At 39.8% G+C, this 102,975-nt stretch overlaps 1 protein-coding gene across 4 annotated transcripts; it reads right to left on the bottom strand.

Moving 5' to 3' along the window:
- Nucleotides 1-36,139: 36,139 nt before the first annotated feature.
- Nucleotides 36,140-97,582, bottom strand: TENT4A (terminal nucleotidyltransferase 4A). 4 transcript variants are annotated; one of them, XM_083822793.1, is made up of 12 exons: nucleotides 95,455-97,582; nucleotides 81,903-82,026; nucleotides 80,442-80,488; nucleotides 79,431-79,551; nucleotides 77,582-77,689; nucleotides 76,646-76,774; nucleotides 75,372-75,585; nucleotides 68,958-69,084; nucleotides 60,166-60,266; nucleotides 59,735-59,907; nucleotides 48,087-48,245; nucleotides 36,140-38,370 (listed from the first exon to the last, which is right to left on the bottom strand). In XM_083822793.1, exons 1-12 carry the CDS (start codon nucleotides 96,327-96,329, stop codon nucleotides 38,194-38,196), a joined length of 2,355 nt encoding a protein of 784 aa, XP_083678919.1. In that variant the 5' UTR covers nucleotides 96,330-97,582; the 3' UTR covers nucleotides 36,140-38,193. The 4 variants fall into 4 exon arrangements, with proteins under 4 accessions (XP_083678919.1, XP_083678918.1, XP_083678921.1 ...); XM_083822792.1 differs by having other exon boundaries at nucleotides 36,140-38,373; nucleotides 95,455-97,580; XM_083822795.1 differs by lacking the exon at nucleotides 48,087-48,245 and having other exon boundaries at nucleotides 95,455-97,581.
- Between the last annotated feature and the right edge of the window lie 5,393 nt (nucleotides 97,583-102,975).

Here is a 102,975-nt window from a genome sequence, read left to right as displayed (position 1 = left end):
TTGCTTATTCAGTGAATATTTGTATTTATGCTTAGCTTTTACAGACTCCACAGTATTTGCAAAGGTATCAGTTAAAACACCAGCTTCTGTCTCTTTGTGAACAACAGTAGGGCATGCTATTTTTACTTACAAAAATATTTCCAGCTCTGGGAGGAAACTGTCTTGTGATTTGGGTCAGGGGTATGACTGAGAAGCAAGATATCAAAGGTGGAGGTGCAGTTCAGGAACACCAGCCATTACATACTAATTTCCCCCAAATGCTTACTAGGGTATGGAGTCAAGGACCTGAATTTGTTTACCTCAGCCCCGGATAACCATGTGTATTACCTACATGCAGCCTAGCAGAGATACACAGACCATTGCACTTTACCTGGCACAGAGACAAATAGGTTGCTGCTGCTGTATGTACTGACAGAGAAGGAACAACCATCTCCCTTTTACGTAATAATTAAATCCTGACACCAGGATTTAGGCCTGTCTCACCCAGCCTCACAGTGACTTTCTAATTGCTTGGCTACAGAGTTTTCTGAGATCATCACAGGAAGATATATTTTTCTAAGTGCCTTCTTACTGCCTCTGTTAATAAATCATTCTCTGTTCCCAAAATCTACATGACCCAGCTCTTGTTCTTTTTGCAAAATGAATGTACTTAATCGTTTCCACAACTTCCTGTACAATCTTCTATTCATTTTTTATTAGTTTCCTTTTTTCATTTTCTATCTGCTTTAGCAGTGCTTTGTAATGCTATTACTTACAACTTTCTCCTTTGCAGTCATTTTAATTCATATTTTGAACTTAAAATAATTCAATTTATGAGAGTATGAGTGAAAGTTTTCCAGTCTCCTCCTCTGTCTAACAGCAAAACTGTAGCTATAACACAATTTACAATTTGGATGCAATTTAGAGGACATATTGCTTGTGATATTTCATTTCAGCAAGCAATATTTTACACAGAACTGAAATAAATTATTAGTATTTGTAACAAAGTTAATTCATAATAAAATGAATTTGAATAAAAATACCCAAATTGTCACTAAATCTCTTCTGCTACTATGACTGCATTACAAAAATACATGTTAACTGAATGCTCATGAAAGACCATGAAATGATAAACTCTCAGTCTGTCCCCTTGTATTCCTTCCCCAGGTGGATAAAGTGCATTGCCAGGAGTCAATGCACCTTTTCACTGTTCCACTGCAGAGTTAGACAAGCCATTGAAGTGAAGAAAGAAATGTAACATTCTGTTTACATACATATTGAGGCTCCTGCCCTTATACTAAACTGTGAAGAATGATCACTAAAAAGCAGATACAGAACTGTAGCAATGTCCTCTCATTCTTAATCTTAACTGAGTTTAATATTGCAGCTGGGAGGTGAAAAAAACAGAATCTCATTTTTCATTTGAAGAATCAGATTTTTCAGTCAAAGGTTGTTTTCATCATTCTGTGGTGACTGAGATTGTGTCAGTCAGAAAATGGAAGAAAAGGGAAGGGAACACTTTGTTTAGCTGAAAAGCTCTTTCTGAATGTAACACTCCAAAATGCACCTAGTTTTAGAGATGTTTTTGCCTTGCTGATTGCAAAATTTTTAATTCTAATCACAAATGGTCTGACAAAATAAACGTGGCCTGAATGTATGTTAATGATGTAAATTAAAAGCACAGATATTTGGGAAATGAATAGACTTTTAAAAGATCACAATCCAAAGGAATAACAATCTATATTAAAAATTAGCATCAAATTGATATTAAAACTAAGTAATCAAAACACAGAATTCAGACTTTTGATTGGGTCCATTCCTTTATGTTGTCATGCTTTAAAACACTTGCTGAGCCAAAAACAGGATTTAAATGTTTCAGTATCCAAGTTGTTAGGATACTAACTTGGGAGAAAGAATGGAAAAACAGAAGCACGATTTTAAATTATCAGATAACACATCATCAGAAGAACAAAACAGAACGTTTCAGTTCGGTAGAGTATACATTCAATTGCAATGTCAATTACGAAGCCTTCAGATTGACAGTGGTGGAATCTGAAAACAAACAAAGCATTGGATTTCGAGTCATAAGTTTAATTTCTCCCGTGTGCACATCCACCGCGTTCTCTGTTGTGGTCTGTAATTTGGGAATGCCTCATTTTTTCTTCCCCTAAAATCAACACCTAACATTTCTGTGAATCAACAGAGCTATCACAATGCTGCATGCAAACTCTACTGACCCTGTGAGTACATTGACAATTCATTCCCCCAAAAAACTCATCCCAAACAAGGGGAGAGAAAAAAAGCCCATCTTACTATACCTGCTACTTTGTAAATCAGCTTCGAGAAATGGGAGAAGCTGATGTCTTCCTGGCATATATGATATGAACTCTAATGTAAGATATCTGACAGGAAAAGGTTATGGAGGACATACAGGAGAGAATTCATCTGTCCTAGAGCTGGAGAATCCTGATCATCAATAAGTACACCTCATACACAGTTAATAAATTTCTCTGTACATGAGCTAAACTGATTGTCTGATTAATGCACGTAGTGGCGGTGTGTTGGTAGACTTGCCTATGCTACAGCTTCTGTTAGAAGACTTTTACTGTTCTCAAGGGAAGACCTGAAACTATCACCTGTTTGAAGCAGCTAAAAGGCAAATTTCCTCTCTGAACAGAAGCCAAGTGGCAAAGTGGCTTGCAAACCAAGAAGCTTAAAACTTACATAAGCCATCAAGAAAGCACTGCGAAAGGAACAAGGTGATTGTGGTGGAGGTGAATGCACAAAGACAGCCACACATGGTGGATGTGCAACAGTTTTCCAAACACAATGGTGGTGTTAAGTAATCTTCATGGTGGTAGGTGAAGCATGCCTGCTGCTGGCCTAAAGCAGAAAATGGGTTCTCAAATAGGCAGAACTTCATAAGCCCTTTTTAATGCAGGCACACAACCTCAGAAATTACTGACCAGGGAAAAGATTTTTTTAAACCATCCTTTAAGAAAGCTTTTATAGCTTTATAACAATCACCACTTTGCTACTAATAATGAAGTAAAAGCCTCCATTGTAGAACACTTTAACAGGACACTCAAAAACAAGATGTGAAGATGTTTTAGAGCACACAATCCTTTTTGCTACACTGATATATTATCACAGTTTATAAAGAGTTATAACCACAGCTTCCGCAGAACTATCACAGTCACAGAGCCTGTTGAAGTGAAACCTTTAAAATCGAGGGGGGGGGGGGAGTTAATTTAAAATTTACAATTAAAATTTAAAATTAAATTTAAATTATAGAATCTGCACCTTTCCTAAAAAGAATGGAGACAATGTAAGTGTGTCTGCAAGAAAAGAGAGATTTGATAACAGTTATAAAGCATTCGTGGATGAAATTTTCAAAGTAGCTAAAATTGTGAAAAGGGAGAGATACCCATGTGCTGCTTAATAGATCACAGTCACAAAGGAATCAAAGGGCCATTGTACCTATAGAACCTCTAAAAGTGAATTTGGATGAGGGCAGAGTCTACGAAAGTGAGAAAATCATTACTACAAAAGGGACAGGATGGAAAAAGCAGGTGCTGGTGATATGCTGTGACACACCCCCAGGCATTCAACAGCTACATAGGGGCTTTCCGATACCAGAACATCTAATGATCAGGCTGGAATGATGGAAAAAAGAAAGATGGTGGACAGTGGTTTCTACCTATCAATATTCAGCAACATCAATGCCAGAATTTTCACGCAGAATGCAATCCTAGATCTCACTGTACAGCTGCAGAGGCCCAAAGAGTTCATTCAAGTGGTAGGTGGAGCTAAAGGAGATACAGTACTTACACAGCTGGAATAACACCAGTGAAATAATGAAATAGCTCTCCTGGGGAGTAAACATGGCAGTGTACTTCATGGAAAGACAGTTGATTTTGGTGGCATGTGCACACCATCTCATGAACCCTGATGAGAAAGCTTCAGCCTTTGACCTTCCAGACACAGGCCTGATCTACAATCCTGTGATAAGGCAAACAGGCTTAAAACAGATGAAAATTCTTACACGGTTTATGAAGCTGAGACTCTAGTGCATATTTGGGGAGGGCTTTATTAGGGGCTGCAGCCCAAAAAATCGCATTTTGGTAGACATCATCAGATGGTTTATCTTGTTCTACATCTACATGTATCTTGTAGAGTATCAGCGTAGTGGGGACTTTTTGGTTGCATTATTGCACCGTGTTCCAGCAGTACTAACAATGAGATCATTTCTGCCATGGATGGTAAGCTGTGACAGCAAAGTGCCCACACATTAGCAAAATCAATGTTGAAATAAAGACTAACCAGAACAAGTACATCTTATTTTGCTTTGGAAAGGCAATGTAAAGTATCATCTGCAGCCCTGCAAGTTCCTGATATTTCAATAAACACCATAAACACGGTAGAAATACCTTGTTACTAGGACTCAGCCCTGCAAATGAATTACACAGTCCAGGCTAGCAGTGGTCTCCCAGGTTTTCAAGGCATTGCTTGTACGCCACAGGCATAGGAGGTATATTTGGTAGCCTGCCATTTATTCTGTGCATGCAGGAGGTACATTACATATACTCTAGCTGTAGACAGGCTGTACCATTTTCACAAAGGGGATTGGAAATTTTTTAAGTCACATGTTGAAAGCATCACTCCTCAAAACATTGCAAAAAGAAATGTGTTTGGACACATTTCCAGACCATGCTGTTAACACCATCAAATCAAGAAGGGCTTGTGGCCTGTTTATATTTGAAGAAAAAGATTTAATGAGAGAGACAGACAGAGAGAAACTCATCAAACCTACACAGGGATGGCCTGTGCCAGCCTTTCAAAAGGGAAAGGACGGGAAGAACCAGGTAACCATCTGTCTGGGAGACAGAGAAAGAAAAGCATAGGCCAAATTGTGTGAAAGGCACTGAAAGCCCAGAAAAATGAGGGCTGCTCTGCCACTAGAGAAGGAGCTATATTTTAACAGGGTTGGCTTCTGTTTACAGCTGCTCAAAAGAATATACCAAATCCAAGCTGGATTTGTTTGAAGTGTCCCCAGTACAGACAGGCATTGAGAAAAGCCTGCTTATTGGGGTGCCTCCTCTTTCCACTGCTGGGCCCTGCACCTGTGGACTTTGCCATGGCTGGGAATGGGGAAGGCTCCAGGGATCTGAACAACTCTGCAGTGCCTTTGCTGCAAAACTGTGGCTGCTGATAGGTCCACCTCAGCACCAGCAGGGCCCTAGGCCTTGCTGACCTCTGTTTCACAGAATCACAGAATCACAGAATCGTCTAGGTTGGAAGAGACCTCCAAGATCATCTAGTCCAACCTCTGCCCTAACACTAACAAGTCCTCCACTAAACCATATCACTAAGGGCTACATCTAAACGCCTTTTAAAGACCTCCAGGGATGGTGACTCAACCACCTCCCTGGGCAGCCCATTCCAATGCCTAACAACCCTTTCAGTAAAGAAGTTCTTCCTAACATCCAACCTAAACCTCCCCTGGCGCAACTTTAGCCCATTCCCCCTCGTCCTGTCACCAGGCACGTAGGAGAACAGACCAACCCCCACCTCTCTACAGCCCCCTTTAAGGTACCTATAGAGAGCAATGAGGTCTCCCCTGAGCCTCCTCTTCTCCAGGCTGAACAACCCCAGCTCCCTCAGCCGCTCCTCGTAAGACTTGTTCTCCAGACCCCTCACCAGCTTCGTTGCCCTTCTCTGGACTCTCTCGAGCACCTCCATGTCCTTATTGTAGCGAGGGGCCCAAAACTGAACACAGTACTCGAGGTGCGGCCTCACCAGAGCCGAGTACAGGGGGACAATCACCTCCTTAGACCTGCTGGCCACACTGCTTCTTTGCCTTCAGTTACGTTGGGAAACCGACTTATTAAACAGAGCAGCTGCTGCTGCCCCTCCTGCACATTAGTTGTGCCACTGGCCTGTTACAGCAGCGACATTGCCCACATTTCTCCATGGGGCTGCTCTGCAAAGACACTGCTGCGCAGCAGAGAGCAGAAAGCAGAAAGCAGCTTAGGCAGCTCTGGTGGCCCAGAGCAGGAGGACTGAATGCCTGGGACCGCTCCACAGCAACCTGTCCTTTCAAGACACGATCGTATTGAACAGTGCAGATGTAAAAATTAAGCTGATGCACAGCAAAGACAGCATTTGTTTGATGGGCTCCCTGGTAACAGGGGCCTGCAGGCCACTTATTGCCCATGTCTTTCTGTTTGTGAGGAGAGTGTGGATGGCACACAGTGCTTTTGGGACAGGCTGAGCCTGTATACGTGGACCAGTGCTTAATACCTGGTTGACTGGGAGGTCATGAAAGCATTCAACATAACAGGCAGGCAGCCGTGTCAGCAACCAGGAAAATTTGTTTCTGGGACAGCTGCCCAAGCTTGTTCAATCTTGTTGTTATTGTGTTCATGGATAATGATTCTTTTAGCAGCAATTATGCTTAGAAGCCTTTCAACTTTAAACACTAAGATATAAATTTTATGGCTCTATATGTGGATGATGAACAAAACCTAACGAAACCACTGCAGCTTGATTTTTAAGATCAGCTGCTGTGTAAGAAAACACCTGCAGCTCGTACAGAGGATCAGCAGCCATATCAAAGATCACATATGCTATCAACCAACAGGGAAGAGTTCATCCATGGCTATACCCAGTTTGCCTTTGACTTGTCTCCAGATCAGGAATGTGATGATCACTATTAATTGATTAAAATAGCACACATTGGAGCAAAAATACACTTTGCAGGGCCTTTGACCACCACAGCTAATATGATCGTGAACAGCATATTTTATATGTGGTGGAAATAAGCCAGAGAAGATATATACCTTTTTGACTAAAAGTGAGGACACTCACAGCTCTCCTGTGTTTTGTTTGTTTGTTTTTTGTTTGTTTTTCAGCAGACACCTATGCCAGAGGAACATTTCTAGGCACATACCCAAGTGACTGATGGCACAGCCCTGAGTGCACTCACAGACCAACAGCTCTCAGAGGGACAGGTCACTCTTCAGAAGAGGATGATACATCATGAACCTAAGCTTGCCCTGATAGAAAGGCAGGATGTTGATTTGGGTCCTTCCTATTTAGCAATGAATGCGGGTAGCTTTTTTCAATATGCAGATGGCCAGCTGCACTGGTAGAAAAACCTCTAGTCCTTAGACTAAAAGACTCTGGAAGCATTTAAACTGTCAACCAAGTACACATATAGTGCCTAAGTAGCAATTTCAGGTCCTTCTAAAATGAAGTAGACCAGGGACTCATCTACCTGACTAAGGACACAACATGGAGCTTATCTCAGGTGTTCTTAAATAATACCACATATTTTGTGCTGAGGGCCAAGAACAGCTCTTTTTTATCCTTGCAAAGTGAATATTCTGGACAATGTAGAAGATTATAAATTCCTGTAATATGCATATATAGTAAGAGCTTTTTTAATTTCATTGCTTTCACCAGTTTTGTTGAATCATCAGCCACAAGCATGTTTACTTTCCTAGAAGGAACTAATCAGTTACCCCAGAACCATAGCGTAGCAGAAATTGGAAGAGACCTCTGGATATCATTTAGTCCAGCCTGCCCTGATCAGCCCCCAGGGTCAACTACAGCAGGATGCTAAGGACTTTGTCCAGATAGATTGTGAATATTCCCAAAGATGGAAACTCCACAACCTTTCAGGGGAACCTTTTTCAGTTTTTGTCCACCATCCCTGGGAAAAAATAAAATAAAATAAAATAAAATAAAATAAAATAAAATAAAATAAAATAAAATAAAATAAAATAAAATAAAATAAAATAAAATAAAATAAAATAAAATTAAAATCCATATGTTTAAATGAAATTTAAATGGAATTTCTTGTATTTCACTATGTGTCCACCATTACCTCTTGTGATTTTTCCCACAGCTGCTGTGCCTTGTCAGAATAGCAGAAAAGGGATGTTCCTAACAGTGGTTGACTGACCAGTGGTCCAAAACTGCCTGTTTAAATGTTTAGTGAGTACCCTTTTGTCAGAGAGCATCTCTGCCTCTTCCAGACGGGCCTTGTTGCTGTCACACCCTTCTCTTTGTTCTGGCAACAGAGCACTGCTCTGTTGTGATCTTTTTGGGTACATCGCTGTCTGGATTTATGCTGTAGACCAAGATGAGCTCCCTTAGCAACTCAGAATTGGTGTTTGCTGTTGCAGTTAGCGTTGCCTTTAACTTTTGACAATGCAAACTCAGTAATGTACTTACTTGTCAGGTTGCCTAAATAGTCACTGAGCAGGGATGTTCCCGTCCCCTGAACAACTCATGAAATCTGAGTCTGTGTTGTGATTAAGTCAATGGTATTACAGGGCACATAAGAGATCATAAAGCTTCAGGTATACGTATGCAATAGTGAAGCAAGCTATAAAATGTTAGTGCTGTGTTCCAGCATCACACCTCCTTTGGTGTGCTTCCATGAGACAGTGGCCACAAGCCCATTGACAGAAACACAGGGGGACACATCACAAGATAGATAGAAAAAAGAGGTAGCCATACAACTCCTCTGGTTCTCTCACATGGGTAGCATTGGGAGCATTTGCTGAGACGAGCCCACGGTAGGCCATCAAGGTGTCAGAGCTCTCAGCTTTGGGATGTCCAAGACAATATTGTTTTGTTGTTGAAGTAATAACAATTAGTAAAGTCATAGTAAAGTATCTTTTCATCAGCTCTGTAATACAGGCAAAAGGCATTTGTCCTGCTGCCCAAGAGCACACCTGTGGCAATCAGCAGCATTTACTCCTACAGCAGCCCACTTTTGCCCCCATCCATATCCAATGCAAAAGTCTGCTCTCTTCGGGTGGTCTATCTTCTGTTGTGTTGTGTAACACAAGTACTCGAAGGTGGCCCCCATCAGGGGGTGTCACTCATTTCCATGGCATCATTTCAGACAACTGTGGGAAAAGCACCCATTAAATTCAAGAGCTGTCAGCACCCAGCTGTTGACTGCATAGCCATCCAAGAAGTTAGGCTCCCACTTTATATTTTCTTCTTTGTAATGTATGATGGATTTTAGTATTTTGGCCATGTACATAAGTCACTGAATAGAAAGAGTGTAATATTTCTTTCTCCTCTGATGACCTCTGGATGGAAGAGCATTACCCTCTTAAGTTTAAGGAGCATAAACAAGCATGTGGACGTGCATTATGTGGTACACTGAGAGCATGTATACCCTCCCCTTTTCATCACTCTTTCTGATAAAGCATGTGACAGATCAGCACCACAATCTCCTTCTTCTGTGAGCCACAGGCTCCCCTCAAGACTTTGACATCTTGATAGCAATAACAACTCAGCTCTTTTTACAGGTCAAACATATCCTCCTGATTAGCTGCATGCCATGCCAAGAATTGATCAGGGACCTGAGGGCACTACTAGGCCATAATTACCACAGCCTCACCTGGGGCCTCCACTCACACCTGTGGCCCAGGGCTGGGAGATCAGTCCCTGCCTGAGCTATATGGTGGATTTGCCTGTCCCAAGCTCTGTTTCTGGAATGCTGTTTGAATTTCCTGGCTTGATCTTGGACCTGTCTTGTTGCCTTCCCTCTGCCTGATGGTCACAGCACAGCCAGTGCCTGCTCAGGTCAACTGGTCACTAATTTCTTGATGGACAATAGTTTTTTGGTTAGGTCCACTACACTTACCTTAAACTGTATACAAAGCATGAAAGAGAAATATAAAAAAAAAGAAAAATGCTAAGGCTAGTTGCCAACCACAACAAAGCTCCACTTCTTATGGTACCTACACATAATAATTGTTTTTTGGAAGTGGTGAGGCACAAGTCACATGAGCATTTTTAGCCACTCTACAAGGAAATAATCTGTGTTACAAGTGTAGTTTGTGGCTGTTGGAGAATCGTGTTTTCAGGGGGTTTACATTAAAATCAAACCAAGAAAGGAACTTCATATGCCAGCCTGAAGTAGTGTGAAGGTCAATACCCTATAAAAAAACAAGCTCAGAGGCAAGTGTGAAAGCTGTCATAATTTGCATTAAATGAGTTTGGGATAGTAATTTAGGAAAAGATTGTGGGAATATGGGAGCCTGTTAACTGATAAGATTTTAAGTCATTATTGGGTGCAATGACAGCTAACATGATGTCCAAGGTTTAGATGAGACTAAAATCACTTTCTGTACAGGCTATTTGATAGCAATATACATACTTACCAGACACTTGAAATGAGAGAGGCCACAGTAACCTTGCTGAATACATTTCTTCTCAAATTTTATTTTGAAATCTCACATTGCACTTTAACCCTTTAGTGTCAGTCTTAGACTTCAGGAACACAAACTGAACGTGAGCATGCAGAGGCCAGCATCATGTGCTCAAAAGGGATCCATACAGCAGTCCACTTGCACATGTTTATCTTTCATAGCATGGGAGATGATCATCACTATATCCTCACTCCTGTAGCCTATCAAAATGTTCACTTCTTATTGGCAATAACTCAGTTCTTCTTTCAAGTCAAAAGTTTTCTCTCTAGTTGCTTTGTGCCATTCCAGGAACTGTTTTTTTTTTCTCTTTGGGCATTGATCAGTGGGCTTTAGCTTCTTGACCCAAATGCCTTCCTGAAACCCTAAACCTATAATAATAAAAAACAAAGAAATGGGTTCTGGGATATTAGGGTTTGTCATCTGACAATGTTGAGAGCCCAAAGCCATTTTTCCCTGCACACATCATCTTGATATATACTAACACATAGCAGATTCTCAAACAATAGAATATCTCTTAGCATGACTTTCCAATTCATGGAGCACCCCCTTTGTGTGAAACTTTGTTAAAAGTTTAAAATTTTAAAAGTTTTTGTAAAACTTCTACATCTTTCAGTTCTGTCACTGCTTAGGGCTCTGTGAGACTACCATCAAAACTGAGATTACTGTCTCTGTTACTTAGATTACATAGTACTGTTTCTTGACAGTAATCTTATAACTGAGGATAGACTGTGTGCAGCATCCCCAGCTGCTTTTAGAACAGCAGTAGTCAAAAAAAAAAAAAAGTGGATTAAAAAAAATGTTTACTGACCCATTTTAAAAATGTCCCTGCATTCAGATTGCTTAAATTGATTGTGGGGGAATATAACAAATCATGCATGCTGACAGCTTCAGGCCAGAGTAGCTCAGAAATTCCAGGTTCAAAAAATCTGTATAAGCAGTTGGAGATTTAACGTATTTCCCACCCACCCCACCCCTCCACAATCACTTCATAATTATTGTGAAACAATACCTGAACAAAATTACCAAATCTGTATTTGTCTATATGTTCTCTAACCATAGTAACCCTACCTGTAATAACAATAATAAACAGCAATTGTGGTGTTTTGATGAGATTTTTAATTATGGCAAGAATAAAGGTGACTTCCTTTTTGTCCATAACAATACCTCTAGTGGAACAACAAGAGGTGGGAAGGATCCATCAACCCATGCTGTGAGAATGTCCCCATCAGAAGGGTACTTCTCTTCTTCATGTAAGGGGCGGGGGCTGGATCAAGCATCTGGTGAGGCTGCTGCAGCTCCCTGTTTGATTCTGCAAATCCTGAGCCCTACCCTGCAAGAGGAACTGAGAAGTGTCTGTCTTGTACTAGTGATGCAAACCTCCCCACACAGCATGTGAGAATCATAAGCAGACCTCTGAGCCCAGTAGGAGATGACTGAAAAGTACAGCAAAGGTGGTGAAGGGCAGCAGGTGTCTGAGGGGCGTGCAGGAGGAAGGAGCAGGAGAAAACAGCTGAGGCTGCTGCCCAAGGCTGCCTTGAAACTATGCTGAAACCGTAGGTTGGGTCTGCAAGGTGTGTGAGAAGAGAGAGAGGGACAGAGGTCTGCCACAGTAGTTCTTCCACTGAGTTGGGGTACCTCAGAATCAGGTACAGATTTTCTGTATCAGGCACAGAAGTTGCTTCAAGGAGCATGGTAGTGAAACTTTGTTGTATGGCCAAGATACAAAACACCAGTTTTGGTGTTTTAGTGGAGTTTTATGTGCTCTAGTGAGGAAGGATGGCTGGAGTGCACCAGCACGGGCAGCCTTGTCAGTCTGGATAGGAAGACAGGTGCCTGAACATGTTTCTAGCTGCTGCATTATTGTTTCTCAGGAGACAGCACTCCAGTCTGTGAAGTAGCTGGTTCCTATTCAGCCCTAATCCCTGGCAGCTGCTGCATCATCTGCTGTAGTTGCCAAGGGAGACTGTCATTTAAGGAGACGGTAGCTCTCCACCATCTCCAAAGACATGTGTTGTGTTTCAGCAGTGGTTGCCCATTCTCACCAAGCATCTGATATTAGAAAGGGTCCGTGTTCCACCCCCCCAGAAAAAGTGTAGAAACTTCTCTTACACTCAGTGTAGTTCTATTCTGGCCCACAATTCACTGATGGTTGGGGCAGCAACAGCAGTGGATATCTCCAGCATCATCTTTCCTAAGAGTTTTGTCAGCTGGGATACCATATCTAGAAGATGTTTCTAAGGGGGGGGGACTGTTTATGTTGCAGATCTGGGCTGCCTAAGCAGCATGTACCAACTTCCACTTCATTCTCTTACCCAAACATCAGCAGCTCCACATAGTGCAATACGAGGAGACCAGGCCTAGTAGCAATGCAAGCTTTTAGTTCATCCTAGCATCAGGTGGAAAATCATTCATAGTCGTACTTCCCCATCACGTATGCTCAGAAGATTCATTTGATGCTACATACACCTTCACCCCCCACATACACACACTCCTTGTCCATTTTCCCACACAGGGCCACCAAAACTGGGGCCTTCGTTTCTCCATGGTCCCAGGTGGCTCTGAGCTGTTTCTCTTATCAAAGGCTCAACAACACAGCAACCTCTGGCAACAGAGCTTTAACAACAAGAAGCTAGGGGTGCTTTTTTCATGATGTGTTTGTCTATTTGGGCACACAAGACCAAATGGAAAAGATCTGGAGGACTGAAAAAAAAGGATTGTGCCATGATAGCATGATCTTTTTTTATCTTGGAAACTAGGATCTTTCCATCAAAGCATGCCTGGGGACATTTGTAGGTGCAGTTTAAGTCACTAATACAGTCATGGACTAAGTGCCTGTACGCCAGACTTACATTTAAATCCACAGCAGGGATCAGTACAGGGACCTATTTTGTTCAATATGTTCATCGACAGTTTAGAGAAGGAAATGCACAGTGAAGTCTTCAAGGTTCTGAATGACACTTCTTCAGAAGACTGGAGACTGGTTTAAGTGTGGGGATTGTTTGTGAAAATGGCCATCATTTGCTTCCTGTTTTTTAACCAGCTTTAAAACTTTAAGAGAGCCTTTCCTCCAAACCTGTGCCAACTTCCTTTGTATCCATATGGCTGTCTCATACTCCATTTATCCCATACAGACACATAAAAAAGGATCCTGAAGGCAAAAGAGCAGAATAGTGTTATCTGTTAGGTGCTAACATGCACCCCACTGCACAATCCCGCCATCTTGCCCCTGAGTTGTACCAGTCAGTTCTCAGCTCCTTTCCAGTTTATGTAGCTTTTTCAGACAAAATTATTCTCCTTAAATTTTTGGTTATGTTTACTTCTCTCAAACAGGCATGTTTTAGCAAGTAAGATATTTAGAACTATCTTCAAAATTGCTCAGTTCTGCCCTAAATACAGACTCAACCTTTTGATGATGCTAGAGTTACCACAAAACTACCTTGTTCTAATTCAATGAATTTTGGCCACAGCTCTTTAGAAGCAGAAAGCTGTCAGTGAGTGCTTCTCCTTCCCTTGTATTTCAAGCTTGCCTCTTTTTAGAAGAGGTTATATGTACTTATTTGTGAAATCTTTTCCATGATGCTCCAGGTTGGAGGTCATTGTCTGCAGCTCAGTCCTAACTGCTTGAAAATTGAAGTATTAATTTTCCATTCTCTAGAGCCTCACAGACAGCAACTGGATTGTGAAAAAAACAACTATTGCTTCTGACTTAATTTTCCAGGCATACATATCACCCACAAGGAAGCTTGGGGCTAAGTGCAGTGAGACTAAGTTATTTGTCTTACTTCAGGGACATATAAACAGATCCACTGTGATTTATTACTACTGACAAACTAAATGAAATAGATAGGGAATTTCCATCTATGAGGCACTAAAAAGTGCAGGAACAATGCACCTATGTGTGAATAATAAAATTATCTATCAAGATAGACTGTATGATGTAAAGGCAATTTTTTATTCAGTACAGTTAAAAAATCCAAATATTTTTTTTTCCAGATACTTTTGCAGAGTAAAAGATTCAAAAATCAACAAAGAAATCGGTCTTTATCTTGATTATCACCTACATTTTTTACTGGATTCTGTTGTGCTGAACAATCCCATTCTTAGCTCAAAAATAACATTTACTTTCTTAAAAGAGTTTGCTAGCAAGATGGCATTGAACAATTTCTCGCCTAGTTCATCACTGTCAATATACAGTATTTCCTCTGGTATTCTATGTCTGTTCATATTTTTCATCTCTATTATTGCCTTCTCTTTCCTCTGTGTACAGATGCTTTGAAAAATCTTCAAGCCTTGGACTATGCTTTCAATTTAGGCATCTATGTGTTTGTACCATTAGTTTAAAATGAAAAATATTTGCTATGGTTTATTTGTTTCTTCATCCTTCCTGTTTATATGCAAATCCATCAGAAAGTGTGATTGTTTTTGGAATACATTTTAACTCTTTTCCAGGTGTATTTAGTAACTTTTACCCATTTAAACATCTGTTTTTCCTTTTCTAGCAGGATCTAGCTGACATGTTCACCAAATAAAGTTGTCTTCTCTTAACCTTTTCGATGAGAAGGTGGTGACAGAGTAAAGGCGCACAGCTAAAGAATTTGGAACTATGAACTTAATTCTTGCCTCAAAGGGTGCTTCCAGTCAACCCACCCATCCACAGATCCTTTAGATGACGCCAGAAGACACTAGAGGTAATGCTACATGTAATGGTATGTAGACTTTGGCTACAGAAACTGGATGTGTTTCCCATGCTGGTCCAAAGAGCCATTTGGGCATGGGCCTATCACTGATTTGTCATCTTTAATCCCTTTTATTTCTTCCTCCACCTATGTTACATCCACTTTCCAATACCAGACGTCACCCTTACAAATTCTCTGAGCCTGTCTGTGATGCTTAAGTCTTAGTCTGACTGCATTCTTGTTATAAATGACAAGAGAAGAGATTTCCAGGGGGCATAACTCAGACATCCAGACTAGGAACAATGAATTGCAGAGAAAAGCTTGAAAATCAAGACACTTGTGCAAAATCTAGGCACCAAACTACAAAATGCATAATGAATTTTTCATCTCTTTTTAGACCCTCCTGCACTCAAAGTGATGTTTTTTTTGTGTGTGTGTGTGAAGCTCTGAATACTGTTAAGGAGATCAGAAGCCTGAAACACAAAATCCTAATGCTTCACATTCACAATTGGCAGGCTGGATTTTGTGGACCACAGCAATTCCCTTATTCCCCCCAGTTAAAGGACAAGAGAGTTCTCTCCCCAGGAGAGCGTGTGGGGTAAATATCACTTCTGCTCATCTCCTCCTCAGTCACTGGTTGCAGTGCTAGTGAATTCACTTGTACTGACTACCTGTTGTAAACCAGTGTGTGTAGAGCCCTTACCCAAATGTAGGTGCTGCACAGCACCTATGTGACTGCACCACCCAAGGAGCAGCAGGAGTTCAAGCCCTATCAAAACAAGGGATAAACACGAATCTCACCCTATGTCCCATGTTCATATAAACAGGAGCAGGGCTCAGGACAGTTTCACAGTTCTTTTTACCTTGAAGGTAAGGGTCATTGAGAGAATGAGTGTGCATTTGTGTATCATGTGCTCAGACAATTGAATCTTTACACTGCCGTAAATTATCATTCTTTGTGTTACAGAGCATTTTAGTTGTACCAATGTACAACTGCTGTCACTTTAAACTCCTTGTTTTGTTTTAATGAGATGTTCAGAAGAGGTATTAACTACACTGCCATGACAGATACCCAGGCAGACTATGGCGTGTAGGTGTTTCCATCAAACAGAAATTTCAGTCTGTTAGATTGGTTACATTCCAACTAGTTAAAAAAAAAAAAAAAAAGGAAGGAAGGAAGGAAAAGTAAAAAGATGGTGTTCTGTCTGCTCTAACAGAAAGAGGTTGTTTTCATACAGACAGCACAGCTGGAAGGGAACATATCCCACTCTGCCAAGGGGCACCATCACCAGCGTCACCTTATACAACAGGAAGCACCGTGCTGGCTGGGGTTATTACCAGAATGAAATGTCCTATTACCTGGTAACTCCCTCCTTGTAAGGCATTGTCTTAACCAACACCCACCTGTAGCTGGAGTCCCAAGCAGTGAGGAGCTCACTACAGACGCTGCTGTTGAGGAAGAGGTGCAGTTCAGGGCTAGACGAGGACTCCAGGTAAGTAGGCAACCTATGAGTGGGAAAGAACTTTTGGTTGGCAAGGGGACTGCACGTGTCGGGCCTCACTTAATTCACAGTTATAAAACACTTCAGAGCTTTTTTGATAGGATATCGAGGGAGTTTGCTGGAAGAAATGTCCATCAGGATGCATAATCAGTAAATCCCTGGATAAACTACTAATTCCCAAGGTTTTACATGTGGCTAGTTCTGTAGATTCAGTTTTTATTATGCTTTTTTTTTGTCTGAATGTATATATTAAAAAAAAAATGCAGCATTACATTAAAATCTCTCTTTATCTTGGTAATAAATACACAAATGTAAGCTTAACTCTAATTAATACCACTCCTCAGCTTGTCATGACAAATGAAACTTTTAGGTCACCTGCAGTCATGGAAGTTGAAAATTAGTTGTGGATATGTGGATGTCTGGCATTTATGCTAGTAAGTAACTGAAGTAACTGAATGCTTCTTTATGTTGCTCCCAGTCATCTTTCCTCACTGAAGAGTAAAAAGGAGAGGTTGTTGTGGTCCTTAAGAAGTAGAACATTTTGTTTTAATATTGAATAATACAGTTTTTCATTATTCTGCTATTTTAAATGTTTATTACTTCACAGTTTTTCATTTCCCTCTGAATTAAAAAGGAATCCCTCAACTGGCCATTAAAATCTTATTTTCTTGCCAGTTTATTATATATAATCTCTTCCATCTATGCCATCTTCATAACTAACAGCATACATTTGGAATCCCTAAGGACATTTAGGGAGAGAGTGTCGGAGTAGACACTGTTAAGCATTGTCCTAGAAATGAACCATAGCTTTTGCATCAGACGTACGGAATAATTCGTCCCTTGCGGATAAATAATAAAGACAGATAGGCAAAGTCAATTTCTGAGCATTTCTGTTTGTGTGCTGAACAGTTGGACTACTTCAACCTAATAAAGTCATAGCTTAATAAAGTCATACCAGCTGTAGTAACTGATTTGAGAGACAGACAGAACAACAAATGGAACAGTAGTGGAAACATACTCTACATTTGAACTCCTCCACTTTGAACTGCTATAAACACACAAGTTCATTTCTGTTTTGCATTCACATAAAACTTCAAGTTTATCCTGGGGTCTAGTTCCAATTCACTACAGATATTTTTACCAGCATCGCAGTCTTTTGACAGTGTACAGAGAAATATTAACAGCATTGTAATTTCCCATCCTTTTTTCCCTAAATCAGACTGCAAATTATCCATATGTATTCAATTTTAGGAGGGGAAAAAAGGTGATTTCTCTTTTGCTTCCTGATGGACTGCCTTCATGATGGCAAATGCAATTGGGGCCTATTTTAATGCAGCTGTAGTAACTATCAAGACAGAAGACATTTCCTTTTTGTCCTTCCTAAGGTCAGCAGTTTAAGAATCTCCATTTTATAACCAGCATTTATCAAGCTGATCATTCATAGACAGACGAACACTTGGTAGAGGAAACAGAGGAAGGAGAGAGTTTTGTACTGCCAAATTGCAGTCAGCTATGTACAAGGTGCTGGCAATATGCACAGAGGAGAGCAGTGTGCGCAGTACTGTTTCAGACGTACATTGGCATATGTAGAGGTGACAGGCGAATCAGAAACCTGGTGCTCTTTTCCCCACCCAACTCTATAAAATTTCCAGTTGCTTTCCAGTAACATCCTAGACTGTGGGCAGGTTAATCAGAAGGTGACAGTAGCTGCCGGCAGGGGACAGAGGAAGTCATTGGGCTTATTTTGGGATGACGTGGACACTGCTCAATTCCTCATATATAGAGAGAAAGAAATAGGCTGGAAAATCACATCAGAGAGTTGCCACACCACACACACTCTGCAGTCTGCTTTCTGCAGGTGATCAGTGTGACACCACTCTCTGCCCCTAGGTCAGATATCACTGACACCAGCATTTTGTAGGCCATTCTATGCGGAGTTCTCCTCCAGGAAGTCATCCTGGGACATGGTCTATTAAAGAGTCATGTGAAAGAGAAAAATAGAAGACCGAACCCTAGTAGTTACACCTAAGTGTGCCAGGAGCAGCGGTCATCCTAGGGCAATACTTCCCAGCTCGAGGTTACAGAAATTATAACCTGACAAAAGGGCAGCAGATTGGCTTTGAAGTCTGCTGTAATCTGTAAAATAATTACAGATTGTTGTGCAGGCTACAGTTACAGTAGTTAAGACTGAGACCTCTGCTATGATTAGGAGACACAATAATTTGTGTTCAAGCATTTCCTTTTTGAAGCACCATAGACACTCTAATTAGGTGCTGAAATAACAAAAATGTCAGCAAAGCTTCAGCGTTAGCTAGAATAGCAAGCAGAGCAAGAAGCAGGTGCGACCAGCAGAGCAAGCAATGAAGCAAAACAGGAGCAAAACAAAGAGAACAGAAGCTGCTCACAGCACAGTCTCCACAGCAGATCTTCAAGCCGTGACTGTCAATCTGTAAATATAATTGTCGCACAAAGAACAGCCTTTCCTTTATTTTGAACTGGATTCCTACTAGCTTTAGTAGTTTAGGCCTCTAGTTTTTGTATTGCAAGGCACTGAACAGTCAATCCCTATCCATTTTTCCGTATGTTACTCGTGGATTTGTAGACCTTTGCTATATCCCTCCAGCTTGCATGGTAGGTGAATACATTTATATTAAGAAATAACGGCATTTTTTCCTAAAAAAATCACATTTGATGTGCTTTTTAGACAGTTACTGAGCACTGAACCAATACCTTCATGCACAATCCTACCATTTTACCCTTCAGTTGTACTGATCAGCTCTGAGCCCATCATTTTACAACTAAGCTATGTATATCTTCCCCTATGCACATCAGTTTACGCCTACCTCTATTGAATTTCATCTGTATAAGTTTATTACAAAACAGAGTGGCTTGGAATTGTCTTTCAATCCTTCACAGCATGCTCTAAAACTTACTATTATGAATAACTATTTACTATCTGCAATTTTCTTACCTCATTGCTCATCTCCTTTTCTGGTGAGCAGCACAAGTCTTCATAGATCCATCAGTGATCTCTCTCCCTTTTGCCAGCCCTAATGATTTACATTCTATTTCTTACCTTTTTTAACCAACTGTATATTGTTGCCTAGGCCTTCTGTCTTACTTTGCGACTAGCTAGTTTTCTTTTAAGGTTTGGTGAGGGACTTTCTGCAAAGATACTGATCTGTTCCACACATTTGATGCTCTGGAAGCTCTTATGGACCACATCCTCCAGGACATAGAGCTTCCTGCTGATGACAGGCCTTACGTGCTGAAAAGATTACTCAAACACAAGCAACAAACCACTTAAGAAGCACCAACAGCAGAAACAGATGCAAAAGAAAACAGAGACCTGCAGCCTGTTGCAAAGTGAGGTAAACAAATGTTCAGCATGCAATACATGTTATCCTCATGTGGTATGTGAATAGGTATGTGCAAAATCTGTAGGGCATATTGAGACAAGGAGTTCTCTAAGTTCATATTATGCTATATGAACAAAGCTGGTCATTCATAGTGGGGGGCACTGGGGATAGACTCAAATCATTGTGACACAAGCCAGTCTTTGGCAAATGGTCAGGGATCACTCTGTAGTGCGATGCAATAACTCTACATATGTGTGCATGCACATAGAATAATAACAACATGTAAGTATGCCCAATATGTACTTTAAATATTGCTTTTTAAAAGAAATATCTAATCACTTGATAGTTATTACTTATTAATTGATTAATAAGTAATAGCGTAATATTAGTAAATATTTGTATATTAAATTATTCATTTTTTAAAAAATCATTAAAAAATTACTCTGTCAGGAACCTCCATACCTTCTCGTATCTAGCTTGCTCACCTTACAGAAACTGTCAAGACTCATAATATCATATAAAGATTGTAAATGCCAATGCAGGAAGGATACTTGGAACCAAAGAGCAGCTTCTCATCATGTATGAATGAATTTAGAAAACCCAGGAAGTTAGTTTCTGTTTTTATCCTCCTAAATCCAACTGCTTCAAAGTTCCCAAATTTTGGAGTTCATGGCAGCCACTGTTGCCACTGTGAGGAGTATGTTAAAGAAAACAGAAAAGAGAAACTTTTCATTTGTCATGGATTACCCAGATCCTCATGTATTTTATAATAAAAAACAAACAAAATGACAGAAAAAAAAACAACTTTTTTTTCTTTCTTCTTGAAAGAAAAACAATGCATTGAAAGAAACTTAGAAACTTTTTTTTTTAAACAGTGTAATTCAAGTTATGTGGTTGTTCCAAACAAGAGTTTGGAAGCAAATTCTCCTCCAACTTATATTTTGCAAACTACATTTTAGGTCTACTTTCCCAAAGTATAGCAATATGCTGTGTGCAATTGCGTAAGACTGACAGATGCTGTATAGAAACAGACCGGGCATGATTTAAAATAGATCCTTGAGAATATGTGAGGAGGGAAATACCATATTGTCACAAATACTGAATCAATACTGCTCAGATTCAGAAATGTAAAATAAATTTTAAAAAAAAAAAAAAGAAAGAAAGAAACTTGGCCTTTGTTCTCAACATATTATTTCAAGAGAAGATCCGTAGCCTTGCTAGCAAAGGGCTTTATGTAAGATTTTTCATTTCTCTTTCTCTCTTTGAAAGGCTGAAGAAAATTTTGGAAAAACTTTGTTGTCACTACCAATGCTATGAAAAAGCAGCAAGTAAGCTTTGTCTTCAGCTTCAACATGATCAGTGCGTATCACAGTACACTAAGGCAAAACTGTTCTGGTTTTATAACCACAAAGCCAGTATCGTGTTAAATTTTCTTTCTACAGACAGTGCTAGGAATTGGGATGCTTTGCTTGGGTATGCCTATATAAATTGCTGGCGTGATACAGTATTAAGAAAAAAAAAAAATAAAATCATAAAATCTGTCAGCAGAGGTATTCCCAGTAGGTAGACAATTGCTCTGATCATCCATCATCCCAGTGGTGGGTCCAGGTTTGATGACCTGTACTCAGGAAAGAAGAATCTTACAAGGTATATGGAGAAGGCCTACCTGAGAGATGAAAGAGTGAGGAGCCTGTTTTAAGAGAAATTGTGGGAAAACATTTGCTGTTTGTTTCCAAGCAATCTTCCTCTAAAAGGCAAAAATTATTCGATGCATGTTTACCTATACACATAATAGCAGATATGCGAGTTAACATCAGAGAAGAAAATGAACGGTTATGTATGAGGACAAATGACTATTAATGAGCCATGAATAAATATCCATTTGAAATGAGAAGAGGATATCTAGACCATTAAGGCAATCATGTTCTGAAATTGGCTTTTGAGAAGAAGAGTAGGATCAAAAACCTCAAACAGCTTAAAAATGGATCTTAGTAATGCTTGCTATACATTTTGGCAAATTTGGCCATCCAGGGTTTGTTCCTAAATTCCATTTAGCAGTGGCAATCATAGTTTGGACAGAACTTTAAGCATATTACATCTCTGTTTCCGTATCTGTAAATTACTAAAAAGTTGAAAATGAAATCATTCGAATCCACAAGAATGGCCTTTGTGAAGCAGGACATGAAAGAGTCCTACATTAAAAAAAAAAAAAAAAAGCAGTCTATTAGAAAAAAGCTATACCTTTAACTATATCCAAAATTTTCGTTTAATTTATAGGCATCTATGCCTAAATTTGTGTTTAAAGTACTTCTTAGACAACTAGTAGTGATTATTTTATATCCCTTGCCAGCCTCATCCTTGCTTTTAACTGACAGGTTCTTATTCCACAACTAGGTGCAGCAGGCAGTCTCAGACCTTCCCAGCAGAGCCTCATGAAGGTTAGGTATTTAATGAAAATTAATTGACTGACACAATATTGAAATATTTAAAGCCTATTGAAGAGTACCAAAGGGAATAGTTCTCCCTGGAGGCATAAAGAAAGGTAAATATGCAGTGGTTAAACAGCACAGGTAATGTAAAAGGCAAGAAAAATGCAAACACTAAATAGCTCACCTGTAATCAACTTAACCTCTTGTACAACAAAGGCAAAAAGACAATAGAACACAGACAATTTGAACATTATGACATTACGAGCACTATGAAGCCATGGTATCAAAAGCAGTAAGGCAAGAAGCTTCCCTCAGTAGATAGATAGATAGATGAGGTATTATTCAACCTATGCTGAAGGACGGGCTGAACTAAAAGAAATTCAGGGTGTTTATGTAGCATAAGTACAGGAAGTACCTCTACAACCCAAGAACTATGCTATTTGCTTCTTAAAGAGTTTGTGCTGTATGTGGCATTTCTTGTAGGCTGACATCATGGCCATTAAATTGACAGGGTCAGTTCACTGCGACAGAAGTAGTGCAGCACCCAATGTGTGATGATGCTAGCAGCCAACAAGCCACCATCCTTAGGGACTACTGGTTTTTTATGCATAACTCATGGGAGGAACAACAGATCTGAAGAAAGTTAACCAAATCCCAGCTTACTGACTGAAACAAATCTAGAGGATCTGGAATGAAGGTATTAATGGCTTGACGACATAGCTCTGTAATACAGTATTGCCATTGGCCATAAGCTTCACATTGAGTTTAAAAGGCAGCAGGCACCCCCTCATAAAGAACATACATGTCAGCTATGATTTAAATTCTAGGCCAGAGGTATGAGTGATAACAGTTCATCACACACTAACCTAATATGTAACAGGCAATTTAGGAAAAAAAAAAGTCCTTCTTACTGATATTAGCAGAAATAATTACCACAGTGTGTTTGCTCTCCTATTTCCTTTAAAGCTGACTCTGAATGGCACTGATAATATTTAATTAGCTTCTTGTTTTATCAATTATTGTTCCTTTCAGAAAGAAAGTGCATTTTTCAACCATTCAAAACCTTCTGTATGCGTTCTGGCTAGCTAAATACATTACGAGCAGTTAAAGTTGACCTTTCAGTATGTTCTCTCAGCTAAGTCAAATTTAAAACATGCATTTTCCACTTGTTAGAAGGAAACTTTTTGTTTAGTCTAAACCTCAAAAATATTATAGGCTGGTTCCCTCCCCCACCTCTTTTCCCTGAATTTCTTTTGATGATTACATACTGTCCAAACTAATAATCTTGCTTGTGTTTTTGGCTGCTCTTTTGGCTTATCTGACACTGCAGTAGAGGTTCTTATCAATGATACAGAGAGCTGCTTCTTTTCTGACCCCGTTTAAGCTCTTCACCTCATACCATGGCTCAAGGGGGAGAGAATTCTACCCATTAATGATGCAATCGAAATATTTCAGTCATATCACAGGTGTAACAAGCTGCCTTCAGAAACAGCCTGGATTTCAAAAAAATAAAGACCCAGCAACTTCTTTGTGTCCAAAATAACCATATGAGAATATGAAGAAAAATCACAGTAGTGCACAGAAATGGGAGCAGTCACCACATCTCAGAACATTTGAGATGTGTAGCAGATTCCTATACAAAAAGAAATCCAAAGACAATCTCCCAGGCTTTTCATAATTAAGTGAAGTATTTTAGCAAGAAATACGGGGATTATTCCTGATTACCTAGGCTGTTTCCTTATTTTCACAATTTGGGAAAAACTTTCAAGAATGACTGTAAGAAGGGAAAAGGCTATTTAAAATGTCAGTCTACAAGGTAGCAAACACTCCTACTAAGAGAATTAATTATGATATGAGACTCAAACTTTAAACCAATAGCTCATTTGTAAATCGTAGTATTAAGAAACTAATGGCAAATTATATTAATAAATATTTAAAATGTTGAAGAGGTAGCAACAGAGATGCTTAAGCCCCTTGAAAACCCTTGCAAGAGAAACTGAAATACCAAAGCATAAACAGTTTTCTTTAGTTCATCTTGCACAGTGGCCCTGTTTTAACAGGAGAGTTTTCCTCACTTCCCTCGATCTGCTGTGGGTGTCTGATGGGGTGTAGGAATAGCTTCCCCCACAAATATTTCCAGTCTGCCATGATGGAGAGAAACAAAATCTGTACCTATTTTTATTATAAACACAAAATGCAGCGTTGTTTTTAGGGGAGCAGGAGGGACAAAAATCTAAAAGTAATTTCTGTTTTATGCAATTCCTTGTATAATAATTCACGAAGCTATAAGGCCAGCCAAACTGGACAGAAAAACAGGATTATAGGGTAGCTCAGACCAGCAGGGACATTGGAAGGTCACCTAATACAACCTGCTTTGAGCAGGGTCAGCTAGGCAGCAGGCCATGTTACTTAAGGCTTTATCCATCCTGGGCTTGAGAACTCCAAACGATGGCAGCTATGCAGCCTCTCTGGGCACCCTGATCAATTGCCAGCTGTCCTCATGGTTAACAAGCTTCTCCTTACACCCAGCCAGAACCTCCCACATTTCAATTTATACCTGTTGTCTGTTATCCCACCAGCCACTGCTGTAAAGAGCCTGGTTCCCCCTCCTTGATGGGTCCCAGCAGCTGCTGTGATGTGGTCATATCGCAAGAGATGCATGAGGAGCTGGGATCGAGGGCAGGAGACAGAAACGGCATAGCCAGAAGAGACACAAACTCATTAGTTCTGTCGATCATGAAACAGCCTGCTTCTATTGGGTTTTGTTTTCTTCAGATACAAAATTCAATCAAATTATGTAAGATTTGTATTTGCAGTAGCCTTTTGAGCATATTGCTTCTGCATGGATATTATGATTATAGATCTATTCATTGTTCTCCTCTTTATAGTTAAAAATGGAGCACGAAGCAAGCAGGTCGGCTTGAACGATTTTATTCTGCATTGTTCAACTCAATCCAAATCTCTGATATGTGACTTTTTCAGAATGATAACTATTTTTCAGTTTGAGAACAAAAGTAACTTTTGCAAACTGAAAAGGATTTTTTTAAAAAGTTAAAATGGCTTCAATTGTTTCCGTTGAATGGGTATACAGTAGTTATTCCTGGTAAATTACAATCCTGTACATGGACATTTTTACTTTGTGGGACTCCCTGAGGTGAGCTATATTTTTTTAAGGCTATCATCTCAAATAGTGAACAACTTAATTAGCAGCAGGATTTACGTTCTAAGAATACACAGAATGTACCTGCAGCAACAAAGCAGACAAATTTAATCAAAATGTTCTCTGCTTCCAAATCTTGATATGTCACACATAAAAAACTGTAGTTCAGTGGGATGCAAGATTGATGAATGTGTCTAGAAGACCATATTTTTAGCTGGGTTTCCTAACAAAATGAAGCTTATGCAATTCCATTTTCCAGCCGTCCATCTACACGTCTTCTATTACAAGATTTGACTCTGTTGGCCAGCTTTAATCAGGCTTGAAAGGGGTGAATATCACAAAGATGACTGAGTTACAGAAATGTTAGCAGTTTGGTAGAGGACAATGAATCACAGCAGTGTACTTGAGAGGAAAATGCAGAATTCATCTCCTGCACACTCCATTTGTCAACCACTGAAGATGCAGGCATTTGAATCCTCAACAGCATTACCCTCTCAGATTTTTATAAGCATTTGTTAGTTAAATATTTTGTTATTTTACACTTCTCAAGACATTTTACGAACATTAAATCCTGCATTATATTAAAACACTTGGGAGCGCTTTCTTAGCTGCTGTAACTCAGCTAATGCCACCGGAGTATTCTGGTATATGCTAACAGAGGAAGTATCCTCACAAGAAGTAAAGTGCTACTGAATTGCAGATAAGGACACAAGAATTGGGGTGATACATTCATTATACAGACTACGCAACCTGTTTTCTTTCCATACAGGAGCATACTGAAGGCTTTTATGAAGAAGTAACAAAAGTCAACTGGACTCCACCTCCCAAAGTTAATGTGGAAGTGAAATAAATACTGCTCCTCGCATGTGAAATCATTGGATTTTCATGAAGGAAGGTGATTAGGATTAGACGTCAAGTACAGGGATATGTGTACTTCCAATAAACACTGTGTAGTACAACCTGCGTACTCAAAGAGGTCAAATTTAAATAAAAAGTTTTCTTTAAAAGCATAACTGGGAGATTCCAAGACAAGTTACCGCAGCTGTCAGGCTGCCCTAACCTGTGCCCAACCAGAACCTCCAAACTGGAGGGCAGAAATTCGGTGTGATTAAAATAATCGGTACAGCTTTGAAATAACAAGGTACAAATTACATGCAAATGACAAAATAGGCTTGTACACGCTAGAGGAGGCTTGAATTCAGATATATAAATACATAAGCCTTATTAATATTTACCACAGAAGCCATTGGCCTGAATCCCATGTGCGGATAGGAGCAAAGCAATACTAGAAATCTCCTCAGCCACACCACAGAAAGGTGACAGTGACTGGCAAATGCACATCACAGCAGTGGTGGATTACAGAAAACAAACAGTAACTGAAGGCTTTAATACCATGGGACTACGTGGTACATGGATAAGTGATGCAATAGGGCACAATGGACAAAAAAATATTAAGGCCCCATAAACATCTGCAAACCAAATCTTGTTTTATTCTTCCTCTTTTTCCTCACCTGCCACAGGTCCCTCTGATCTCTCCCTCCACTCCCCCATCTCCAGTGCCCATGTGTAATAAACCTACTCTTCATTTTTTTCCTCACTCTAAAGCCCATTACCTCTCTCCACAATTCTGTTCAGCTGGAGAAGCCATATCACCATCCCCTTTTAATGCAATTTTCTTTAATTTCATCTTCTTATGCTTTTTACCAGATCCTTTTTCTTGCAGAAACCCCTTTTCTCTTCTGTCCCTTTCCTCCTCGACTCAAACCACTCGCAGCTTATCTGGAGACTGCTTACCTCACCCTGAAGCCAGCCAAAGCTCTGGAAACAGCTGCCTGCCTCTGAGGGGAACAAAAACCAACGTAGCAGGAGAGAGATCCCTCCATCTGGAGCGCACAGCTCCCCCTTCCAAACCAGCCCTTTGCAGCTCAGGCGGATGCATCCAGAGGCGTTATCTCGCATTTAATAGCCCTGAACATTTTTTCTCCTCTTGGTATTTGTCCAACTGCTTTTCAAGCTCAAATAAGATTTCACATACAAAATCTTCTGGGAAGAAATTCTGCAGCTTAACCAGGAGTTACAAAAATTGTTCCATTTCTTTGCTTTCAAACTGCACCTACATGCCTTGCTTGGTGTTGTTTAACTGTTATTAGAAGAGACTGGCAACTATTCCCTAGCTATTTTAGACCCTTGTCATATCCATCTTCGCTTACCGCTTACCAAGGGTGAAAAATCCTAACACGTGTATTTCATATAGTCTTAAATATATATTAACTTCATGGTTTTCAATCTAAACAGGAGATTACTCTCAGCCTCTCCAAATCCTGCCATGGTTTGAATAGATGGCTCTGAATACAAGCATGGATGTAATGACTGACAGCTGTATGGAAGCAACTTATGTGGAAAGACAGACACATGGGCTGGGCTGCGTCGCTGAAAGCTTTTTAAAAATGTATGTTGAATTCCTGGTAAGAAATACAGTACCAAACCAGAAATCTATAATATTGGGTGAAGCTCCGGCACAGAAGTTTTGGCATACAACAAAAGTTTAATGCACACTAGTGGCAAACCATTAATTTTTCTGACAGCACATTAATTATACAGCAGAGGAAATAGTTGGAGAGAGAAACAGGCTCTAGGAAAGATCTTCTTCCATAAGAAAACTCAAGATCCATCTGCTATTGTCAAGCAAATGCTTACTTTTGAGACTGAAAGACAAGAGGCTCTGTAAAACCACAAATTTCTGATGGGGTCAATATAAACAAGACAGAGGTTTCAGATGCTCTTACTGTTAGTCTAAGCTGGAGGCAGTACCCCAGCAAAAGGATACAAGAAAAAGATGTGTGAGAAACATGCTAGCACACATCTCTAGTAGCTTCTTGGGACGGGTGAGAAGGCAGATGAGAAAAAAATGGCCAAGAAATCCTTGGGGTGGTGGTGGTGGGGAGCCAATCGGAATAACTAATCTTGGGGCAAGAAAAGAGAACCTTGTGAACAGTATAACTGTGTTTAGAAGTTTCCTAATGGTACATAAGATCCTACTGAATACAAGGTCTCCTGATTCACCCTGTTTTACTTGCAATTTCAATTTCTCTTTAAAAGCACAGATTTAACTCTGTTACCATCACCTTATGATTTCCTGAGTACAGCATGGACTACACAGAACTGAATGAAATCCTAGCTTGCACAGGCCTTTATATTAGAAACCATGTTCCTATTTATTACTCCCATGCACATTTAGTGAACACAAATTCATTTGTCATGATGATTGCTGATATATTACTGACTACATATTTCAGTCTAACTACTCTTTAACCTTTAGCAAATAATGTCAGCAGTAACCTGAACATTGAACCAAAGCTGGGTAACACAGGAAACATCTATACCTGTTCATGAAGCGCACGGGCTCCCCAGTCTGGACAATGCTTGGAGCTATTTCCAAGAGTCTCTTTTACATCAGTGCTGAGTATATTCTATTTTCAGCAGACAACTTAAACTTGAAGAAGGAAAAAAAAAAAAAAAAAAAAAAAAACAGCCATTTCGGGCTAGCTAGAGAAAACTTGTCAGTGTCACAGCTCCATTCCCATGAGCACACAGTAATAAAAAATAATCTCCTCTGCATGCTAAAACAATTAGGAACTCATGCACCTGAGCTGGATTTGCGTAGTTAGGGGACTGAGAGATCCCTAAGAAGGAAACAACATTTTATCATCAGGAAGAATTAAACGTTGTGTTAACGGTGTGACAGAGCACTGCAAATCAAGTATATGGTTTCCCAGGCACAATTTTGGTAGGAAAAAAAAAAAAAATCCCTTGTCCAGTGATCCATTACTTATTAGGAATAAAATGTTCTGAGTATAATCCATATGATAAAATCAAATTATATTTGAAGCTACCCTGTGCCTCAGGAAAGATTTTTCAGTCAGGACAGCACCACCTCTAAACTAGAGACGGGTGAGCTGAGCAGTTTATTATACGGTGGGACGTAAGAATGGTGCAAGAGCGCACCCTCTCTGCAGCCAGTGCAAATTGAATTTAGCAAACTGCATTTACCTTATTAACAGCAGAAAATCTTGTAATACCCTGTAAGGAGATAACTAAAAATAATCCTACACTTGAGTCAATTTAAAGTCTTACTGCTGTATGAGCAACATTCAATTCCAGGACTCCATGGGGACTTTCACTTAAAATAAAATTGCTAAAAAGCTCTGCAAAAAATGCACAGGAAAAAAAGCTCTCCCTCCCCCAGATTCAATATTTACCTAGAAGAAAATGAGGACAAGCAAATTGTGAAGTAGCTACTGACAGCAATCTGCTTAAACAATGCTGAAAAAAATCAATTCATGTTCAGTGCAAACCTTTTCATAAAGCATCCTTGGAAAAATCCTGCTGAGCTCTTTCTACCTCCTGTGCATCAGAAGGGTCTCAAATTTGAATGTATAATGAAATGAAATGCATATTTTGCCTTGGTAATTCAGATGACATTCATGCCTAGAGGATTACCGTCCTCACAGTCTCAGAAGTTCATATGAGCCAGAATGAACACGTTTTCGGTTCCTACAAAAGATAGATTAAGGACAGCAGCAGAAAGGAGAAGAGGGCTGTGAGATGGATGAACAGGTGAATCACTGTGAGAAGTTTATTCGATTTTTCTTTCTTTGAGGTTTGGCTGACACGACCACTTATGCCCCCAGATACTCAAGGCAGCATCCTACATCTTAGGGTCTGTATGGGCATTTACAAGCCCTCCGAGCAAACAACAACCTTAGCACTACTCCAAGAAATGCAGTGACACACTTGGATGTCTAAGCAGTTCCAGAATGTGTGATGAAGGCGCACATGGAGTTCCCATCCAGCTGTTCTGAACACATCAGAGATGGAGGTATTTCTGAGGAAAGTCCTATGCACAGCTTGTGCCATAGTGGACCATGCTCTGAGGATCAAGGGACACCTTGTGGTCACAGCATGATCATGTAGCAGACTTTTAACATGAGTAAAACAATATGCATTTCTCCACCAAAATTGCGTAAGAGCTGGCTATCTCAGTCATTTCCATCTTCCCCAACACATCCAGTCAGATCTTTTACTTGTAATCTATAAATCTGAAATGACAGCCAGCTAGTATGTTCAGCATCCCCAGGAGGCAAGGCACTCCTGCAAAGCCAGAGATCAAAAGTTTGTCAATACAAGAACCATACAAACAGATGCAAAATGCTGGGTGATGGTATCTGTCATCCCTTGTGCTTCACATTATTTTGACATATTATAAAAGTTAAATTGAGCTTTGATGAATCTCCAGATGAAGTAGATCCCCAGGTGACAGAAGATTCAAATAAACCTGTTTGTGTCTGCAGTTCCTGCCATAACTGAATACAGAAACAAGAAGATTACCCTTTTCTTTATGTCCATTTTCTTCCCCAAAATGAGAAAAGCCACAGGAAATTTCAACAGTGAAACTCTGGACTTGTGATAAAAGAAACACTAATTGTACTAGAGACAGTTCATCTGATACGTCTTCAGTTCATACTTATTTTCTCTGTGAGACAGATTGGTGAATTATATTTTCAACTAATATTCCCAGGTGTTTCTCCTTTATCATTTCTAACCCAGAAGTCTCCACTATTCCAAGCAGCTATAAATTCTTAATTTATAACCTGTTTCATCCCATCTCTCATACTTACTACAAAATAATAATAATCTAACTCTGTGCATTGACCATGCTTCACATATTTGTTACACCCATAAATCCAGTCAGTGCATGGCAATTCTTATGTCATGATTATTATCAAATAAGGTCAAAAATAATCTGGTTCCAAAATTAATCTTCAACTAACTGCACCAACCAGGCCCAAAAATTTGCACTCAGCGCCATCTATTGATTCCTTCCCGGTAAAGAAGAAGGTTACACCCTGGCTAATTCTGTGATACCGAACCATGTTTTACTGAACGGGTTGTTTCTGTTGTTGGTTGTGGTTTTTGTTTTTTGTTGTTGCTTTTGTAATAGCAGCAACACTTAGTTAGGCGTTACAAAGCATTTGATAAATCAGTGTTAAATTTCGACTTAGGCTCTAACTAACCATATTCTGCTTTTCCACAGAAAGAGTTATAAAGATGAAGTATTGAGACAAGTTGCCTGGATAATGACTTTGAGGTACTAATATCTTAGAGATACTGGTTCTTCTCCATAGATCACACTAGCACTGCAGGTTTTTCTTGGTGGTAGTTTTAAATTCTTATTAGTAGATTTCCAGCTTGGCAAGTAATAATTCCCATTATGCCAGAAAAATTATTTTATATATCAAGCTAAGATCACTAAACTCTTAGATTTTACTTCCTTTTCCTTCGTGGAAATTTTCTTTTCTCTATATCCACTCCTGATGAACATTCTTCCCTCTCATTCCTATGTTGCAAAATAAGGGACAGCTCTGACCTAGACAGATATGATCTGGAGTCACTCAGGTAAAACTTGGAGTAACTGCAGCTTCCAAGTCTTACCTACAGAAAGCCTTTTCACGATGCTGTCAGTTCTATGAGTGCTGTTTTACTACTCTTAAGGCATGTAGCACTGTTAGTGTAAGTAATCCATGTAACACCCAAACTGCAGAATTAAGGCAAATAAGCAGATTTTCATTATCAAAAGCTTCCATGATGAATCTACGCAACTCTCACCACAAACAAGTGAAGAACTTAATATTTCAGTGTGTTTTGATGATGTACTACACAAACCATATCTTCCACACTTGTGGATTGTGTGAACATTTCAAATAAAAATTGATTAAAATCAAAGAGACAAAATATGTTTATCAATAATAACACAACAAAGACAATAAAAACAGTTTAGTCAGGAAGATTTATTGATTTACACCTTGATCAATAATCTATGTGGGAGCTGTGCATTTCCAGGGATTATGGATTTCAGAAGACAGCATATATTTACCTGTTTCAACCTACTGCTCCTAACATTTGCAGAGGTATTTCAACAAGTGCATGACAAAGAGAAAGAAAAAGAAAAAAAAAACTATGCTTGACTCCATTAAAACACTTCATAAAGCTAAAAAAGTTAAATAAGTAAAAAAGTTATTTTTTTTGTAATATCATAGAAAAATTCAGATTAGGAGGAACCCTACTGAGGTCATGTGGCCCAACCTGCAGGTCCAGCAGTGCTAACTTTGAAGTTAGATTAGGTTGCATGAAGCCTTGTCCAGGTAGATTTTGAAAATCTCAGAAGACGGAAATTTCATAACTTCCTTGGAGCATTTGTATTCAGTGCTTAACTACTCACGCTTTCTAACATTCACATCAACAAAATCTTACTTTCCTTGACAACTCTTTTTTAATAGGGGAGTGGGACGAAATGGTAAGTCATTTTGTTCAACTGTTACAACAGGAACTAGTCAACAAATTGTTGCACAGACTTGCCCTTGAACAGAAGCAACAGCATTTATTTTATTTTTGTTACCCCAAGAGGCACAGACTGCTGGGCCTCCTGTGCTCCCCCCACCTCCCCTCAAGGTCTCTATATGGATGTTAGAACTAATCATGCACTCATAGGGGAGAACTTGAACTCTGCTCACCCACACAGAACTCTGCAGACATACATGAACAGCTAGCAGATTAACCTTATTCTTTTTTCGTCAATCTCCTAAGAAATTTCCCCTGAGAGAACAAAGATCACTGGATGTTCTCTCCCAAGATTATACACTGAGCGGGTACTCGAGCTATCTGTTATCACCTGAACAGGTAACTCTTGACATGGGTGAGATTTCACCTACTCATCTTGGCACTCAAAATTAGCCAGATATGTCCAACTGGACTGCTGAAGAGGGTGAATGTAGCCCATCAGAAGATTCAGTTTCTCCTGTGTGGAAAGGAGGAACACGAAGAGAGGAATCTCCTTGCAAAGATCAACACAAAAAAAAAAAGACACGCCTCAAGTGGATCAGTGCCATAGTTTTTACCAATAGGAAGAGGTTATTCTGACACAGAGGTTACGGGCTTCCAGTTTAAATACAGGATTTTCTGTGTGAGGCTGAAAGCTGTGATGTTGTTTGATTTAGGTTTAAAAATAAGTCAGTGAAGCATTTATTTGAAACCTGTTTCTTACTGTGCCAGTAAATCAACTTTGTGTTCAATCAACTCTTGTAAGTAACTTAAGCAATAAACAACTTGCTGCACAGCAAAGAATTCAGAGCAGGAAAACATGTCATAGCAACAGGGCAGGAAAAAGTAGGTAGGAGATGCTCTTTAGGCCCATAATCCCAGCATAAGAGATGGGAGGACAAAGGCTATTAACAATACCACTTGAGAAAGTTTTCCAGATCTCAAGCATAAAGACATTTATATCCACAGTATGAGAAAGCAGTTGGGCTATTTCCTGAAGAATAAAATCCCTCCATTCATAATTTCTACGTTCGCACAACAATTACTTGATAAAAAAAGCAAGTGGGAGGAGAAACCCTATTTTGATTTGATGGTGAAAGGCCGCTCTCCCACAGGCAACGCTGTCTCAGAACTGTTATGGTAGTGTAATACTTAGAAATGTGAACAGAGGTGTAGGAAGCAGGAAGCAATTTTGCATATTTCAGGTACAAAGATGTTTCACAAAGACATCCTTATCCTTTCACTGAAATACAGCTGTAGCCTGTGACTATTACTTTTACTACTTTTAACAAAATCACTGCCAATTTTCTAGTAAGCAGCCTTGGTTAAAAACATTTTGTCCAATAGATCTTTTGCAGACAAGCTGCTCATGGGTATCCTTAAGTGATCTACTACTACTGGGAGTAAATGAAAGACTTCTGCAATCCAAAGCAGGCAAGGCACCTCCAGGATTGAAACCTCCAGGTGTTCTGTTGGAAGTAAAAATAAACAAGTTAATATTGTAGTTGAAAGGAAAGCCGAATGCCATCTGAAGATTTGGGGGAAGGTCTTCTGGCTGTGAACTTGAGGTTCAATTCTGATACCATTTTCTGTTGAAAATTGAAGTAAACAATCTGAATAGCAGGGTTTATTTACATACTAACATGAGTTTTTATTCTAGTTTTCACTCACCACCATTCAAAACAGTTTATGTGCAGAAGCACAATACATCAGCCACCTAATTGATGTTTCTCATGTCTCTTAATTGGAAAATTCAGGACATAAGTTTTCGTCCAGATGTTACTAAAATTCATAAGGACACAAAGTCAGCAGTAGTCAGAAAATAGGCTTGTTGTGTTTAAGAGCTCAAAAGTTGTTTGACACAGATGTGTCAAACACATGTGTGGGGGGTGTCAATCAGCTGACCATTCACAACTTTACTGTTGTGTTAAAGTTGTATTCACAACTTTAGTGCTTGCTTTTTCCCCACAGCTGAGGGAAAGATCAGATTGGTTGAAGGTTTCAACACTGCTTGTTGACCGACTGTTGCTGTGCCACTTTCTCTTCTTGTGTTCAAGAAGCTGTCCAAAGTTGTTCTGTAAAAAAAAAAAAAGATCATGAACAAGCAACATAGCACCAAGTCATACCTGTATCTTACCCTGCCTCAGTGCATAGGTGGATGTAGGAGTGAATTACAGAAGTCCAATGCAACAGCAGTGCTGACATCTCTTGGAAATGGCAACAGATAATGACCAAGTTTTTTCTAACACATACTCTGTGGATCCCATTCGTCCACTCACTTTGTGAGTCTCTTCCTTCCACGTCGAAAGACCAAGGCTAATTTTGCCCATTAACACAGTACAAAACCAGTCAGCAGAGGCAGGAAATAGGTGGGGTGGGTATCTGCAGTTACTACCAGAGAACAGACAGGGGTTCGAGGTAGCATGGGGAGACTCCCAGTGTATTAACAGGAGTAGCCTAACAAGGATAAAAATGGGGCAGAATTTGTGAGAAGATGAAGGGTGATAGGTTGATGGCTGGCGATAGGGTGATGGTTGGACCAGATGATCTTGGAGGTCTTTTCGAACCTTCATGATTCTATAAGAATAAAGCAAAGTCATCTGGACAGGAAGAGGCAAAGGCCAGGAGGAGTTCCATAACCAATGCTGCTGCTATTTTCTCACCTGCACTAAATCTTTGTGTCTGCAGAGATTATATATCCCTCTATCAGCCATGCCCCACTGGCTAACTGAACTGAACAGAACATTGTTATCCCAACTACTACCACATATGCTTATTGGTTAGCCTTCCGTCCTCCTACTCCCCCACCTTATGGATACTATGACCAAGTATCACAGGCTTCTCTGTTTTCGAATCCTTAGCCCTTCCTTCATTACTATCATTTAAATATAGTTCAGTTACCTTTTCTTGGAGTTCACAGTTAGACAAGTCCCTTCCGAAGACTCGATTTCTGAAATTCTGAATTTGAATCAGTTATTGAAATTCAGAGGGTTAATAAAAAACAAAAGACAAGATGCATCCAGTCTTTGAGGTGGCTAAGAACTTGACAAAAATTTTGAAAGGAGTTTAGAAGTTACAGGGAGAAATTAAAAATTATATGGGAAGTTAAGGTACTTCAAGGGATCAGTTAGTCAATCTCCTCTTTTAAGAATGTCGTTGGGGACTACCTCCAGCTCCTCTGCACTCTCATATTATCAGGGGACCAAATGCACAACTATGAAACCAACAGCCATACTCATTGCTCCCTTTATAAACACAAAGAACAGTGAGCAGAGAGTGCCCATCCACCTTCCAAGCTCATTCTGAAGATGCCTGGCATTTACACTGAAGCTGATGTTCAAAGCACCTGTCAAACAATGGGATAAGGTCAAATATTACTTCATCCATTACATTTTTCATAAAGATATACAGAAGAGTGACTGGTCTCCAAAGTTTATTAAAAATCAAAGAATAGAAAACTTTACATAAAAATATGTCAATTTTAGCTTCCACATAGTTGTCCACACAAAAAATTTAAACATGATTTTTTTAAACCTGTAGCACATAACCACAGTGATAGCCAGGCCAATTTATTTGGTTCACCATGACTGAAGTGTTACATGATACCACTTTTCAAATGAATTTTGCTTTAAAATGGACGCTAGTATAAGACACCAACTAAAGCCTTTGAAGGCTCTTTAATGTAGTTATGCTCAATATTGCTAGTGTGTGAAGACTAAGCAGTACAGGCTCATGTAACAGCCCTTAGATATTATTTATGAATCAGCTCACAATTTTTATTTTTATTTAAAATTGTGATGAATCTGAGCATTAAGACAAACTTTTTGCAAACAGATATGCACTACTCTACTTTGGAATGTTGCCCTCTCTCCCCTCAAAGACCTGTTTTGTTCAACAGATTCAGTAATAACATGAACTACTTCTGCTTCAAAGGCATACAGCGTATTAAAAAGCTTCATGCTTGACACCTCATTTTAATAGTCAGATATCAGTTTTAAAACCACCTGTATCTGTACACAGTATAGATGTCCTGTTAACAGGATTCTTCAGCCTTCTCTGCTAATGGATTTATAGAACTGATCTGTAGTTTTCTGTATAGTTTAAGAACTTTCATTAAAAAAATGGGAAGTCAGAGGGCGTGAGATGTGACCTACTCCCAGGACAACTGTGGTGCTTTAAAAACTCAGGGTTAGGCAGGATGTACATTTTTCAAAAAGTTAAAGACAGTGTTTGTCATGGCAATACACACTTGCATAGTATACCTGTATGCATCTGTAAATTAAGTGCCAGCCACTCATACTGTGTACAACACTGGGCTGTGCTCTCCTGCAATACATTAAAAGATACTTCTCATAATGCTTAGAGCAGCTGAAGTACTTTTTATATATTTGCTCTTAACAGAACTAATGCATACTGCTATACAGATTCCTTAATGGAATCAACATATTTCCTTTCTCCACATTCCTTAAGCCGGGTACCTCTGTTTAATAACGTTGTTTGAACCCAAACATTAACAGGTTACATTACTAAAATGCATCAAAGCGTGTAGTTCACAGCTTTTTAATTTCACATCAGGACTTGAACCAACCTTCCCCCCCTCCCCAAAAGTTTTCTTTCTGGTACTAAGAATGCTGGATTTGTTGTCTAGTAACAAGGAATAAAATTAAAACTCATTGGTCAGAGCAAGACAACTGATAGAGGCCAGACAATGAGCTAAAAAACATAGGGTCGAAATGCTTTGGAGCGTAATACCTTCTTAAAACCATAAGCCAAATCGCACTTTCATTGTGAATCGAGAAGCCTCAAATATTACCAAATGTCATGTTTGTAACACTGCTCAGACAACCTGCCAAAACTATGAACCCAACTTAGATAATGCAACCTGGGAAAGGATCTGTAAATTAAAAAACTTCTTCCCCTTAAATATAACTTATGTGACAATATGAAATTAAATTAAAAATTCCAAGTTATTGCACAAATTATACCTCCAATATTTACAGAGCAAAAAATTCCGAACTTTGAAACAAACAGGAGAGCAGCAAATTTATTTTTATGAATTCCCAACTTGATTTGCTGCAAAGAAAAAGAAAATCCAAGGGGCTGAAGTTTCCTTCACTTCCAAAATAAAAGAAAACAGAACCCACAAAGGAACAGATGTAGCCACAGCAAAAAAAGCCACAGCATTTGTAAATGTCCTTGCAGTTCCATTGTCAGAGCTGCTTCGGCACTGTATGAACCATTGTGGGAAGGCAGAAAAACAAACTTCCACATTTAATAAGGCTTCACAGATAAGCACAACTACTTCTTGAAGATGGACTGAACCACCACACAAAGAAACATGCAAAGAAGTCAGCTGCAGATATTTGGCAACACCAATAAAACGATGTGCTGGACGCTGGTCTCCATCCCCCAAGTCGAGTGGCACTCGCTCAGTTTGTCTGAACAGGGAAGGTCATTTTGGCATCTGCCATTATCTGCTCAGACTAATAGGCAAACTGTCTCTGTGTTTTTTTCTTCTCCATATATTACGATTGTACTGGTGGTGTCCTCTGTTACCAACTGGTTGCCTCATGCCTCCACTGCTGACAGGGCTGTAGCTGTTGCCTTGATTATGAGTTCCTTTCATAGAAAACTTCATTCCACTGTGCTGCTAAAAAAAAAAAGATTCACTCAGTTTAGGCATACAAACAAACGAAACAAAGCACATATCAGTAGTATTTCCTCAACACACATCATTCCCACTGAACATCGCTTGACACAACTGATCTTTCCATGCTTGTCTAGTTTTAGCTACTCAAGTCCAATGGCACTAACAGCTTAAGTGTTTTCTGAAGTAAATGCCCTGCAAATGAAAATGTAGATTTAAAAGCATCCTTAAAAACCTTTCATCTCAGTATGAAATATGCTTCACCCTTCTAAAAACACAGGCCTTCCACATTAAACACTAATTGTGACAGTTGTGTCTATTTTAAAGATTCTTAGCAAGAGCATGACTAAGTGAAATATCCAATAAGACTTTCAGGAACATTATCATTAAGGAACACAGGAGCATGATCACATGAGCTGATGCAGACAAAGGACAAGCTCATTCTGCCAATAATCTCACTGAGCTACAGGTAACTAGCTATGGCTTGTAAGCAGCTGGGACTATTCTGATAAATCGTCCCAGTCTGATCCATACCCTATACCCAGACCAAGGCAAAACAATGATCAGGAGTATAGCATGACACTATTTCTTTGGGAGAATCTCCAATAACTTGGAACAGCAACTGCTGAAAATGTTTAATAGCATACATCTACCAAACCATAAAGGTACTACAGTTGTCCCTATCACTTAGCACCACAGTAAGTTGGGTTAGTATTTATGTACTTAAGATAGGTACAAGAGTTTCGAAAGATGAAATTGAAACAGACTTTCCAAACACTTGCAACTTCAATGCAAGCAACTTTTTCTGATGCCTGAAGGAAATAAAGACAATTGACTGCTTTTAACAAAAGCTAATACACCATTTTGTCTACTTTAAGTGGTTTAGCAGGGACACCACAATGCTAACCTGAGGGAACTGCTCAGAATATGAAATATCTGCAGATACTTTATTAACTCACATTTCCAAACAAGTCTGGAGTAGAAAGAGAAATTATGAGAACAACAAATCATCATTAAAACTATTTAAGGGATAATGCCATACACAGCTTTTTACTGTCAAAGCATAGCTAGAAGAGACACTGAGCATCCAGAAAAAAAGCCAGTGAAGACTAGTGTTGAGAAATAACTGCAGTTAACTGCAGGGCAGTAAAAGAACTCAAACTCTTTTCATTTGTAGGAAGTGCCCCGTGGTGACCTACCTTATCAGCCTCCAATATGCAACTTCTAAAACTCCCAAGACAGACATGCTAAGTGCTTTCCTCAGGCTAGCAACGGTAAAATAATCAAGGATGAAAAGGAAAAGAGATTAAAGAGGAGAATCCTTCATTCTCAGGAGACAAAATTACGCCAAACTTATTTATTGAAGTATGTTGCCAAAATACCTACTAGAAGCTATTTATCAAAGTCAGCAAAAAGAAACTAAAAAAATATATTTAATTTTTGGCAAGTGGTCCTTCAAACTAACACCATTTGTCACATTCTTGTGCAGCAAAATTTTCTAGTTCAGCGTGTACATCTATCAATTATATAAGCAGACAATCAAGCACCTACAAGTATCAAGTAAGTCACTACGATTAAATGAGGTCAAATACTACAAATGATCCTACTACAGTCAAAACACTAAGAACAGCCAGTACTCATCAGTTATTCTTGACTATATGATGAAAGAGAGACATAAGTTCAACTTTGCTATTGTAAAACCAGTATAAAACTGAGTAAAGCAGATACAGAACCTAAGCAAGCCTATCATCTTCAACTGGAAATGAACTATCTAGCAACTCAGTCCTCAATTTGAGTGTTCAGCAAAAAAAATTACTGGGGGTGTGTTGGCAGACAATGCTTCACTCAAATCACGTCAGCCAACCACCACTGCAAATATGATTAATCCCTATCTGCCTGCATCCTGAAAAGAAGTTATATCCTTGGTTTGTTCAAGAGGTAACCAAATGTCCAAATAATTGCTACTAAGCTAGCCAGAAAGCCATCTCTAGCTTTTCATAGAACACTCTGAACATCTTTTTAAGAGCAGAATCTCAATGTTTAATGGCTCCATCAGTTGACAGACAGGTGCTTAAGGAAGAGACATAAGAGGTTCCTGAGTCAACTAAGTACTAAGGTGATAACTTTATACCTAGTGGGTCTCTACTAGCTATCATTCATTAGTTTTTTCTGATTTGCAAAAGCATAATGTGCATCGTCTTTAATTTGAACCTATTAGCTGGTGATTTTTCAGCTCTTGGAGTAATTCATTTCTTGTCATTCTATTTTTTTTTCCATGCTGCTGCTGATTAGCAAGATCTTGACCATGTACTTCCTCATTCTCTTCACCAGGCTGAATCATTCATTTTGTAGAGAATCTATTCCATATTTGATCACCCTTGCCATCCCTTCCCTATTTTTCTTCCATTTGTATTATAACTTTCTTCTAATGTGGGAGGCAAAATTGTACTCATCATTCATGATGTGGGGATGCACATGAGTTTTCCTGTGATGTTTTCATTCCCATTCTTTATTCCTAATAATGCCTAAAATCTGGTTTGACAATTAATGCTTTCATGATTTCATACTGAGAATTATCAAAGCAGTTTTCTGCAAAAATGTCAAGATCTCATCTTTGCAACAAACTGTCAGCCCAGGGCATACCACCCTTTGCAAAGAGTTAAAGCATTTCTCTCTCTCTCCTGATGGACCCCTTTGAAAGGTCTTCCGCAACTCTTCTTGGTTGGCCCTGCAGGAGCTTAACTCCACCTGCAAGCTTTGCCACACATTATCCATTGCCTTTTAGATGGTAGACAACATGAGACCCAACACAAACGATGAACTCTATTTACTACGAAGACTTAATCTTATCTTTTACGTCTTAAGTTCATCTCATTAAGGTTATAAAATATATCTAACTAGTTAAATGTTTACAAGACGACATGCTTCTTTCACTATTCCAGAATCTCCGGTAAAGGAAGTTTAATGCCTTGTGGAAATTCCAAGAGACCGTGCCTACTCTTATCCACACATTTCTTGATATCCACATGATCAGGACTCCCATAATCACTGAGACATGGCATGTCTAATCACATGATGGCTAGAAAAAGAGACCCAACAACCAAAGCAAAAGCCCTGTATCTACCATCTGACAGACAAATCTTTACATGTCTTTAGTTTAGATGTTTTGACTTCTTTAGATCTATTTCCCTTGATAGAAGAACATATGACCACTGATTCAACAACAGATTTTTTTTGTTTGTTTTTGACAAGTATGCTCTAGAACTCAATCTTCTGAAAATAAAAGCTGCTAGATGTAGAGGAAAACTTAAGAAACTTGAGTCTAAAACAAGCTGGGGAAAAACCTGTAACAGGTTAAAAAAGTTTTCCAGATGTTTTAACAGAAATTTAAGAAAAGAGTGTTCCTAGCCTTTACTCCAAATGACAGAAAACCAGTGGATACTGAAAAGCCAGGTAATTATTTGCTAAAGAAACTAAACTTTTCATCTTAAATACTGGCAAATTTACTACATGAAAGTGATGACAGTCAAAGACTCAGTATTCAGTCAGAATTTCTAGCCAAAAGTAAGTCACTGATATTTCAAAAACAACACAAACTACATAATTAACAAAACTGCAGTCTGAACAGTTTCTAAACCTTTTTTTTTTTGTCTGTCATCTCTAAAATAAGGAGAAAAAAGGAGAGAAAGCAATGGAAATGATGTATCAATAGTCTTAACTTCAGAAGAAATGACATTATGCATACAGCACTCAATTTATAAATAAGAGAAAGCTTAGAAAATAAGCTTAGAAAATAAGTTTAGAAAACCTATTACTATTACATTGTTAATGCTACAAGATTAATGGCCATGACTGAATCCAGTCTGCAGTCAATAGGAATTGTGATCATTCAGCTTGCATATTTCAAAATCGTTTCACATATTTTCTGTGGCATACCACACTTTTTAATGTACCCTTAACATTTTAAGTATCCCCTTAAATACTTTACTATACATCCTCAAAATGTTTCAAAGTTCTTTTCAGTTTCTCACAGTGTTTCCAAACTTTATTTCAGGCATATAGCAAAACCCACAACCCTTATTTTGAGGATTTACATCCACTTTCCCACTGAGCATAGCATCTGGAAACACACTAAAAAGCATTCTGTATGCAGATAAAATTTAACTTCTTATTCTTTATAAAAAACACTGTTCTGCAGAGAAACAACCTAATATTTTAATCATTAAAACACTACTGATAAACTAAGTACTAGGCAATGGTTCATTAGCCTCATTACTTTCAGGCTAACAAGATCACACAATGTACTTGTACCAGCTACTTGAGCACACTCTTCATCCGTTAAGGTTTATATGGTTTATATTTTTTTAAGCTGAAATATAGCAAAAAAAATTCTAAGCAACTCGTGTAAGAATTGTAATCTGTGGAAATAACGCCCAAAGCACTCAAATATCAGAGATGCTTCCCCTCCTTTTTGACCCCCTTTGGGCCTACTGGCCAATTTCATCATCTCTTATCTCCTAACACCAGGAAACCAAAAGACACAAAGCCACAACGGAATAGTTTATATCAGTCCTTAGCACCTTATCCTACTTTGTGCATTTGCTCTGCCAGTAGCCTGTAAAAACAAAGGGAAGCTTTTGGTTCTCTTTCCCTTTTAACTGGTTAGGCAACTAGTAATCTGGGTAGTTCAATGATGAACTGAGAGATCAGAAGGCCTATTTCCCTGAGTGACTGAGTAAGAAAGTACAGAGTGAAGTTTAATCTGACACGAAATACAAATACTCTTTGATCTTTTCATGTCAAGTTTCAAAAATTGGAGATTAGTCAAAATAAAACTACCAGAAGACAGAATTCGTACTCTGAGTTTGATACTATTGTGAGATGGCCTGTGTGTTTTCATTTGAACACTTATCATTAAGCAGAACAAGAGATGATAGTATTTTTGTCCCAACTAAAAGCTGAGAAATGTCAGTAAGGGATTTGTCTTTAAAGGTCTAAAGTATTAAGCCAGTATTAAGCTAGAAAATCTATTTCAGCGAAAAGGCCCAAAGCACTCTCCAAATGATGAGTTCATGTCAATATGGCAGATAGGAAAGGCAGAGGAAACGTATTCGCAGATATTTAAACCAATCTGACTTTGGGACCAGCCATCTGATTACAGTGACATCGGAAGAGAAAGGTGTGCTAGACAAACAAGAAACAGGTAATAATCCTACATCTTCTTACAGATTCTTTTGGTGGTTGTTCTGGTTGTTTAAATTTATGGTGAACTCCTGTTCCTAGAAACTGCTGTTTAGCCTGTGTCAAACACTCAGGAAGCAGCCACCACTATAGTGGTGAGACTTTCGGTCATGTAAGCATGGAGGTTGGAAAGAACCTCTGGAGACCATATAATCCAACTTCTGCTATAAGCAGTCTTATAGTAGGTCATCCAGGGTCCAGTTACCTGAATCAGTTTCCATACATGGAAGGATATGACCACATAAGGACTACCCATATAAATACATGACAATCTAAGATAAAATATTTTGAATACTAGTTGCAGTTGGACTGCCTCTGAAACTATCATAATTGCCAAACAAAATAACCCCATCAACAATTGTTCTAGGTAAGAGCAAGCTCTGAAGCAAAGTATTTTAGCCAGTGAAGTGCCTAGAAGGCTATTAGTGCTCTTTTACATTGCTTTATATGGCCAGACATAAAAAATTGAAAAACATACATTCTTGTAAAAGTAATTTAGATTGTGGTATTTTAGCACCGGCATTAAGATTTCATTTCCTAGTTGTTTTCTGTCCTCCACAAGTGAACTAGCGAATGCTAGCTCAATGCTAGAATAAATAGTGCTCTTGGACAGAACAGACACACTGGAAGCCATTGCAGCAGAAGGACTGGTGTTCACTATTTTTAGATTTATTTTTTCTAAGATACTTTTGAATCAAAAGACCACTCTTCGGGGAAAAAATCAAACTTGAAAAGTTAAAAAGTTCTGAACAACTACGTTTCTTCTGTCTTCATTAGTGACTTTTCAATTGACCAGCAATCCAAGAAGAACAAATTGAACAGAGCTTGTCATCCCAAAATGACATTTCTCCTAATGTGAAGTCACCAATTTTTCTCCCCTCCATTGACCTGGACATGCACACCAATACCTTATCTTCAGCTAGTTAAGATGAGCCTATTAAAAGTGATATACTAGTATATAGGATGTTACTACCTCTCCAGTAACATCAACTGCAAGAGGAAAGCTATCAACCTAATCCAGTTCCATCATGCTTCAGAAAGTTGCAGATGAAAAGCATACATTTATAATATTCTGTGTAGAATGATTTCAGTTCCCACTTTTGACTGGGCTGGTCAGAAACTTTATCTTTAAAGAACATTTCTACTACATAATACAAACTTTCACTAAATTCAATGCCGAAAAAATCATCCCATCACTGTAGATAGCAAGAAAATTCTGATTTAGCATGAATCCAAAGGGCACATCCTTGTCAAGCAAAAGTCACAGAAAATTTCCCAGTTTTAAACATGTACGCATTGTACATGCTAGTAAAGGACAGCCAAGTAACAGAAAACCAAAGAAATTGCTGTAAAACAGTTGTTTTCCAAGACTCCCGGTTGCAACTATGGTCCAAAATTCATTCAACACATTGCCTCTTCACAACCAAGTCAACTCAATGCCAACTTGTTTTGTACCAACAACTGCATGCCTAAAAACTGGATTGTGTTTTGATGTAATTTTGATGAATTTAAGCTCCAAGATACCTCTTCAGAGAAAGTTGTTAAGGAAAAGAACAAACTAGACTAAGCTTGTATTTTATGTGAAGTTTAGCATAAAACAGGAGAAGACTTTAAATGAACTTCAGAAGTTTCAGATCGTACACTCATGAATACTCCATTGCAGACACTAAAATAGCAAAACAAGGTTCTATTGACTTCTCAACGATAGAAAAAAAGTCCTGTTCAAGTAAGCTGTTCCTGCCTAGGTAAGACTCAGCCATAGGAAAGGACAGGTAAAGGGAGAAAAGTCAGATTTATCATTCAGAAGATTAAAACAAAAGGCATGCCTGAAGATACAAATGGCAGCTTGGTAGATGACTGAGGATTGCTGAGGGAATAGCTGGGGAGAGCATGTGATGAACAGTTTTCAAAGACTGTGCCCCTTCTATATTAACCTGCCTGCAAGGAACTAGTGGAACACAAGCAGTATGCACTGCAGTATGACACTAACCTGACCTAAATGAAAGAAAAGGGTGAAAAAGATTTCTGTGAAGTGCCTAAAATAAATGCTTGTGTAGCAACTACAAAGAATTTGGGTACTGAACTATATAACATGCCATAACTTGATGCTGCTATTACTGAACATTGAAAAAGCTGTTCAGATAAAATTTCTTAGTTATTCATCTAAAGTTCCAACTTTTTAAGCACTTTTTTTGTTGTTGTTGTTTTAAATCTATATTAAGTAGCAGTTGCCATCTCTAGAAATAAAAATCAAACTCACAAGCTGAATGAAAAGTATACCCTTACATCCCAGACTCGAAGTATTTTGATCAGCACCACAGAGTCCAGTTAGAGGTCAGCAACTAGTGGTACATCCCAGCTGTTGATACCAGGGCCAATACTAATTAACAACTTCATTAGTGACCTGAATAATGTGACAGTAACCACCAGCAATTGGAAGGAGTGGCCGATACATAAGAGTGCTGTCATAAGAAGGGAACTTATCAGGCTAGAGAAATGGGTTGACAGGAGTCTTATGAACTGTAAGTGAAATATTAAACTCTGTCCCTGTGAAGGAATAATTTCATGCACCAGTACACCAGCTGGAAAGCAGCTTGACATGAAAAGACCAGGGATTCCCAGAAGACAAGTTGAACATGAGCCAGCAACATATCCTTGCATCAAGAAAGGTCAACAGCACCCCAGGCTGCATTAGGAATGTACATAGGAGTATGACTGAATGGAGTATGATGAATATGATGAATGTATGATGAGTATGATGAATGTATGTTAGGAGTATGACTGCCAGGTGGAGGGAGGTGATCCTTCCCTTCTACTCAGCACTGATGAGGCCATACCTGGAGTGCTCTGAACAGGTCTGGGCTCCCCAGTACAAGATAGATGTGGACATACTGAAGTGAGTTCAATCGAAGTCCATGAAGATAAGACACTGAAACATTTGTCATACATGGAAAGGACAACAGAGCTGGATTATTTAGCCTCAGGAAGAGCTCAGGGCAGGAGGGATCTTACGGGTGAGTCTAAACAGCTAATGAGGGGCTGTAAAGTAGATGAAACAACACTGTTCTCAGTAAGAGTGCCCAGTAAAAGAACAAGGAGCAGTGGGCTTAAGCAGAAATACAGGACGTACCACATAAATTTAAGGTTAAACTTGTTAAATGCAAGCATGATCGAACACTGGAACAGGTTGCCTGGAGGGAAACTGAGGAGTTCCCTGAGGAGTCCTCATCCTTGGAGATATTCAAAACCTGACTGGACAACACCCTAAGCAACCTGCTCTTTTGATCTGGTGGATTGGTCTAGATGACTTCAATGCCCCTTTCAGCCTCAACTATTCTGTTATTTCTCAAATATCTGAGAAATCTCAAAACTGAAACAGATATATCTTGTGTCATGTCCCGTCCCTGAAAGTGTTCAACGCCAGGCTGGATGGGGCTTTGGGCAACCTTATCTAGTGGAAGGTGTCCCTGTCCACGGCAGATGGTTTAGAACTAGATGATCTTTAAGGTCCCTTCCAATTCAAACCATTCTATGACTATGACCAAAATGTCAAGGCAGTTGTGAATCAGATCAAAAAAACAAGGTTATTAAATTAAAAATATCCTGGTCCTACAGTCTCACAAACTGCAGCAGGAGGATTGAGAGATCAGGTTTTTGCATGATCAAAACTAATGTCAAAAAGTAACTCGTTTCCTTATCACAGGCAACGTACTACCCACAGCTTGCACTAAAAGTTCATGAGGCACCTCTTTTGACTAGTAGTTTTAATAATCAAAAATGAGAGAGTATTTTCCCATAGACAGAAGCACCACGGCTGTCAGGAAAAATTGAGGACTTTTCTTATCCTTGCACTATAATGGATGCGTTAGCTAAAATACCAGTTAGATAGCACACAGTATCCCTGCACATTTAAGCACATTTAATATTTGGGTAGAATTCTTGGACACATGCCTACATTTTTTTTGTTCTCCCCTTAAAACATACTACAAAAAGTTACAGGTATAGTCAGATCTGTTCTAGCCATTCAAAATCAAGGCCACTAACCACACCTAAACAAGTCAGAAATATTTCTTCAGATTCAAACACTAGCTTACAGATGTACCACCTATGAGAAGCTTCTGTTTTAAGAACAGGAGGTTAAACAGCCTAGAAATCTGCAAATATCCCACTAGTTTAGGCACCATGAGTCTCAAATACAGCTTAAAGAGAGATGTCTAACACACTCCAAACAACATTCCTAGGTGTCAGTGAGCTGTGGAAGGGCTCCAAAAATCTCAAATACAAACATTTCCCACCCAGCCTTCTCCCCGCACTTCTGACATGGCAGGTAAGTTTTATGGTTACAAGAGATTTAGCACATGCTATATGAAGAATATCTTCAGAGGTTTTTAGACTGTCAGCACAGCACAAATGATCTACACTTCTGACTGGATCACTTCCTCAAGAAAAAGTTGCTCCATTTTGTTGGCTCATACCTGATTACTGGCGGCCATTATCAAGGTTCTCGAAGGCGCGGATTGGGGTTTACCACTTGGCATAGGCAATACGGGTGGTAAACTGGCCATAAGTTGAGTCGGTGCTTGCAGACTGAACTGGTAAACATTAGGAGCTGTGCAAGGTGGTGTATCAGAATCCTTTTGGCAGAGAAAAAGGGGAAAAGAAAAGCAACTTTACAGAAAGTACAGCATATACAGACTATGCATGTGAAAATGCAGCCAAATATCAACTCATGTGAATACTGTAAAGTTTAAGATTTTTTTCAGTGGTAAAAAATAAAATACAAGCCAGCACTATGTTTGTTTTACACATCTAGCAAAAGTTTAATTAAGCCTGCATCAAGGAGACAATGTCAACAGGCCTATGGCAATCGTAGATCAGTTCCAGCCAGCTCAAACTGAAGCCAAATAAAATCTCTTCAACCAAATTAGAATTAAAAGGCGGGAACTAAGGCTGGAGAAAAATGTAACAAGAACGGTGACACTGTTAGTGGTACAATGACTACAATTTCAGCTGTCATGACAGAATGAGTACTCTAAAGAGTGTTCTGGATTGTACTTATCCATACAGCAAAGTTACTCACTGTAATTGTTATACTCTCCCATTCTACCCAGCAACAGCAAAGTTAAGGCTCCACCTACCAAGAAACAAGGAGATTATGGTCTGCTAGTCAAGACTAATATGTAAGCACCAGTTACCCACTCAACCGCTAGTTAGGACTTCTGTTCTCATCACTTTTCTTTGGAAGTCTGCATAATTTGGGGGGGGGGGGGGGGGGAGACGGGACACACGACGACAATACACAATACTGATGTAGGATTATGGAAAGAAATATTGTAATGGAAACTTATTACTAGGTTTCTTATTCTTCCTTCCAGCCTGACCAACAGCAATTACACATGCTTCATAAGCAGAGTCATACTGATGTTAACACTACGTGTCTGGAGTACTCAACACCCATAACCAAGGAGCTAAGCACAAGTCTCGGAGTTTTCATATTTCAGTAGTTCCTGTAAACACCAAACTGACTACCTCAATTCTTAAGTGACCAATTATGTCTTAAATTACGAAACTTGAAGACTACAGCCTTTTAATACAACTCTGAACACAGACCTTTTAAGTGTTTTTAAACCTTAACACAATTGTAATAAAAAGGTACATTTCCCTACCTTTTACTGCTGTTTTCTGCTGTTTTTTACTTTCTTCCCTCCTTAACTCCAAAGTATTCTGAGCTTGAAAATAATGGAAAGACTCATCTCTTAGCAAGAGACACTTGACTCATTAGCAGTTTAGGAGTTAGCAAATTAAAAGACATTATTGACTCAGATCATCAAGGATGATGAACTGATCATCAATCTGATGTTAAGTGATTACTGAAATATTCTACCTCTGTTCCTCCAACAATTGATTGCTTGGAAGCAAGAACTCTTTGCTTAAAACCAAGCAAACATTAAATAGATGTCCATTACTAATACTTGCCCTCCTATGGCTTTGCAAATGAGATTCTTCAGTTAAAAGAACAGGCTGTCTAGGAAACTATTTTAAAGAACACGAACAAGAAAATATTTTAATGCTCTCTTGGGGAAAACACAAGATCATTTAAGACACGCTGATAGTTGTGAATACTAAGCAGCTGAAACAACAAATTACTAGAGAGCAAAACTTACATCCTAACTGAATTCCCACAGTAGAAACAGCCCTTGGTAGTAGTATCAGCTATTAGAACAATCACTTCTTCATTGGTCCATATAAAGTTGTGCTCTCTAAAAACTAAGTTATAGAAAGGAAGGCAGAGAAAGGATCTGCTCTCCCAAGCTCAACTGGTGGTAAAAGTCACTGCATGACTTTGTGAAGTGCTTTGATATTTGCATCATGAATGCACTGAAAAGACAGACCATACAGGTAATAAGAATCTGGGCAGAAATTTCTTATTTATGAGAAGAGATGTTTACCATTTAATATGTTCAGAGTGGACAACTACATGCTGTAGCAGTATTCAAAAAATTTAGCTTAGTTGCACATGCAAAGCAAAGTGCCTGGAAGAGCTAGCAATTTTTTGCCCTCATCCTACAAAAAGATTAACCAGACTAAGGTCTCTACAAAGAAGTTTATCACGTAATTAGTTAATAGTGTTTTCAGAATTAGGTACAGGGGCAAAAACTTATGATTTCTAAGCTGATTATTTTTTTATACCCTACTTGTCAGGAAGCTATTAAAAATTTTACAAAATGAGGGAAAAGAGGCATAGTCATATTTGATCAACTTGTGAGAATACACATAGTAGCCATTAGTGAACAAATAAGGGGGGGAAGGGATCTTACTGTCTACCCAAGTCAATGCATCAGCTTCTATGACGCAACCTTTGCAAAACTGACCCAGCAGCAGTTTCACTCTCTCCAAAGAGCCTCCGCTATCTTTTGCTTAGGTGCCATTAGGCCCTTGGAAGAATCACAAAGAAATCTTAAATGGGCAGTGTCCCATATGGGCAGTTTTCTGAAATTCTCCAGCACGGAAGCAGCAACAGATGAAAGAAGAGTCACATGGTTTAACTGGGACTACATAACCTTTGGTACAAGGCAGCTTGTGTTGCTTTCTTATAATTTTGTAACAGGTACATTCTTCTGCCTCAGTGTTATTTACTGAGACATATCCCATTCACCTAGACTATATTCCCATTTTTAGGTCATTTTAGATAGCTAATAGAATTACTATAGGAATCTGACAGGCCAACTTACCAGCATCAAAATCCTTTTCTAAAGCAGAGCGTTACCTTTCTTCCTCAAGGACTAACCTTCATGATCAAAACTCATTTTCACATTCATCACCTACACTAAGGGATCAAGTCTTACTTGGTCTTCTGGACAGAACTCTTCAGTGTAATGCACAATCCTGAAGCATTACGCAAGCACAGAAACCTAGAAGTAAACACTCAACGCTTCATATTCACTTTGGGAAGACAAAGCTCTGACCCTAACCAGCATAATGGCTACAGAGATGACACTAAAAATATGCACGTAAAATAAAGGGATAAGATCCCTCTATATTGCTTTTAGCAAGTTAGATAGGGATGAAGCTACAATGGCTGTACTAAGGGTGTACTAAGAGCCCAGATACGTTGCTGATCTCCTGAATACTACTATGAAGACCAATCAGATCCCCTCACCCTGTAAGGAAAATACCTAAAAAGATGCTTTTGGAAACACAGACTGCCAGGGAAGTCTCTAGAAATTTACTGGAAAGTTTTCATTTAAAAAACAACTCTTCAAATCAATTTCAACTTCTTAAGAACGCAGTATCCAGAAGGAAGATTTCTACTATTCATAATCTTGATTAATGAGGACTCTTCAATTTACCTCACTTTTGGTAAGAAGGTACAGTATAGAAGAGTCCTGGAATTGCAAATGTTACTGATGAACTCACATTTAACCACAACTTGCTTGAGTAACATGATCCCCAGCTTTCTGTCTAGACAGAAACTGAAACAGAATCATATCAAAGATGAAGAACTGAAGCAATCTTATAAAGCAAAAAAGCAAACTTCCTGACAATAGGAGAGAACAATTTTGTTGTTGTACAGAATGCACCTCCCCTTTTAATGTCCCAGGATTTCATTAGCAAGAGAATATTTACTTTTAAGAGTCCCTTACTAACTAGGTCTTGCCATAAGAGCTTATTTAAATTTCATTTATAGCTCAAGGCTTAAGATACAAGGTAAAGTTTATAGGTACACCCATCCATCAGCATAATAGTTTGCTTTCCTCTAATTTCACATGCATTCAATTATACTCACAAGTATCATTTTCATGTGTTTAGAATCATGGAAAAGCCTTCTGCTTTGTTTCATGATACAGTCAGTCAATTCTAACTTCCCAAGAGCTACTATTTTAGAAATTTCAGATTTCCAAGATGTCTTTTAAAGTTACAGTGGTCAAACAAGATTTGTGTGTGTTTTGTTTTTTTTTTTGCTTGTTTGTTTTTAAATTGCCCAGAGATAGAAGTCTGTAGCTATCCTAGAAGTCAATATTCAGAAATCAAAAGCATAACAAAAGAATGCAAGTTTCTTGCTAGTGTGAAAAATTTGGGCTGTCCCCTCTACACATCTGAGCATGAACTACAGAGATCTTGGCAAAGATGTTCTTATGGCTCCCATTCTCCAACCTTCTCCCACTAGTTAAATTTCTTTTCTTTCCCACAACATTCAGGAACTGGAAGCTGTGAGAACAATTGCTACTCCAGTAAAAATTGTTCTATCTTTGAAAATAAAGGAACTGAAAATGAGAGAATTGGTGCCTACAGTTTACACTTTACACTGAACAGATTTTTCCACATGCTCCTCTCAATGTGCAGTTTTAACAGTACAGTTGAAGTGATTTAATACATAACTGCTGTCATTCTTACTTCTTTCACCTCTTCTTTTGTTGTTGCTTTCTCCATTGTATCTGCATTAGTATCTGATATTATGAGCCAATTCACAGGTGAGCCACAGAAAGCGCAATCTCCTTTTTTCTAGCTTTACCTTCTGAATAATCTCACCAGAAGGTTAGGCGAACACCAGTGAAAGAAAACAGGAGCAGCTACTGAATTGAATCAGCCCTAGCAAGAAGATCTAACTAGCGGATTGGCTCAGCAATGAAACACTACACTCCTTAGAGCAGAAACTAACACCAGAAAACTTCAGACATTTCACGTAAGTTCAGGCAACAGAAGCAAAACCTCAATGCACACTCTTTGTTTGAATGGTTTTAGCCCAGCATACTTAACTCTGCTTGACAAACCAACATACTTCCACCAAGGTGATTTCATGGATTTTACACCCCCATCCCATTTCTTTCATGCCAGCTTGTGCCATTTCCCTTTTTGGTAGGTGGAGCCATAACTTTAGTAAACTGGTATAATAAAGTAGAATGGAGATGAACAAAATTTCTATGTCTACAGCAGGTCACAGGATAGTGAATTTGCATCAATGAAGTTGCACCATTTCCATTTGCCAGCCTATGAACAGTACAAAACAGCCTCCAGTAAGATGCAATTGGTTGATTTTTCTGCCTTCATTCAGTTATACTGCATTACAAAAGCAAAATACTTTGGTCATGCTAACAGGAGGGGAAAAAAAGTGAAAGAATAAATACACAACACAAGCAAACTGAAAAATATGCATCCTCCAAAACCATTAGTGTTTGTTTTACAGACAAACAACTAAGAAGTTAAGCTAATTAGCATCTTGAAGATTAAATACAAGCACAGTGCCCCTTTAACCTCACCAAATTATCTTCTGCCAGGTCTGTCAACTTACTGCTTGTTTTTATTAATATTTGCTGTATTTCAAACCAACCATCTTAAACACAACATCCCAAAAACATGTTATTTAAAGCTTCCTTTATTACCCCTAATACTTCCATTTCACAGGCTTTCAGTTGGTCTGTACTGTTAGGAGTACAGTAATATTTCACATTTTGTATGTAAATGTTTTTCAAGCTAGGCATAAAGTTATAAGACTTATTAATGCAAGTTGAACATAGTGTATTAAAATATAAATATTCAATTTAGGTTTTCTTCCATCCTAAATGGCTTTGGCACCTTTTTCAGGTGAGCTAATATTAAAATATGGCAAGAATACAATTAGCCCATGGCATCAAAAAGTAGTCTGAGGGTTTTTGTTTGTTTTTATTAGTGAAGTTGTGTGCTTCCCTTTCCTTACCTCGCTGACATCACAGCAGTAAAATCCAATGTTACTTGCTGATTCACACATTCCCTCTACGCCCTGTGTTGCTTACAGTAAATTAAATCACTTTATAGTTGTGTTCAAAACTGTCTCCTGCAGCGTTGCACAAGTTTAGTCTTACTATGTATATCCACTTGAAGTAAAGACTGTTCAAGCAACTGAGACAGAAGAACTGAAGGAGAGCACCAGACAGTATAAAACAGCACATAAGAATATGGATTAAGAAAATAAGAATATGGATTAAGAAAACCAAAACAAGGTATGGGACAATATGGTGAAAAGGGAAAATAAACAGGCAAGAGCAGCACTGGAAAAATTTGTTCCTCTCTGATCTAGAAGCTACCAGAAGCCTGCACAGCAAGAACAGGGAAAATAGTTTTAAGGAATTTAGGAAGGAAAGGGGGCAGACACTGTTCAAGGTTGCTGACTGCTTTATTTGGAAACTTAAATCTTTCTTGAAAGACTAAAGATTGAGTTGCTTACTTCTTAAGAGATCTTGCGTCCCTTTATTTGTTCAGGAAGGAGAAAGGACAGTAAGGTAAGATATGCATTCTGCCACAAGATGGTCAACTACCCATACACATTTGAATGGTTGTTTCAGTTAGGGCATGAGAATATTCACAGAAGAAGAAAGGTAGAATAAATACATTTGTGCAGCTCCTGCTCTTAGACTGGGAGTTTTTTTTAGGCCACCCCTTCCTGCCCACACATTTTTAATTGGAACTCTACAAATTTAATCCTAGTCATTAAAAGGATTTTCCAAGACTCCAAGAAGAGCTGTTACAGTAGCTGTTTTGAAGTGTCATCAGTGTCTATCCCTCTCCTGCAGATAAGCACATACCTTACACCTGCAAAATTAATCCCTTTAAAAAAGCAACATTTATCAGGACAATGTCATTTTTTTTCCCACCTCTGTCTGAAGAGTGAAATACAACAGCTCCTGTCAATAAGCTGAAATTCACAGCCCTTAACTAACAGAAGAGAGGGGAAATGGTGACACTTCATTAAACACATTGAGCCCAAGTACCAAAAGCCACAAACACTGCACAGCAAGTGACTGTTCCAAAGTCAGCGTGCATCTTGTATGCATTGAGCAGAATGATAGCAATAAGGAGTATCAGTCTTATCAGTCTATTTACAGACTATTCTCAGAACCGTATCTGATCACAGTACTGAATACTTAATACTTGAAGACAGTGAAAAGACACGCTCCACAGAACAGTTAAGGAACTGGTTGGCATATCCACTGACAGGGGCAGAACGGTGGGCAGATCAAGCAGTGACAGTCTGACAAAATGTTATTATAAAGCCTGAACAGCAACTGTTACAGCTAACATGTCAGGAACAGTATGAAAAAACATATGTAAAAGCTCAGAAAGTTAAATAGACTACACAGGTACCTTGTTCACTGGAACTTCCACTATCTTGGCATGACTGTATGGTCTTGAGAATTCCAAATTCTTCATGAAAGAATCTTGTCATAGAAGCCCAAAAGATACCACCAGAAACACTTTGTGATAAGGTGTGTGAGATTTCTGAGATCCAAACTTCTAACCAAACTCTGAGATTGTGCTGGACTGGATCTAAGGTTATGTATCCATTAGATATCAAGAACAGCTTTAAAACTTTCCTATGATCAGTTACATCAGTTACTGATGTGCAGTTACCACTGTTGCACTAAATGCTAAGCTTTATTTGGCACAACAGCATCAAAACTGCAGAGCATATTTAACACCAGGTCATATCAGCCTGAAATGAGGCTGGAGAAACATACCTCTCACTATTTTCACTTGGCAGAAAGTGTTGATCAGGCTGACATTCTCCAGCACAACTCTAGGATTTCCCTGAGCTAATAAAAGGAGACTCTCCACAATGCAACTGGAAATCCAGGTCAGCAGTTGCAGAGTGCATGTCCAGAACAAAAGAACACCCAGGAAAAAGTAAACTTCATTTTCAAGAAGAATTTGGTTACTGCTCAAGTTCCCAGACCAATATCTGCAACTAGCCAGAGCTGGCAGAGAGGCAAACACAAACATAGCTCACTTCATCAAGTTTCAGGTTCCCATAGCAGTCACTAACTCAGTAAGAAAGTTAAAATGAGACTTCCTGATGCCAGATGCTTATTTTATATTGTGGAGCAGATTGACTTGTGCTCCCATAGAGAAGAAGCTCAGACTTTGCGCTGTCTTTAATGGCAAAGATATTTATAAAGCATCTTCAAAGGAAGATCTATGTACAACCAGCAGAATTATTCACTTCAACATTTGTTGGGAATGTGTAGTATTTTGAAACTTACCTGTGGGCAAGAGTAAGAGCGGAATACGTGCTGCCTTTTTACCAGGGCAGCATATGCTATTTTAAATACCTGCACAGCAGAATCCTTCATTCAGAAAAAGACATACTGCACAGATCAGTTTGATAATTGAGAGAAGCCAGAAAAAAAACGTGCAGCCAAATATGTTCTGATAACCAGATTCTTTATGTTCATAGGTTCATTTCCAGTGTTCCTCATTTTGCTCCTGCTTAGTTCGTTGATAACATTTACACTGTACACAGAGCTGAGATAATAGAATGGGAACTTCAGTACTATTTTACAGTGAAGTATATTAGGAGTGTCAGTGAGAGTTAGAGGCTTGTATTGACATGAGTAGTATGACAAATCCATAAACTGAACAGCTCTCTCTGATAGCAAGAGGGATATCAGAAGTCATATTTCACTACTAAGCAGGCTTCAATCTGAAATTCACTGCACCTTATGAAAGCTTTTTCTTTAAATGACGGATTTCACTTTTTGCTAGGACTTTTATGAAAGACAAAGCAACTAGAATTTCATCAGCCAGACATTGCTAGCCTAAGGCATTTTGTAAGTAGCTTTTGCTTCCTTAGAAAATCCTTAAAAGATTATTTTTGAAAAAAATATGGTTTAGTCTCATTAGGTCCTGTTCTTAGTTTTGGGCCCTGTAGACTGGCAAGCTAGTCCTGGACCTGCAGAGATAAAAGGAATCATCCTTCTGAACTTGAGACAGTGAATTTGAGAGAGGAAATGCATATACATCTACAATATACAAAGAGAGAAAGCTGTCCTTGAAGGCGGCAGTTCTCACACTCCTCAGCAGTACACAAGCTCTCATCTGAGAGAGGTTATTATCAGTATGGTTCCTGAAGGAAGGAAAGCAGCAGAAGGAACAGAAAGAAGCCTGGGTAGTAGCTTTAAGCTTTTATATCCCTACACTTGATGAGTATGTACAAAATTTGAGGCTAATTTCTAAATGTTATCTCTGATCTACACCAATCCAGCCTCTAGAAAAAAAAATGCTCATTTTTATTAGCCTAATATTGTTCTGCTGCTGGAACAAATCTATAACCCATGTTATCTCAAGTGCCCACAAGGCACCAGAAGCTCTGACTATTCAGCTGCTGAACCGTATTTATGGAGTAAGGGAAAGTCTGTAATGCTGCCAAAACTTCAGTGAAGCAAATCCTTAAAAACCATACAGCACACGGTAATACAACCAATAGCTGTAGATAACATGAGCTACAATTTTTAATAAAAAATTATAGGGTCTCTACTAGCAATACCGCATTGATTTGGTAATGCTTTAATACTTGACATATACTACCAATACCTCTTCCAGGACATATTGATGGGTATATGCAAGGCCTCTAGACTTACGGTCAGCATATAGAGGAATGTGATAGCTGCCGAACGCAGCTGCCTCTGTGCTAGAGTGGATGGCTGTAGTATTTGACTTTCATTAGAAGATGAAGTTCAGAGAGGCAATCTTACTCAGTAACGCCACAAGTAGCCAAGTCTACTTCCTCTTCCTTGACATATAAAAGGAGTTGACTTCTATTATATTGCCAGACAGGTCCCAGCAAGATCAAGGTGCAGCTGATCGCTATGACCAGTCAACTTTCACAGTACAGAACAAAGCAAATACACTCTAATTTGACGTCTAGTCTCTTATAGTTGATACACGTTAAAAGTTAGCCTGCAGTCATGCAAAATACATCTCCAGAAACCATGTCTTGAGGCAGACTGTACTTAAGGGAATAACAGCAACATAGGGATGGTTATCTTGCTATTGAAATAAAATCTTACTTTTGGGGAAGAGGTCAAATTGTCAGCCTAGTATCTCCTCATCCCCTGCACTTGGTTTATAATCTGTATCTTCTCAAGTCTTCAGTATCAAACTTTTAAAAAAGTATTTAACTTTAAATGAATACGGAAACATCCCTGAAGAACAATTCTCCACAAGATCAGATCTAACACCACACGTACCTTTATCAGTGATGCACAATATTCCCTCATTCTGAAACTAGTACCAAAATTCACTGCATCATACCTATTCGCAGCGTGCACCAGAAGTCTTAGCACAAATATTATTTCCACACATGCTAGATGTTTCTTTGCTAGAAGTTGTGCATAGAACTATACTAGATCACTCAACAGCGCCTCCTCAACTCCAGCAGAACAGGTTTCTCTTACTGAATTAGGTACAGTTCAGAACTGCTCAACCAGAGCTTGTTCATCCTTACATAACCAAGTAGGATGGACTCGGTGACTTGTCAGAAACCTGCCATTCCACTGCAAACTAAGATAATATGCTGGTAGTCTAAAGTCTTAATACTAGTAAATGACCAAGGCTTAAAATAGGAACTGTCACAAGCACACAAGCATAAGGCTATTTTTCTAAAGAGTTGCACTTACATTTACTTTTGGGATACCTAAGGGGAAAGTCCTAACTGTTCACTCCCCCCTAGTTAGGTTTAGAGTGCAAAATATTAAGCAAATATTTGCATTTTCTCATAAAACTTATCTTACAGCAACATCATCTTCACTGACATACTCAAACCAGGAGCACAGCTAACATTATCACTGCCAAGCATCATTCTGCTTTTTTCCCCTCATTTGTCAGATTTTGTAACTTATGCATTTACCATATTTACTGGAGGTGGAAAAGACAATTCAACACAGAAAGTTCAGGAGCATTAAGGAATTACAGAAAGTAACCAGAACATACAGTGAATGCATTTGTCCCTCAAAAGTTTTTTCACTGAATACAATTCCCAACTTGTAATTCAATGTTTGACCAGTTTTTGAAGTCAGTCAAGAAGAAAGTACTTGGACCTCTCTTGGCATCATCCACAGTTACTCACTGTTGTACTTAACTGTCTATCACATCTTCTTCCAACCAACACCTGTACCTAACACAAAGTCATCCAACTGATTTATGAGCGCCTCATGCAATGCAAGTTTGTGCTTTATAATCTCTACAGCCCAACTTTGTTGACTTAAATCTATACCAAAAGAAAACACCTGACAGTCTTAAGACTCTAGGAACAAACCTAGACTACTGTCTGTCTCCTCTTTCAGAAAATTATACTAAGCCTAGCAGTCACTTAAACTGCACTTTCCAACAAGGAAGCTGGTATCAAAACTTTACGTATTAGGGCCTCCTACCACTAAAGGATGAACTGAACGCTTGGCTGAAAACACTATGGAATATTATTCACCTTCGCAGCAAGACACGGTGGTCATATGTTCCATCTGGAGCGTGGGAAGAAAGGACTGGAAATTGTCAATGAGATTTTTCTTGATAGGAAGATCTATGAAGAGATTTCTATTATTCTGCTTAATTAGCTACTGTTAGCCTGGTGCTTTATATCTTATTACATCTAAAGTACTACCACAAAGGGTACCGAAGGTTTAGGATGGAATTAAGACACATTTCATTTAATGAAAAATACTTCATTTCAGTAATTTTTCTGAGCAGAGGAAATTATTAATTTGCTATAGCATCTTAGGGACAGTATCGTATTAACTGTTGTTTTTTTAGTTAAGGTTTTGAATGGCATGATACACTATGCTTAACAGTTTAACAAATTAAAAAAAAAGCTTACAATGTCACTGCCGGAGAGCGATGATACAGAAGACGCAGATGAGCCAGAGGATAACTGTTGTGTATTAGCTAGTGACAAAGCCAAGCGTTGGTTGTAAGATGGTTCAGAGTCTCTGTTCTGTTGCTGTTCTCCATTGCACGGAGCTATCTGGTCTCTTATTTTCAACCTATTATCTGTTAACAGAAAACATAAGCATCAATCAAGAGCACAGAATACAACGTATGAACCCTGAAGTCTAAACTTCCATTTAACAAGCCAACAAACTGAAGAACAGCCTCAGAAAACATCTTGGATTAGAAAGTTACAAATCCCTTTTACTTTTTCTTTCATACCTGAAATAGCAATTAATTTCTAGGCATGGGTATTTTGAATTGCACCAAATGCAAGAAAAAAATGATTTAGTTGGTTTCAAAGATTTCTGCTATACCTACCAAGTTCAGGTGATAAATTAATTTTGCTCCCCCACTTCTTTTTAATCCAGGCCCTGTAGTCAATCACTTCTTGGGTCACTTTGATGATTCTACCTAATGTGCTAAAAAAATTTTTAAATTAAGTATTAAAGACTGTTGGTTACATACTTGCAAGCATTTCAAAAAGCAATAAAATTACATTAAATCAGTTTAAGATATTCCTAACCAAAGATTTTTTGAAGTTTCGTTTTCTTAGATCACCATTTGGGCCTCTAAAGAATCACACTTTTAAACTAGAATATTACTCATCTTCCACCCTACTAACATGCAAGCACTGAAACAGGTAAGATTTTTACTCTTTCTAAATGGAATGCATCTTAATTATCAAGAATATACATGAAGATGATAGTGTATTTGATAAAAGCAATTTACATGTTCTTGCATTTCTCCGAACAAGAAGTATTTTTTCACTGAATCTCAATTGGAAGTTTTTTGATGCACTGAAGACACTGATGTCCCAGCCCCCTCAAATGATCATCACACTGAATAGAAAGACTCTCAATAGTCCTTCCTTACAGATTTACATAACATCTTCAAAGATCCCCACAATTATAAAGGAAGTACCATGGATCGTGAGGTAGTGGAAACAAGACACTGGCTCCGAAACCCAAATAAGTTAGAATTTAAGGAAACTCTTAAAGGTACCTGGTTCTGAGAAAAAGCTGACCTGGTCCTATTATCCTCTTAACTTGTGACCAGTTGTCAACAAGTACAGAGCAGTATTTTACAATATATTTTCTCAACTTTCAGATACGTGAACTGCATGCCATTTTGAGGAGGAGTTGTGTCCTGGTTTAAGGATTTAACTTCCAAGCTTTCATTTCAATGGTGGCTGGCAGCTGAAATAATTTATAAACTCCATGATCAAGATCCATGAAGGACTGACTAGTGTACAAAAGTAAGCTGTGAAAAGTTGGCAACTTGAAGTTATTTTAATTCTAAAAATCTTCAACAGTTGTAATAAAGCTTATTCTTCATTTCACATCATAAAGGTACACTGTACCTTTATTGGAATTTTCGTTTGAGGTGTGTAATGGGGGGGCATACATAGTCTAAATGAATTTACACTACCCTTACTAGGTCATTTTAGAGTAACTCTTTAAAAAGGAACAATAGTTCTCCTGGATTAGGGATTACAAATTCATTGCAAGACCAAATACTATCTGTTCCACATTTAGACTTCCAACTTTACAGACATCAGTACCAAAACAGGCAGCCCTGCACTTTAAGCAAACATTGGACCAAATGACATTATCTAAGTTACAAGTCCAATAGGTGAAGGCAATCCTCATGGACAGAATGAGTACCATCTACCGTTCTCCTGTGTAATGCAGATAAATGAAATGATGCATGCTGGAAAACCATCTTGAATTTTACATGCAGAATTAAATGCTTTGACACGATTGTCACCATTGGGAATTATTTGGAAACTACAGCTCAATAGCTAAGTAGAGCACATTAAAAAAGGAACAGAACAAAACAGTAGTATTTTGTCAATGTACAATCCCGCAACATAATAGCATTTTAAATACTTAAAGCAATTCTGGTTTCTCAGTCTCAAAAAGTATGTTAAACCAGAGGAGTAATTTTGAAGAACTGCAGACAAGGACAACCAATACTACAGAGAATCAGCTGTGGCCCTGAAGCTGCAGTTCCCCAGACAGCAATGCTAGGATAGAACTCGAACATACAAATGCTGGGTGGCTCTTCAGCACTGGGACAAAGGAGGAAATCTCGCGGCTGTTTCATCTGAGCATGCCTTCAAGCAGACTTGAGCTTTTTTTGAGCTTTTATTCCAGGATGGCCCATAAGTTTCACAGCTATTACCATCAGTGGTCTTCAAAACAGAAAAATGATAATGGACCTAATAACACACTTATGGAAAAGGAGTTTGTCAAGCTTGAAGCTTCTTGGAGTACATTCCCCGTAGTAGTTTAGTAGTCATGCCTTCATGTTATTCATTTTCTTCCTGATATGTAAGATGGCTTTTTTTTTTTAATCTGTGGAAGACTGCTATACCAAAAATGCCTGGTATCACAAGTGTAAAGGGTGAAAAACTAGGGCTACGCCAAGAACTGTGGCAGAGTTGAGCATACAGAGCCTGGGAATTTCTTCTCTCACTAGCTCCTTTTGCAGAGGACAGAGCTTGAAGCCCCAAACTCTCATCTTTTGGAAGCTAGGCAGAAAAATTGTAAATTGACTTACTTATCAAGAATTTGAAGGCAGATCCATACTACATTATTCACACACTAAAATTAAAAGTGTTACGACACATCAGAAACTAAAAGCTGATTAAGTCTACACTGCCATATACTTAATACAGCAGCAAAAAAAAGCAGGTATGATCAGAACAGATACTTTTCCGTTTCATTACATATGGGACTCAAGCACATCCATAGGGTCAAGGGACTTTTTTTTTTTTTTAAATAAGTGTTTAAAAATTGTGCTTTTATCTGATTTCAACACTGCAAATGCTTAGGAACAAAGAGTAGCTATTGACCTACCCAGCCTCTAGTATGAGTAAATTCCACACGTTTTTTTGCCCGACACCAGAGTGAGACATTGCCACAGCTATACAAAGATGTTTGTTTAGAAAAGAGGGAAAAACACCAAGTTAACTGGTTAGACAGCTCTCCCGTGAAAGATGCCCCCTTAGACTTTTTCCTTGATTATCATCAAATAGTAAAAACAATAACAAGCTATTTGCATACCCAGTTTATTTTAGAAGAGCCTAGAATCTCCACTTTTCCACACCACACAGCTTCGTCACACCAATGCTAATTCAACTGTAAGCCTTGAGTTCACGAGGACACTTTCTAGCTGTCACTAACCATGATGCAAATCGATCTTAAGATCACTCTTTAAAGGCTCAGATTGCTGATGCAAGTTTCAATGAGATCCAGTATCTAATGCTCCAGCAAAGCTCTACATGAAAAAGTGCCACAGCAGGAAAAAAAACACATTGTCTGTGAAAGAACAGTCAAGATAACTGTTTGGTAGGCCTTAATTTATGAAATATCTCCCTGATACTGGAAGAATAAAAATCTAAAGCAGACTAATAAGCATCTGAGAAAGATCTGCTTGAGCACAAGGATAACAAAAGTCTAAAACATTTAGCCAGACAAATACTCTGCGTAGGAAAAGCTGATATTGCTGATACCTCAGGAGACAGCATGCGTTCTAGTGATGGCCACCACCCAGCATTCACGATATGAAGCAGAAGAAGAACTTTTTCAGACAGAAAATGTTCAGATAGAACTCTATCAGCAGATCTAGTAGATACACTTAACATTCCCTTTGACAGTACTGGGAGCTATCTTGGCCAACCAGGAGCAAACCTAACACACAGGCCTGCCAGCAGTTAGTGGACTAAGAACAGACCAAACAGCTTTCAAGCACAGAGGTGGAAAAAACACTTTACTCATGGCACAAGACTGTTGTTAAGATTGTCACCTACAAATGACAGTTCCAGACACAGAGCAGCAAAACCTTGCCAAGGCTTCCTGCAACTCTGGCCCGCTGGCATAATAGTCCCTTTCCCTCATCCACCACTCATAAGGCTCCAGTAAGGAAGAACTGGTTAGAAATCTAGAATCCTAGGAACTGAAGAAAGGTTTCAAAAGTCTTAGTTATTATACTGAAAGGACACATCACAGCAGAATCTGACTTCCATTCAAAGTTCTATTAGAATTAAAGCCCTATTAAAATTAAATTTGGCCAGGGACATCAAGGGCCAACGATAAAGTCTTCTATAGGTACATCAGTGACACAAGAAAGACAAGGGAAATTGTGAGCCCTCTCCAGAAGGAAAGAGGAGACCTCATTACCTGGGATATGTAGAAGGCTGAGGTACTCATTGACTTCTTTGCCTCAGTCTTCACCAGCAAAAGCTCTAGCCACATAACCCAGTCCCCAGAAGACAGTTAGGGACTGGGAGAATGAAGGACTACCCCGTGTGGGAAGAGATCAGGTTTAAAACAATCTAAGGAACCTAAAGGTGCACAGATCCACGGGACCTCATGAGATACATCCATAGGTCCAGAGGGAACTGGCAGATGAAGTTGCTAAGCCACTATCCATCACAGCTGAAAAGTTGTGGCAGTCTGGTGAAGTTCCCACCGACTTGAAAAGGGAATACACAGCCCTCATTTTTTAAAAAAGGAAACAAGGAAGACCCTGGGAAATACAGACCAGTCAGTCTCACATCTGTGCCCAGCAAGATCGTGTAGCAGATCCTCCTGGAAACCATGCTAAGGCGCACAGAAAATAAGGAGGTGATTGGTGACAGCCAACACAGCTTCTCTAAGGGCAGATCATGCCTGTCAAATTTGGTGGACTTCTACGATGGGGTTACAGCATCGGTGGATAGGGGAAGAGCAACTGACATCATCTACCTGGACTTGCATTTGACACTGTCCTGCATGGTATCTTCGTCTCTAAATTGAAGAGACATGGGTTTGGTGGATGGATCACTCAGTGGGCAAGGAACTGGCTGGATGGTCACACTCACAGTCAACAGCTCAATGTCCAGGTAGAGATCAGTAATGCGTGGTGTTCCCCACGGGTCAGTACTGAGACCAGCACTGTTTAACATCTAGCAACACAAACAGTGGGATTCTCATCACGTTTGACGGTGACACAGTGACACTAAGTTGTGTGGTGTGGTTGACACGCTGGAGGGAAGGAATGCCATCCAGAGGGACCTTGACAAGTTTGAGGTGGACCTGCACAAGCCTCACAAGGTTCAACAAGGTCAAGTACAAGGTTCTGTTCCTAAGCCAGGTCAACCCCAAGCAAGAATGAAGGATGAACAGAGAATGGATTGAGAGCAGCCCTGAGGAGAAGGACCTGGGGGTACTGGTTGACAAGAAGCTCAACAAGAGCTAGTAATGCGGCTTCTATAGCCCAGAAAGCCAATTGCATCCTGGGCTGCATCAAAAGAAACATGGCCAGCAAGCTGAAGGAAGTGATTTTGCTGTGCTCTCATGAAACTCAACTTTGAGTATTGCATTCAGATCCATGGCTCCCAGCACAAGAAGGACATGGACCTACCAGAAGAAGTTAAAAGCAGGGCCACGAGGATGATCAGAGGGATGGAGCACCCCTCCTATGAAAGACAGGCTGAGGGAGTTGGGGTCGTTTGGCCTGGAGAAGAGAAGTCTCTGGGGAGAACTTACAGCAGCCTGCCAGTACCTAAAGGGGCCTACAAGAAAACTGGGGAAGGACTCTTGTCAGGCACCAAAGTGATAGGACAAAGAATATTGGTTTTCAACTAGAAAACGGTAGATTTAAATTAGATATTAGGTTTAAACTAGATATTAGGAAGAAATTTTTTCCCCATGAGGGTGGTGAGGCACTGGCACAGGTTGCCCAGAGAAGCTGTGGATGCCCCATCCCTGGAGGTGTTCGAGGCCAGGCTAGATGGGGTTTTGAGCAACCTGGTCTGGTGGGAGGTGTCCCTGCTCATGACAGAGGGTTGGAACTGGGTGTTCTTTAAGGCCCCTTCCAACCCGAACCATTCAGTGATTCCTCATTTCATGTGACATCTGCTCCCAAATACGGAGGGATATGGCTATGCTGCTGTTTAGAGATGCAGCCTGAGCACACATTTATACCTCAACCACATGACAAGCTAGTATGTAATCCAATATCTGATCTACAGACATGTTATTACCACAAGGATGAATTCATGTCACATCCAGATATTTATTTCCAGCATAATTTATGGCTATCAAACAGAATATCACTCTCTTCCATCTTATCCCAAAGAAATTCCTTCTGCTTCTCTTGCTTCTGATCTGCCCATCGAGTAGCCACAATGCAAACTGGATCAGCTTCTTGAGATGATAGAAGTGCTGATGTATTTGTTTTCATTCAGACCAGAGTTCATCTGACTTACCTTCTGACTGCAGGATCACTGGATCTGATCCAAGGCAAAAGTCAGGAATATGTAGATTGAGAAGGAAGAAATTGAGTTCATAACAGGATATAGTCCATATATAGATACGTTATACCTTGTATAGCCTATTTCCTACTAGGAAAACCTCTCCTTCCAAGATGATAGGAATCAGCTTGGTCTAGAAATCTTCTGTCTAAAAATCTTCTGAACCTCTCCTTGAGGCATTCTAGAAAAATAATGTGTGAGGATGACTAGGGACAAAAAAGAGTTAAGGTAATTCCTAGGGCTTTGAACCACTACCTTCAGGACTCAACTGATTAGTTTCCATTCAGTGTAGAGCCAAAACGCAATGAGAAGGTCAGACAAATTATAGCTTTTATCTCCCCGGACACTTCAAATGTTGTATTTGGAAGCATGAGCAGGACACTGGAGAGAGTAATTTGAATTTGCCCATAGTGTTCTGAGGGTTATGTTAGTACAGAACAGACAAGAATAAGACCTATGCTGAAGGATACAAAGTCTGACTTTTTTTTTTTTTGAAATAGGGAATAATAGAAGCAGCAGTTGACTAGAAAGCCTTAAATTACCTTAGGCTTGTGCTCCTTTGAGTTGGACTGACCCTGAAAAAGGGCAGTAATGATCACTATGAAACATTTGAAAGCTACTGAGATGGTCATCTACAAGACAGGACTGCATACACAAGATGTACATAGAAGTTTTCCCTGGAAAGAGTTGATATGAATTGAAACCCACCAGGCAGCCCAAGAACAGTTCTTCATGACTAAGGGAAAGATAGCCCCAATTATGACAGCACTGAACAAGTCAGCCTGTGCATTTAGTATCTTGCAAGTTCCTACCCTTTCAAGTGTTCATTTAGTATTTATTGATTCTTTTAGTAAAATGTCACATAGCTATCACGGCTCTTAAATAAATTCCCCTCCTTACAGTTTAACCTGCCACTAACAAGCCTAGAAAAAGAAGAAAATGGATCATAGCAAAGGGCTCCTGCAGGGCTAGGGCTTTAGGTCAGACCACTGGAAAAAGTCTTTATACCAAGCCTGGACAACTCTGCCTAACAGGTAGAAGAAGGATCTGAAAAGCACCTGGATTGCCCAGACACATTCAGTTTAACTAAAAATTGAAACTGAACAGGGAGTGCTGTTGAGTTTCTGCAACAAGCTTGGTACCAAACAGCACATCATCCACCTACAGGTCCTGGTGCTGAGGAAACTACTTGAAACCAGGACTTCATTGAGAGCTGCTCCTCTTATGACACCATTCCTTCTGATAAAATGGCAAGTAACAGGTGTGACAAGCTCTGAGACAGGTATCACTAGCACAGACAGCCCAAACTAGCAGAAAAACAGGTCAGATGTACAGCACCTGCTGAAACACAGCTGCTGGGACTTCTCAAGTCTGAAGCTGTGACAGAATTCAAACATTTTTCTAAATACAATAAGTATACATGTTGATGACATCTGAGACTTGTATTAAATGCACTTACATACTTTTTGATATCTAATATAAATTCAGGCACCGCATAAGAGAACGACCACATCCTTTGGAGAACCATAGAGAAGTTAATGAAGACCAGGGCCCAAGACAAGCAAAACTTCAGGTATCCCTAGGTTGTTCTACTTATACTTACATAACAATAAAGTTTCCTTCAGCAACAAGAAATGTCAGACAGTACATATTCAATAGATGCACCTTCAACTTAAGACAGCAGCCTCAAACGAGAATGTGTAACTCTTACCACTCTTCCTACATATCCCCATCACAGGAATGTGTATGGCCTCAGTCGTTGAGAATTTAGTACCACAGAAAACCCAGGGACGCACAAGCAATATTAAAACCTGTCAGTATTAAATCCCTACTGTATGGTAAATTTACTATATATAGTCTTTTTACCACAAGTAAGAAGCTTACTATAGGAGAACTATTTCACCTACCACTTGCAATAATATTGAAAATTAGCAACTTGAATAAAGTCTGGAATTATACCTAGATGGTTAACGTGACTTTCTGCAGCCATTCCCTCCTGAAATTAGCTAGGGAGCTCAGAATGCTATTGTGATTCTAGGGAAGTCCCAGGGAAGGTACGTCCTCTGATCTAGCCCCAATTTATACTGAAGGTTAAAATTACATAACACATGCTAGAATAGATACATGAATGAAAAGGCACGTCAAACACATTGTATTTGTTTTCTTTCTCCCTCTCCTTCATCAAAAAAAAAAAGTTAGCAAAGGTGAGAGCTTGAGAATTGACAACACAATAAGCTGTACAGTGTTTCTAAGACAGACATGAAGAACTGTGCTAAAAATGACGTATCTAGAAGTATTCTTTTAACGGTAGTTCTAACGTTATGGCCAAACTGAATTGACTCTAACAGCTTAGCTACATGTCAAGCCTTTTAGAACAGCTTATGGGAGCACATATTAAAGAACAAGGTAAATTTCTAGTCTTGTCATCTAGTTTAATATATAAAACTTGGTTCACACCCATTTTTCCACCATAGTACAGACACAGAAATCATACCGAATGTTAAAACCAGCAGTCCTTCCTTTGAAATATTTTAAGCAGAATGTTTGTAGAAAGACCGCTTATCCTCTGGGTCCCTTCCACACTAGGAGATCCGCACACTGGAATCATCCTGTTTTGTCATGCTGTCTTTATTTCAGGGATGCACATGAAGGTATTACACTCATATCACTGGGCCAGCCTAAATTTCTGGGCAGATGTCAATACAGCTGCAGGTAAATATTAAATAGCAATATACCTTTTATTGATTAGACCCAAACAATTCCTAAATAATTACACAAACAAAGAATATTCAAAAAGTGAACTAATTACCTCTCAGAATCTCTATTTGGATATGATCTTGCAAGTGGTGATACTGCATGGCTAAGAACAATGTAGGCATAATCAAAAACTTGTTTCACTTGCATGGCACCGTAAGAGCTTCTGCCAACGTCGTTTCCTGAAATAATGTGACAGTGATCAGATCATCGTTTTTTGAAATCAGTAACCAGAAAATTATTCACACTTAGAGATCAGAAGCCTTAACAATACAGCTTAACTCTGTTTAAACTGGTCAGCCCACTCTGTTCATATCAGGAACAACTAAGTTGTGCCAATCTCAATAAGGGAAACTAGCCTTAGGAATGATGCTCAACATCATGCATTCAATAAGCATTTGCAAAATACTGATGTACCAGAGCATGAAAGAAACAGAAAAGGTAACTATAAAAAAAAGTTTTAAGCTGATCTCTAATAGGGAACATACCAAGGTCAAAGCACATCTCACTTACCAGTAGAGTTTTTGCAGACCAAATTCAGCTTAGAATTCCACTTGTGCAACTACCTTATCTTCATATGGCCAGGTATATTTATACCAACCCTACTTAACCTTTTCAAAGCTACAGCTGAATAAAATACAGACTGCTTATCTCTACAGGATAAACTAGTTTCTCAAAATCTTTATCACCCAGGATTTCCAGAATTTTGTACAGTATTGTTTTTGATCAAGTTACTGGTACTTTTTGACTGCCCCTCTTTAAACAGGGGTGACTTTTATAGCAGAATTCCTTCCAAACCTCCATCACCACTCGAGAAGAACTGCAGAAGTTAAGAAGATGCTAAAGCTGCTGTATCAGTGACATTGCACAGGCATCAGTCTTCTGTTTGATGCCTAGAATGATCTTGCCAGTACCAAGAAGAGAGCATTTGGGATTTTTTTTTTTTTTTAAGATATATTTGGCACCAGACACCAAAGGTTCACTGTCACCACTCAATTTAAGGAACACTTAAAAACAACTTCCTCCAAATTGCATGTGCAAAACACAGATTAGATCTTGAGTGGGTAGAAAGCTGCTTACAGTAAAAGGTTCCCTCCTTCAGAATGATACTTGAAATGCTGTGAGAACACTGGAAATGGATGAACCGCTAAAAGTAGTTATTTTAAGCTTGCAAATCAAATCAGGGCCCACAAACAAGTTATAATGAAAAATCCTCTTTTAAAATTGATAGGTGAAGGATTGAGTCTATCCTTTGGAGACTGAATCCAATAAGACTGAATTTGACATTGGAGGAACCCTTCACTCACTGAAATATTTTGTCCAGCAAGCCATTATATATAAATATGCCAACATCTGCCACCCAGGGTGAAAAGCAGCCTTGGCTTTACTACTTGACAACACATATTAGCCCTTCAAGATTCTCCAACAATGACACCACTTAAACAGGAAAGGGTAATCAATGAAAATAGATGTGGAGTATAAAGCATTTTGGGAAGTCAGGATTTCTTCAATAACATATATTGTTAAGTAAAAGTTGATCAAGAAAAGACTTCACGTTTAATGAAGTAACTGAGTATCTCACTCTGAATGTACTGTCACAGTATCCAACAGCTGCTAGACTCAGAATTACAGAAGCCTCTTTAAATGGCATATTTACAACTGGACTCTATCCTGAAGTAGAAGCAGAAGCCAATGTAGGCCTTGGAAAGCGGATCTCTGAAGAACTACACTGTAGTTCAGTGTTTCACTGCAAAGTAGGTGTCGGAGACTTTCCCAAAGGACTTTGTCCAAAGACAGCTGAATAGAGACAAGGGAAGTTCAGTGGTCAAGAAACCAAAACATGAACATGTTAATTCCACTAGAAAAACAGATGAATTCAGCACAAATTTTCCAGGGGAAGAACTGTCCTGCAACAATACCACCTTCCACTTAATAACACACAAAAGGTACATACAAAATAGAATTAAGTTGAAAAGGAATAAATAGAAACAATATTTACAAATGGCTAAACTCACGCAATTGCACCTACCACTAAGTTTACATAACAGGAATTGAGAATATACTGTCAAATTGCATTAGTGTAGTCTAACATAGTGCTAAGGCAACTACATTTAATGTGCATCATTAAAGGAGCTACACTATAATGAAGACACTACTGCTACTTGTTATTGGTTACTCCTTTTGACAATTATCACTTCTGCTCTTCTGCCAGCAAAAGAAATCAGAAACCATTCCACATCCACTTACAGCAAACTCAGGCAGTTTAGTTTAAACCACCAAGTTGTGTATGAGTCTTGATTGAAGCAGATGTGAGAAAAGGCAGGATAGCTCATGCCAAAGCATGCACAGGTTCTTGGATTGCCTCATTCTCCACCTGTAATTAGTTCATTAAAAAGTCTGAATAAGCAGTTTTATTCAGTTATAGTCTGCAGGTCTTCTGACTTGCACTGCAGCTGAACAGCAGATATGGAAGCCAAAGCTAGGCAAGCTACTATGAACAGTACCAGTCAAGCCTGCATAGAAGGTGACCCTACTCAATCCAGAGAGCAACATATTAGAGAAGCCAGAAGATCACGCATTTAGCAGTTCTGAATTCTAAAAAATAAAATAAATTTTAAAAAAGGATTCTTTAGGGAATAGGCTTTCTTCTGTGAGATTGTTCTGCCTAACACATCGCCTTTACATACCTAGGCAGCCTTTCAACACAATCTAGACCGAACAATTAAAGCACATACTCAAATGCTTTCACTCTTAAAAAGCCAGCCTTCAACTCTGATACAAACATCAGTGGATAACAATGGTGTATAATTCCACATATAACTCAATCCTTATTCTTTCGTGTGAAGTACAGCTTCATCTCTGAAGGAGCATGTCTGAGACTTCCATCAGTAGCTATCAGTATTAAACACTATCAAGTAGCCTTCCATTACCTGAAACAGTTTTAAGGACACAGCCTGGAAAGTCAAAAGTAAGACCATGAGCTAGGACTGAAGCAAATTTGTTTGTGTTAAGCTCTTACCTACTAAACACCTTCTTGCAACATTCATGAAGAGATTGTTTCAGCTGCTAGCCTCAATGTATTTGCGTATTTTTTATAAATGTATGCATTTTATACACACATATATATTCACAGGTTCTAATGACAAATAACAGATACTGAAAAGCTGTGATGAATGTCTTTGGGCAATCACTAAGGCTAGAAAAGAATCCCAATAGTTGTTGCCATCTCAAAGCTTCCTGCATTTATGGCCTACCAAAATGCAGAAGAAAGCAACATGAAGCATAATTAGTCCTGTAAACAGTCCCTTCAAGAAAACCATATAAAAATTAACATTTAGAACTTTACCTTAGGCACTGGTAAATTCACCACCCTTCTCATGAAGAGAGCAGCAAAGATGAAGCTCATAGTCGGACTATGACAGCTATGCTTGCTGCTGCCATTCTGAACCAAGATCAAAATCACTTCTGTCACGAGCATCAAAAATGTGACTGAAGAACCTTGACATTCCCCTCAGATAAAAGAAACTAATAAGCTTCTCTAATAACTTACTGAATAAATTGGAAAATTGTTTTAAAACCACAGATGAAAGATTTGAGCTACAACCAGAGTCCTGTATTCCAGGACAGGATATGGGTGGATCAATTCCACACATACAAACCTCTCCTAGGATGGTAGCAACTACTCTGCTCCAACATGTTCCCATGAGCAGACTTCCTGAGTGCCTGACTTTGCAGGCTGCATCTCCTAAAAGGATGATTGCACAGGCATCAGTCCTCTGATGCACAGGCATCTCCTAAAAGGATGCTTTTACTTCTTACACAAAGGATGACTGTTTCCAGTAACTGCAGCAGTGGCAGTTAAAAGATGTTTACACAAACTCATTTCCTTGGAGAAGAGGGAGAGATTTTCATTTCATTACCCTGCCCTAGGACACTAGTAACTCAAGATGAAGAGCCTTAAGGTATTTAAGAAGATCAGATAGAAACTATCACTAAATTGCATCACAGGATTGATAATACTGACATCTCAAATCCAAGTTTCCACAGACTTCCCACTTCAAGTATAGACTCTCAATGTCTTTCTTGGTGTTTCTTTGATCTCAAATCAAAGAAATTATAACCCTCTAGTGCCCAATGAAGTCTTGAGGCTCTCAAAGGAAACCCTGTAGCACCCAGGAGAATCTTATCTGAGTTAAACCCACTACAACCAAAACTGATGTCTGTTCCTTCCAGATCTAGAACGGAATGTCCTAAGCAGGAAAAACTATTCCACAGACTTAAATGAATTAATCTCACTGAACTTAATCCTGTTGCCCCCTAATGCTATACTACCTTTCAGCATCCTACTGCACAACTTGTGCCTACACCCATAAGATGGCCTTTTAAACTGCTTGGATAATCTAAAGGAATTTAAAGGGTTTTTTGCATCCCTGTATTTTTGTGTCTGACTTCTGGATTAAGAAGTCACCTTGCAAGGTCTTCTTGCAAAGCTTAACCAGAACTTTACAGAAAGCTATGATCAAGCTGCAAAAGGACCCCCCCAAAAAGATTAAGAACTAGTGCATGAAGTATATAAACAGATTTTGGGGAAAACTCTACAGCACCTTATGTTAACCTAGATCAAGGAACAGCTGTTCTCCCTTTCCCAAGATATTTGTTCCCATCTCCTTTTCAGTGCCAACAGTGAACATCATAGAGCTAGACACTGAGCAGATCTGAGCACAAACTAACCAAGCAGAGGTGATGACCTGTCAACTGGGCAAGGACCTGAACCACTGGGAAAGTATTTTGTACTGAAACAAGCAGTAGCAAGACTAAACTAAAATCTAGATCTTATCTACATTATCTTACACTCAATAGGTACTTTGAGGCACTCTAAGAACATGTAATTGCACCTAGATCTAAGGGGGCTGTATTCAAGAGATCCAATTCAAAGTGCCACCCTACACGTTCTGTAAAGTTTTCCTCCTAGTTCCATCAGGCAAGTTCTGCAACTCTATGGTAGCTACCAAAAAATATCTGACTACTGTGTCCCAAAGGAATCATTAATTTCAAGTCGTCCGCTTTGATTTGCCTTGCCAAAACACTTTCTCCTAGAAAAGCTACATTATCTCAGCCTACAGAATCTCACTTAAAACTTAGTTCTTACCAGCTCTTTAAGAGCATGTAACTATAGATCTTCCTTACAAATCAGTTCTCTTCCTTTAGTCTTCAGCTGGAAAGTCAGAACAGAACTGGAAGTCCAGGTAAGATTTTTGGTTCTAAAAAAAACACAGTCGTGCTGCCATCAAAACTGATTTTCAGGCAAGCGCACAGCTATTGCATGAAAACTCAACATGATAGATGTTCTCCAAAAATCACACTTATGCCTGGCCAAGTGCAAGAGTCACGATGGACACAAACTCAAAGCTACATACGTATCAGATGTAGCTAGACAAACGAGTATCTTAGCACACAGCCTGTTCTAGGGAAGCATGAACATTCAGTACACGAGTATTTAGGAAGGAGCCAAACTTCAGCTCCTGATCCATGGTATTTGCTTTAGAAGTGCTATACATAAGCAGTCTACCCACAAAATGTGACAGTATGGAGTTTGAGTGCCAATTACATTCCAAAAATATTAAAGCTGAAGTCCAAATTAACCAGAACTTGATTTTATTAAAAAGCTGTTCTAGAATTCCAGCCACTTAGGACAGTCTCAATAGAATCCAAACTGAGCACTACTAGCTGGCAATTTTCAGGAACTTAACCAAAATTAATCTTCATTACTCTGAACATTCCTGAACCAAAAACAAGACTTCGGGGAAAAAAGTATTTTAAATTACTTTCAAATGTACATGCAACCAAATGTGACGTTCTCTGGAAGTCCCTGTGCAATGCAGAAGCCAGTTATGCAAGCCAGACTCTCCACACCAACATAATATTCCAGCCATTCCCTTGCTACACATTTATGGCCATGTGCCCGTGTTTCTATGCGGTCTGTAGTGTACTGCCCTGCAGGGTAGGTACTTCATCTAGTGCATTTCATTTCCATGTGGTACAATACATCTGTAGCATAGCACCACAGATTGCAGCAGGAAAAGCTACACCTTCCTTTCTCATTCTTTCATAACAAAGAATGAAGAATTGTCCCTTCCAACAACTCCCCCTTCCAGGATTTCCTGGACCTCTCTCCTTCACTACCCCTCAGCACTGTTAGAGAACCTTATTATAAGCTCAACACATTTCTGAATCTCCAATGCATTATTTATCTGCACTGTTTGTGTGCAATCCAGCTTACTCAGGCTAAAGATCTTTACAAAATTCAGTTCCATATCCCTTGGCTCACCTCCACAGCTGTACCTCACCTGCAGGAAGTTTTTTCTCCATGCAGATTCAACACGTTTAACAGACTTTAGGAACTCTAAAATAAGTTAGAGAGTATGAGTTGAGCCAGAGCTCCAGAACACAGCGAGAAGTGCAGTCTTACCAGGCAGGAGAGGATCTTCAATACATAGCATGGATGGTCTGTATCCATTAGTCATGACTTTCATGATTTCTTCTTTGGCAATATAGGCACCTCCATTTTTTATTCTAATACCAGTTTTCAAGTAGTTAAAATTCCTTCCGTAGAGTTCAAAGAATTCTATCAGAAGCATTCCAAGGTTTTCATCAGCTCTTCTGGCATCGATTCTTGGATGCAGCTGTGACAGAACAGTTGCTAATTATTAAAAATAAATGCTTGTTTGACCATAACAGTACAACAACAAGCTCTCATTTAAACAGCCGAGTATAATCTCTTTACCCAAATCTGAGTTAAGTCATGTACTTACACTACTTTCATGTAACCAAAAGGGGGCAGCACTTCAGCAGCATATAGGAGCCAAAAAATTCTTTCTTACCTCCCAACTTTTTATGGATTAGTAAATTCTTGTTTCTAAGCCAGAAGCAATAGAGCACTACATGCCACATTAAGGCTTAGTAATAGCTGATATTTTTTTTAAAGAAAAATCCACCAGGCTTAATGTTTTCAGAAGCACAAGAACTATCTACCCCAACTGAACTGCAGTTCTTTTCTCAATCTCTTCATGTTATATATTTATATATAATCTATAGTCTTATTTCATTTAATTACTAGCAGCGGTGATACACAGGTTTTTCCATTATCAGAGGTGTTAAGACATTAACATTCTACTTCATACTCCCACAAAGCTTACTGTGACAAAAGTTTATTGGAAGTAGTAACAGCTCATTAATGATCTCGTGAGTAATTACCTAAAATACTTGCCCATTTTAAGCATTTAAAACTTAACCTATGAACATAATTAGAAAATGACCATTTAATTTCTTAATTTTAACAAGCACTGAAATCAGCTACTATCCACACTCAGTACCAGTAGTCTAGGAAGTAACAGACAAACTGTGTCCTACCAGATTTAGCACCAGTAAAATCATTCAGGGTCAGAACTGGAATAGACATAGGAAAGCACCGTAACCCTCATGACAGGACCTGTTATAGAAAGCAATGCACCACCTCTATGCTGTTGACAAGTCTCCTGCTCCTGTCTCAGTTCACACAGTGAATAGATCTTAGGTTTGAGAGGTAGTCTATAGGAGCTGCCAATGATCAAACACCTAGAATCACAGCAAAATGAAGCTGTGCATTGGTATGGGATTGTAAAGAAACAGCATCTTCCATAACAGGGCCTAGTGACAGGAACAAAAATATTTTAAAGAACTTAAGCAAATAAGAAACAGACTTACCTGCAGGAAACTAATTGCCATTAAAATTAGGCTGTAAGAGCTAATTCCACCAGTAAAAACTTCATTCAAGTCCCTCTGAAGTAGGAACTGTTTTAATACTAAAATCAAATAAGGCAGCAAAGAGTATTTCTGCAAAGCAAAATAATTCTTATCAAAGATAACGTCAAAATTCCAAACCAAAATACTAAATCTCAACATAAGATTAATCTAATACAAAAATGTTGTTCAGAAGCATGCTATGTTTCCTAAAGAAGAAACAAAACATGCAATTTTTTATTCTAGAAACTGAGACAAATAGAGAAACTCATACTTGATCGAGTAGCCTATACAAATTTAATTCCCTCATCTCCTCCCCAACATGAAGACTTTTATATCTTCATTGAATGCAAGTGTCATTCAGTCAGTGCTTTTCATCTAAACAGTGCTTTTACTGCAGAGCATAAAAGTAAACTTAGGTTTAAGTACTTAGGCGCAGAATTGTTTTTAGACATTGCTTAACAAGGCAGCATTCACAAGCAAGCACTATTAAAATTCAAGGTAAGTAAAACTTGGACAACCTTGCTCTAGAAACAGTTTAGTACCTATCTCCAGATCTAAATACAATTGCACAAAACCTTTCAATATACAGGTTTATGAACAAAACACCTACCACTCAACTGTTAGAAAACTATGTAACCACATTCAGCTTCAGTGTTTACAGTTTCTAGTTCACAAAGCTCAAGCTTTTAAAAAAAATCTTAATATCTTTCTACCAAGTAAGGCAACACTGAACAGATACCAGCAGAAAATAAATTAAGACATTCATGTTTAATTAGTATTAATGAAAATAGTCTTCAACAGTAAGTTTTCAAAAGTCTTAAGCCATACCAAAAAAGGTTAGCTAAGCATCTAGCGTATCCTTGGTAAGTAGTATAACATTCATTGTATTGTTGATACCTTCATGTATTCCTTGATAAATCGAGCTGCCTTCACACCAGTTTCTACATTAAAACTGATGTCAACTTTCACTTCTGTCTCCTGGTCAGTAAGTTTTATTATTGGTACCTGAAAAGGTTAAAACAGGGTTTTATGAGTCCCCAAAAACACAACACCAGTGCTCCTCTCCAGCTACTTACTTAACACAGATGTGTACTATCAGTCCAAATGAATGACAAGGGAGACAAGAAAGCGTGTTTTTGAGAAAGGATAACAATCCTAACTTGGCTGACAAGTGAACAATTTTTAGATTTTTAGTGAGGTGATTGAAATATTGGTGTGTACGATCACATTAACTTACGATCACTCATGTACATTCCCACAGCTGTTAGACATCTGCCTCCATAGCTGCAATATCAGTGTTGTAAGAACTGCATTCATCTGACCCAGCAGTGCCCCATTCAGCTAGCTAAACTGACAGAAGACTTAGCCTAGCAGAAAAAACAAAGAGCTGCCTGTTGGTTTTATCAAGCTGAACTGGTTCACTGCAGAGTCAAATGAAAACCAGAATGGATAAAAGCCAAGCAGGAATAGCAGTACTTCCTCTCCTGGCAGCAATAAATCATTACAGAACTACAGAATATGCAGTTCAGTCTCACACCACCACCTTGAAGACAGTATCCAACAAAATGATATTATAAGCATGTTATCTCACAATCATAACCTAAACTTCAGCTTATACATTTATTCTGAATTGAGCTTCTTGCATGTATTTTTCATCTGAAATGGAAAGCAAAAAAGAAAAGGCAGAATTACAGCATCATTTTATACTAACAGCAAAGGGAATAAAATAAGAGGCTGGTAAAATCAGTAAGCATATTGCCTTTCTCCTTTGCTACCTGGTACTAATACTGGAAATCCCACTCTCAGGCAATCCAAAGATTACCAGAGCTCCTGCTATGTATTGCTATTTCAGCAGAAGCTGTAGGAATCTTCCGGTCCTAAAAGTCACTATTTTCAGAAAACACAGAAGGTGACTGCCTACTAATAGAAGTCTGCAATATTCTGCTTAGTCTCCTGGAGAAAACACTGGTTTGGTAAAGCAAAATTCTTACATTAAGTTTTCAGCACATTCAATGTTTGATCAATTGTGTTCACAAGACAGATGCAAGAAATAATACACAAACAACACAACCCTAGCTACCAGTCCCTGGCTAAACACAAGTCCTCTTAAAATTCAGTGGAAAAACACAATATAGTTAAACTGTCTTGTATTTTGCAAATACAAACTTTTCTTGACAATAGGAATTCATTCTTTATTGGCAATGAGCATAAAAATGGCCTTCCAGCAAATACAGTGTACAGTTACACGTGCGTGGTGACAGGACGAGGGGGAATGGGCTAAAGTTGCGCCAGGGGAGGTTTAGGTTGGATATTAGGAAGAACTTCTTTACTGAAAGGGTTGTTAGGCATTGGAACGGGCTGCCCAGGGAAGTGGTTGAGTCACCATCCCTGGAGGTCTTTAAGAGACGTTTAGATGTAGAGCTTAGTGATATGGTTTAGTGGAGGACTTGTTAGTGTTAGGTCAGAGGTTGGACTCGGTCATCTTGGAGGTCTCTTCCAACCTAGACGATTCTGTGATTCTGTTAACGTTCTGTGTCAAAGCTTCTCTATGCTACTGCTAAAAACATACACATTCTACTAAAATCTTTACTAAAATCTTGCCCAGATAGAGCAAAACAAGATAACATCATTGTGCTTAAGACATCAATTTCTTCATGAATTACTTAAAGAACACTATTTATCATGTAGTATTATATTAAGTAGTCTAAAAACTTTTCTGTTCAGTGTTCCAATGATTGTTACTTACCGTAGCTTTATCAAGTACTTTAATGGAATATGGCTCAGCCACGTTGTGTTTTCTTAGTGCTTGCTCCAGCAGCTGTAAAGGGGGGCGTTCCCATTTCCCAAAAACAACTAAATCAATATCACTAGACAAAAAGAACACAGCATGAAATCCATTATGTCTAAGACGTGGTAGTCCGCAAACAAAACTGCCATCCTACATGTAACAAGTCCAGGATAAACATTTTGCAACTTTTAACGATCTAGGTTTCTAAGACGCTTGCTTTAGTAATGTTAGAGACAGGCTAGTGTGCTCTAGGACCCAAATTCAGTACTCTAGTTCCTTACTTTCAGTCCTCTGATGAGTTCTTTGGATGACTCCTTCCTTTTTTTTTTTTTCCTTGCTCCCCCATTCTGACTTCCACAGCCCAATCCTGTCCCCCACCTATCCATGTTGGTACGTTTGTTAATAGTCCAAATAAGTTTTGCTCTTTTTAAATCAGTAATTTTTTTCCACAGGAATTGATTTCCCAGTGCTTATTGAAAAGGTAAAGATGATAGTCTTTAAGACACAGCTAAACAGATTTCCCACTGACTTTGTAACCATCAGAATATCTGTTGAATTTTAAGTGACATAAAACACTTAATTAAGACACTTTACACTCCAAAGAGTTGAGAAAACCCTGCTGTGATGACCCCACCAATTTTGCACAGTAACTGTGACACTCAGATTTATTTAACAAAACACAGCATTTTCATAGTAAGTAGTAAACTTGCCAGTTTACTTTATCTTGAAAGCATAGCCCAAAGGAAGAAACAGTGCTTCACCAAAGCATTGACAAGTATGTAGTGCTGGCACTGATATACCAAATATTTATCAAATCTAAGTCGAAAGCTCTTCCCTTGGTCACACGGGACACTAAGCAAGAACTTTGCTGGGAGTTTGATAGGTTTACATGTTACAGTCTAAATTCCCCTTTGAGTTTTACCATTAAACTAAAAGACAAGCTTTATCTAAAAGTAAATTATTACTTACCTAGTTGGAAGATAAAGCCCTGTACTAAAGCTGCCAAATATCTGGACCTGAAAAAAAAAATGAAATCACTTGTTACGAATGCTCACTTTTAAGATTTGTTAAGATTTTCTGGACCTGTTAAGGATAGAGCCTGGTGAAAAAAGTTATTGGGCTTACATGTCAGTATACAGACTTTGCTGTATACTCTTAAGCTTGTACAAATATACTTTCTCTTATAGATTCAACTTCACGGGAAATTGTATTTTTACAACGTGAAATGACTACCAAGCCTGAAAGCCAGACAGCATAAACTTTTGAAAAGTCCTTTTACCTATTTATTTCGTTCTATGGAAGTATAAGCTGTTATAAATTTCCTTCCTCTGCCCTCTTTCCTCATAGGGCAACTTTACTAATTTTGTTTGTTTAAAGGAAAGTATTTTTTTTTTCCCCAATTCTTATGTTTAACAAGTGCAACTAAATTTTCAATTCATAAGAGACGTTAAGTACTCCAGATTTTACTGTAAGGATGACTGAAATTGTAGTAGATGTTTGGGGGAGAGAGGCACACGCAGAGAGATTATCCTGAAGAGACATTCATAGTCCAGATCAGATACTTTCACTATACTTCCACCCTAGAAAATTGAGATTTTCTTCTCTCTCATTTACAGCACAATTTGCAAGTTTACTTTGAAGCGACCCATAAAAAGGCTGGGCCATTTCAATGACCATTCCCACGGTCTAGAAAAATCTTATTGCTAAGAAAAATTGTAGGTGAAGATGAAGATAGGCTTTACAGCGTATTTAGCTCAACACCGTGCCCATAACCTTCAATTTTGGTCATTAAAGGCTATGAAATCACAACGGTCTGAAATTTTGTTATGCTTGTTAATAACTACTCTGCTATCTGCAATCAGAAGGGTAATGAGATATGAGCAGGGTAATAGAGATATGGTTCGCAGTAAGTTCCTTTTGGATGTTTTTTTGTTTGGAGGAAGTTTGTTCTTTATATAATAAACGGTTTGAAAACAAAACAATTTTGGCTAAAAGATACCTCAGAAAGTAAAAGTCCAATCTTCCCACTAAAGCTGAACTGAAGTAATTCAAAAAATGTCAGATTTGTGAAGTATACAAAAAAGGAAGTTTAGTTTTGAAACTGTTCTTTTATGAAATATTTGTATTTACAAATATCCACATAGTCAGGATCCACTGTAGAAGTGGATACATCGTCAGGCTTATTTTGATATTCAATAAGCTTTTACTTTAAGAAATTAAAAAATATATATACCAGTAGCCTTCACTAGCCTGATATCTAGGTTTTACGTTTCCTCCACTTTTTAAAATAAAATTCTGAAAAGCTGTGATATTTATTCAAGTCAATCACCTTAAAACTTACCTGTTCACTTCTTAAAAACAAAAGATAACTTCATGAATTGAGCTCTACAATCTACTGGAGAAGCAAATCAGTACTTGAGTTACACTCACATCAGCTGTAGGCCAAAGATCTTTGATGACCGTTTCTATTCTTTTCACCACTTCTCTTCTCATAGCTGCTTCTTCTGGACGAGGGGACATGAAGTCATAGAAATCAATTATTTCTTCGTGTAGTCTAAAAGAGAAAGAACCTTCAATTATTTTTTTGATGATTTAACTATTACAATAATGTCACACACACCCTAAATAAGGCCATAGGTTTTGTTTAATATCATTTAACCAAATCCAACGGTACTTTCAAGAGAGAGGTGAGCACCACAGAAGTTAGATTTTGGGAGGTAAAGCCAGACAGCTTGAGGTCTAGGATCGGCAGAGAGGCAAGGGCCTCAAGATGTATTCATACTTAATTTCCACGGCAGCACCTCACAGTAATCTCAGCAATGCCTACACATCAGCTCTCACCACATTACCTAACTGCCTAAAGATGTCAAATAACAGGACACAAACACTGGTAGACATTTGCTAACCTTCCTACATGCTCAAAAGGGAAGTTACAGGCCACTGACATTGAGTTTTTGCAGAGGGCTATAAGAGGGCCATATGACTACTCCTTGATGCAAAAACATACACTTGCACAAATAGGGATTTCCTTAACAATTCAAGTCCTTTACAAGCCATCTATTCATACAGGAAATGACCTTTCAACTGAACTACTCAAAGTAAGGAGTGTAACATTTTCTCCAGTGTAAAATACATTAATACCAGCACTAGGTGAGGAGTTCTCACACAGCATCTTTCTGTACCTGTTAAGTGCCTCCGTTTCCCATTTTCCTGATACTACAGGGTACTCACTGACAAACGTGAATGAAGATGAATTTAAGTTTTCAGGTGAACATAAATGCTTGTTTACAATGGAAAAGCACCAAGCCATGCCAGGCAAAAAATATGATTTCTTGAAACAGGACAATAGCTGCTGCTGTGATATTTTAGCAAAGATCTTTTTGGTGTTGATATATACTCAATAAACTTAGCCTTCCAAAACAAAAATTGTTTAAGTCTAATAGAACTCTAAACTACTTTTATATTTTCCTGAGACTGTTTTGCAACAGATTTTACTAGAGAATTCCTTCCCTATCAGATATCCTTCAACAGATCATATTCAGAAGGCACTGCCCACTTCTTAAGTGTCAAGATTCCTTTCTATATACAAAGATTTCAGCAGCAAAACATAAAGACACTACTTTTAGAGAGTATATATTTAGAATTACCATGTGCCTTTCCTTTTATCTTAAGCTGTTGATCCACAGTTGAACACTTAACTACACTGCAGGCAGACCAAACTTTTCAATTTGTTGATGGAGGTACTTGACTTCACAACTTCAGAGCAAGATAGGAGGTACAAACCAACATGCCCCTATCTTATTTTGTTTGTTTCTAGAAAGTTTCTAGAAAGCACGAATTTTTTCCCCCTCTCCAAGGTTAAAAAAAAGGAGATTGTTGAATACATGAAACAGCAACGAAACCCAACTAAAGACTTCCCATTGTCCTGTTCATAAAAGTCAGCAGTAGGCAGATACAGGGTGAAAGCAAGAGAAGACAAAGCAGTTATCCAACTCCCTTGCAGCAATTCTTCCAAGTCTACAGTAATTCTGACATACTTTTGGGGCGGATACCAAACGTGTATTAGCTCAAAAGACTTTTCTTCCACTAATTTTTCCACATCTTTTTACTCCATTTATGCTTTTGTCATTCATTACATTCTATGACAACTTAAATATGCATCAGAGTAAAGAAGTGTTTTATTTTAAACTCCTGCCCGTGAATGAGTCTACTTGATGCTCTTTTTCTAGGAAAAAAAATAATTTCTGGCAGCTCATCTCCAAACATTGTTTTGCAGACTCTGCATTTACATTCACCCGTCTCTTTTTCACCAGTTTATTTCCCCCTCAAGCTAACCACCCTCATCTGCTCCTCTCCCCTGACACAGGAGCAGGTCCAAAGTTTCATCAGTGCTGACTTTCTTCAGCTTGTTTTCAGTTGCACCACGCTTTTGGCAGGTGACCAGAAAGGCACAAAGTCAATATGTAATTACACCACTTAGCGCATGACACACCTGTTATTTATTTTTTATTGTTCATTCCTACTGCTACTAATTGCTATTTGAGGAGCCGAGCATACAATACTCTTTAAAAGAAAGCATTTTGAAGGAGCATTGAGATGTTTTCTGAACAATTGCCACCGATTGCCCACCCACTTGGCATGTGCAGCCTGAGTTATTTTTCTTCAGATTTTTGTCTCCATGTTTACTAGCATTTAATTTTATCTACAGCTTTGTAACCTACTGAATAATGAACTCCCATTACAACTGCCTGCAATCAGCTCTGGCTTTCTGTTTCTCTTGGTGTTCCGTCCTTTTCCCATTCACTTCTTCCCTCCAGGTATTTATGAATATATTGTGCAACTATGTCTTGAATAATTCCACTGGTACCTTTCCTTTATTACAATATAAATAATTTATTCTCTTTGTTACTTCTAAGCAGTTGGTAAACCCATAAGCACAGCAAGCCCATGACTTTTAAAAAAGCCTTCAGAAAAGAACCTCAAACATTCCTCCAAAAGAAAAAAATATCCTACAGATCTATGTTATCCCAATGACCACGTTAATAAGGGTTAGCAATGAATCCGTTAGGATATCAGCCAGGTTCAACCACTCCTGGACATCCAGGCATTCCTGCAAAAAGCTGTGTTTGCAGTTGCCATTCAGTGTTAGGAAAGAAGAGAAGGCAGAGCAAGCACACATGCACTCCCCCACTGCAGTGCCCCAGCGAGCCTCTGCTCAGACCAGGAAGCGTAGCAATCTTTAAGCATATTATGAACAACTCAACATTTCCTTCCCTGATCTACTTTTTAACAAGTCAGCTCCACATTTCCACTCTTGCCCTGCCAAGAAAGCACGTAACGCTTCAGTTTGCACAGGACACCACCACAGGAGTTAGATAATCAAAGCTGTTTGCAAGTTGAAACTACGTGCTGCGGTTTCATGGTGAAGTTCCTCTTGAATTCCTCAGCACATGCCATCAGACGTGGCTGTATACAAGTCACTGTCCTACAGATTTAAACATTCCTTATTGAAATTCAACATGACAATTCCTCAACAGTCAAAGTCAAAGAAAGTGCAGATGAGAACTTCAAGTCCTCCTCTGGCAAAAAATAAAAATAAAAAATAGCAATGCAATTAGATCATTCAGGTTTTAGTGCACGATCTCACTTCCCCTTGGTGCCCTTTCACATCTCTGATCCTGGTATGAGCCCTGGCCACTCCGGCAAGTTCCTTGCTTTTGATGCATAAGGCTTCCAGTTTGTAATGCACTTCACAAGACAGAAGATTTGAGAACTGATTTAACAGACTCATTTTGTTTACTCCCCCTTCTACTCTCCTTATTTCAACAGTTTCTATTTCTCAGAAAACATCATCAAAACTCTTTGGTAAGAATCAATGCTATCGTCAGAGTCAGCCCAAGACAGCACTTGATCTTAATGCAGCATTTTCAAGTATTTTAACCTCCCGGCTTCTTTCTAAAGAAGCTTCTCAAAATAAGTTTGTTTTGTTTTGTTTTTAAAACTGAGTATTATTACTGTTGATATTTTCTAAGCCTCTTTGCTCAGATGAGATTACTGGAATGCTAGTCACATAAAAAGTAACTCTGATATACGCAGCCAGATGCTGTATGCTGCTCAGGACTAATCCCAGAGTAACTTCTATATTAGCTGCAGGAATGATTTGGTGTCTAAAAACAGGCTACAACATGACATTCACCCAGCTAATATATGGATAGTTGCCAGTTAAATATTTTGCCCATGTACCCTCTCTCTGATCTTCAGAAGTACTTGTCACCTTCTTGGTCAGGACTGCAACAGGATCTTCATCATTAAGAACAACCTCAATCTGCAGCACAGGAGGTACTAGCAAGCGAAAATAAGACTTTTAAAAAAAAAATAGAGCTTCCTTTAACATATAGCACAAGCTTCTTAAACAACTTATGCTATAAGAGCATCCCACTACATATCTACTTTCTTGGTTTAAGACTCCTGCTATACTGCTTTCTTAAAGCTGGGCATTTTAATTGACTTTTTAAAAAGGCAGTTTCACTCTATTAAAATATTGGAAATTAGATTCGTTGGCGAAATGTAACTATACTGCTAATGGAGGGTGGAAGAGATTAGAATGCAGGGATGCAGAAGAAGGGCTATTTGCACTTAAAACACTATTAATCTTGCTAATTTTAACACCCTGGAGGAACCAACCGTTCACTGATGCCATTACTGCTAAACACAGTAAACATCTGCTGCTTACAGGCTGAACTATGCAACACAAACACCTTTGTTTACCAAAAAATATCCCTTTTACTGTTTTAGGAAAAGCAGAGATACACTTCTGGGCTTCAGGTTAAAATAAGACCAAGGAGGTATGTGCTTAGTCTTTCATCGTGTTTTTCTTTAAAGGCAGGTTTCTAAGAGAGGAAATCATTTACTTTACTCATTACTTACTGTGTCTACAAGTACTATTTTATACTTAGCTCATTTGTTACCTCAAGGGCTGCCTTCAGTGTATTGACGTGAAATTCTGAAACTGCATCAGCAAACTGGAAAGTGAATGAAAAGCAACAGAGCGTTTGTTCCCTCCAGTAAGCATACTGTTTGTCTTCAACATCGTGTCTGCGCTATTAAGCGCACAAATTTATTCTTGGGCAGAAACATGACTGCATCATTTACATGGAACTGGTATTATTTTTTAAAATATATTCATTACTACATGAATAGTTTTCTAATTAAGAACACATCAGCCAAGTATCCCTGTAAACGAATGGACACCTCAGTTACAACATATGTTTAATACCAGCACAGAGCAGGAAAGGCAATATTTCGAGAGCTTTGTTGAAATAAAGGTTACAAACAATAAGCTAAGTTTTCAGTGAAGTATGAACTCTGAAACGTGTCTGAAGACTTGGCTGTCTCAAGCTTAAACGGTAAAGTCCCAGCAGCCACTGTGTGTATTTCTCAAGTCCGTTGAAATATTTTACCTTCACCTACAACTACTGCAAAGCACAATTGTATTATCAAGGAAATATAAGTGAAATCTCTAAGCTACAACAACTAAATGCATTCAATAGCTAACACCAGTATTACAGTCGAACTGAGGAACAGTTTAATAAAACAAATGAACGTGCACAATCGAAGCAATAGTATATTCCAAGATGCAGACTTTTACCAATATAATTTAAAATGAAGACATCTACAGAAGTAACAAAACAGGAACTATAACCCAGAAGAGGCCATTAGCTCCCAGCTCTTCTCCTCCTACCTGACTCGATACCCACCAGGCACCTGCACTTCTCTGTGCCATTAGTGCTCAGGTAACAGCACACTGTGCCCTATGCAGCACTCTAAGGCTTGCAGATCAGAAAGAGCTATGAAAACGCAGCGCTGCGTTCATATATGATATTGCTGCAAACCAGTCTCACATTACACTGTAATTCAGACAGCGATTACTTTTATCACTGTAATTGCATGGAAGGCAGCAAACTCTGGACAGCAGAGGTAAAATCTCAGCCTAACAGAAATTCAGGGAGAACGGAAGAAAAGAACTTTTGTTCTCATCCACAAAACACAGAGGGTAGTCTTTTAAGATCTATTGTACCTTTTCCACAAGTGATCTCATTTCCCCTGTAAACTTTCTTTGCCCCAAGTCAGATCCAGTCCTAATTTCAGACCAAGTTTGTGGTCAACTGAATTTTACACCTTAGGAGCACACATGAAACTAAACTCCCTTTCCACCGCAAATGGACCAGTTTATGCTGCAAGTTTCCAGACTTAAGAGAATTTGTTTGTATTTTGGAAGAGAAAACCAATCAAAACTAATCTGCTTTTCAAAGTCTATCAATCTAATAAAACCCAAACAATTAGCTTCTTAATGACCTTGAAAAATCTGCATTATACTACAATCCAGAAAAGAAACTGATATATTAGTATTATCTCCAAGCTGATACATGACAAAACAGATCTGCTATGCAAGCTTCTGAACAGCTGTACATGGCTCCTGACAGGCTGCTCGTCTTTGCCACAACACCAAGAAAACATCACATTATTATTTTGTTGCATCAATGAAGGAGCATACCATATGTTAAAACTTGGAACTGGATCAGCAAGCTCACTATGCCAATAAATAGAACCGCTAAACACTGAAATTCCTGTCTTAATACTATTCTTTTCCAAATGCCCAAAGATAGCAAGCGATTAACATCCCAGACAAGTCAGAAAGGTTGCAACGACAGAAATATCAGTGATAGAAACTACGCCGATGCAGCAGCTATGCATCGCATCACAGTAGCCACTGCAACTTTTCAGAGACACGATAACTTAGTCTTGAGTACCAAGCACACAGCTGAACCCAAAAAGCATCAATCTGAACAGCAACAGCAGCAAACCCTACACATCGAGTCTCTCTGCAGGGCAACAAAAGGATTTGGGGGTTTAAGTATTGCTGCAGTTCACTACATAAAAGAGGAAGCTTCTTAATTTAAGAATTTTAACCAAAAGACGGTGTGTTTAAGAGAATATCGAAGATATCATACCAGTTGCTCAGCAAAAGTATGCATCACTAATCAGATTTTAGGGAAAAAAGATCTTCCGCTACCTTGTCATAGGATTACATCAGAAGATGTCTTCAAAAACCCAAAGTCATGTGCAAAGCAGGAAAAGAGTATTTGGAAGATTAAGGATATTAAAAAGGATCATGAGGAAAAATATAACAAGATACAAACCTAAGCTTAGGAAAGGATAAATTAGCTCACGAGCCAAAAAAAATGCTTCAAGTGAATTAATTGATCAGAACAGAGAAGGTTAAATGATCACAATGCAAGACAAGCTAACTTTTTTTCTCTCCCTCAGAGAGGTTTCCCTAATCCCTACTTTACAGCGAGCTTGCCCCAAATTGACGTCTTAGCTGGAAATACTTCACAGCAAAATCTATTCCTGGCAATTTGGCATTCACCAAAAGCAACTTTCAGTTCTGCATTTGTATCACAGGAACATTAAGAAACAATCTTTTTTTTAATTAAAACAATTAGTTTTGACATTCACTATAGTCCAACTAGTCAAAGATGAAATCAGTGCAACCTATGAACAGTTACGGCTATGTCCAGATGTAAGCACAGCTTTCTTATATGGAAGCCGTGTCTCTTAAAGAAAACCATGGGGAATTACTCGCCAAAATCAGTGAACCACAAAGGAAATCCTATTATCTACTTTCCAGCATCTGATAAATCCACATACTTACAAAAACTTACGAAGGAAGTAAGCTGACACAAAATGGAAGTGAAGACCTTCTAGTAGAGAAAGAACTGTTTTTAAATGGAAAACAAGCTGCTGAAACTTAGTTTTTCTATTGAAGGAAGGTCACAAGCGAAGTCCCAAAGAGTCCTGTACTATTCAACATCCTCTGAGCGATCTGGAAAATGGACAAATAGTAAAGCAGAAAAATCTGAGGCAGCAAGGTTATCAGGAACAAGCCAGCTGAAGAACTGCAGGTGGACATTAAAAGACTGCACAATGAATAATTACCAGGCAGAATTTGAGATAAGAGTCTTCTCATAATCATCTTTGTTGTGCTTTATACTTAGCCTGTCTCTACAAGGATACAACGAGGGGCTCTGCACTGACTGTCAATACTGAGAATCAAGATCCAGAAGTAAGAACTCTGCAGAAGTCTGTTTAATACCCAGTAACCAAAAAGAACAGGCAAGTCCAGTGCTGGAAAACAGAGAACAAGGTAGGAAGCCCCAGGATGCAGGAATACGGTGACGCTATTGCACGCAGGCCTGGTTTGTCCAAGTTACAGAGATAGAGCAGAACCGTCAAGCATGCAGAGACGATAAACATTTAGAGGCAGGGAACAACTTCAGCAGAAGCGATTAAATAGAGTGAAAGAAAAGTTTTATCAAGCCAGATACAAAAGGCACACATTGCCTGGATAATACAGTCATGGCTGGCAGCAATTACAACTCTAGTGATAGACTCGGGACAAAAAATAACGGTTCTTTACACAACGCATAACTTATCTGAGGAACACCATGCCATGGGACACTGTTCATCCCAGAAGCTCGATTCATTTTGAGCAGGTACAAATTCATACATTAAATCCACAATAAGCATGATGCACTGTCTGTAGCCCTATCGGTCCAAGAGCCACAGATCACTGAAATAAGGGCTTTCTCCAGAAAATATCCCCACAGGCCCATGTTGATAGGTTCTTCTCCCAGCATTTGGCATTGACCTCCAATGCTCTCACCTAGTACAGCTGTTTATACCCTTAATGCTGGTTACCTTGACTGCCAAAAACCTAGTAACTGTGAAAATCACCATAAGGCTGACACCAAGATTAAAATGCTCCAAGCATGTCTTATTTTCCTTTACACAAACACAAGCATCTCTTAAGCAAACTCACCTCCCGTTACACCACTGTAGAGCATCCCTTCTGATCTTTATCTCCACTACGTTCTGCCTCAAGTCTACTGCTGCCATAATTTTCTTCTCATTCCATTACCGAAAGCAGCAGTCTAACGACGCTAGGCATCCACTCTGCAAGGAAAGCTTTTTGAGTTTCACTGACTTAGCTTAGTTGTCTACAAAAAGAGACCTGCGCGCTTTGACAATCCATCCAGCAGCTACCCTTGAACTCTGCTGCGTACCATCCTCCAGGCCTGGAAACAGTAATTCCACTTCCTGGTGCTTTCCCAAGTCCCTCTCCACACATTTAGGACTAACAGGCAGCTACTCTGCCCTTCCCATGCATATTACAGTACATACTGCCTCGTTCTGCCCTGCTCCTGAAGCCAGGTGGAACCAGAATCTATTGTACATCGCCAGCACTGCCTGCCTCTTCTATGGAGACCTTCACTGCAGGTGCCCACCTACAGCCGTGGGTAACCGACACCAGAGCTTTAACGGGAGCGTTTAACAGGCCACCGCGTTGATTCCTTATTAGAAGGCACAATATACAAGACAGCACTCTTAAGTATACGGAAAAGTGAGAATACCACGTCTGGGAAACCCATAAGGCCCTTACAAATGCTGGATGCGCCAGTGCAGACAGCAAAAGCTTCAGTTTCCAAAGTTTACATTTCGTTAGCTCAGCCAAAATACAAGAACATACATTTGCAAAAGAGGCTGTCCATATGGCATCCCTACACATTAACTTGCAGCGTCCAGCTCTAACAGCAGCAAAGTAAAAGGCAAGAATTGACAAACACAGAATTGGAGCCCTGCTACGTCCTGAAAAAAGCATTTTCAATAGTCGATCTGCACAGCACAAAATCCAGCTGGATTTCTCTTGGTCAAGTTCGGCAACAGATCATAAAAGCAAAATAAGCAAGAAAATCAGAAATGCTTCCGCACAGGTGAAGAACAACAAAACCTAATATAGGCTGGATATACAATAAGAACACCACATCCCAGTAGCTACAGCCATGAACTTCAGGACATCACTTTTGGCAGACGGTATCCTTCAGCTGCTGAACAGGGAAACAAGTGGTCTGGGGAAGCATCATCACGGCCTTACTCTGCTCATAAGAACTGCTCCTGCCACCAGCCTCTGCCAGCCTGCATCCTCCTTCAGGCAGATCACACGTGGAGGTGCCTGCGCTCGTGTGCTCCGACAGAACAGTTGTGCCTCTCTCTAACGAGACAAAGACAACTGGTATGGGGGTGAAGTGGATGCAGTTTTGCGAGCTGCCAGCTGCTATGCACGGCTATTAACGCAGGCAGAGCACCATTTCAACGCATCATCGGGCTTCTGGTACCCACGCTGGCCCTCAACAAGCCAGGCCTGTTGTTTCTGCACAGCACTGCAGCGTACCAAGAAGATATGCCAGGTATTTCAGCACTAATCTCATTCAACGTCTACAATTAATCTGAGTATTTTGAACTGAGTTTTAAGCAGAACAGGCTTATACAGTTAAATATGTCAATTCTTTATTCACCTGCTTCGTTTCATATTAAAAAGAATTAAATCAGCTATGATTTTATACTACTCATAAGCCATTAGCTACATCTTAAGAGAAATTGCCATATTCCTGTTTACACCAGCAATGCAAACTTAGCAGCAGAGTCCTTAAGAAGTTCACGATAGCTTAGTTTCACATTCTGAAATAAACTTTCAGCACTTTGAAGCCCTCTGAATGCTAAGATTATTCAAATATGTTTTAAATACATACTTTATAGAAACAGAAGCTATTAATTGGATGTACAAAGAACGCCGACTAAGACTGTAGGTCTAATTTAAAGCCACTTACGAGGTACTTCAAACTAGCAAGGACTCGCTTGCTGTTCTGAACAGTCACAAAAGTTTGAGCTAACCTAGTCACGTAACAGGACACTTATCTGCTTACATCTGAAATCAATCATTTCATCCTCCCTTCTCTGCTGCGCTCCTAATCTAAACCCAGGCACTCAGGAATTTACACTGGTGCTAAATTAATCACTCCACTGAAGCAGTGCAACAAATAAAAGTTCATTCTTCTCACCATCTTCCAAACATCTGGGAAGAGATATACAGGTCAACCTAGGGCACGCTAAAGCACAGCTTTAGGATGAAATCTAATCAAGCACTGCTAATCTCACACTTTTGTTTCACAAGAGAGACTGTTTCCTTTACAGCACAACCATTGGCATGCTACTGTCACAAGGTGGTGAAAGCAATAGATACAAGTCCTCTAGAGAAAAAGGAATACTGTACATAAAATACAGCAAAGCAGAGCCTTTACAGCATGCAGCATTGCCGGAAGTCACTACACTTACCATCACTGAGCCTCGGAATATGATCCCTTTGAAAAAAAAGGCGACGCCATGAACTGCGACAAACCACCTCCAGCTCTGAAGGAGAAACTGGAGAAAGCACAACACTGCTTCAAAGCACACGGGTATCTCACCAGAAGCCCTACTACATATCCTGGAAGAGTGCAAGCAGGACCCACCCATTCCTTGCCTCTTACCAAAAGAGGCTACAGAACACCACGAGCTACTGCTTATTTTTTTCTACAACACTTAAATGACATTCTGCGAAGAACAATATACACAGCAAGCTATGATCTACAATATTACCAGGTAACATTCATGCCTATAAGCCGTATAACAGCACCTACGATCAAGTCCTTCTTCCTCCTACCTATGCCCAAAGCAGCCTGCAACTGAAGATTGCAGGGATGCCTTTTTGCCTAGACAGTTGCACACACCAGTTGGACACGCTGAACGTACTCTGCCAACAGACCACCACAGTCACAGAAGTGTTGTCAGCCCAGCTCTGAAGCATCTGCAAGTAATGCTGGGCAACAAATAAGGAAAAATGATCCAGAAGCAACTGCTGTAAAGATCTGTTCCCACACCAGTCTTCTCAGAGCATTATTATTTGAACAGCCAAACTATATTTGAACATACACTCCACCTGCCTGGCTTTCGGAAAGTGAAATTAAACCCACCAGCAGCCAGGAATTACTGCAGAAAATAGACACCTAAAGCCACTCCATCAGTGAAAATATGTTTGTATTATTTCTATCATGAGTACTTCATGAAAAAATTTTCAACACCAGAAAACTGCTCCAGAACACACCCTCAAGATTCCAAGAGTCCAAGATTCACCCTCAGTAACAGAACTGAAAGTTTAAGGCAGGAACTGTTTCTTAGATAAGCCTGTCATCTCAGTTTCCTTGCTGTCCTCCAGGACTAGTTCCTTGTTACTCTGTGAACACCTATGACATCCAAACAGCTTTGTGAAGCGTAATGATTTGACAAATTTATAGTGAGACAATCTAGAACCACAGGATCACACACTGTAGTTATCTGCCCTAGTGACCCTGTCCTAGCATCAGGTCCCAGTGCAATAGCACAGATTCTGGACGGAAGATCAGGAAACAGCTTCTACTTTCAAAAGCTTCTTAGCCAACAACTTGGCATCAATTCCTCAGCAGAAGAGCAACCTGTATTATGCAACTAAATAGTGCAAATGAAGCTTGGCTAAACAACTTTATTGTACGTGGATTCTCTACAAACTTATACTAGAAAACTGGCATAACTTTTATTAAGGGAAAGCCAGCGGAAAAAAAAAGGCAGAAGACAAAAGACAAGAAGGGTATGCGGGTAGCAAAGGTGATGCCGCCTAGTAGCCAGAGAACAGAACTTGCAGCGTCCAGATTTGACTCCCAGCTTCACCACTGCCCTGCTTGACGACCTCAGGCAACTCTGCCATCTGTCTGCCTGTAGCCCTGCCTCAGTGGCACTGACTTGTCTTACACTGATTAAGATGTCAAGCAAGCGCTCTACTGCGTATCTGTGGGAATAAAGCAAAGAAACTCAGACTGTTTTTGAGATGCTATTAGAATTTTAAACACGCATCTGAGCTTCCTGCCAGCAATTTTCATTTACAGCGTCACTTTGGGAATAAAAAGAGTAGTCAAATCTTGACCTCCACGAGGAGAGGCTACAGTTTGCAAAAACAGAACTCTAAAAACATGTTTTAATACTTCTGAATAACTTCAGCGCACCCAATGCCTGACCGTACCGCCCAAAAGAGAGAAGAAAAACTCTGTTCTTCGGTCAAATCGCTCAACTTCTCCAGCTCTGGAAGTGCACCCTGTTATCTATTTCCTTCCACAGATATGCAGAGCCTTTACTCCCACTTGCATCCAAGAGCTTTGGATTTTAGTAGTTCCAAGAAAATATTTTTGAAATGACATCAGAAATCTTCTACAGTCCATCAGTGCAGCTAGCACTTTTTCTGTGAATAAGATAACCTTAAAATTAGAAAGCAATGTTATCCCTTGACTGAGTGAAATCTGACAGCTGAAAGACAAGTCTCGCGGAGCGCCCCAGAGGTGCCTTCTTCAACCTCCAGTCCCTCCTAAATACTTCCACAGCAGACTGAATAAACCCCCCAACTATCCATTTATATGGGAAAGTGATGGTCATGGAAGAGGATAACCTTTTTATAAAGTGTTCTCACTCTTCAGGAAGGGAAGATTTCAGTTTAGACGCTGGCTGGCTGGGTCTACGTTAGAGGCAGCACACGCTTCCTTCAAAAACGTTACAAGACCACGCTGAATTTTGCATTTATTTCATCCAGAGCTGGGCACTTCCCTTACAATGGATGCCCTTAACACTTTTCCCAAGCTGCCAATCTGTTCCAGCCTGAGCAGAGGCTTTTAAAAATTGCTGCAAAGGCTTCCTTCGAGGTCCTGTGAACTGACTGCTGCCTTCCACTTCTCCATTTTAAGCTGAATCAACCCCTAAGAGCTCTGAAAAGCTTCCCCTGCCCATCCACGCTTGAATTTTTGCGGGAGGCACTCAACAGCAGCCTGACACCTTCACTTCTGAACTTGTCCCAAGGCAAGGCCTAACCCGCCGTGCCTGCGCTCCCAGCATCACCGCTCCAGCCAGGAGCCACCCAGAGGCGATTTAAGCAAGGAGCCCGTTTCGTGTCCCCCCCCGGTGCCACAAAACCAGCCCCAGAGGAGGCCGTGCCGCCGCCGCCCCCCCTCCCCGAAGGGCTGCTCACCCCTGCACGCCCGGGCTGTACTTCCTCGTCTTCCAGGGCGTGCCGGGGCTCTGCAGCGCCGGCTGAGGCGGCTGCCGCTGCTGGTGCGGGGAGGTGTTGGCGGCGACGCCCCGGCTGCCGGAGAGCAGGTAATTCATGCCATAGGTGCTGGCTTTATTCTCCCGTTTCCTCCGGCCCGGGTGGTACTGGTGCTGCTGGGGGGAGGCCGGCGGCGGGTGGTGGGGCCCGCGGGCGAGGTGCGGGGGGGGAGGCGGGTGGTGCCCGTTCACACTGTTCGCTTTGTCGTTCTCGTGGAAGTTAAAAAACTCCCCGGGCCCGGCCCCGCTGCCCAGCAGCCCGGGAGGAGCCACGGCCGCCCGGGGGCCGCAGGAGGAAGAGGAGGAGCCGCCGCCTCCGCCGCAGGAGCCCGAGGAGGAGAAGCCGGGGCTCTCGGTGCCGGACTCCACCGACGAGCACGACGACGACGACGACGACACCGACGGCGACTTCTGCAGCCGCCGCCCTCCCTCCCCGCCGCCACCGTTGGCGGGGCCGGCGGCGGGGGGGGGCGCGGGGGGGGCGGCGGCGGGCAGCAGCCCGGCCAGCAGGGCCGGCGGCGACGGCGAGGGCGAAGGCGGCGAGGACGAGGAACAGCAGCCGGGGCCGGGCGCCCCGAGCCGGGCGCAGCCGTGGCCGCGGGGCGGAGGGGACGAGGCGGCGGTGGCGGCGTTAGCGGCGGCGGCCGGGTCCAGCGCCGGGGAGTTGAGGCAGAGGTAGTGCGGGAAGCCGGCGCCGCCGCGGCCCCCCACGCCCTGCGAGGTCTCCCAGATCTGCATCCAGAGCGCATTCGCGGGGCCTTTCTGCTCGGGCTGGATCCAGGCCACGCGGGGATCCATCCACGCTCCGCCCGCAGCTCAGCGCCGGGCCGCGCCCGCTGCCGGCAGCCGGGGCATGGGCACGGGGACGGGCAGGGGACGGGGACGGCCGGCCCGGCGCTGCCCGCAGCGCTCCCCTCGCCGAGCCAATGTGGCGGCCCCCGAGGCAGAGCCAGGCGCCGCGCCGCGCATGCGCCGCCCCGTTTAAACCGGCACCCCCCTTCCCTTCCCCTTGGCCCCGCCGCCCCGGCAACCGCGCGTGCGCGCTGTCGGCCCCGACGGGGAGGGGGGCGCGGAAAGGACGTTGCGATGGCTTAGCCCCCTCCCGACGGGCGCGGCGCGCATGCGCGGCCGGGAAGGGGCTTCGGAAGGGTTCGGAAAAGATCGGGAGGGGAGGGGGGGCGATCCCGAGCCTGCCGCGCCTGCGCAGAGCGGCCCTGCTCCGCGCGGGGGGCGCAGTGCTTTGGGGCCGTATGTAGCGTACAGTGCTTCAGGCAGCTCCGTTCCCTTAAACTTCAGGGAAAGAGGAACTACACGGAGCCTCCTTTTTATTTTATTTTTTATTGTTTGAAGTCAAACAGCAGGCCGTTCGTTTCTTTTTCTGTAGAAGCAGACCTGCCTTCAGGAATAACAGACACACCGCACATAAAAGTACACAGTAAACTAACCAAAGCCCAACCACATGAGAGAAACGTTGGTCTTGTCTCCCACAAAGCACCTTCACCACAGTTTCCGCCCAGTGAAACCTGAGTGCCCTTCCAACTTGGTTATCCAACCCGGGACACAGTTCTTCAGCTGCTCGAGCCCTTGGTTTTGCAGTTCATCTCCCCAAAGGATTTTGGATAACTTTGTGTTTAATTTAACTTGGAGACACGCAGACAGGGCTGTCACCTCTGTGCTAGTATGTGTGCCATGAGAAGTAAACCACAAAATTACATTCTCTCCTCTTTTATCCCCATATCCCCGAATACCTCGCATCCTTGTCCCCCAGATGGCCCAGATTTAGTAAGAGGACCTGGGGATCAGCGACATCTCCACACACCTCAGCCTGTGGTTGCTTTGTAGATCACTCCGAAATACCATGAAGAACCAGGAGGCCCCAAAGCCCAGACCTGAACCCTTTTAGCCATGTACTGACTTGTCACACAGTAGGTAAAATCACAACTTCAAGCTGCTGTGTTAAAAATCTTAATGAAGAAATATTGTTCAGTATTAAAAACAAACAACAACAAAACAACAACAAAAGAAGCACGGATCATGGAGGCAATTCCAAGCTCTGCCGTTTCATGATTTATTTTTATTTTATTTTATTTTATTTTTATTTTATTTTATATTTTTATCTTTATTTTCTTCCCTGCCCTGCCGATATCCTTAAAACACAGCACCTGATTTCCCACCTTGCTAAAATTATTTCCACCTTCATTTTGAGGCAAAGCTGGTAGAGACCACTGGCTTGAAGAAGCAATAACTCAAAAGCAGCTTTTGACTGAGGAGAAACACATTATTCCAGGGACTCTCACCAGTCCCCATACTGTTTTGGAAGGACCAGGCTGTTCCCTGAAGTACCTACCATCTTCTCAGAAGGGTTTGCTTCTCACTGGTTTTAACTGTGTTCCTCTGTTCAGAATTTCTGGTTGTATAATGGTCTTTTGTCAGTTCTTTCTATGCCAGCAAATGCCATGTATAATAGTGGGCATGGGGTAGAAGTTTGGGGCACAATCTACCCAAAGTTCATAACCTGCTCCACATTTTAAGAATATGAAGAAGAAAGAAGTCTCCTCTGGTAAATCTGTAAGCAGTGGTTTATTAACACGCCAGTCCACTGATGTATCTCATGATGATTCTCTGAAGCTTGCAACAGGTCAGTGAAATATCTCTGCAGAGAAGGAGGAGACATTTACATGCTTTCTTTTGTAAGTCTGTAATATGAAACAACAGCAGCCAATTGCTTCTTGTGTCACAAGGACGAGGAAAATTATCATCTTCTACCTACTCATCAGCTCTTACTTTTCTCTGTTTCTAGACTCTCCATTAAGAAATCTGAATTTTTGATTCAGTCGTTTAAAGTTATCTTGCATCCATAACAAAATCTCGCATATAACAGACAAAGCTCTCAGATAAATACAGTAACCTGTTATTAAGGCTGTAGGAATAAATTAATGTCTTGCTTTTTGTGTTCCTTCTGGTCAAAAAAGGGAGAGATATCGCATTCTTTTCCCATTTGGGGACACTGGGACATGATTTTGGAAACAAATGTAAGTGAATGCAATTGAGCAAGGTATTTCATGAATATAACTAAGTTGTTAATATCTAAATATACAAGGCAGTTGCAGTCTGGAAAACAATCTTCTTGTGATATTATGGCCTATAATAAATTTACTACTGCATATTAGCATACAATTTTTCTTTAATAATTTGACACTTTTCAGCCAAAGTAATTGTTCATGTTAAAATTCTGTTTAGAGAGATTCCATCAAAATCAGAGCTTGGAAGATAACTTTGTCGTGAATCCAGTGCTAGATATTACAGTTCAAGGTCCTTTTAGACCTGTGGAAGAAACGGTGTCACTCTAAAAGAATTTAAGAAATCTGTCAACTTACAAAATACCTGGAAGTCCGTGGCAAATGAGTAGGAAAGAAAAGAAGGGAAGGAAGTGGGGGGGGGGAAAAATACATACTAGTTAAGTGGTTGGATCAAAAAGATTTCAGAGACTATATGTAAAACAGGTAATCAAGGAAAGCATGTTTCACATCTTGTCTCCTTAAAATGAGACATTCCCTGTAAAGGCAGTGAGAATTTCCTTTGCAAGGACTGATTTTATAAAAAGCCTGGTTGATTTTAATTCAGTTGTCTTTTCCTGAATGAAAATATTCACTGAAGGTAAGACTCTCAGAAAGTATGAAAGTCAAATATAGTTTTGATTGTCAGAAAAATTTGTTCGCCTTTTTTTTTTTTTTTTTTGAAAGAGCTTCCTTCCCACTGGTGAACTTGTGAGGACCTGGATAATGAGAAGATCCTAATCTGAGGAGGCGGAATGCCTTGCCTGCTGTGGGGAAACTGACATGCTTGATTCAGACTATTAATGGCATATTAAAATGCCTCATACCAGGATTGCCTGTCTTCATGCCAGTACCACAATGCTCCCGTATCTGCTCTTTTTAGTGACTTCTGTTTCTTTAAGGTAGTATTTGAAGGTAGTAGTCAAAGTGATACAAATAATGACTAAAACTGTGGTTTCACTACTTCTGAGGCCATTTAATTAATCTGTTATAAAGTGTTTTAATCTGGCTGCTTTTCACGGGAAACACAACCACACAGCTCCCTTCTGGATGAAGCTTATATTTCGGTTTCAACTTCAGCCAAATACATCTTTGATTTGGCAACAGCGACAGTGCTGCAGTCTTTGGTAACCTTGTGGTTGATGACTTTGATGTCCTGATGACCACAATTCCAATTCTGTGAATAGTTCGTATGATTTAGTAAATAATAGCAGCTGAGTTGACTACCTAAGTGGAATATACAAGGCAGTGTTGCCCAACGCTTGCTATTAATCTGTTTTTTAAACAAACACTCTGAACTCATTAATACAGAGATAAGTCGGTAATGTCTCATACCTTCAACATGGCTCAGTTGACACCCCTGGAAATGATGAGATGAAAATGCAACATACCCTCGTGATGCAACTTTAATTCCCTTCTCTGAAGTTGGCAATTGCCACAGGTGTGATTCTCTCAGGGCAATGCAGCGGTTGAGAGGTGACCAAGAGGTTCTCCGGCAGTTCATGCTCTCCAGCACTCCAGCACCGCTCCAGGATGTTGTGCCATATGACCTTCATTCTGGCCATCCATAGTCTCCGCAAGCCTCGTGACGCATCGCCTCCTTCACACTCACCGGCTCTGCTCCTCTTCCATAGCGTTTGCAGTCCACAGAATGTATGGAGAAGGCACAGGGACAGGCTCAGCAGTATTTCTGATCAGACCTGTATCTACTGAAGACAGGGATGGTAAAGAAAAGAGCAAACTATTTTTTGTAGCTGGATGGAAGCACGAGAGAAAGGTTGTCCAGCCAAGGAGGTGCACCTCTAACATTCGACCCTCAGAGTGCGCTATTCACCATGAGACAGGGGAGGAGGTAAAGGGGAGGTAGTTTCATTAGCTGCACTCCTGTCACTTTTTTTTTTTCCAGTAAATACATTCCTGCACATGAGGGGGGCGATACAGTTTTCATCTCTCAAGCTGAGAGGATCAAATTGGGGAGGTGAATGTAAAGGCAGAACTGGAGTTTCTGGTTCTTACAAGGCATGACTTGGGGCATTCTCGCAATCTGTCCTCTGGAAACACAGGCTTTTACGTTTTTCAAAATGGCCTCTTCTGTTTCCCATTAGAGAAGGTCTGGAACGCTGAACAGGCTAAAATCATGTCATCTTTTCCTCCTTAAATCTTCCACTTTGCTCAGTCCTTCTTCTCTTGGCTCAATGTCCATTTCTGATGAACGCTGAGCTTCGGCCAAGTTTAGGGTGTTGAGACATATTCAGCAGCGAATTAAACTGCAGAGGCTGAAACAGCTGTCAACCACGAGCCGTCTCTTCTTCCCACTCCATCTTCCCCCAGTCTTACAAAGGATGCCATCCCTGTGTCAGAGAAGCTGAACAGATGATAAATCAACTGCTGAACAGCTGCAGCTTCTAGCCAGGCATGTTCGTACGCATTGAAAGCCTCTTCTAGCTGCCTATATAAAATAGCTGGGTGGTAAATGGAGAAAGCGTGGGAGGCAGTTCACAAGTCACTCAATTACACGTGCAGTCAGGGTGGCAATTTGACAGAGAGAGGTTGCATGGACAGCCAGGTGTGATTCTTGCCCCACCACCAGTGTTTAATGCTGGATGTGTGTCAATGCTTCTTGCTGGAGCTCTCTGCCTTGGAGAGCTTTCATCATACGTACATCATATAGATTTGCAGTACTACAGCAGAAGTGAGATAAATGTGTAACTGATATACCCACATTATATTTCCCTTAATATGTTTGGGGCTTTAATGGGGATTACTTTCAAAACATTGCTTTATTATGAAAATTTGTCTTGGTTTATTACACAGCAATTATTTTCTTAACACTATTATTTTTGTAATAGTTTTCTATGACAAAAACATTTAACTGTTCTGCTTTAAGGATGGTCAATGCAACTTTGTAAATTGTTCTTATGCTCTATTTCGTCTCTCTTCCTTGTGTAGAGGACAACTTCCTTTATTCAAAGCCTTATTTAGACATGGAAATTAAATTGTGGTAACAAGCACAGAGACCATTTTAAGAATATTTTTAGGTGTAAAAAAAAATCTGTGAGAGAGATCATAAACAAGGAATGTTTATGTTAAATATCTATAAAGCTCTTGGAAGTATTTTTCTAAGTGGAATCTGAATAGTTGTAAGAAATCAGGTGTTCTGCCTTCGTGTCCTGATAATGGAGAACCCTGCAGAGAGTTGCTTTTGTAAGAAGGATAACTTGCCATTAAAGGACAGGTTGACAGAACACTTTAAGGGGACTATTGGCAGTTCATGACAACGAATTCCTGGAACTGGTCACGATTCCTCTCTTACTCTTGTTTGCAGTCAAGGAGGTCCCAGGATCATCATTAAGTTGTCATTCTCTAGGTTGTTGTTTGGAAGACAGCTGAGGGCTGTGTGAATCCTGGCGAGTGCAAGGGATCCCAATTCAGAATGTGGCTGCACGTGCTCTGAAATGGAAGGAAAAAGCAGATCTGGCGAGACTTTCTGCTAGGAAAAGAAGCTGTAAGTAATGCATTCCTCCGAGGAACAATATTACAATTAAAAAAAAAAATGCTTACTTTCACATCTGTTCGTTTCGATATGTTTCTGCTGAGGAAAGATATTATTAACAAAAAAAAAAAAAAAGGCAGGATAAGAAATTGCAAAGAGGTACTGGAAAATTTATGAGAGAGCTGATGTAAAATGTGCTTAGTGAGGATGTGTCCTTGAGCCCTCATCTGCCATGTTCACATGGCACCCAATAGTGCACCAGCTGCTTCAACACTAAACCTGGAGGAATCATTTATATGTAAGAGAATGAATATGGATAGAGTTAAAAAAAGTTACATTAGGTGTCAGCAAAGACTATCATGGTGAAAGAAGAAGCTCGGTCTTATTAGCTCCCAAGCTAGATCAAAGCCATATTTGATCTTGTACAGATTTCTACAAGCTAATTGATCTTGTGCGGACAGCTGCCTAATTATTTTTCTTTGGTTTATCCTGCCCACTAGACCTCATCTATAGGCAGCACATGCACATACCTACATATTTTTGTTCTGCACTCTGTTGCAATGCACTTCCCACCACCTGAGTATGTCTATGTCCTGCATCTCCACCTTCAAAGCTATTACCTTTCACTGTTCTTGGGCCACAACTAAATCACTTGGACATCTCAGGAAGGAGAGCTGTAGAAGAGAAACAGCTTGATACCTGTATGAAAGTGCTGACCTGAGCCATATGAACATTGGCCCATGGATAAGTGAGCAGAGAAGTACAGAAGATCAAAGGAGAGCAAATTTTTTGCCAGGGTTCTTAGATAACATTAATATGGAATAGGTGTAGGATAGATTAGGTGGGGACTGATGGGAAGGAATAACATGGTTGGTTTAGCAGGTCGTTTAGAATG

The sequence above is a fragment of the Anser anser genome, assembly GCF_964211835.1.
Source record: "Anser anser genome assembly, chromosome: 2".
Lineage (NCBI taxonomy): Eukaryota > Metazoa > Chordata > Aves > Anseriformes > Anatidae > Anser > Anser anser.
This window is presented reverse-complemented; position numbering and strand designations above follow the sequence as displayed.

Coding starts and splice junctions, on each gene's coding strand:
- TENT4A (XM_083822792.1), bottom strand. CDS start 96,329: ATGGATCCCCGCGTGGCCTGGATCCAGCCCGAGCAGAAAGGCCCCGCG. Junction 77,690..79,430: donor AAGTACTTGATAAAGCTACG/GTAAGTAACAAT, acceptor TAACCTTTTCAG/GTACCAATAATAAAACTTAC. Junction 48,246..59,734: donor CGCTCTCCGGCAGTGACATT/GTAAGCTTTTTT, acceptor CTCTGCCAAAAG/GATTCTGATACACCACCTTG.